General features: G+C 41.4%; 2 protein-coding genes across 3 annotated transcripts; one reads left to right on the top strand and one right to left on the bottom strand.

Moving 5' to 3' along the window:
- The first annotated feature begins 4,074 nt into the window (after positions 1–4,074).
- Positions 4,075–31,591, top strand: ZRSR2 (zinc finger CCCH-type, RNA binding motif and serine/arginine rich 2). The gene is made up of 11 exons (XM_028092561.2): positions 4,075–4,163; positions 4,583–4,662; positions 8,822–8,900; positions 13,281–13,389; positions 13,596–13,682; positions 16,767–16,805; positions 17,442–17,560; positions 22,394–22,607; positions 27,147–27,202; positions 27,986–28,095; positions 30,651–31,591. Exons 1-11 carry the CDS (start codon positions 4,123–4,125, stop codon positions 31,115–31,117), a joined length of 1,401 nt encoding a protein of 466 aa, XP_027948362.1. The 5' UTR covers positions 4,075–4,122; the 3' UTR covers positions 31,118–31,591.
- Positions 31,592–33,301: 1,710 nt separating this feature from the next.
- AP1S2 (adaptor related protein complex 1 subunit sigma 2) lies at positions 33,302–61,986 on the bottom strand. Of its 2 annotated transcripts, none has more exons than XM_028092560.2 (5): positions 61,728–61,968; positions 59,391–59,569; positions 52,499–52,607; positions 51,521–51,658; positions 33,302–34,855 (listed from the first exon to the last, which is right to left on the bottom strand). In XM_028092560.2, the coding sequence occupies exons 2-5, from the start codon at positions 59,567–59,569 to the stop codon at positions 34,808–34,810; spliced, it is 474 nt and encodes a 157-aa protein (XP_027948361.1). In that variant the 5' UTR covers positions 61,728–61,968; the 3' UTR covers positions 33,302–34,807. The 2 variants fall into 2 exon arrangements, with proteins under 2 accessions (XP_027948361.1, XP_087884986.1); XM_088028860.1 differs by lacking the exon at positions 33,302–34,855 and adding an exon at positions 40,699–40,819 and having other exon boundaries at positions 61,728–61,986.
- Between the last annotated feature and the right edge of the window lie 55,586 nt (positions 61,987–117,572).

Below are 117,572 nucleotides of genomic sequence, written 5' to 3'. Positions count from 1 at the left end.
CCCTTGCTCACTGAGGGACACATTTCTTTTGGTGCAGTATTAGCAAAATTACAGTATTGTAATCACTTTAGGTATTTTCTGTGTCACTAGAAGAACCAACATTATTTACTTGATACCTATTCTACTTAATGTTTTATTGTCTTTTTAATTCAACTTTATTGGTTAAATTCTTTCCTATAAAATGTTACTGATCAAAAATGGATATAGTTTATTTAAGCAAATAGGCTCTAATTTTAGCCATATAATGAGTACATCTCATCAATACTGGCTACTTTACATGTAAATAGTAATGCATTCTTATTAGGAACTGAATGTTTATGGCCCCCCATTCATATGTTGAAACCTAACCCCCAATGTGATGGTATTAGGAGGTGGGGCCTTTGGGAGGTGATTACATAAGGGTGGTGCCTCATGATGGGGTTAGTGCCCTTAGAGACCCCAGAGAGTTCTCTCATTTCCTCAGCCATGTGAGGATACAGCAAGAAGATGGCCATCAAAGAGCCAGTAAGGAAGTTCTCACCAGATACTGAATCCTCTGGCACCTTGATCTTGGACTTCCAGGCTCCAGAACTGTGAGAAATAAATTACTGTTGTTTGTAAGCTCCCCAGTCTATGGTACATTGTTATGGCAGCCCAAACAGACAAATACACTTATCATCCCTGTGTACATTCTGATTCCGGCTTTTTGAGTTCAACCACTCTTCAGAAATGGTACTTTGGTTTGGGTTCTAGGTGAGGATATTGACTCTGCCAGCATTCCTTCTCAAACCACCAGTAGTTGTGTTGCTTAGTGCTTATCACCAAAGAATCAAGTAATAAGCATTATCAGTGCATAAGTTCTTTCCTTTTTTTTTTTAAGATTTTATTTATTTGAGAGAGAGAGCAAGAGAGAGCATGAGCTGGGGGTGGGGGGCAGAAGGAGAGGGAGAAGCAGACTCCCAGCTGAGCAGGGAGCCCGATGTGGGGCTTGATCCCAGGACCCCAGGATCATGACCTGAGCTGAAGGCAGACACTTAACCAACTGAGCCACCCAGGCACCCCAGTTCTTTCCTCTTTTAATCAGTTGTATAAATACAGATTTGCATGTACTTTTCATATTAATATACATTAAGTATTTTATTTTGCTGTCTTAGGTAATAACTACTCTGGAAAATATATAAAGCCCTTGGTATAGCAATGACAGTTGGAGAGGACTTGAGACCCCACGGTATGTCCCTGAATAAATCTGGTGACTAATTCTGAATTTAATGGTAGGTGAGAAATGAAATATCCTTTCCTGAGAATTTCTGCACTGACCATTCAATGAATCCTAGTACCATAGTCCCACTAGAGCAAGAAAAACAAATCAAAGAGTCCCAGTCTGGCTTTCAGAGAGTAGACATTTTTTTCTTGCTCTCCCTTTATGCTTGCAATAAATGTGGGATACATTTATGGGTCATTCTTTGGTCATTTTATTTTCTATTTTCTACTGATGATGTAAAATTAAAATTTAGGCATTTTCCCATAGAGGGGGGGATAAACTAAAATGTACATACCTGAGAATAAGTAGATAATGTATGTCAGGAACCAAGAAAAATGTTATGTTGCAGAATAAAGATTACTTTGTTCTATTTATTAGGATATCATAGTACAATGTATCTTTGCATTAAAATTTTTACATACTTTATTTTTATCTAATGATTTATTGAATTCAAATGCGGGTATAATTTGAGATGAAATTGGCTTTTAGAATAACTTATGAAATGAAGTTAATTTGAGCAGTTCAAGCTTGTTCATGAAGATTCAGTGGTTAATTGTTGAGGATAAATGTCTAATGCCTATAAAAGATTTACATTCATTTGTAAATCATAATAAAATAAAATCTAAATCTGTATCCTTTTTTAATTAGGAGCATCTTCCTAGAAGGCATTCTTTTTTTTTTTTTTAGATTTATTTATTTATTTTAGAAAGAGAGAGCGTGTGTGTAAGCAGGGGGAGGGCCAGAGGGAGAAAATCCCAAGCAGGGTCCCCCCTGAGTGTGGAGCCCCCAACATGGGGCTCAATCTCATAACGCTGAGACCATGACCTGAGCCAAATCAAGAGTCGGACACTCAACCAAGTGACCCAGGTGCCCCTCCTAGAAGACATTCTTACTTAGTGTTCTGACAGGAAAGTCTGGTCTAACTCATAAGAAATGTTACAGCAACCCAGTGACACTTTCAGAATGGTAGCCATTCTCAATGATTCTCAACGATTTTCCTGGTCACAGGAACCAGCAAAATTGGTGATTTGCAGAGCTACAGTTTTTGCCACTCAGGGCATTCTCTAGTCAGGGGCTGTAACTAACTTCACCTTCAAGGAATTTAAAATTTATTGCAAGAAGCAGCTTTGTGAAGGCAACAAAGTATAATTTAGTGTGATAGGTGTTACAAAGGTGAAATACTTGTGCTAGGAACATATGCAGGACAAGTACCAACCCACTCTTGAGGAGGTAAGGGAGTTTTCACATCAGTGATGATACAGCAGCTAACATGTCAGAAACACTATTGTCAGGCACTATGCCAACATATAGTACGCACTTGGGAACTATTATCACTACCTTGATTTCTACAGATGAGAAAACTGAGGACTAGACATTAAGAAGTTTACTCAAGATCAGAGAGCCAAGGCTTGGGTTTCCCCCGTCTGTCCAACTCCAAAGTTTATGATGCTAATTACTGATGCACTGAGCTGGACAAGGTCAACTTGGAGGTGTATTATTCCAAGTGTCTCTGCAAGAGGGAATAGGGCAAGGCTTTATGCACTTTGGGTGTCTGCTGAATGATTCCAAGGATGGACTAGAAGCAGGGGCAGTTTAGTAATTGGGTACCTCAGTGATTTTGATTTGGAGGAGAGAGGAACAACTTCCTAGGCCAGGGAAGTTATCTAATCTTCCTCGGAAGATGGGGATTGTTAATCATTTTGCGGCCATAGTATGTCCTCAAGAGAAGCATTTTTTGTTCTTGGTCTTGTCTCTGCCCTTGTATATGTACATCACAGTCTGATTATTAGCAGGGCTGATTTTACTTTCTCAATCCTACTCTCACTGGCCCAGTTTAATTGCTCATCTAGACTGTGATAGTCCAGCTTCGTCCTTTATATTGCAAACCAGAGTAATTTACCCAAAACACAAATATGACAACAAACCTCAACTTAAAAGCTTTTCGATGGTTCCCGTTGGCTACAGAACATAATTAGAACCTCTGAGCATGGTTTACTAGGCCCCTCTACATAACCCAGGCCCAGCCCATCTCTACGCTGTGTTCCTTGATACTCTGGAACTTCCCTTTAAATTCGATTGCGAAAATTCTTGGGGGTCTGGCCGATTCCACATTGTTTCACTTCACAGTGCCTTTGCTTCTGCCGATTTACCATTCCCACCTGGGAATCTCACCCTTCTCCACCTGGGTAAAGGCTACCTTCCTGCAAAACTCAGGCATCAGAAAGTTCTCCCTGAATCCCCGGTGGACTGTTTAAGTAAACTACGTTGCCTGTACTATATTATTTTATCTATGTATTGGTCCTTTTCTGCCTCTAGATTGCACATTCCTTGCGAGCAGAGGTTACACGTTCGCAGCCCAGGTGTTGGTTTCCCTATAGAGGTGACAGGTGTGAATGGAAGGGGGCGGACTCTGGAGTTTGTCTGAGGGGCTGATAGGTGGAACCGCGTAAGGAGGAGCCTGGACAAGTAGGGCTGGGAAGCTAGGCGAGCGACTGTGCGTGGGATGAGGTCTCGTGAGTGGATGAGGACGAGAGAGAGAGAGAGACAGAGAAGTGTGACTTTACTTACCACAGGACAGACCACTCTGGTGTGGGGGCAGGTAGTGATAAGGCAATGGGGAAGCGCTAGGAGGGAAGAATTACTTTCAAGGAGGGGTAGGAATTTTCGGGAAGGAGACGTTTATGCAGAGTTTTGGAAGACTAGACACCCACGGGACCCTCCCGTCTACGGTCTTTGTTCCTCCCAAGAGGAGGTGCCCTCCCCTCCGCCCCGTTCCCCGCGGCACCTGCGCCTGCGCGTGACCGCGCCCTTTCTCTTAAACCCGCCTCTTCCGGTCACCTCGCGGGGGGTGGGGGGTGGGGGGGCGTGGCGGCCCTGACAAGATGGCGGCGCCTGAGAAGATGATGTTTCCGGAGAAACCGAGGTAAGCTGGGCTGGGGGAGATGAGGCGACGAGAAGAGGGGACGGATCTGCCCGAGGCTGGACATGGAGGATGTGTAAGCAGGAAGGAAAGGGGAATTGGGCCAAGCAGGCGAGCCACTGCCGCCACTGGAGTCCTTCCTGGGGGTGCGCCCCGGACTGTCACGGGCGTCTGTGGGTTCAGGGAGGCGAGGAGGGGAACAGGCGGCGGGATGGAAAAGACCTGCCATCTGGTCGTGGAATGGCGAGGCGATAGTAAATGCGTGTTCCGTAATTAAAACCCGGGAAGCAAGATTGCACTCCCGGGCACCCGAGCGATTTCCTGTCACTGGGCGCGGCGGGGTGCGGGGTGGGGGGTGGCATTCAGGCAGCGCCGCAGGTGCCGTCAGTTGACGCTGGTGTGTGCCTGTTTCAATCTTCCAGCCACAAAAAGTACAGGGCCGCCCTGAAGAAGGCGAAACGAAAGAAACGACGGCAGGAACTGGCTCGATTGAGGGACTCAGGTAACCGACTCCTCAGCCTGCTTTCTGTGTATGAAATTACTCTCTCCGCTCCCGTCCTAACTTGAAGCCCCAGTGCCAGAAGGAAGCCAAGTACTTATCTCCTGAAAAATTACAGCGGCTACTTCCTCCCAAGTAAAGTTATGTTAGACCCACTTCAGAAACGATATTAACGTACTAAAGAGGGGGAAAAAGGAAAAAGGTCATGGTGAATCAACCACTGATTATGTGTAAGTATTTATGAAGTATCTGATATTACAGGTGCAGGCATCATGAATTACAGCAGCTAGCACAGCCCTTGCACATAGTAAATATTCAGCGAGTGTTTTCCTTTGAAAAACCAGCAGGACTTGAGGGGTTTAGACATTTTGCAAATTTTTCCTCAAACTTGAGTAACACGAAAGACCCTTTGTTGACTCAAATTATTATTAATGCCATTGAAGTATATATGTAAGCATAAAACCAGATATGAAACTCTTATTTGACTATAAAACAATATATGTACAAGATCATAAAACCAAGTGAAATTACACATCCAGTAAAATTCAAATCTGTGTTAATGTAATGTTAGGGATGATGTGAAACAAGCTTTCAGCATGAACATGGTACTGATTGGAGTTGGGAGTGCCACTATTGTTGCCCTGTAGTTATTTACCAGTTGTTGTTTTTTCCTGTTAAAATACTGTGGCACCTTCATCTGTACTGGCTATGGTGTCATTTGTCCTTCACATGGCAGAATCTAACAAATATATATTAAACCCGCCTGTTTAATACAATGAAATTAGTACTAACTTACAAAATTATATATTAGTTATAAATGCAGATGGAGGCACTGAAATCACACAGCAGTACTGCATTACAATGTTTGCCATCCAGATTATCCAGGCAAATCTTCAGACTTTTTTTTTCTTTAAAGATTTTATTTATTTATTCATGAGAGACAGAGAGAGAGAGAAAGGCAGAGGGAGAAGCAGGCTCCCAAGGAGCAGGGAGCCTGATGCGGGGCTCGAGCCCAGGACCCTGGGATCATGACCTGAGCCGAAGGCAGACGCTTAACCATCTGAGCCATCCAGGCGCCCCAGACGTTTTTTTTTTTCTTTGACGTATAGTTGACACATTAGTTTTAGGTATACATTGTAATGATTTGATATTTGTATACATTGCAAAAATGTATCTAGACAGTTTTTGCAGTCCACAGGCAAGGGCTTCAAGTAACCAGTATTCTTTAGCCTTGTGAAACATAACTGTAGACATTTTATTTACCCTTGGAGTTGCCCAGTACTTATTTTTAGTAGCAATACTTGGAATATTTAGAATGGGAGGAGCAGGATGTTTACCTGTGGCCTGTGTTAGCATCTCTCTTTTATTTAAAACTGGACCACTAAAGGCAGGACAAAGCATCAGGGATAAAAGGAAAAAACAGGGTAGATTGGAGTTATTGATGCCCTTGGTGTCTGTCTTCCCCCCCCTGCCCCCGCCTTAGCGATCTCAGCTACCTTTGTTTACTTAACCTGTTTTCTTCCAATATAACTTTTTTTTAACTTCTTAATCTTTTTTTCCCCTCTTTTAAATCCTAGAGCTGTTGTTTTTATTGCATTGGATTCCCGCCCCCCCCCCCCACCTTGACTTCTCAAAGTGCATTCAGAGAGCCTTTGTGGAGAGCCGGGTGGATCATGTTCTTCCGCAGTTTAGTCAGTTGAAGGATGCAGTCACAGTTTTGGTCAGGATTATATAGCTAATGGCAGATCCAAGTCTAAGCATTTGTCTCTGGACTACTCCTACTTTCGCCCGTTCCAACTCCTAATTCTTAGTGGTGCTTCATGAATAGTGTGGCATACCAAACACTGCTGTTCATTGTAGCACACATTGGATGGGCAAACAATACCCAGAAGGCTAGAATAGGGAGATAGTCTATAAGAACTGCTGTTAAGAGTGAATTGGAAAATGAGTGGTAGAAATTTCTGGATTATTGACCTCTCATTTACAGGTAGCCTCTTCAGCAGTTCTACCCGAAATAGCCTGAAATGAGCTGCCTTGTCAGAAATTAAAGTGACATTAAGAATAAAAAGCAAGTTGCGTGATTCCAATTTATACAGTTATATGTATGATACAATTAGGTATACTATACTTAATATGTATCCTTGCATATGTTTGATTGTACATATTGAGCAAATGCTACACCCAGTACTGTTAATGATCACTTCTGAGGAGTGTGAGCTTGTTTTTGGGAGAATGAAGGGTGAGTGAGTCAGGCAACAGATATATATATATATTTTTAAGATATTTATTTATTTGACAGAGAGCGAGAGCAGGAACACAAGCAGGGGGTGTGGGGGAGGGAGACGCAGGCTTCGCCCTGAGCAGGGAGCCCGGCGGAGGGCTCTCCCAGGACCCTGGGATCATGACCTGAGCCAAAGGCAGACATTTAACGACTGAGCCACCCAGGCGCTCCAGGCAACAGATAGTTTTGAATATCAGCTGTGCCAGGCAGTGTCTGGTCTATGGGTCAGTCAGTCATAAACTCCTGTGCCAGGTTCTCTGGAAGGCCCTTTATGTACATTAGCTCATTTAATAATCTGAATAATCAGATTTTATTCTCTGTGAGAACTTATCCTAAATTTTTTTTTTTTACCTATTTTAATTTCAGGTGCTGAAATAATGAAATTTACTTAAGAAAAGTAAATTGTAATTATCTAGGACTGGGTGTGCCTTTGATTAGACCTATACTCAACATATGTGACAGATAGAAAATCTTTTTCCTTTAAGCCTGAGATCTTCTGTTATATTTCCTTAGGATCACTTCAGTTTTCTTCCTTTTTTCCCCCAAATTTAAATTCTGAATGGGAAGTTATATTATATATATATATATGTATGTATTATTATTATATAATAAGTTATATTAAAGATATTTTCCCATGTTCTTATTTTGAAAATGTTCCAGTGTACAGAAAGTTGAAAAAATGGTACAATAAATATCCATGAACACATCATCCAGATTTGCCAGTGTTAACATTTTGCCTTACTCCCTATATAGATGGATACATATGTACGTATTTTTTTCTGAATTCATTGCATGTCAGTTTTAGATATCATGATCTCTCACCTCTAAATACTTCAGCCTGTGTCTCCTTAGAATAAGGAGCATAATATCAGACTTGCTGCCAAGTAAGGAACGGTAATTCAGTGGTGCGATATGCAGGCCATACTTGAACTTTCCCAATCCAAGAGTGATGATTGTGACCTGTTCAAACCAGTTGTCTTGTGGAATGCCCTACATTCTGGATTAGCCTGTCTTCACCTGATTAGCTTCAGGTTATACTCCTTATGGCAAATACTACAAAGCCGGTGCTGTGTACTTCTCATTGCACACATCAGGAGGCCTGTAATGTCAGGTCGTTCCACTCCTAGTATGGCTGCAAGTGGTCAGAGTGTTGTCAATCAGATGGCTCCATTGTAAAGGATGTCTCCCCTTTGTAAGTAGTACTCCTCTGTGAGCTGATGTTCTGAGATGGTGTAAGTAAATATTTTCTTCCCAACAAGCTCTCATCCGATGTTTTTAGCATTTTTTAAAAAATCAGTTCTTACAGTTGGGGTTGCAAAAATGACCTTTCTACTTAAGTCTTTCTACATTTTTTAGTTGCCATTCTTCTGTGAAGATGAGTGTTCCTTTTCATACTCCACCACTTTTTTGAGTATCACTGTGGAACCATCAATTAGTTTTTTATTTTTTCTTTTTCTTTTTTTTTTTTTAAGATTTTATTTATTTATTTGACAGAGAGAGACACAGCGAGAGAGGGAACACAAGCAGGGGGAGTGGGAGAGGGAGAAGCGGACTCCCCGCTGAGCAGGGAGCCTGATGTGGGGCTTGATCCCAAGACCCTGGGATCATGACCTGAGCCGAAGGGAGACGCTTAATGACTGAGCCACCCAGGCACCCCCATCAATTAGTTTTTTGAATTGAATGTGTTATCTACCATTATTGTTCTTTTGGGGTTTCAAATTGTTTCAAATTTGATTGGTTGGAGCCCTTATTAGAAGGCTTTAAAAACAGACTTGTACCATATTTGTAAAGATTAGATTTTTATCTTTTTTTCCCCCTGAATGATTGACCAAGGTTTTACAATATTTGGATCGTTTAATAAAACATTTTAAATTTCCTTAGGACTCTCACAGAAGGAGGAGGAGGATGCTTTTATTGAAGAACAACACCTAGAAGAAGAGAAGCTGTTGGAGATAGAGAGGTCAGCAGTGATCGGAGAACTTCCTCATGAATCCAGTTGTTTTATTTGAATATTATAAGTCTTGGGGCACCTGGGTGCCTCAGTTCATTGGGCATCTGACTCTTGATCTCAGCTCAGGTGTTGATCTCAGGGTCGTGAGTTCAAGCCCCGTGTTGGGCTCCATGCCACTTAAGAAAAAAAAATAATAAAAAGAAAAATATTGTAAGTCTTTACGAACTAGTACAGGTCTTCTTTATAACACCTTGTACAAAACAGGTCTTATAAAATAACCCTGGATAAAATATTTAAATCTCCACCTGACAGACTAAAATTAGATGTTCTCATTTTTCTTAAATGGGAGTATTTTTCACTAATTTTTTGCAAATTCGAAAATGTTTTTGAAAAAGAAATTGAAGTATAAAGAGTGAAAGGGCTTCAATGAATTCAGCACACCCAAAGATAGCCGCTGTTAAAAATACAAGAGTGTAGATTTACTGTATGTGTTTATGTCTATAATGGGAAGTTATTTATGCATTTTAATTGCTTTTTTTGCTTAATATATAGGACCTGTATTTCAGTGTTGATTCAGATACCCAATTCAACCATTACAGTTGGACATAGTGTCCATTGTATGGATGTAGCATAATTTATTCTTGATTCATAATCTGTAGTTCTCTACTGATGGAGATTTTGGTTATTTACTATTAAATAAGATTCACTTAGTATTTACCATGAATTTCCTACTTCCTATTATTTACTATTAATTTATACTCAGATATTTTTATAGTTTTTACAAATTATATATTGTATATACAAAAATACAATTAATTTATACTCAGATATATTTTACAATTTTATAATTCTATGAAAAGTTGCCATGAGTATCCATGCTTATATATCCTTGGTAATTGTCCTATTATTTCCTCAGGAAGATGCCTAGAAATGAAATTGTTGGGATCAAAGGATAAGTACATGTAAAATGTCGATGGTTGGGTAGAAAGGGCACCCCAGTTTGCAGCCCTTCCAGAAGTGAATCAACGTTCCCATATCCCCATACTTCTTCACTCACACCAGGCATCAAGTTTTAAAACTCCTGTAGTGAAAAGTTGCATTTCATTGTTTCAAATGTACATTTCTTAATTAGTAAGTTTGTGTATTTTTTTAATATATTTTATTACCTATTTTAGATTGCTTAAGTATTGCACCTTTCTCTTTTGGGATACATTTTTTTAAGTTGTGTAAGCAAGGTTATTACTGATTAAGGATATTCGTCCTTTATCTGTCATATGTGTGATGTATGTTTTTCTCATTTGTCATCAGTCCTAACTTGGCTTATGGCATTACTTACCATAATTTGATTTTCACATTATCAACTTTCAGCATGATACCTGACTGTGGTGTCTGGACTGTAAAAGGCCTCCTCCATCCCAAGATGATGAAAATCTTCTATTTCTCTCAGTATTTTTCAGGGGGTAGTTTTTTTCCCAAACCATGCACAATAATGTTAATGTGCTTAATGCTACTCAACCGTACACTTAAAAATGGTTAAAATCCTAAATTTTATGGTATGTATATTTTGCCACAATAAAAAAATATTTTTACACTTTTTTTTTAAAGATTTTATTTATTTGAGAGAGAGAGAGAATGAGAGAGAGCACGAGAGGGAAGAGGGTCAGAGGGAGAAGCAGACTCCCTGCCGAGCAGGGAGCCCGATGCGGGACTCAATCCTGGGACTCCAGGATCATGACCTGAGCCGAAGGCAGTCGCTTAACCAACTGAGCCACCCAGGCGCCCTAAAAAAATATTTTTAAAAGGAGTAAGAAAACTTTATAGACACTCTCTAGCTATTTAGTGGCATGTTTAGTAGTATAGGGAATGTTGCTGCTATGCATGTAATTCACTCCTGTTCTCCACCTAAGCACATGAATAGGTGCAATCAGCAAAATGCCAAAAGAAAATACAGTAGTGATTGAGAATGTGGAGTCGATTGAGCCAGAACTGCCTTCTAGTCCTGGCCCTGCCACTTAATAGCTGTGTTCAAGTTGCTTATCTCTCTAAGCTTCAATTTCCTTGTCTTAAATACGGAGATAAAAATGGAAAAAAAAATCAATCCTAGTACCTACCTCATGGAATTGGGGAGATGAAATGAGGTGGCAAATATATGCACTTAACCTAGTGTTAGTAGATAGGAGAGGCTGTAATAACTCTGGTTGTTAGAGATTTTTGTTATGATGAAGATGATGTATATGGTTGAAACGGGTCATTTTTTGTTGTTGTTTTCCCATTTAATTTGAGGTGCTTCTTTTAAATCAGGTAACCAGATCTTTGTGTTCCTTTGATCTTTGTTCCTGTACCAGTCGCATGATAGTTTGTTGTTGAAAAGCAAGAGAATGAATTCTGTGGAAATACTGTATGGCTTTATGTACTGCCTTAAAGCAGATGTATAGCCTCAGAGAATAACACAGGCAGACGTTAAAGTGGTGAGAACAGGTTGGATTGCGTTACTCCTGAATGTAGGGGAAAGAGCTCCATTAGGATTTGTGTAGGGGCGATCAGCGCCTTTACAAGGGAGAATGCGGGAGGAGTGCAGGGGTGCAGGGGGACTGGGGGGGGAAGGATGGAGGGTTGGGGCCGGGTAAATGGGACTAGGCCAGCTGCATTTGTTAGCAGGCAGTTAGGGAAGTTAGGATTCTAGCCTTTCACAGGGGCTGGGACACAGGGGCCTTCTCCTACTTAAAGATTACATTTCCAAGACAGGGCTCTCAGGTCCTTGAGAGAGACCGAGTCACAGTTATAAGCCGTTTTTAGTGAATGCTCTAAGAAGGGGAGGGCAGGGGCCAATGGCCCTGTTTTGGCTAGAGCAGAGAGTCTGTTTTCCCAGGAGCTTTGAGCTTTGTCAGGCAGGCATTTTAACAGGGCGGGGGTGGGGTGGGTGGAGGATTGGGGTCAACCCCAGGGCACAGCGTGACACTGCTGGAAGCCGGGCTAGATGCTCCTCAAGTCCTCCCATTGCTGGGGAGTTCTTCAGTTCTGCTTCTCAGCGGTATATGCAAGTTATCAACATTTCAACTCTCTAACCTTGACTCTTTTGAGCTCTTAGATTTGTATGCACTTTGGTTTGGTTTACATACAATTAATGTTCCTCAAAAGACTTCTAAGTCAGAATTCTACACACTGAAACCTCTATACATAACCCACAACATGCACAGGACCATGGACCGATGTGATGTGCCTGCCTCCACCATGGCGAAAAGATATGCTCTGGAAATCTGGAGTTGGAAATGTAATCTCTTTTCCCATAGGGTATTTGAAATTGTGAATAGGTTCCCTCCCCAGGCTATACCTAAAACCTTATGTAACGCCTAATGTTGCTGAAGTAATACAGAACTGTTTCTCATATTTCACTTCCCTTTTACAAATTCAGTGGGAAAATGCAATCTAAGGTCTAAACACCTGATTGGCTTTTGAACTTCTGAAATGTAACCCATCACGGGGCGCCTGGGTGGCTCAGTCGGTTAAGCAGCTGCCTTCAGCTCAGGTCATGATCTCAGGGTCCTGGGATCGAGCCTGGCAGGGAGCCTGCTTCTCCCTCTCCCTCTGCATGCTGCTCCCCCTCCTTGTGCGCTCTCTCTCAAATAAATCAATAAAATCTTAAAAAAAAAAAAAAAAGAAATGTAACCCATCTTTCAGTTAGAAACTTGTGGTATTGATGTCTGAGATGCTTGCCATTTTAAGGTAACATCACTCTTTGTAATTGGTCATTTTTAAAAATAAACTAGACACCTGCTAATTTGCTTGTATAACTCCTTGTCATCTTAAAACCCGTAGCTTCCTTCATTTTAAAACATGCTCAGATAGAGTTTTATTTCCTTTTTTTGAGCAGTTTACGTGCTAGGGGCAAGCTACAGCGGACTCCTAACTGTCTAGAGGAGCAGGGCAAAGATAGAGGGTGGCAGATGCCAGGTTTCCATAGTGCTGTGGTCTCGCAGGTGCCACTTGTAAAATGCATAGAAGAGGAAGGGTAGGACCTTCTGAACGTGAAAAGCTAGATGGTGCCTTGAGACTTGCTGGCATCTTTATTGACACCTAAACATTCCGATGGTCAACCTAAAGGGAAAGTTGTAGTGTCCTTGTTCTATGTAAAAGATGTCACATATAGGAAATGTAGAAGTAGGGATTTTCAGCTGTTACCCTCTAGGAAGAGAGCTACTGAGACAGAGTGCTTTTCCAAGATCACTACTCATATCTTCTATTCCTCTCACCCTCCACTTAACTGCTTTCTAGAAAGTACCTTTTGTGATAGCTTAATCATTCCCAAGTGTGTCATTTTGCTATCATTGTGTGTATGTAATTGTAAACTAGTGCTCATTTCTTTTGTTTGATTACATCATTACATTGTAGGCAAAAATTACATGAGGCATGGTTACTTCGGGAGCAGAAGGCACAAGAAGAATTCAGAAGAAAGAGGGAAAAGGAAGAGGCAGCTAGAAAACGGCAGGAAGAACAAGAGGTACGGTATTAATCAGATGGCCAGCTAACTACTTAGTTAACCAAAATAACTCTCAGTAAGACTTACAGATCTTGAACTTACAAAAGTGGGTAGTACCCATTTTACCAGTGGTAACGTTTTTCATTTATCTGCCCCGTGTGTTAAATGTTTTCAAAAAAGTGAGTGACAAGAATTACCGTTCCTTCTCTTTCTTTTTTCCGGTAAAGAGAAAATTAAAGGAAGAATGGGAAGCGCAGCAGAGAAAGGAGAGAGAAGAGGAGGAACAGAAACTGCAGGAGAAGAGAGAGAGAGAGGTGATTCCTGTCACAGGAGGATAAACGCACTGCGTATCCTCTTGGTGCACAGACACGGTGTGGGCTGGGGCTGAAGAATGAACTGTAGGCATATCAGGGTTTGGGCTTTGTTTTCCTGTCTAGGAAGAGTCCTGTGTTTAGTACAGATACACGTTAGAGTTCCCTTATCTCTTTGGGTCTGTGCAGTGGTAGATACCTTAAGTTTTTCCTTCAACTACCCATCTGCCCGTTTATACCAGGCATTGGCAGACTTTCCCTGTAAAGGCCAGAGAGTAAAAATTTGGGGCTTTATGGTATGTATGATCTCTGTTGCAAGCATCCAACTCTGTTGATGCTGCATGAAAGTAGCCATAGATAATATGTAAATGTTGTGGCTGTGTTCCAATAAAACTCTGTTGTTTTATTTTGAAAAACAGGCAGCTGGCCCCTGCTTGCCACTTTGTCCCACCCCAGAGTGAATGTATTTTTGCTCTAGCTCTTCACATTCACACCAAAGTGTTTTTCTGAGGTTCTGTTGTATATGGTTGACCCATTTAGAGAATATTTTGTGTTGTGTCCACATTTACTGAGTTAATAAGACATTTAACTGCTTATAACATGTCAGCAAGAATGAATTGACTGAAAAAAAATCAGGAACTCCAATATTGAGGAATTAGGAAATATTTTTTGTTGCTAAATCTTGACTTCCTTTCCAACTTGGCTATAAAGGCCATTGTAGCTAACACATAGTTGCTCATTAGAAAAAAGAATCTATAAGGTATATGTATGTATCTTTCAGGATCTTTTAAAGATTGCTTTGGTATATTTTGCTGCTCTTCCTTAACATAGTGTATTTATTTCCAAGATCCCACAGCTCATCATTCCTTGACTGATTCCTCAGGATGTATCTTTTCCTATCATATTCCCAAGTTTGAATAGCATAAAAGTGGGTAGTTTTCATGGAGAAAAATGCATTTGTTTATATCCTAGTCATGATAGGGTAAAAGCAGCCTCCACAAACTGTTTTTTGTGCATCAGGTCATCAGTTAATTCCAATGCAAATTTTTTTTTAAGATTTATTTATTCATTTTAGAGAGAGAAAGAGCACATGTGAGAGCGAGTACGCGAGCAGAGGAAGGGGTAGAGGGAGAGAATCCTCAAGCAGACTGCCTGCTGAGCATGGAGCCTGACGCAGGGCTCGATCCCATGACCCATGAGATCATGACCTGAGCCGAAACAGAGAGCTGGACGCTCAACTGACTGAGCCACCCAGGCACCCCTCCAGTGCAGATTTTTAACACCTTCATTTGAGCACTGCATTACAGATGAGGCAAGACCATGCTAGCTTTTTAGGGGGCAGGGAAGTTGTTGGGAGCTTGTCATTGTTTTTATAGAGTAATCGATTCTCATTTTAACAGTAGAATGTTCTCAATTGAGGTCTTTCTGGCATCAGATAAAAGCAAAGGCTTCTTTTAAAAAAGCTAAGGCTTTTGTTTCCAAGGAAGTCAGGTGAGACATTATGGAGAGGCAGGTAAAATGAGGTAGGTTGTAAGCATGTATAAAGGGATATGCAATCCGTGTTTCTGCTGTGTGCTAGATACTTTTCTAGTAGAGGGATAAGAGCAGTGAAAAACACAGTACCTGCTCTCCTTGAGTTTTTCAGACGGGGGAGCCAGATGATAAATAAGCAAAAAAGATAAGTGGTATGAGATAATGTTAAGTGCTGTAAAGAAATAGATAGAATCATGTGATAGTGATTGGGATAGGGATGTACTTCTTTAGATTGCCTGGTCAAGGAAGACTTGTCCAAGGAGCCGATGTTTGAGCTGATACCTGAGTGCAAAGATCTTGGGGAGAAGGGGTCCAGGCAGAGGGAAGAGGCCTGAGCATGGAGCTGAAAAGATGTCAGGGTGCCTGAATCTTGGAGACCAAAGGAGAGAGCGGTGGGGGTGAGGGAGGGGGTCAGGAAGGTAGGCAGGGTCAGATCATGTAAGGCCTCGTGGACTGGAAGGAGGAGTTTGGGTTTTATGTTAAGTGTCATGGGAGGCCATTGCGGGGTTTTTAAGCAGGGTTTGACTTCATTTAATTTATATCTATACCTTTACTAGATCATTCTAACTTTTGTATAAAGAAGGGGGGGAGAGCAGGGAGCGGTCACCAAGGAGAGAGTAGTGAAAATAGAATGAGCAGTTCGAAGGCCACTGTTCCGGGTAGGACATGACGGCGGTTTGGATGAGGGGAGTGCTTAGTAAGGATAAGTACACAGAGCTGGGGTGTGTGGCGGGAGAGGCGGTGGGGCCCTGGCTTGGAGACTGAATGGGCAGGGAGGGCAAGGAAAAGGAGAGGAATTCCAGTTCTGCTTCTTAGGTTGTTAGTCCGAACAAGTGGGCAAATGAATGGCAGCATCGGTTACTGAGATGCAGGGCGTTCAGGTGTATGGGGGTGAAGAAGAACCAGAGCTGCGTTGTGAGCACATGGACTTAGCCAGGACCCCCACGTGACCGGGTCGCATTCTCAAGCAGCTAGACAGAGGAGTCTTTTATGTAATGCTTTAAGGGGCTAGGGAAAAGAAGTCTGTGAAGAATAATTTAAAACTTTTAAATGACAGTGAGCTCAGAATTTACTAGTATATTGCAAGACTCCTTTGCCTTACCGAAAAGTTTGAGATTTTTTCATCAACCCGAATTACTACTGTTCATGTCATAATTTAGCATCTGTTAAGTGTTGATGATGTTTGATCTCAGCATTGCATTATATAATAATTCACTGATACTATTATCACTCATCTTGAAAGCTAGAATGTGGTATATAATCAAATATGCTAAATATTACTGTTACTGAAACTATTATAAGACTGTGTTTTGCAATGGGAGCTAATAAATGTCCTATTTGAATAAACATTCTCAGCTATATGTCCTTTGAAAGCTTTTCAGAAGATCTGTGCTGTAGAAAGCAAATTAGAACTTGAAGCCTTTGGCGTGTGTGGTATTTTTTTTGTTTTGTTTTGTTTTTTAAATACACCTGAGCTTCTTAACCAGAGAAACCAGACGTGACTTTCCTGACTTGCAGGTTTTCATTAGTCCTATGTGTTTGCACCATTTGTAGGAAGCTGTGCAGAAGATGCTGGAGCAGGCTGAAAATGAGGTATTTTCAAACCTTTCATTCAGAATTTGAGACCAGTGAACATTTCTTTAAAAACCGTTCCTCTAGTAGAATGTTAATTTTGTGGTAAGCTATGTAGGTCACGTCTGAATATCAGAATCACTTCTGCAGCTCTGTGATTTTTTACAGCAGCAACAGCAGCAAGAGGTTTTTGATGAACAAAAGCAAATGGTATCAAGTTGTGTCCCCTGTGGCCTCCCCCCCACCCCCGTGGACTGTACTTATTTATAGTCCTTAAAGTGTGTGCGAGCAACACCACGTGCTGTTGTCCCAGAATAAACGGTTGAACTTGCTACAGAGCAACTTGGGTCTCTCTCACGGGTGGTTCCCTGACAAGTCCTTTGACCCCATTCAGAACGGATGGGCAGCAGGGAGACCTCGGTGACTGCTTCCTGTAGCCACGGCGGTGCCCGGTCCTGGGCAATGACTGGGAGCCAAGAAAGACACAGTGCATGTCTCTGGACAGTTGTTTGTGAGGTCTCAATTGCCTGTTATGACCTAAATGTGTATATTCTTAAATCTATTTTTTTTTTGACCAAAATAATTTGAATACATTTTAAACATCGAGTTCGTCATGGATTTTTACACCACCAATAAAGTCATGGTTATTTTCAACAGTTGGAAAATGGTGCCACATGGCAAAACCCAGAGCCACCCATGGACTTAAGGATAATGGAGAAAGATCGAGCTAATTGTCCATTCTACAGTAAAACAGGAGCGTGCAGATTTGGAGATAGGTAACTAATTTTGCTTTATCATGTCAGAATTCATTGCATCAGAATGTCGAGGTTGTTTAGTTCTCTCTTTGGGAGCACCACGGGCTTGAGTTAAAAAGGTCCCCAGTCAGGCGTTGGCTGCTTCCTTGCTGCTTCTCTGGTTGCATTACTCCTCTGTTCCCCTGGCAGGCTCGGCCGACTTCTCTCCTAGGGCTTCCTTTGCATTCCTTCCACAGCTTCCCGGAGACCTTGTGCTTTTTGTTTTCTTCCTGTGCTTGCGTGAGTCCACGTGGAACAGCTTGGTTGGGGAAAGAACGTATTTCAAGAGACAGGAGGAGCAGCTTGGCTTTATTTATTTATTTACTTACTTACTTCTGAGTGGCCAACACTGTGCGCAAAAGAGGCTTTGAAAAATTGGCATGCCCAAAGGGATATCTGTGAAAGACGGGACCCGAGTGAGTGAGGAAAAGTATTCTAATGCCCCATTCTCAGTCTCCTCTGACTCAGGAACAGAGCCAGGGTGCAGAAGTGGACTTGAGCAGTTGTCCCTTTGGGCAAGTTATTTAAGCCTTCTGTGCCTTCGTTTCCTCATCTCTAAAATGGAGATGAAAAGTAGTCTCTCCCCTTTGAAGGAGGTGGTGAGGCTGCAAGGAGTGGATGAAGGCCAAGCCCAGACACCGTGGTGGGCATATGGCAGAGACTGTCCTGAGTGGTCGCTGATATTTTCATTTTGTTATGGTTGCCCTTATTCTCTGAGACACTCCGTTGCCCGCCTCTTTTGGCTCAGTGTTGTTTTTTTCTTTTTTTTTTTTAAGAATTTATTTATTTGCCAGAGAGAGAGAGAGAGAGAGAGCGCACACAAGCAGGGGGAGAAGCAGGCAGAGGGAGAAGCAGACTGCCCGCTGAACAGGGAGCCCGATGCAGGACACGATCCCAGGACCCTGAGATCATGACCTGAGCTGAAGGCAGACGCTTAACCGACTGAGCCACCCAGGCGTCCCATGGCTCAGTGTTTTTGAAACAAGGCATTCATGTAGAGAACTAAGTGTCGATGTCTTCATTCATTTAGCAAATATTTAAATAGTTGATGATATGCCAGGCATTGGTGATGTTTATCATTTGGCTTATTTATGAATGAACAACTCAGAGGAGAAAAATAATTCATAATGGTGAATGAATCTATCCAAGACGAAATCTAATGATTACTAAGCATCCTGCAGAAGAGATCTAATCATTTCTTAGGGTCCTATTAATCCCGAAAGGGCTATGAATAGGCAAATTCATATGTATTTAATGAGAAAACTATATGTTGTCAGTCATGTTATTTTATTCATAAAATTATCCAAGCCATGAGTTTCATGTCCTTCTTTGAAAATACAAACTTTCTCTCTCTTCCTCTTGTTTTTCTTTTTTAAGTCAAGCCCTCATGCTTTTTTATGTTATTTAAGAGCAGTGGCTCTCAACCCAGGTACACGTTAGAATCTTCTAGAAAGCTTTGAAAAATTTATGTCCTACCTCCGGTTGAGTAAATCTCTGAGACTTGGGCAGCCGTACTTTTGAAATGTCCTCAGGTGTTTCTCATGTGCCCTAGGACTGAGAGCCACTCATGTAGGATGTGTAGCTCCTTTTATAGTTTATAGCTGGGGTTGTATGAAGCCTGTGAAAGGATTCGTAGGATGTGGTCAGTAGCAAACGCCTCCTCTTGAGGAACTAGCAACTAAGGAAAGGAGAAGGGACTTTATTCCCTTTTACCTTTAGAAAAGTCTCCTGAACATATGCTTAGTTTCATCAAGAAATAGTAATAATTGATGTTAAACACCCCCCACCAAAGAAAACACGGGAGGTACCTTTGAAAGACAATTGAGACTCGACGTAAATTCACATTTGTGTGGGTAGCCAAACCAAATGGCATTTAAGGTTTTCTGGCTGCAGAATTCCTCATTTATGATGTATCTCTAACATTTCCTTGAATTCTAAGACTGTGGTCATCTGATTCTAAATTCTCCTTTTGATGGGCACAAGTGACAGATGGGGAAAAGTCCTAAATGGACAGTGCTTGTGTGTGGAAAGGAGAGTGGGCTGCCAGGCTCTCCCACCCACCCCTGAGAGTCATTCCAAAGAAATAGTGACAGTGAGCAGATTAGTTTGTGAACATTTCTTCGTATTTTCATAGGCATATGAAATTTCACCATCACAGCAATCAAAATATGAGAGCAATTTGGGTATTTTCATCATTCAAGTGATGAATTGTGAAATAAAATTCCATGAAATGAGCAGTTACAAAATCCACATACCATCCCTTGAGACAATGAAGCCGTTCCCCTTTTCCAGAGAACCACAGTGACTGCTCCAGAATCACACAGCTGTTCTTTTCCTGTTAAGGCTTGTCACTTCAGACAGACACTTCCATCACCCCAGCATTTCTTTGGTGGTTCTGGTTTTGTAATTAGTCCACAGTTCAATTCTAGAACCTTTCTGGAGTTGGTACTGCTTGGAGTCACAGCTTTGAAGGGAGTTCTGTGTTGTTCATTTTTTTTTCCCCTCCTGAAAACATTATCACTGATGAAAGGTAAAACTTATTAGAGTAGTTATTCATAACTCCCTGGTTTCCAGAAGTGATTGAAAGAGGGCTCATAATGTACTGCCCCAAGTGTAATGAAAGAAATGGAAAGCCAGGAAAGGAGGAGAGAGGGAGTTATTGTGAGTGTGCAGTACGCTTGGCTCTGGATTTTAACACAGCCCAGGCAGAGATTTAGTTCTTACCAAAAAGGAAGAATGCGTGGTATCTCTGGAAAGACTGAGATTTTCCAGGCCTCAGATTCTAAATGTTTCTCCCGTGGAATACTGCGTAAAGACACTGGGGAAGGAGGTGGACGATAACTTCGATAGATATTTTATGAACAGCTGCTTACGTAATTTTCCCGAAAATGTTTCTTACAGAGACCTTCAATAAATTATTGCAGCCCAATTTCAGCATGTAACTTGAAATCTGTGAAGGACAAGGGTAGTGGGTACCTTGAGTGCTCCCTCAAGAAGAGAAAAAGAGGTGTAGTCCGTTAGCTCTACCTGAGGGGGCGTCTGGAGACCACATGGTTCATTGGCTGACCTTGGGCTAGGGTAACGTCTTACTATGTGATTTCAGGGCAGTCTTACTTGATTCAAATTATCTGCATCATAAGTAAATAGCATGGCCTAAACCCAGGGGTTCCCAAACATGGTTGACCTTCAGGATCAAGTGGGGAGTTATTCTGAAAATATGGTTCCCCACCCTGAGGTCTTAACAGATGGTCTGGAACAGAACCTGAGAAATCTCAGTTCTTTCCAGGTGATTCTGGGAATCACACAGGTTTGGTATCACACCTGTAGATTGCCTTCCCAAATATCTCTTGTCTTAGCTGACTTCTCAGTAGGAGCTGTAGGGCTAGCTCTGAATATACACAGATTGTATGGACTGTCTCCAGGCCAAGTGGGGATTTGCCCTAAACAGGGACTCAACTCAGATGCTCGTTTGACACCCTAGGAACTAGAGCCAGGTTCATTCAGATGTAATAATCCCATGAGCAGAATTTTAACCCTGTTAAATTGGTTCCTTGTTTAAAATCTGTATGTGCTTCCTCGGTGTAAAATTCTGATTCACCGCTGACATTTGCAGTCAGCTTGAACTTTCACTCTTTGTGCTGTTGGTAGCTATACTTGGGAAGACGGATCTCATCACGAGGTCTCTACTGAATCATCTTGGAGGGTCCTTTGGAGCACAGAACATTCCCCATGACTGGACACTGCACATCTCTGAGCTGGGTGCGGTGTACGGGGGGCACCCTGCGGTGTCTCACGTGGTGCACAGATGTATATCATAGACATGGAAAGTGAGGAGGAGGAAAACATTTAGTCATTTCGAGGCGATTGATTTTTCTAGCACTTGCCTTGTTCTTCAGCTTTTTTTCTTCCTTAGTTCTGGGGATTGTTTTTTTCCTAAAAATTTTGTCTTGTTTAACTGGAAACCTAATCAGGAAAATCTGACTGTTTGGAACCTTGAACTGCATTTTTTCCCCCTCATTTTCGGAGAGGGAAGTAAATAAACTCATATAAAAGATTTAAATGACTCAGGTACAACCTGGTTCAGCTTAAACTATGAAAAGAAAGTTGTTCTTCATAATGGTTAGCCACCTCATGACATGGAATTCTCTGTATCATATATATAGTGAACAGGCACTAGACTGGAGGTTGACTCCCATCTCTTGGCCCTCTCTTACCAGCCATGCGCCTTCTCTAGGCCTCAGCTTCCCTCTTTACAAAGTGGGGACAATACTAGCCCCAACTGTCCTCACGGGTGTGAGGATCAGAGGAAGAAATATAAAAATGCCATGAAAAGTACGAAATGGTATATATACATATGTGAAATTGAACTATTCCGTTAGCTCGAAACTCTTAACATTACCCTATTCTCTAAGCCCTGAGGTAGTTGAAGATCATATAGACCCAGGATTGTATTGTTCTCACCTTCCTCCTGAGTCCCACATACGGTATCCTCATGCCTGTCACTGCAGTCTGCAGCGGACCTTCTTTTTTCCTATGCTTTTACACATATAAGGCTTTGTGAAGTTCATCAAAAGGCTGCTGAATGGCATATGAACGTGGAAATAATTCCCACCTTTACATCTTAATGAGAGCAAATATATATATATCGGTCAGTCTTAGAGTAGTTTAAGTGTTACAATTTGACACCTGGCTGGCGTTTATTATCTTGCAATTAAGCAAGTTCTTTGAGTCTCTGTCTCCAAATTTAAAGGGAGCTTTTGATGTGTAATTGCTAACTCTTGGAGTGCTGCATTTAAGTTCTCTTTTCATATGCAGGTGTTCACGTAAACACAATTTCCCAACCTCGAGCCCCACACTCCTTATTAAAAGCATGTTCACAACGTTTGGAATGGAGCAGTGCAGAAGGGATGACTATGACCCGGATGCCAGCCTAGAGTACAGTGAAGAGGAAACCTACCAGCAGTTCCTGGACTTCTATGATGACGTGCTTCCCGAGTTCAAGAACGTGGGGAAAGTGATCCAGTTCAAGGTGGGTGTGCACGATGCACATGAAGAAGGGGACTGCTTCACTTCCCACCAAAGTGCCCTAGGGCACAGGCTGTCTGCCTGGGCGGGGCATGTGCGATGGCGCAGGGCCTGGTCCAAAGTTGGGCACCCAGGTGCTCGGTAAATGTGATTCCCTTGCCACCAGTCCTCGTTGCCTGTACGGCAGAGGGACTACCTGAAATCCGAGCTGCATAAGGCCCTGCAGATAGCCATCCCAGCGTTCAGTTAGAGGCTGCCTAGGACGGCGAAGGCAGCCCCTCCCTTCCTCTGTAGTGGGTCTCACCCAGAGCCACGGTGCACGGTGCACGCAGCGTAACACCTCTCCGCTTACTCAGTTGGCTGCATGATGTTGATGGTGCCTGCTTGCACCTTCCGGCTGAGATACTTACTCTTCTGAAGCTACCCAAGAACAGAAACCTTGATTCCTTTTTTTTTTTTTGACAGTGCGTTCGTTCAGTACTCTCGGTACTGAACGTAGTGTTCCCCAAATCGTGGCTTGTGACGCAGCATCCCGGGTGAAAAAGAGCCATTCAGAGTACACAGTTACTGGAAAACATTCCTCAAGGCAAGAGTAAAGGCAGAGGTACTAGCGGCTGCTCACGGGACCCCGGGCTTGAATCCTAGCGTACTGGGGCCTCCCACTTTGTGACTTGAGCAGACCCAAACCCGGATGAGTTTGCTTTATTAGGGTAGGGGAAATGTCCCATAACTGGAAGGGGAAGGAAAAAAAAAAAGAATAAAATCGTGAGTTTTTAAAGTCCTGCAAGGTGGCAGTGACGGGAAAGCTGGCACAGCTGGCAGCAATCATGAAATGCGAAGCTGTACTTCTGTCCACTGAGTTCACAATTTTTATTTTTTTTAAAGATTTTATTTATTAGAGAGAGAGAAAGAACAGGAGCAGGGGGGAGGGGCAGAGGGAGATGGAGCAGACTCCCAGCCGAGCAGGGAAGCCCAATGCAGGGCTCGATCCCAGGACCCCGGGATCAGGACCTGAGCCAAAGGCAGACGCTTAACCCACTGAGCCACCCAGGCGCCCCTGAGTTCAAAATCTAAAAAAAAATCTTTTAAAATTTCTCTTTCCCTTTTACCTTTTGTTTCTGTTGCATGCACCTTCCGGTCCTCACACTGCTTCCCAGCGTAAGCAGCAGATTCTAGTGTGGCAGGGCCAGCTGGGGGGCCCGCATGGTTTGACTAGCTCTGTGCTTTTGAATGTGTCACTTTACCTCTTCTTGCCTTTGCCTCATCCTGAAAGGGAGGGAATTGGGCCCCATCAGTGGTTTCCTTTGTGGGGTCCCTACATTATACTGGTTCTATGAAGTCAGTGATGGAACTGCTTTCAGAACTTCCACTTGGTTAGTGGAAATCATTACTTAGAACAGGCTGCACCTGTTTGGGTTTTGGTTTTGGTTTTGTTTTTACCCCCTTCAGTTTAGAATTTTATCAGCGAAGCTCATGCTAATCACATTAGCAGTTATAAATGGAAAGCTGTTTGGTAAACTTTTAGTAGGAAAAGTTCCAAAACATTGAATTCATCTTGGAAAATTAATGGGTCCTTGGGAACCACTGAGTTAAATGATCTCTAAGGTCGCTGGTGCAACTGACGTGGCCTCCCGAGGCCTTTTAGACTTCAAGGATGGTGTTATAAACTATGATTAGTCTTCCTTCTAAGGACAGTGTTATAAACTGTCATTATGGATTGTGGCTCTTTTTGGATACTCTAACAAAAATACTGTAGAACAAACTTGTAACATTGTAGACATTCATTTTGGAAATAAAAGCTAAACATTTGTATCAATATTTGAGGACCTTCTTACACCATTAAATAAAAAAAATCAGATTTGTCTTTTTTAAAATTTTAATTCCAGTATGGTTAACATACAGTGTTAGTTTCAGGTGTACAATATAGTGATTCCAGAATTCTCTACATTACTCAGTGCTCATCATGATAAGTGTACTCTTAATCCCCTTCACCTCTTTCACCCATCCCCCACCTACCTCCCCTCTGGTAACCATCCGTCTGTTCTCTAGAGTTAAGAGTCTGGTTTTTTGTTTATCTTTTTTCCTTTGTTTTGTTTCTTAAAATCCACATGAGTGAAATCATATCGTATTGTCTTTCTCTGACTGACTTATTTCACTTAGCATAATATCCTCTAGGTCCATCCATGTTGTTGCAAATGACAGGATTTCATTCTTTTAGTAATATTCCATTGTATATATACCACATCTTTTTTACCCATTCATCTGTCGATGGGCACTGGGGCTGTTTCCATAATTTGGCTATTGTAAATGATGCTGCTATACACGTAGGGGCGCATGTATCTTTTTGAATTAGTGTTTTCTTATTCTTCGGGTAAATTCCCAGTAGTGCGATTACTGGATCATATGGTGATTCTATTTTTTAACTTTTTGAGGAACCTCCATAGTGTTTTCCACAGTGGCTGCACCAGTTTGCATTCCCACCAACAGCGCATGAGGGTTCCTTTTTCTCTACATCCTTGCCAACATTTGTTTCTTATCTTCTTGATTTTAGCCATTCAGACCGGTGTGAGGTGATATCTCACTGTGGCTTTGATTTGCATTTCCCTGATGATGAGTGATGTTGAGCTTCTTTTCATGTGTCTGTTGGCCATCTGGATGTTTTCTTTGGAAAAATGTTCATGTCTTCTGCCCGTTTTTAATTGGATTATTTGTTTTTTGGGTGTTGAGTTGTAGTTCTTTATATGTTTTGGATATTAACACTTTATCAAATATGTCATTTGCAAATATCTTCTCCCATTCCATAGGTTCCCTTTTATTAGTTTTGTTGATTGTTACCTTTGCTGTGCAGAAGCTTTTTAGTTTGATGTAGTCCCAATAGTTTAGTTTTGCCTTTGTTTCCCTGGCTTCAGGAGACCTATCTAGAAAAATGTTGCTAGGGCCGACGTCAGAGAAGTTACTGCCTGTGCTCTCTTCTAGGAATTTTATGGTTTCAGGTCTCACATTTAGGTCCTTAATCCATTTTGAGTTTATTTTTGTGTATGGTGTAGGGAAGTGGTCCAGTTTCATTCTTCTGCATGTAGCTGACCAGTTTTCCCAGCACCATTTATAAAAAGAGACTGTCTTTTTCCCATTGCATATTCTTGCCTCCTTTGTCATAGATTAATTGACCATATAATTGTGGGCTTATTTCTAAGCTTTCTGTCTGTTCCACTGATCTATGTGTCCAGATTTGTCATTTTTGAAGGCAAATGATCAAATGTTCAATCTAACTAGTAATAAAAACAATGCATATTAAGTGAGATTATTCACACCTATCAAATAAAAAAGTATAAATTCTGTTAATACCAGGAGTGGGCGAGGAAGTGTCAATTAGTAAAACCACTTCAGAGAGCAGTTTATCAATACCTAGGGAAGTTTAAAGTACATATAACCTATAAGTTGGCACACTACTTCTGGTTATGCATACTAGAGAAATCCTTCTACTCACAGAGACATGTTCAGGAATGCTGACTGCAGCACTGTTTGTTGATGAAAAATTGGAAGCACCTTGGATAGTCATCATTAGAGGAGTAGGTAAATTTGATAATTTGATATATCCAATGTACAGTTAAAATGAGTCCTTATGTTTACGCGATGATATTGTGAAAAAAGAATGTAAAATATACATTATTTGTGTAAAAATTTAAAATGTATAAAGCAATACTGTACAGTGTTTATCAGTACATATATACAAGTTTCTTTGCTTATGTATACATAAATATACCCATGTATTCATAATAGACACATCTATGCATAATATGTAGGATTTGATGGCACACATATGATGTATGTGTATATGCCTGTCTGTGTACATACGGATATGAGTGTTGGTATCTGTGTAGATAGGTGCACGTGTATTTGTGTATGTATGTTTGCATTTGGAATGTGAAGGATACTCCAGCCTCAGAGTAGTTAGTGCTCATCCCTGTGATGGGGAAGGGAGAATAGGCGGAAGGCTTTCAACTGGGTTTTTAATGTTTTGCATATTTAACCATTCTTCGTCAAAAATGGAAAGCGTTGGTGTTGAACCTGGGTGCTAGATATCTGGGTTGATTTTTGTTCTCTGTATTTTTATGTATCTGTGAAGCATTTCATGTCTGTGAAAAACGAATCTGGATCAACAGGGATCAAATAGTTGGGGCCTGTATCACTGCTGTTTGTGGAAGCCTTAAACAGACCCGGGAGTGGTACAGTAGCTGGATTTTGGAATCTTCAAATGAGAACTACTTCTGGTGGTAGTGTTCCCCTGGACAAAGTACATTATGATGACTGGAGGGTTTCTCTTCCTCCTCCTCCTCCTCCTCCTCCTCTTCCTCCTCCTCCTCCTCCTCCTCCTCCTCCTCCTCCTCCTCCTCCTCCTCCTCCTCCTCCTTCTCCTCCTTCTCCTCCTTCTTCTCCTTCTTCTTCTCCTCCTCCTCCTCCTCCTCCTCCTCCTCCTCCTCCTCCTCCTTCTTCTTCTTCTTCTTTTTCTTTTTTTATGATCAAATTCTTCATTGCTCTTTAGGTCAGCTGCAACTTGGAACCTCATCTGAGGGGCAATGTGTATGTTCAGTATCAATCGTAAGTATTCTGAACATAAACATCTTCACATTTCGTCTTGGTATAGTGTTGTAATTACGTTGCTGTCTGGGGTTTTCCCCACTAAATAGACAGCTTTCATATGCGTGGTATTTTTAAAAATGTAAATATTAAGAGCTGATATAGAAATATATAGAGAGGGGACTTGAAAATGCATTTGTATTTCATTTGCTGGATACTTACATAGTTTTGAATCTTTTACAATGGTCATTTTTTTTTACTTACATAGTTTTAATAATTAAAATACAAACTGAAAAGGGGTAACTAGCATAGAGAACAGAAAAGGATACATTGGATGAGCCAGAAATGGAAGCCCCGTGTAATCTCGGTGTGCTTTCCGCCCCCAAGAGAGCAGTTGGTATATCCTTTCTGCTTGTCCTGCTGTTTGTCTGAGACATGCTGTGGCTAATGGGTTAAATTAACCATTGTAGTAAGAAAAATGGCAATCCTTGCTAAGAAAGGAGAGGCTCTGACAATGGTAAACCCTTGTGCATTTTTAATGGTCCAGTCTTTTGGTTTAAGCTGCTTTGACTCAAGCTGATTTCCATGCATCAGAACCTCCAGGAAGGTTGGTAAAAAGCGTTCCTGAATATATTGTGAGCTTTCAGGAGCTTCAGTGCCCTCATGAGGACTCCCTAGTACGAAAGCAGTGAACTTGGTGGTCCTATGGTAAGCTAGTAAAAAGGGTCATTAACAGTGGGGGTCATCTCCATAATAGAAAGTTACTGTAAAAGGCATCCTTTAATTCGTGGCTTTTTTTTAAAGGGAAGAAGAATGTCAAGCAGCCCTTTCCCTGTTTAACGGACGATGGTATGCAGGACGGCAGCTCCAGTGTGAATTTTGCCCAGTGACCCGATGGAAAATGGCAATTTGTGGTAAAATACAACACGATGATTTTACCCTAGTGGTTCCACTGTTGTGTAAAGGGACATTCTTAAAGGAAAAAAACAATTTTTTTTTTTTTTTTAAGTTCAATGCGGGGCTTGAACTCACAACTCTGAGATCAAGACCTGAGCTGAGATCAAGAGTCAGATGCTCAACCGGCTGAGCCACCCAGGCGCCCCGAAAAAAAAAGTCTTTTAAAGGGGTAAAACATAGCTTCTGCCTCCTGAACTAGACGAGCAGAGATCATTATATCAAGAAGCTCGCGTGTTAGATCAGTGATAGACCTTGTGGGTCGCTTTATGGATGAGGTGACTGAAGTGACAGTGTATCAGTGACAGAGTTGGGGCTAGAATTCCCATCTTCTCATCCTCATTCCTGGGCTTTAAAACTTCAGGAAGCCCAAGGAGTCATGTTTGTGGGAAGCCACCTTTTCCTTGTTGCACCGGCGGAAGTGATCTCTCCTCATTGGCTCCCCTCACTCAAGCTGGGTTTTTTTCCCCCCATCTTTATCCCTAATGAATTTTCTGTCATCCTTGCCACCTAAAACGTTATAACATTGCCTGCCTTGCTTGAAAGACATACTTTTGTGCAGTAGAGACTGATTATAGCTGTAGGATCCGGTCAGGGTGCATTCAGTCAGACTGACTCATCGGACTGTGGCCGCCAAGTCAAGAAATGAGTCAGTCCTTTGAGTAGCCAGCAGTTTTGAAGGCCTCATTTTTTTTTTTTTTTAATTTTTGTTGGATGGGCTTAGCCAAACTATTTATTGTTGAACGACTCCGGAAGCAAAGAGCTGGAACTGTCAGTGCCTTAGGGGGCACTTTGCTTACCCTTTACTTTTCTTGGCTTTACACTTGCCTGCTTAAAACCTCTTATTAAAAAAAATGTATAATTTACAAAGTCTTTATCTTTGGCAGCCTGGTCTTAATGGATGCTGGCAGTTAAAAAACCATTTATTCAAGGGGGGAAAAAAAAGAATTTAGAATTCCTTGCTTTGGAAAGCAGAAGAACCATTATGCCTGAAATTTGAAAGCTTGTGGGCTGAAAGAGATGGAACTGTTTTTTTTCCCTGAAGGCCGTTATTTCTGTCAGTTCCTGGGAATCCAGTGTGTTTTCAGTGAGGTACTTCTGAGTGTGACATTGGCCTCCCCCAAAGCAGGAGACTATTTTACCTGCTTGCTTGCTTGCTTGTTTGTTTGTTTGTTTAAGATGTTATTTATTTATTTGACAGAGAGAGACACAGCAAGAGAGGGAACACAAGCAGGGGGAGTGGGAGAGGGAGAAGCAGGCTTCCCGCGGAGTGGGGAGCCCGATGCGGGGCTCGATCCCAGGACCCCGAGCTGAAGGCAGACGCTTAACGACTGAGCCACCCAGGCGCCCCAGTGCTTTTTTTTTTTAAATAACAGCTTTGTTATTTTCCGAAGTAACTAATGATGTTGAGCATTTTTTGTGTGTCCTCATTATTGGCCATTTGTAAATCTTCCTTGGAGAGATGTCTCTTTAGATACTTTGCCCATTGTTAATTAGGTTGTCTTTTTATTATTGGGTTGTAATAGTGCTTGATACGTTCTAGAGACAAGCCTCTTATTGCAGACATGATTGGCACATATTTTCTCCCATTCTGTGGGTTGTCTGTTCACTTTGATGATGTCCTGTGAAGTACAAAAGTTAATTTTGATGAAATCCATTTCATCTATCTGTCTAATCTATTTTTTTTTGCTTGTACTTTTGGTGTCATACCTAAGAATCCATTGCTCAGCCCAGTGTCACAAAGATTTTACTTGTATGTCTTCCTTCAGACAGTTGTATGGTTTCATGTCTTACATTTAGGACTCTGATCGATTTTGGCTTTTTGTATATAATGTGTGGTAGGGAGGTATTTGACTTTTAACTGTTTTACATGTCTGGGGAATTTACGGACTTAAAAAAAAAAGTTTGAAAGCCTCAAGAGGATCTCTAAGTTGTTGAGATAGATTTCAGCTGTGACAAGAATCTTCCATATTAAAAGCACTTGGTAAATTTAAAAGCGTTAGGCCAATGTTTCCCCTCTTCTTCTTAAAGTATAAAGAAAATACCAAGCCGTCCACCTCTCAGAGGCTTTCTTTGGGCCAGTAGCCCTGTCCTGCCACCGGCATGCTGTCAGAGCACCCTGTCACAGGGCCTCCCAAGGGCTGGGTGTTCAGTGTTGATTAGGGATTGACACCATCCATTGGCGGGATGGTGAAACCCTAAAAAAAAAAAAAAAAAAAAAACCCCTAGGTGGTCACCGTTTGTTTGGTTGCACCCCACAGCCTCATCCGGTCAGGGACCGGGGTATCGGCGTAATGAAAACTTCTGGTTTCGTTACCGCTCACAGTGCCGTTTGTTAGAGCGTTTGTGATTGTTTTGAAATTCTGGGAACTAGAGCTATGAGATCACTTTACGTAGGCCGCTTTGAGATAATGCGCAGGAGGAGATAGGCCTGTCACGTCTGAACATCGGCAGCGTGCCTTCTGAAAAGTAAAGCGCCAGCAGTAAATGCTGTTTCCTCACTGTGCCATTGCAGGTTTGTTTGAAATACAACAGTGCCCACGAGGAAAACACTGCAACTTCCTGCATGTGTTCCGAAATCCCAACAATGAGTTTTGGGAGGCCAACAGAGACATCTACCTGTCTCCTGATCGGACTGGCCCCTCCTTCGGTAAGGGCCCGGAGAGGAGAGACAGGACGGGCCACCACGAGGAGTACTATGGGAGGCCCAGGAGGAGACGGAGCCCGAGCCCATCGCACTCCTACAAGAGGAACGGGGAAGCAGAGAGGAAGAGGAGAAGCAGGCGCCGGGGCCAGAAGTCTCACAAACACATGGCAAAGAGTCGCGAGAGGCACAGCTCACGAAGTAGAGCAAGAGCAAGGAAAAGGGCCCACAGCCGGGGCTGGGGCAGTGGGAGCCAGAGCTCCTCTAGGTCCAGGAGCCGCGGCAGGAGGAGGTCAGGCAGCAGAGACAGAACTCTTCAGAGCCCCAAATGCAAATAAACGTACTTTGTTCTTACATGATTGTAGATCTTATTTATGAGGGCTGCTTCAGACTGGGGTCGAGGGGGCTCTGAGCTCGACGGCTGAGCAAGTCTGGCAGAACCCTGTTTAAAAAGGCCTTTATTCTCTGAGAAGCAGTGCGTTTAGTATAGAAAACCTAGAAGACCTACAGTGTGCGGATGGCCTGGAAATCACCTGTAATCCTAACCCTTAGCAAGAACGTTCACACGGGAGCAGTGCTTACGCCTTTTCCTCTTCTTCTGCGTCTGCACGCGTGCTTTGTTTTTTTTCACAGAAAGATCATATATGGCTGCAGTTGAAAATGTTTTTTTCTCCTCTGCCAAACCTGTTTCATCAAGCCTCTTCCTTTTCTCACTGCCCAGCGTGGAGCTATCCCTTTATTCAACCATATCCCTATTGTTGGATTTTAAATTACCTTTGATTTTGCACTATTAAAGAATCCAGTACTATAAACAGTCCTGTTGTGGATTTCCTTAAATGCTTTCACACTTTTCCGACCGTTTCCTTACGATAAACTATGTTACATCAAGAGCTACGACTCCTGAAGCGTTTCCAAATTGCCCTCCAGAAAGGCCACAACAATAAGTTTTGCTTTTCTCACACCACCAAGTTCGTCTTTGCCGATTTGGTAAATTTTGTGTTTAACTGTTTCGTTTCTCTATGTATTGGCTCAGCCACCTTTTCTGTATTTAATGACTGTTAAATTTGGTTGTTTGCCCTTTATTAATAAGCTCTTGGGTTTTTCTACATGCAATAGCTGAGCAGCTTTTTGACTTTAAAATTCCTTTTGTTTTAAAGTACTTAAAGGGTGAAGTCCGTTTATTTCCTCTCCCTCCTGTCCCGTATTCACAGCCCCTTCTCAGCTGGAGGTTCTCCATTAGGGGCTTCATCTTTTTTATAGTGTGTTGGGGAGCTGTTGATATAGAGGTAAGTCTTATTTTTGTCATGTTTAGGAAAATGAGGGTCATTGCTACTAATCTGCCTAGGGTTAAAGCAATTCTCATTTAAAAAGGGGTCCGAGAACCTTCTGTTTAAAAAAAAAGGCTTAAGGCAAAAAATATCATTCTTCGATTTCAGATCATAAAAAGAAAAGATGCTCTTATACTTATACGTTTTGAATTTTCTTCGTAACCTTTCCATTGCCATACTGGACATCTTGAATTTCAGAGTATGTGGCTTTTGGCGACTTGGGATTTGGAAATAAGGGCTTAAGGATGCCCAAAGTATTGAAGCTAACAGAAAGGGAAAGAAATTTCAAGATTGGGATTTCTGAGCGAGTAGTTACGTGTTGAAAGTGGGAGTTCTTAGTATGTAGCCTATAAAAGTTAGTATGGTCCAGAAATCATTTTACTTTAAAAATTGACTTGTTCAACCTTAAATGCCTGCTTTACCCTAAAAATGATTGAAAAGTTTCTGTAATTACCTACTGGATTCACTAATGCTGAATAACAATCACTAAATCCAGTATTTTTCAGTACTTCCCTAAATATGGCCAAGATACACATAATTAAAGGTGGTATCCCAAGCTGAGTAGCCTTCATAGATCATGGAGGACAAAATAGGATAAACACCAGCTTGTGCTCAAGGTAATTATGAGATGATGGGGTCTTTTCCCTCCAGCGTTCATGGGCACTGCGGTGCGGAGGGAGGGAGAGCAGTTTTCAGCCAGTGGACTGGTTCATTATCCTGATAAATGTCCATCTTGAACTTAAATGTATTACTGTTTCTTAAACTTATAACCTGATTACTATTTGATTTAAACATTCCAGCTCTACAGTGCCAGCAGAAGCCCATCAGGCCTGTTTTCAGTGAATAAACCAGACGAGTGTTGGAGACGCTCCATGTCTGCAAGTATCTTTTTAGCAGACTAGAAACTTGATGGTAGTTGATGCCTTGTTCTTTAATATCCTCGCTTTACTATGTAATATTTCCCATCTGCAGTTAGTAGGAGGCCCCTTAACTATCATAACCAAAGCTTTGAGTTGCTGCTTATATTAGGCGGCAGTTTGTAAATACCAGTTCATTTTGGCGAGCGTACTAGCACCTCCAGTGGTGGTGGGGGGGAGGGGGTGCTGGGGGTTGGGGATCTGGTTGATTTGCAATATCTTTGATTACCTGGAGTAACGAGAGTTGCTCATTCAGAAAGTAGAAACGTCAACTGCATCAAGGTTTTAAAAGCGGCATTTATTGATTGAAAATAAATGTGTAGATAAGCTCTCAGCGTGGAAGCCACATTATTTTTTAGTGAGCTTTAAGTACATGAAAACTTGTATCTTCCATCATTTGTCTTGTGTGTGCTTTTAGCATCCACCTGCAATTGGAGGTGAATTTTCGACATTTTACTGAGAAAGATTTAAAATTCTTTCAGCAGCTCCCCATAGTATGACAAAGTTTTGCAAAGAGAAAGATAAAAACACACTACAGTGGTGTACGTTGAACATTTATTACAACTAATTGGTGATGTGATAAAGACAGTGCTAACACGGCCTGAATATGTATTGGTCACAATCACAACAAAGCTTAATCCAGCCCCGCAGATACAAATGAAAGTGTAAACCATGAAGACATGTTTACATACACAGAAGTATGTATAAAAGTGACACTGGAACAACTGTATAGCTTTAAAAAAATACAGGGCCCACTAATGTCATTTTACCTCATTCAACTCTGTTTTACATGAAACGTGGTGTCTGTCTGCTTTTGTTAAGATTTCTGATAACTAGGCATTGCCACGGAAGGGAAGGAAGCTGCCCTAAAGTGTGCAGCGCTTGTTAAGTGGAGGGAAGCAAAATAAACTTGGCCGTTAACAAGCACCCCAGAAGGAGCATTCGTGCTTTAAACAATGACTTAAGCAACATTTTGTGAAGAGAAGAACACATTTTTCTGTAAGATACTGTTGTGAAGAATTCGGTAAGTCAATGTTTCCATTTTTATTTGGGGGCATCAAAAACCATTCAAGTCACTAAATGGTTATGACCACAAAAAAAAATCTGTCTCAGGAGTTGAATGTTCCTTGGCCTTAAAAGTAACGTGCTCACTATTAAACAGTCGATCTCTGTTCCTTGACCCCAGCTTGGAAAGCTGGAGAAATAATTTTTAGTGTAAAGCACATCATTTCAATTTAGTCATTTATGTATTCCCTTTAAGTATGTAGTTTCCAATAAGGAATAAATAATGGCATAAATTTGTTTTTTTTTTAAGTCAACATAAACAGTTAAATTTTAATTCATTTGGTATGTTAGTATCAATTCCCTTTATTCTCGTATATGCTGAAATGCTACACACTAGTCTTTGGTTTCATAAAACCAGGTTTCATATTTTAAGTTTCCTTTGCCAAAGATGGTAATTAATGAACGTATATTGCCTGATTGTGTCATTCTAATAAGATACATGATTAGATTGAGAGAAACAGATCTGTAAACTTTAAAATATCCAGAAATGGTACCTTTCTTTTTCTGCATCATTCTAATTCGTATTTAAGTCCCTTATCATTTGATTAACCAAAGTTCCCTTTAAAAAAAAATTTTGTGTAGGCCTGAATGAAGCAGCTTAGCAAAACAGTAATACTGACAAGACGTCATCTTATACCATTAGCTAACATGGACATGAAGGCAGTGACCATCTACAGTGTGTGAAATGCCACAAGAAGTCATCGACAAGGGAGGAGAGTTATGTCAGTCCAATTTCTTCAAGGACACTACGTGGGGTTTCAGCTTCCTGTGGAGGGAAAATGTGAGACTCTGGTAAGCAGATCCGGGGAGGCTGGAGAGTGTGAAATTGACACGGAAGGATGTGCAAGTTTCACAGAACAGTGCAAGCAGGTCATTGGTTTGGGCACATTCGAATACTGAGAGCAGGCGTGTTATTTAGGGTTTTGTGCCCCAGACGTCAGAGACCACAGAAGGATATTTTGAGCATGCATTAAATACCTACTGATTACCTACCAATGTGCTGGGCACCACTACTGTCACACAAAAAGCAGGCAAACCCACTGGCAATTTAGGAAATCACTGCTATCGAATTAGCTACAGGAAAGGTAAGTTACCTTAGTGTTAAAATCGAAAGCCTCCCCTAAATAAAAAGCAGGGAAAACCCAGAGTTCTCCTGAATCTTCACATAATTTTATTTTCCATGCTTTTTTTTTTTTTGATCGTTTTGGTCCCATGTATTTATAGAAATGTCTTCCTCTGCGTTTTTACTCAGTTTTTGACTTAACTGTCCCCAGCAGCACGGCTTCAGAAACTCACCTTCCCAGCCCTCCCCTGGGCAACCAGTGGCTTCAGGGGAGGCAACATAATAGAAAGAATTCTCTAGGACCAAAGGCATTTTTGTCTTATGCCACAACCAGTACTCATTTTTAAATGTCAAAGGAAGACAAAAAAAAAAGCAGGCATAGCTAGAAAAAAATTATTAAAAATTTTCCAAAGTGGCTGATTGTGCATATCACAAAACAGGACCAGGTCAAATTCAGGTATTACTTGCAACAATTTTGTAATTAAAAGGCATTCGACAGTGTAATGGAGAAAATGCAATTTTTAGCATCCAATAGTAAATTAACTTACTTTTGCATCCTAATTGTGGTACAGCACAAAGCAAGGAAAAGAAAAATATTAAACCATAAAATCCATACATTAGGTTTAATTGTATATAAGCATTACATGGAGTAATCCCAAGTAAATTAAACTCTAGCCCGTTTCCTGATTTGGAAAACAAGGATCACAGTACTTACCTTCATACATAGACATTTAAGGGAGAGAAGGCTTAGTGCCGGACTTCTAGAAAGTGCTCAAAAAATGTTAACTGGTACCATTACACGATTGAGACCTACCTACATGAAGGTATTTAGCATTCAGTACTAAATAAAATATTATAAACCAACTCTATATAAAAGTTCACATGATCTTTTAGTGGGTTTATTAACGAAAAATGGGTAAAAATCGGCTTTGGTAGGGGAAAAAGGTTTTTACGAAGTATTCTTGCCCTCGCCCCCCACATCAAACCTCAGCCTAACCAGGCTACATCAAAATACATATGGGGGATAGGAAAACAAGTTAAACATTGCCACAGGATTACAATCCACCAAATACGGAATGGGGGATATGCTACAGCATGGCTGACTCAGTTAAACAAACAAACAAAAAAACAATGGCAGGGGAGAAAAGCAGAGTTGTTGTTAAAGACGGAAAGACTGAAGAGACATCAACCAGATACAATGTGAGCCTTAGTGGGCATCTGGTTCTAACAAACCGATTACAGAAATGCAATTTTCAGGCAATTAGGAAAAACTGAACCAGGAACAAGATGTTAAGAGTTACTGTTAATTTTGGGGGTGTGTGGGTACTTCTGTCTCTTGGTGATACATACTGAAGTATCAAAGATGAAATGATGTCCAGGCCTTGCTTTAAAATGCTGAGGCCAAAGTGGAGGGGGTGGTGGGAAACAGACGACGCAACAAGCATATGACTATGGGTATTGAGTATGAGGGGTGTTGAACCTGAGTGCTGCGCACTTGAAGGTTCCTTCCGCTGTTTTATTTGCATGTCTCAGAGTTTTCGTGATAGCTTTTAAAGAAAGTCTAATGGAAAAGATGCAGCACTCCCAAGAATGATGTAAACCAGTCTCTCTTGATTCGTTTAAACACTAAATAAACTGACATCTGAATCACATACACCCTAAACAAAGGAAATGATGTGAAAAATAATCATTTGCATGTAACCCTTGAAGAACACAGGTTTGAACTATACAGGTCCATTTATACGGAGGCTTTTTACCATACAGTACTGTAAATGTATTTTCCTTAACATTTTTTCTCCAGCTTACTTTACTGTAGGAATACAGTATATAATACATACACAAAAGTTGTGTTATGGAATGTTGAGGTTATTGGTAAGGCTTCCAGTCAACAGTAGGCTATTAAGTTTGTGGGGAGTCAAACGTTATATATGTGGGTTTTCAGCTGCCTGGGAGGGTCAGTGCTCCTAACCCCCTCATTGTTCATAGGTCAACTGTAATGTTAAATAGTTTTTAAAAACACCATACAACCTTTAATGCATTTATTAAAAGATGCCTACATTGAATTCTATACAGCTAACATTCTTCCCTTATCCATGTAAAAATGTCTCTCATTCTATTCCCTGGAGCTGGTCAGATTTCCCCTGTGGGCTTACTGCCTACAGTCCTGTATAGCATTTCATGAAGAGAACCATGTTACTTATCAAATATGCATTATTTAAAATGTGTCCTTTCTAAAAGGCCTGGCTTAAAGGAATCATTTATACATTTTACTCCTTGAGACTTTTACAAATAGTACATTAGTTTCTTTTACAAATTGTGTCCATAGTATAAAATGTAATTTTCCCATGTTGACACTGAAACTGTAGCTCAAAATTACCTAGAAGGCCTCCTAGCTAAAGTAGTCACATTCCTAGAAACAAAGTAGAATGGTGGTTACCAAGGGCTGAGGGGAAGGGAAATGGAGAGTTGTTTAATGGACACGGTTTCGGTTTCACAGGAGGAAACATTTCTGGACGTCAGTTGCACCACACTGTGAATGTACTTAACAGTACTGAACTGTAAACTTAACAGAATTTGCCAGCTTAACCACTTTTGTTTTTTTTTTTACACGATTTAATAAAATTACCTGGAAAAACCAAGATATAAAATATATTATTTGTCAAGAGGGATGGAGAAGAAAAAAGCCATTCACATGAGACAAAGTACATGCAATACTTTTATTTTAGACGTGCAAGAAAAGCGATTTCAGAATCTATGAATTGAAAGCAAGCAGCTGTATACAAATAACAAAAGAAGCAACATCTTGTTACAGCTCAGCACACAGCATCCAAAGCAAACCGGCAGGAGACAATGCATATTGAGCATTAAAACCAGACGAATAACGTCTTGCAGGGTGGGGGGAGGGACAGAGGAAAAAAAAAATGGAAATGGAAGACCAATGTTTCCCAATGCTTTCAATGTATAATGCTAAGTTTCTCATTTGACAGCCCATCCAGGTGCTTCAAATGTAATGCAGGACATAGAGAATGGAACAAACTGCTCTGCATACCCGCCTAATCTACATTTTCATAGGTCGTCTTTCAGTGGTAAACCTGTTTGAACATCTTCTGAATTTGTTTACTGATAACTTAGGAGGCTTTAAACTCTCTAGATAGGAACAACAATGAATTATTTGGTACTTTTCCTTTTATAATAAAATAAGTTGCATGTTTTATTAAAAGTATACACAATAATGATCAATATTAAAAGTCTTAACATAAAACCAGAGTTAACAAATCATTTAATACTTAAATGAAGACTTAATATATACTATAAACCATAACTAGTAAAATATTAGTATTTAAACTGAGTATTAGAATTTTCCCATTGAACAAGAGATACTGCAGCAGAGACTTCTGACACAGCTTTGTGATCCTCCTTCAAGGGACTGTTCAATACTGTCCAGCACATATGTGACTGAATAGAGGTGCATCACGAACTTAAGAACTGTGCAATGTTTTACCCTTAAGTACCATGTAAAGGACAGATTTTACTTTCTGGAATTATTTCCAAATACACTTTTATGGGATACATTAGAATACGTTAGCTCAGATAGGCTGTAATACAGTCACACGAAATGGAGTTTCTTTGGAAGACCAAGCCACACTACATAGGTTACTGCACTGCTTATTTTGCCATAGCGTTTCCGCTCTATTTTCTTTGGTGAACCATTTTAATGATGGCTAAATTTTCCTCTTACAAGGTTTTAATCATAGATGGTTCGTAGATTATGACATGGATGTGTTTAAGATGAAACACTACTCAAAACAAACATTCATAGGTCATGTCTCCAGTAGAAATTAAACCAGTTGCGAGCAGGACTGAAGTACATCAAGATCACATACAGAACAAAAATAAAACAGAAAAAGAAAAATGAGGGCGGGAAAAACAATTACAATGGAAAGGTATTAGTTCTGAAATGCTCTGTTATACAAGACAGTCACCAAGCTGAGGGTATTTTCTTTCATAAGTATATCAGCTCTCTATTTCCTCTGTGAAATTCTGCATACACGACGAGTAGTCGCTTAGTACACAGGGACATTAAAATATTCATGACGTGGCTACAAAAGAAATGCATACATTCTTACACAGTATACAAACCGACAGACACAATCAGATTCCTAGAATGTTTAGTGCACAGTAAAGAAAATGGAAACTTGTAATTTTTGTTTCTGTTCTTTGGTTTATGTCTGAACACTTAACTTATAAACAGTGCTTAGGAGTTCCAACTCAATTTCTTTTAGTAACTTTATATAAGGACAATCAAAATGACCTATATCCTACAAAATCCAAAAGCACTGTTGTTACTAACAGGCTGAAAAGATTTTCACTGTAAAATCGTCTGGTCAATACTGAGTTAACTGAAAATTCTATTAGAATACTACCTCCCACCAGTCTTCAAGTATATCAGGATTTTATTACACAAAGTAAAGGAATTTAATCCCTTAATGAAAATCATTACATCCTCAGGTGACCATAAACTCTTCTACAGATCCTAAAGGAAAATCTCTGCCAAGAAAAAGTGGAAAAGTAGTCACCCATTTGGTATTTTAAGTAGCAATGGAGGTGTTTAATGGTTCACTTAGCTGGAAAAAAATTCCAAAGCCTATGCCTTTGAGACTAAGGATATTATATTTTTTAAAATAATCCTGAAGATAAATTTTAAAGAACTCTCCAAAAAGATTTGTTAGATGTCTATGCCTACAAATGTATGTAAATCGAGGTTTCTCATATCAACGAGGTAACCTGAGGTGAGGTTTTAAACTGACCGGAGAGTGTCCAGAGATGGATTTCTAGGGACTCGAAGAACCCCCTGAAACTAGAGGCAAAATTACACACAGATTTTCCTGAGAAGAGGGCCCATGGCTCTTCGGACTCTCAAAGGGATTATACCCCTGCCAAAAGGCTTGTGACTCAAAGTTTAAAACTGCTCATTTGAGGGCTTGTAAAATATCCTCATTTTAATACTAAAGTTGGCATTTTGAAATGTTAGGCTACAAAGCCATGTAAACTGTTCAAATATGTAACAGATCCCTTATACAATACCCATTTAAATACAAAAGTATCTGAGAAGCGCCAGTTAAATTTTAATCCTCAGATAATTCTTAAAACAGTTTAAAAAGAGTTTTGCCTTTTTTCCCCCCCACTCAGAATACAGTGGCATGAACCAGGAAGTTAAAATAATACTAGTAATAAACCCCAAATGCTTCATTTTCTTGGAGAAGCTCTCATTTTCGTAGGGGAATCCTATTTATCTATTTCTGTACCAATGACATTAGCACTTCACAGTATTTAATAATACTTTTTTGTCAATGCACCTCTGAACCTATTTCAGTATTCTCTGTGTAAAAAAATAAATTTTAAGTCCCAATGATGGATCATTATCAGAGTAAAATTCCCTATGAAAATATCAGTTAAAGGAAGTACTGGGACTATCCCTTGGGATTTAATGTAATTAAACTTTTCAGGTAATGCTAAAATATAAATAACAAACTTGACAAAATTGTAAGTACAAACTGAATTCATAGATCCTACTACATTTTGATGCATGTCAGTGCTCCAGCACGTATTCTAGTACGCTTTCTTACACCCAATGAAACTCTTGCTGTGATACATATTCTCTGTTTTCTGGAGAGAGAACAAGAAAAGTTTAAGTCTGTCAACCTTTCACCTACATACCAGTTCTTTGAGACTTTATGAAATTATGGCTTTTCATCGTTTTTGTTTTCTCTCTTAATTTTATACACACTATGGGAAAAACAACCATGGAGAGCTTATGCCCACTGAAAGAAAAGAGAAAGGTAGTTTCCCCAAATAGGGCTGAGCACACCGCTGTTCCTCCCCGGAAGAGACTTACTCGGAAAGGCAACAATTCTTAAACCAAGACTGCCCAGCATTTCTGACAGACCTTTTACTACATTAGTAAAGGAAAGGGTAGATGATAAGCCAAACTATAGCCAATGATCCATATTAGTATACTTAAAACAAGAAATTAGCATCCATCAATTGTGAAGAATATTCTTCGTAGGGAGAAAGCCCTCTTCGTTGGAAAAACACCCTTTAAGAAGAAAAACCGTAAAATGCACAAAAATAATGTATTCTTTTACCACTCTTAAGTTGCTACAACATGTTTTCTTCAATGATTGAGATTCTCAGTTTAGACAGAGTCTGGAAAAGTTGTGCTAAAAATGCCTTAATGACCACCTAACATTTAAGGTTGATTTTAAGCTACATGATGCAGGTATGCCCATATTAACCAAGTTATTTCTTCTCTTACATACAAAGAAAATATTACAGAAGACTGAACATAGCTCCAGTATTCTGGGCCCTCACACCACCAGAACATCTTCTGAGTCATGGAATAATTAATTAAGAACTGGGGAGGGTGAGAGTCAAGTCTGTCACAACACACAAGGGGTCCTGGGCAGAACCAGAACTACTCTCTTCTTCCACTACCCAGCAAGCTGAGTTCCTCAATACACTAAAACATCAGTGATTTAGATTACATGGAAATAAAGGCCAGAATGAAAATAGGGAAAAAAATTTTAATCCAGGTGTATTACACAAATACAAACTACAAATTGCCCTTAGTATCAATTCTTCGGAGACCTATTTTTTGAATAAAGATTTTAGACATGATTTTCAACCTGAAATAGGCCTGCAATCCTGGACAATCCTTTTACTCATCATTTGCTCCCCACCATTAAGTCTATTCCAAACCCTCAGCATTTTCCTCAAATTTATCTATCTTGTCTCTTTCTCCTCAGTCCCCAGCAACTCTCCTCTAGATGGTAAGTTTCTCAAAGCTAAGAAAAGGACAACTTTCTGAATTTCGCTCATCCAACTGATGAGGAAAAAAACTACAGCTTTACCCAGTCATCTCCTCCTAACAGGAGGAAGATTCGTCTTGCCTAAGACCAGTGCTTTTGATTCCATTCCCATTCACCCCGCCAATACACCTTCCCCTTTATTCTCTTCCTCTTTTTCACTGCTCTCTGCATTCGCTCCTTCTCCTTGGTACACACGCACGTATGTTCAACTTTCCTCCACACCAAGAGGAACTTTTTTCTCAGTCCCCTACAAAAGGAACCCGGGGTAGTGGGAAGTGCAGGTTAACAAACAGCAGAAAGAGGAACTGAGTTACACCTGCTCTTAAAATTGTCTACGTTCTTAAGACAAACCCCACTGCCTTACAAATTCCCAGATATTCACCATATTAGGCTGATGACTCAAAACAGTCTGGGAAACTATATAAAGAAACTGGAAGCTAGCACTTATCTGAAGCCCTAAGTCTTGCTGAGATCAGTGCTTAAGTAAACTACTGGTACTGGATCCAAAACTGAAAACCTAGTCTCCTGATTTTCTCTTTCTAGCACACAATGTATGCAAAGAGCAAGTAATTGACGTTTAATGAAAATATAAATGAGTGTAATTTGAAGTTACTGCTCTACTCATTTTTCTTGTGAAGGGGCTTCACTTATTCCTTGTACTGTAAGTAGTATCCTCTACCCTTCATGTCCTAGAACACAATCGTCCTTTTTATTGCCCCTCACTCAAATCTGTGGCAAAGTTTCTACTCGACTCTGAACACTATTCCTTGTGCTTAAAGACCAAAGGGCCAGAGAATGTCCAAAATTCACTAAGATCTATGCTTAGCAATGAATAAAGAGAGAATGGAAAGCCCTTGTAAGGTACCTTTTAGATGACATAGCTCACGGTGTCAGTCTGATTCCAGCAGCAATTGCGAGGAACTAGTATCATCACATGATTTCTTTTTTAATTAAATTAGGAATGAGTGGCAAGAGCAATATGGCTGTTCCAGATGGGTAGTGTCTAAAATGGCCAGGAGCACACAAGTGCTTCACTTTACATGCTGGAACTTGTCTTTTTAGCAAATTCTACTTTAATTTTACCTAATGGAACAACACAGTGTGTACTCTTCCATTCACACAGTTTCGTTTTGTCATTTAAAAAATTTATAAATTAAAATTGCATACTTCTAATACAGGTTTGTTTTAAACTTCTAGAAAAGCGGGGGGGGGGGCGGAACCTCAAACATTTTCAAGAGGTAATGGCCGGTAAGTTAATGTCCCACCCCTAGATCTTTTCTCACTTGATACAGCTTGAATATCTTTCCATACCATTGCATAGAAATCCATCTCATTTCTTTTACAGACAGGTAACAGTTTCATGTATGGGCTGTACTGTAATTTTCTTAACCTATTTCCCAGTGATTAACATTTGGGTGAGTTCCAGTGGCTTAATATTATACTGAATCTTAGTGCATTTGTATATTTCTATTGGATACAATTCCTTGAAATTTAACTGATGGGTCAAAAGTGTACAAATTTAACTGTTAACAGGTATCACCAAACTAATCCTCCAAAATGGAATACAAGTTTAAGTGCTCACAAGCAGCAAAGAGGGTCGCTCATCCTTGCCAATCTAAGAACAAACCAAAAAAAGTTCTCATATTTTCATTTACGTTCCCTTATGTAAAAGGGCCATTTGTTTTTCTTTCATCTGTGAATTATTTATTTATATCTACTGCTGTCTCTTTCTATTGTGCTGTTGATCTGTTTCTATTACGTATCTCAAAAGTTTATTAAAAACGATGGGAGTAACAACTACATCTTGTACACCCTACTCTAAAACCTATTAGTTATAAAATGCTAAGAACAGATCACTTTCTCCGGCAGTTAATTGTACTTTTTAAATTAAAAAAAAGCAGATTAATTAGTAAATATAACTTTAGACTGTAAAGAAATCATTTTAAGCCTATTTTAGGGTAACCGTATTGTATCTGCCTAGGTCTTCCATTTGGATCATAACGTGAAATGCTTTAAATCTGATCAGGGTTTTCAAAATCTAACAGATCTCTTTTTATCACTGAATTTCAAATACTCAAACTCTAGATCTGTACTAAGTAAATTCTTTAAGGCTAATAAGGTACAAAAGAACAAAAAACTCTGTATGTACAGTAATAAAAGCCTATATAGGCAAATTCTGGTCATTTAAACCTGTTCCCCTCTAAAAAAAATTATCAACTCCCTAAGGTGGATGAGGAAATCAGCAGAAAACTTAAAAAATATTCTAATTGCCTACAGGGTATACTCAATTCTGTTTCCAGGTAAAAACTCAATTTCCTTAACAGACATTAACTGATTTGGTTGTTGTTGAGGAAATGAAATTATATAGTGACATCCCACAAGCTTTGCTGTGGTGCTAAAGTCAACCACAGATTATCTCCCCAGGCACTGGTTATCAAGTAAAGGTGATTCTGTTGACTCACAGAGGTGATTTTTATAGCCATTTACATGGTCTTATTAAGCACATCTGTCCTTCTTTTACAGTTCTTAAGGGTTTTCCTCCTCCTCTTCCTTTTGATTCATTTCAGCCAATATACTCTGGACTATATGTTATATTGAAAAGATGTAGCAGTCTATAAATGTAAATGGAATCTTTATATATCCTATTGTGTTAAATTAAACCAGGGTTTTGCAACCACAGCACTACTGATACTTGAGGCTGGATAATTCCTTGTTCTAGGGGGGTTTGTCCGGGGCACTGCTGGATGTTTAGCAGCATCCTTGGTCTTCAGCGACCAGATGTCAGTAGCACCCCATTGCCAGTCGTCACAATCAAAAATATGTCCAGGCATTGTTCAGTGTTCCATGAGGAGGCATAACTGCCCCACTCCCCACCTCAGTTGAGAACCAGAGTTAATCTAATTGGTTGATGGGTAGGTAAAATTACGTTCTAGTGTGCTTGCCTGTATTTGTTAATTTTTCTATAATAGGAACTTTTATTTTTTAAAAAGGCAACAGAAGAAACAATAAGAAAATTTTAAAGAATGTGTCAGTAGGGGAAAAAAGAGCTAAAACCCTGAGATTTTTCAAAAGTACTTTTTAAAGAAAAAAAATCACCAACAGCTAGGAATAGGCTCTTTGCAGGTCCCAATCCTAGGGTGCATGCCATCAATTTAGTAGATCAGGATCAGCATTGAAAAAAAGGATAGTGGGGCGCCTGGCTGGCCCAGTCGTTAGGCGTCTGCCTTCGGCTCGGGTCATGATCCCGGGGTCCTGGGATCGAGTCCCGCCTCGGGCTCCCTGCTCGGCGGGGAGCCCGCTTCTCCCTCTCCCACTCCCCCTGCTTGTGTTCCCGCTCTCGCTCTCTGTCAAAAAAATAAATAAAACCTTAAAGAAAAAAAGGATAGAACAGAAAATGTGAGATTGCAAAACAAATAAAGTATTACTTAACAAAATACTTTTTTCAGTTTATGTGCATGTAACTATTATGATATAAAAATGTATTTTATTACTGTGGGTTCTTGTCAAATATCTGTGAAAATCAGATTTACAGCTACTGATTTTAAGTTACTCCAACTGTTCATTATTGCAAATACCCCACAGTAGCAAAAGCGGGCTCAAAATGAGTTAAAGTGAAATAAGGCGGGGGGGGGAACCTCAAAATTCTGAAAAGCAGACAAATAAAGAGCTCAGAAAACACACATACAGCAAAATGATTACAACCTGAAAACCAGTGACCAAGGACTTGGCCAAATTTCTTATAAAACATAAACAAAAGGCAAGATTTGTTCTGCCTTCTGTTTTTTCTGTACCTGCCCTTCTGCATTTTCCATTTCAAACATTAATGTCACCAAACCTTACTTATCCAGTTTGTTCTAGCAGACCCCTATCAAATTTACCTATAAAAGATTAAAATAACGCTGGCCTAAGAGTACAGCCTTGTTAGCTTTTAACCTAATTCAAAAGAAAACGGTTTAGGCTTTAGGTTTTAACATAAACAGTGGAAATTACAAAGGAATCGTAGGAGTTTGTCTAATTAGACCAAATCCTAAAAGGATTTATATCAAAACGCTTTTTGCTGTTAAATATTATTAGATATATTTGAACACATCTAGCTGTTACAAAACAATGTACAATATTCTCGAGTTTGGCATACCCAAATATTCTTAATTAGCAAGATTTTAATTTAAAAAAAAATCCCAAAACTTTATACTAAAAGGCATGTTATTAAATACTTCAAGTACTTATTTACTTAAAATAATTTTAACTTACAAAAGATTCATTTTTAAAAATCACTTTTTCTAAGATTCTTACCTTTCCATTTTTATGCAGTCCAACAGATTTATTACTTCCACAAAGATGGTGCATAGTACTAAGAAATATCATGCAGCCCCAGCACTAAAACAAATCAATTTTAGCAGCACTAATTCTCCATAGAGCACCACTTGCTAGCCGAGGCAGATTAACAACTGCAAATCCAAGAGAATCTATTCATAAAGTGGATCATCTCGAAGTAGAAGCAAATTTGTGAGTGTAATGCTTGCTTTTGGTACCTCACTTATTTTTCATTGCTCAGATTACTTTAGTGAGAAACAATACCAACAGCAAACAAAGCTCAAAAGGAAAACCCCCACAAATTTCAAAATGATGCTGTTAGTATAATAAAGAAAGGCTGACACATCTCAAAGCGCTGATCAACACCATCATGCATCTACCGCTGAGGTTAAAGCCCAACGCCCGGTATTTTAACTATTTGATCTTCACAGATCAGGCAAGGACTTGAAATCATCTCACGTGCAACAGTCTTTGCATAACACCCCATTTTATCCATGCCACAAAGACGGGAAACTTGGTAGTTACCAATAAATAAGTTGGGGGTCAAAGGGACTAAAGCCTTAGACTGCTCTTTATCATAAGATATCCTCAGACAAACCTCCCCATTCTTCATTTTGGCTCTATAAAATTAAGGAGCAGAGAAAAACCGGTAAGTGCCCGACTTTACAAAGAAAATGCGCTCTATATTTCCTTGGTCATTAGATCTATGTTTATAAATCAACTGTACCACTCTCCCAAGTCCTCCCCCTCAAAAAACTAGCTTAAAATAGGCACTTAATTGGTGGGGGGGGGGAAATGTTCCAAGTACTTCAAAGAATGTCAATTTAGGAATCTCAGCATGTCACACTTAGTAATTTAAGAATCAAGTTAAGTTCCAGTGGCATGTTAAGAAAACCTGTGTTAAATTCTAACAAACATTAAAAATTGGATAACAGACCAATGCTTCTGGGCTTTATCCCCAAATTTAATTATGTAGTCACAGAACCAAATACCAAAAAGAATACAGAATTCACTCTAGAAATGTCAAAACTGAACCACTGTTTACCAAGTAACCAAGTAAAAAAAAAAAAAAGTATCTTTATTATTTAATCACAAAGTCTGATGTTTTAGCAATTATTATTCAAATACACTTATGTTCTCATACTGACTATAGTATGTTAATAGAAAATCTACTTTATCCACTGACTGTGTCCCTTTGCCTATAAAATGAAGGACTACCTCAACAAACTACATGACATTTATACAAATTGAGTAAAATGGAAATTTTAAAGAAATTTTTCTGAAGAAAATAAACATTAAGGACAGAAATGTGTATTTCACAAATTTTAAAAGGGCTAACAAATCAAAATCATTTTGCGATTTCCATGTATCATTAAGCCAACAGATATTTTCATTATAAATTCAAAGGCATCATTGGTGTTTAGAAATAATCAAGTAAAAGAGCTGATACCAAATAGAAAAATCACAATACAAAGAAAACTAGATTAAAATAAATTAATTAGGACTTCTACAAATTTAAGGCTGCCTTTAGATAAGTGTCTTTATAGCTATATTTACAATTTTGGAAGCAAAATCATATTCATGACATAGGCTAAGTGAATGCTGTATCCCAAATTTTAAGACCAAAAAAGCTACTATAAATTCAGTTTTGATAAAACCAACAAGAAATGATTTGAAAAATATTTGTATCTATACATCCCAACTTGAAAATACCAACTACTGATAGTCTGGACAATGAAAATTTTCAGTATTAAGAGGTAAAAAAATGGCATCTGCCTCAGGACATCTACTCTGATCGATACAGAAAAACCTCCAGAATGATAAATCTCCATTACCGAAAAACACAGAACTTGGTACCAAAAACAGAAGGTTTAAATTACACATACCAAGACAATACACAAATAGGGTGGGGGGAGACACGGATAGTGCTCAGTGGTCAAGATTTTACATAGCTCTGAAGCCTAGCAGATCTGGGTTTGGAATGCTAGGACCAGTCACTGGAACCTCACTGAGCCTCTACTTCTTCATTTGTTAAAAAGGTACTCTTGATCCTTCTCAGGGCATCCTGAGGATTAATTAGCACAGGATGCTTCCCACCTAAGTGCTCAGTAAGCATTAGCTATCATCATAGTTCTTTTTTGTTGTCACGGTGTCCAGACATGTTCTCATTACTGACTATATAGAATATGCTAATAGAAAACCTACTTTATCAACTGACTGACTGCCCTGTTCGCCTATAAAATGAAGGACTACCTAAACAAACCACAAGATGTTTATATAAATTGGGTAAAAGGGAAACTTTAAAGAAATTCAGCAGTTTTTTCTCATCTTATTCCACCACCTATTTTATGAACATAACATTCAAATACTCTCCCAAAGATGTAAACATGTATCATGTATCAACATATAAATGAATCTATTTTAGGAAACAAGCATCTTGTCATCCCTGGATTTGTGACAATATGTTGGCAGAATACCTGAATAACAGGTTAACCTGAACAGAATCATCTGAAGCCTTACTGCCCCAATGAGACTGTAGCCTTAACTTGCCATGTACTATATAATTCACTCTAAATTCAGAATGGACCAGCTGTGTTCTGCCTCCTCAAGACCTGAGTGGCTAAATTAAGAAAATGGTTCACTCAGACCACTGAATAGAAAATGTCTTAATGTACTATCACTTTGGTTTATGTACAAAACAATGTTGAGGTAGTCACAGATGAGAAATAGGGCCAAAGGTCTCTTCTAAAGATGAAAAACTGTAGTTAACAGTAGTCAACTTTTTTTTTTTTTTAAACTAGGGTGTGACAGGGAAAGAAAAATCTTAACGTGGACCACAGACATCCCATGCTTCTCTCCACTCCCATTTTCTCCTAAAGATACAAAAATACTACTTCAAAAAGGGAGATATTACTTATTATTAAGATACTTCAACTGGGGAAATACACACACATACTCACAAATATGGACTTGGAATGACATTTTTATCCCCCAAAAAAAGCCATAAAGTAAACTTAGTATATATGTCATATTATAAAGTCTACAGCAATTGCTCAGTAGAGTTTAAAAAAAAACAATCCAGACACAGGAAAGATCAGTGCCCTAAACACTACTCTCCATGAAAAAATATATCAAAATTAAAAGGTGAACTTCAAGAACTTTAAAAATGTTTTAAGACAGATATAATCAATCAGTCAGGAAATGATGAAGAACTTGGAGGAAATACCAGGTTCTGACAGAGCAGAATATAGTTCCATAATAATGAAATGTAAAAGGGAACAAGGGAAGAGACAAATACGAGAAATTCCCAGTTCCTGATTCTGGTTTGACCTTATTTTTAGAAAAGTCTGATTAGTAAACAGCAAAATAAGGAGGTCCTAACTTTAAAACCAATTTTACAATAGGAGAATAAGAGCTTGTGGTCACACTATCAGATGTTAAAAAAAAAAAAACAAACTCGCCAATGATGTGTCTGTAGTCAATAAAGAACCGAGGCAAACCACACACATGGAAAAGGGGCTGTGCTCATTTCACAATGGACAGTGGCTAGCATCAGGGCTGCCAACAAAAGATCCCACTTTTGGGGCGCCTGGGCAGCTCAGGTGCTTGGGCGTCTGCCTTCGGCTCGGGTCATGATCCCAGGGTTCTGGGATGGAGTCCCGTAGCGGGCTCCCCGCTCAGTGGGGAGTCTGCTTCTCCCTCTGCCCTCCCCACTCTTGTGCTCTCTCCCTCTCAAATAAATGGGTAAAATATTTAAAAAAAAAAAAAAAATCCCACTTTTGCAGGCATCTTAACCACTGTTCGGTTAACTCAAGATCACTATGTGTACAAGGTACTGTCTCCTATTTAATACATGTGTGTTCTGGAGGGTGTCGTCCCAATCTGGAGCAATCCTCCCAACTGACCCAGTCAGTAACTAACGCAGAGCCCTTACCGATGCCCTCCCTCCCACAGAGGCCCACAGTTGAGAGAGAGAGATTTACTCTTCTTAGTTCACATTTCTGTTACAATCGAAATGCTAAAAAATTAATTTAATGCCTCCTTTAATAACAAAAGAGAATTAATTTAATGAAAACACACTACATATTTTATATGGACTAGCTCCTCCTTGTGCTATAGACTTTCTAATTGATTAAAATCACAATTATCAATTAAAAAAATAAAATAAAATCACAATTATCACTAAAGCAACTTGGTATCTGATTTAAGGTATCCTTAAGTATTTTGAAAAAGGTGGCCTTATCTATGAAATTTTAAACTTCAGAAATTGGAGGTCTAGGAATAACAAATATTCAATTAACCGAAGACAACTGTGGAAATTGGAAATGGAAGGGGGTTTATCAATGGTTCTTGTGATACCAAGGCAAAATAAGAATATAGTCATTTGACAGAACATGGTTTGTTATTTAAAAAGAGCAAAGAGGGGCACCTGGGTGGCACAGTGGGTTAAGCATCCAACTCTTGGTTTTGGCTCGGGTCACGATCTCAGGGTCATGAGACTGAGCCCTGAGTTGGGTTCCCCACTCAGTGCGGAGTCGGCTTGAGAGATTCTTGCTCTCCCTCTCCCTCTGTCCCTCCCCCCACTCGTGCTCTTGCTCTCTCTCAGGTAAATAGATAAATAAAATCTTTAAAAAGAGCAAAGAAAAGGCCAAATACCTTTTAGTTAGTTTTGCTAACACAAAACTAGAGAGTTCTACAAAGGGTGTAATTATAACACTGCCATTTGCTTGGCTACATTTGCACTTAATGGACATGAGGTGAAAATATGAACCAATCTGGGGTGAAAATGACATAGTCTCACAATCAGCTGATTATCCATCCACACTAACGCGAAAAGGGGTTACCTGCAGTAATCAGAACAATGAATGGAGAGTTCTCAAATTACTGTTGGACAAATCTTTTCCCTTCTTGGTCTGTCCTCCAAACATTCAGACTCTAGTGTTTTGGGTTCCAAAAATGGGCCATCAGTATGACAGACCATCTCCAAAGCAAACAATCCATCCACAGATAACTAAGCTGATGTGACTGACACATACTCCAATCAATATACTGCTCATGGACACTACATGCCAAGCATGCTTCAGAGTAATTTCTGAAACTTGAAGAATGAGGGAACATAACTGAGACTTCCCTAGCAATAGCAAAACATGCTAATGTCTAGTAAAGAGAACTCCAATTAGCTTACCTCCTGCAGTAGATCAGCCTGCTCAATTGCTTTAAGGACATTTTTCTTGGATGTTTCCTGAACTTCCCCTCCCAAAAGAAACTCATCCAAAATAAAATAAGCCTTCTCAAAATTAAAGATGATATCAAGTTCACACACCTGAAAAGCAAGAAAAACAATGTTAAAACTGAAGAAAGCAAAAGATACTTACCCACCATCAGGCAGTGAATAAAATCTGATCAGAGTGAATCGATCTTAATTCTTTCTAAAAATGGCAATCTTGGGCGCCTGTGTGGCTCAGTTGGTTGGGCGACTGCCTTCGGCTCAGGTCAGGATCCTGGAGTCCCGGGATCGAGTCCCGCATCGGGCTCCCTGCTCAGCAGGGAGTCTGCTTCTCCCTCTGACCCTCCCCCCTCTCATGTGCTCTCTCTCTCTCATTCTCGCTCTCTCAAATAGATAAAATCTTTAAAAAAAAAAAATAAAAATAAAAATGGCAATCTTGCTAATAACTAAGCATCACTGATTTAGCCAGCTTAATTTTCAAATCTCAAGTACTTTGAAACACAAGGCCTACAAACTAAGTAAGACCTGATTCTGGAAGCTCCCACCATGGGCAACTTAATAATTCTCTACTCATCTCTACTCATAAACAATGATCTTTTTTAAATACATATTTCCTGAATAATGTGATTATAACTGCTTACCAAATCTAAATTCTATACTAAGCACTTCCAGAATATTAACTTTTGCAGTTGAACTCCTTTCTGTTTCACTATTTTAAACCTCATTCTCACAACCATCATTAAATGAGCAGGGCCGTCAGGTCAAGCATTCCAGCAGTTAACTGATTGGGCCTGCTGGCAAGAGACAGTTAGCCCTTCCCTCCCCTGCAGTTACTTTCAAACAGAATCCCCAAGACAATCAAATAATAAACTTGTTACAGAAAAGATTTTAAAAAAATACTATGGCACTCAATTTCCTAAAAAAAATAATACTCACACTGCCAAAATACTTGTCAAGTAATTCCACATAACGATGAATTATTTCCAGGGTAATTAGCTCATTGTCCTGATCCTCGATAGCACAGCAAAAATACAGACTAGCGTATCTGTAACAAAGCAAATGTGGAAAAAATTTTACTCTATAATCTAAATATGTTTTCATATCCTATTGTGAAAGATCCCATACTTCTACAGTTTATTTCTCCTTTTACAATAGTATAGATTATTTTCCTCCTGCACTATAAAAGGAATGAATGTATGTAGAGAAAGTCTGAAAAGTACAGGCAAGCAAAAAGCCAAAAAACCCAAAAAACAATCACTCAATCATACCATCTAGAAACGTAAAAAGAGTAACTCATTTTGGTCTTCTTTCAGGCTGCCTTCTACGAATATTCTAAAACATAGCTGGACCCAGTTATGAAATACAATGAATGAAATATAATGGTCCTAAATTGTATGAAATATAATCTTATGTTTACCTAATTAAAACAAAATGCACTGTGTGATTAATTCAAACTACAAGTAAACAGGGAAGAAGATAAACTCTCCGACTGAAGGACTTATTGAAGATACTGTCAATGTGAAGGCAATGCCTGAAATGTTTTGTTGAAGCGTAATATATGCAACAGAGAAGAACACAAGAAAACTTGAGGAGTTTTCAAAGTGAACCCACCCGTGTACCAGCACCCTGATCAAAAAACAGATTATGGAACTCCTGAATCCCTGCTCCTAACCCATCCAGGTCACAACCTGCCACCCCCAAGGGTAACTACTATCTTGACTCCTAACGGCATAGAACTGTTTTTAAGAAGGTTTCTAGGACTGTGGAATCAACTCCAAGAAAAGAACAGTTCTAAGTTATTACAGAAGTTAGAGAAAGAGAACAGGGGAAACGGAGACCTGTTATCAAATTTTCCAAGTTCTACCTGTCAAATGGAAGTTTAGGTTATTTACCCTCTTGAATATTAAGATTAGAAAACTCATACTCTCTTCCAAATTAGGATTCTAGCACATGGGACTACATTATACTTGACCCAAGGAAGTCAAACTTAACATACCACCTTGAGGCAGAGCAAACAATGACCAAGTCTTTTGAGAAGGATTAAAAGAGCATTTTCAAATGGTTTAAGTGTATTAAAAGCTTTTGGAAAAACAGACAGACAGAAAACCTAAGACATTCTAAACAAGTCTCAGTTTCGACTGTAATTTTCACTGAGGAGCATTTAAGTGATTTTTAGAAAACAATGAGCAATTACTACTTAAAGCATTAATGGAAAATAATACACACACACTATCTCAGTTTTGGAATTCAATGAATTCCTGCTCTTCAGTATGAGAATAACTAGTATTTACAGAATGCTCTATTAATATTATCAAATTGATCAAATAAAGATCAATTATTTGATCTTTCCAACAGCAAGCACCATCATTCTTGATGGGGGCGGGGGGTGGAGGAAAAAAAACAAGGCCCAAGAGTACAGGGTCTGCCAAGTGGTTGCTCTGGGATAAGAAATCTGATCTTCAGACCTTTTCCCTCCCACTCCACCTTGGGGAGTCCCTCTTCATACACAGCTTGACTTTTTTCCCATGTCCATTCTACCTGACTTATACATTAAGTTATTTAAAATGGTAGGTCTCCTGCAGTCTTAGAGAGGAGGCTTTCGAATGTGTTCACTTATCAGCATGAAGGACATCAGAGGGCACCACCTCCAACTTTTAACAAAGTGCTTCCTCTTTCCTAACCTATGGTTTTGTGTATCTGTTTAAGAAGGCAAGTTGCGGGGGGAACACCTGGGTGGCTCAGTTAAGCGTCCAACTTCTGATTCTGGCTCAGGTCATGATCTCAGGGTCTGGAGACTGAGCCCTGTGTCGGGCTCTGCGCTGAGCATGGAGTCTGCTTGGGATTCTATCACTCCCTCTGTCACCCCCCATCCTAGCCCTGCTCACGCGTGCTCACTCTCTCTCTAAAAAAATAAAATTAGGGGCGCCTGCGTGGCTCAGTCGGTTAAGTGTCTGCCTTCGGCTCAGGTCATGATCCCAGGGTCCTGGGATAGAGTCCTACAGACTCCCGCCCGCATTGGGCTCCTTGTTCAGTGGGGAGCCTGCTTCTCCCTCTGCCTGCAGCTCCCCCTGCCTGTGTGCGTTCTCTGATAGATATAATCTTTAAAATAAAATAACTTAAAAATTAAAATTAAAAAAAAAAAGGCAATTCCAACTCTCCATCCTCCCTCACCCATGCTCACAAAATAGTTTTGAATTTGGGGAAATTGATACAAATGACATGTTACAAGTCCCCAAATCAAGGAAACTAAATATTAAAGGAACTGACATTAAAAATGGAAGATAAAAAACAGACATGACTAGCTGACATGAACAGAGTGCTATTTAAATAATCCCATTAGAAGGAATTTATTAATAGTTTTGGGTAAAATTCCTTTACTCTTAATGTCAACATTTCTACAATGCTACTGTTAAGCAATCCAATGCTTACACCATCCTCACTCCTTATCTATAGTACTGCCTCTTGACTTACAAATAAATAGCACTTAGTCAATTGTCCTTAATTGTGTGAATCATTTAGAAACATTAATTCAAATATCACCAGGACTGGGGCGCCTGGGTGGCTCAGTCGGTTAAGCGTCTGCCTTCCGCTCAGGTCATGATCCCAGGGTCCTGGGATCAAGCTCCGCATCGGGCTCACTGCTCAGGGGGAAGCCTGCTTCTCCCTCTCCCTCTGTCTCTTCTCACAGCTTGTGTGCACTCTCTCTCAAATAAAATCTTAAAAAAAATAAAAAATAAATATCACCAGGAATGATGTGTCCAAGCATCAAGCAGTATTTTTAAAATCCTGCAATACAGGGGCACCTGGGTGTCTTAGTCGGTTAAGCATCTGCCTTTGGCTCAGGTCACGATCCTGGGGTCCTGGGATAGAGTCCCACATCGGGCCCCCTCCTCAGCGGGGAACCTGCTTCTCCCTCTCCCGCTCCCCCTGCTTGTTTTCTCTCTCTCTCTCTCAAAATCTTTAAAACAAAACAAAACAAAAAAACCCTGCAATACAAAATAAATAAATAAGTAAATAAATATAAAAATCCTGCAATACTACCTAAATGTTTGCTTTCACTCAGAATGGAAAAAGAGCCATCAATTAAACAAATTCTTTGTTGTAGGTGATTAGTTATCAGGATTATAAGGCACCTCTCCACAGAAAGCTTATGGAAGAAACAATAGTTAACAGGTAACATTCACCAAGGCCTCACTCTTGAGTGAGACACCAAATGTTTGCTAAGGCTTTTGCACATTTTACCATTTTAATCCTCACAACAATTCTTCCAGAAAGATACCGTTATTAACTTGCATTTATACGGGACCCAGGCTTAAATTGAGTAACCTCCCCAGGAATAGTAATTTGACTCCAAAGCCCAAGTTTCATATTAAAAACTATAGCCAGGAACCGTATTAAATAAAGGAATCCTGCACCTGGCAAAAATTAAAACTGAGTAAGCAATATTTTAAGAGCTTTGAAGAGGGAGAGAAAAATTGTTATACTGATTTAGTAAAAGATTACCAAGAGAACCTGAAGCGTACTCCCTATTTTTAGAACCAAATGCTTTTTAAAAATTCAATTATGAGCTCATTTTGTTCTCTTAGTACATATTTGTAAGTCTAAATCTGAAGTAAAATTAATAATAGACTAGTAAGAAGAAAGGTATGTTTGGTTATTTTTAGCAGAGTGGATTAAGGCTTACTCTAATTACTGGCACTCAGAGAACATCTGAAGTGCCTATTCTTCTATTCAAAACACATGACTTCTCCGCAGTCAGCTAAGTGTCAGCTGACTGGGTGTGAATGTAACTAAACTATTCTCAATACCCACTGGTATGGCATTAAAAATTCTTTTGTTAGTAAAGAAAATACAGTACTGTGGCAAATTCTCAAACTAGTAATTTGAAGACATATGTTTAAATTCACTGTAAAACTTTAATCTAGTGCCTCTTCCATAACATGCTGCATAAGATAGGAATCAAAAAAAGCATACAGTGTTAGGTCTTTAAGGGATCTTCAAGAGCATTTAGTTCAGAGATGAGGAGACACAGACAAAATGCCTTGTTCAAAGTCACGAAACTAGCTAAGGGCTCAAACCAAACACAACTCAAGTCCCCAGATTTTCAGCCTCTTTTTTCAGCAAAAGGCCCCCCCTCCCCAGAGGAGGAACTATTATGCGAAATGCTCAGCAAGAAGAATGTGGCTGAGACAAATGGAAGAAGTAAGGCCTAAAGATAACTTGCTGACAGGAACAGCGACAGTGCTGGTTCAAAATTTCTCAGAAGCTAAGCGAGAATTCTTTTGCTTAAAAGGTCTTCTCTTCCAGCTGGACTAGGGGGGGAAAGTCACCTGTTTATATCAACAAAGAATATGTCCTTAAATACGATATATAAGGTTTTCAGTATGAAATGGCAGATTCATAGAAAAACTGATTAAAAATTCTAACTTCTGTATGTGAATTTTATCTCAATAAAGCTGTTTTGTTTTTTTTTTTAAGTGCACCTTTTATTTATAGGAGCTTGATACAAGTATCAGAGTCAGGTTAGATTACCCTTTATAAGCCTTTAAAAGAAAAAGTGGTGGCCCAAGATGGGTGGGCTGAATACTGTGTGCGGGAACACAATGAGCGCTTGCTTTCCTTCCGTTTTAACAGGCCATTGCCTTCAGCTGCAGGAATCTCAATTCCTGGGACTGATTCCCTTGCCGGTATTTTCCTCCTCCACACGGGGGACTCCTTCCCCTATCTAGAAATAAGCTTAAGTCTCTCACACCCTTTTTTAAAACTCGGTCCCTTACTCCTATGTCTGTGGGGGTGGTTACCACCTCTTCGCATCTGACGAAGCTCCCAAAATAGTCTACATTTGCTGTTTAAAAGTCTCCACCTCTTCACGCTTCGCCCCATTTCTTCGAGAGTTTCTACTATTTCACTGAAAATGTTCTGACAAATGGCATTTTATGAACTCTCACTGTAAAACCTAATAGATTCTTCCTTCACTTTAATTGTTTTTGCAACATTTGGCACGGGTGACTTAATTTTCAAAACTCTCTCCCCCCTCCTGATGTTACTGACCCTATACTTAGCCTCTCCCCCTTTGCCTGCCCCTTGAATGTTGGTGATCTACCACTTTATGCCTTATTTCCGCCCTGACTTCCAAGCCCACCCCGAGAAAACCAGGCATCTCAAAGTCACCATGTCTGCTACCTCACGTTTACCGTCAGCTTAACCAGAAATATGGAATCGCTGCTCTCCCAGCTTCTAGCGGCGACCGAGTCTAAAACTTACCTGTAGTAACAGTTCACTCCACCTGCTGGGCCCACAGCAGAGGTCTTCCTTCAGGGCCTCACTATAATGCAGTCTCCTAAGAGATCTCTCAGGTGCCAGCCTCAGCCCTCCCCCTTCCCATTCTCCAATTACAAGGATCCTTTCAGAAATGCATATCTGCTTTTTTCATCCCCATTTAAAACCTTTGCCTCCATGCTTCAGATGGGAGTTCTAGCCCCCCTGTCAGTCACTAACTAGAATATGACCTTGGACAAGTCACTTCTCCCAAATTCTTCCTTTTATAAAATTGAAATTTAATCAACAGCAGTGGTTCTAAAGCTCATGAACCATCTCCTATGCAGAGGGTACAAGCCAAGTGAGCACAGGTATGAGATCCCGGTCCTGTTTTCATGAGAGCACCTCCACTTCCACTTGTTTCACTGAAGGTTCTAACCTTGGGGCAAAACGCTTTATAAAAACAATCACCTGACTAGACTATTCCACGACCTCTCCCAGCTCTAAAATGCTATGAGTTGTCTCAACAAGTACTAAACCAAAATCACCCAAAGATGACTAAATTTATTCTTTTGGGAAGAGGAGTTCTATGGTATTTAAAACATTCTCTGTCCTAATCTCCATCACCTCCTCTGCCATCTCCACCCCCCCCACACAAACGCATCCACACCTAGAGTGGAATAAAGGAAACAGATAAAACCCAGACTTCTCTTCAACCCTCCTTGCAGCCCATACTGTTAGTTCTCTGCGCTTCCCCTACGGAAGACATTTACATGCAGAAACACTCTTCCTAAATACAGTAAATTATTTGTAACGGAAGGAAAATGGAGAAGAAACAAAGTAATTATATTTCTTTTAACCCTTGATTAGCCCAATCTTGAGAAATGTTATTTTAGGGTATTAAAAGACTTTCAGATATTAATAAAGATGTACATTTTTTTAAAGTTTAGTGTTCAAAGTCAGTATGTGAGTCATTTTGCAACATCAAAAATTTAAAAATCTATTCTTTGCAAAATTATCTATCAGATCTAATTATACCTCCAAGACAGCAACAAGTGTACCTCAAATTAATAAATACTACTAACAAAGAGATCTTATAAAGTTTCAAAACCTCTATACGACTGAAATGGTCTCTGCATCCAAGGTGTTCATTAAGATTCTAAAAGTCAGAAAAAAGGCATGTCAATTATCAGTCATTACTGTATAGATTTTCAAGAAAGGTTTGTCTAAATCCAGAGAATTACTCACATTTAAAATATGACCCCATTTTCACCTGCAAAGAAATAAATTGACTGAATTTTTCTAAAAAGATGATTAAGTAGGAATAATCACTTATGCCTTTAATTACATAATTAGTTTTAAATCGACTTTCCTGATTTTATTTTTTTTGACTGGATAATCAATAAAAACAGCAGTTATTTTAAAGACACAAAGCTTTAACTTAAACCTTTTACACTTAAATCTTTATTAATCATTTATAAATGTCATCTCTCAAAAGTCTGCCATTACCACATTATAAATGACTGAACATTTGATCCTATTTCACCTTTCTGATAAATGAAAATTATACCTTTTGTAAACAATCTTCAGATCTCGCCACTCAAGAAAGCTGCACATTTTAGGCTTCCGTGCTAAAACGGTTTGAACAAGTTCTCTTGTAATCTTTTTCTTCTCTTTGTCTGATAGTGGGACATACCATTTCTGCAGTCGAAGCTTTCCCTGACGACTAAAAAGCAACATAAACTGCATCTGTTAAGATAAATAGAACCAAGATTACATGCAACACTTGGATTCAGTAAAGATTAAGATGACACGGTTCATAGAGAAGCTTTGGGGGCAGGGCCTTTAACTGACAAATGATTAGCAGCTATCAGTATTTCTATGCCAGTTAAAATAGCAGGAAAATTCTTGTAGAAAGAGCTTCCTACCAGATGCAGATCTCCCCACCCTACCCCACCCCACCCCACCCCGTTCCACGTAAGTTTGGAGAGTAGTGTGTGGCAAAAAAAAAAAAAACAGAAACAAACAAAAAAAGGTAAAAAGCTGGAGTGAAATTTTTGAGTTAAAAGAAAGATAACTCTTGCAATTTAAGACAACTACTGTCTACATTTCACACTCTGTGTATGCTTCAAAAGAGAATTGTTGACATCAACTGGTTTAGATACATTTGAAAGAAACAGCAGATCTACAACTATTTTTCATCCTGAGGCTGTTCCAGTTGCCGGCTGAATTGTATTCAGACTGCCCTCTTCAGTTTATGCTTTCGTATTTTAAGCAAAACAAAAGATCTAAAATAGTCAACAAAAAAACCCATAAATGCACATTTTTCTTAATAAAAGCCCAACTTTTAAGTATCTCTTCTCATCTTCACTTTCTAAAAATTCCAACATAAATATACACACAATAAAGAAGTGGGTTAATGTAACAATATGAAAGAGAATATAAACCTTTAAAAAGCCAAAATTTAGAGTCACACACATGCACAGACATTATGCAAAATACTCATTTAAAACAATCTTTTTAAAAAAGCATCTACAGATGGAGTGGATGCTGAATTCGAGTGTATTTTACTTAAACTATTTTGTATACATGTATTTGGAACCTCAAATCTGTTGATTAGTTTACATGTTTAATTTTAAAGGAAAGCTTCTTGTAATCCAACTAACTGGTCTTCCCAACTGCAAACAGGTAAGCATTGTTTCTACAAAAGTAATGTAAAGGTAGAATTCAGACAGGTTTTTTCTTTTTTCCTTGTAACTGCTGTAAGTTCCTTTAACAGTGTTACTACAAGTGGGATTCCAGCCCGATTCTTAATATGCACCACACCATCTTAAATCTGAATATGGGGTGGGGGAATTTACACAGCTAATTTAGAATAAAATGGGCTCTAAATTTCGCTAAGAAATTGTCGCTTTTTGTATTAATCCAAACGGGCATCAACAATATATTTAGAAATTTATGATGTGGCAATTTAACTTTATTTAAAGTTAAAATTGGCTCATTACACCTCACTTAAAGCCTTCACTGGCACAAAATAAACGAACGATATTCTTGATGTCAAAGTGCCTCCCATACAAGTCCTGTTAAGATAGCGGCATTCGGAGGGGGACAGCAAGTAAAGCATCAACTGGACGTTTAATGTAAAGCCGTTACCAGAACTTTTGAGCATAAAAGACCCCTATTCCAGGACCCTGACGACCTGGAGGGGTGGCGGTTTGCTTTCTGAAAGAGTATGAGCTCTAGGCTGTCTGTATCCCCTCCCTACCACTTTACAGAACGAATAAATAATTCAGTCTTTAAAATAAATTATGTGCTACATGGGACGATACCCGGTTGCGAAGCACGAGTATTCCTTCCCTCCGGTTAAAAACTAATGCTTTGATTTTGCCGCAAATCACAGGGCACCTCAATTCCTCGAGACTGGTTATTAAAAACAATAGGCTCAGCCGCGGAGCGGGCTCAGGGCCAGCGTTCCTCGGTCCGGCCGTCTCCGACGCCTCCCCACCGCCCCATGGGGCCGCACTCCATCACTGACCGAGCCCGGGCGAGGTGACCGGCTAGGAGCGGGGAAGACAATGGCATTCGCCGCCGCGCAGGGGGCGCCAAGGGTCGTCCGCCGCCACCGCCCCCGGCCGCGGGCCCCTCCCGAAAATGCCCCGCAAAACTTGAGGTGATTCCCGAACCACAGGTGCCGCGGGGCCCCCCACATCCTCGGGGCGCGGTGCGGAGTGGAGAGGGGCGCGGACGCGGAGAGAAGTGAGTTGCCGGGCGCGGCGACCCATGGCGGGCCGGGGCGGCCAGGCGCGGGGTGGGGTCGTCGGGGCGCGCGCGGGGCGGCGGAGGGCGCGCCCAGCCCTCCCTCCCGGCTCCCTGTCCCCGACGCCCCCGCTCGCCCCCCGGGACTTACGGCGGCCGCGGGACGCGGGCGCGGCTGGGCTCGGCCGGCGGCGGCGGTGGCGGCGGTGGCGGCGGCCGAGGGGAAGCCCCTGACGCCGGGCTGAGGAAGAGAAGCCGTGTTGCTGTGGGGAGGGGACCCAGTTAGCGGAGGGAAGGCTTAGGCGGCGAGGGGAGGGCGAGCCGACAGACCCCGCCCCGTGGGCTGGATGAGGGAGGAGCCGGGGCTGCGGCGAGCGGAGGGGCGGGCTGGGAGACGCGCGGGAAGCCGCTCGGCCTTCGCCAACGGCACGGGAGGCAGCGCAGGTGACCGCACAGTCCAAGAAATCCGATTGGCAGCGTCCCTATCGAGAGGGGTGGTCCGGGCCGGAAGTCAGGCCACGTGACCCGGAAGCGGCTTCTGCCAAGGCCGGCGCGCCTGCGCGCTCCTGCGTGTGCCTTGGGAACTCGGGCAGGCGGTTTTCCCGGCTCTCCGGTGGTGGGAGGACAGGGTTCTGCGGTGCCCTTTGTCGACCCCGCTGTGCGGGGCAGGGAAGGTCAGGATCGCGAAGAGCCAAGTTCGAGCTCCGATAACTCTCCGTGCCCAAAGAGGGTGGCGCGGGGAGGCGTGACTGTCCGTACTGATGGTGGGGGAAGAGAGGGAGTGCTGCACCTCTGGGGAAAACAAGTCAGCTCTGTCGTGGAGCTAGTGCACGCGTTCAGAGGGCCTTTTGCAATTATTCTGCCTTCAGACTGCCTGGAATCCAGCCCGTCCTTCCTATTGCACTGCTACAGCCCTAGACACCTTTTGCCCCAAGCTGTGCAAGTGTCTCTTCCCTGGGCTTCCCTCGCCTATCCTCAGTGCTGCGGACCTGATGAATTACTGTCCGTTCTCTGCTGAAAAGCCCAGACAGCATCTCGTCTTTGAGATCCCACCTCCCTCGCACAGAGTCGCGCCCCCCGCCCCCCCCCACCCCATAGCCGCCTGGGTTCCAGTTAACCTTGCCGAAGACGTGCTCTGCCTGGCATGCACTTCCTCTCAAATGTTATATCTCCTATGAAGCCTCACCCTCAAACCCTGTAAGAACGAATCCCTCTTTCACCCACATGTTCGTTAGCCTCTGTTTAGCACATCTTGAATTTTATTCATTTTTGCATCCCCACGTGTCCATTTGCCTCTGTTCAGCACGTCTTGAATTTTATTCATTGTTCGTCCCAACCTAGTTCACTGCCTGGTATATAACACATCTAGTAAGTGGGAATTGACTGATGAGGACTATAAAATGATAGATTTGTTAAGAACCATAGTGCTGAGCATTGTGCCTGGCACATAATGGATGTCCATATTTTTTTGAATGAAAAGAATGGATGAATCATCTAGTCCCGACTCATCTTTTACAGATGAGGAAAGGGGAGCCCCACGGGATTAAGTGACCTTGCTTGAACAGCCGTGGGTTTCTCATGTTGAATGGTATTCATTACCCCAGTCACCTAGGTTCTTAAAAGGAAGCTGGAAAATTGCTTTTATTGCGCTATGCCCTTTTTGCAGAGGTTCCCAAACATAGTCGCCAGAATTTTTTAATGGCCCAAAGTGAAAAAGAAATGCTAGGTTTTTCACGAAGCTAAATGTAATCAATTTAAACGAATCCTTTATTAGGGATTGTTCTTTTTTTGTGGGAAAAGGTCTATAAAACTATGATAGTATATAACAGGGATTTGAGAGCATTTTTAATGCCCTTATTTGGCAAAATAAAAATGTATAATACCTCCCCTTTTAAGCACTAGTATACTGCTAGGAAAATTTCCTACAGATATGTAGGATAATGTATACTGGAAAACAAGTGGCTGACACAAAGCACAGAGCTGGCTTTCTGTGGTCTTTAGGCCCCCTGCCCAAATTTCTCTCTGCTTCCTAACCAGTCGTGCCCCAAAGTCACATGTTAATGTCCCATTTCTCCCTTACTACACAAAACAGATGCAATTAACCAGTTCAAAGATAGATTGAATACTATGCAATGAAAACTTGCCCTCTGGATCCAAGTGCTGTTTTTCTCTTTTTGTGTACAAAGCACATATATCCTCAGCGTTCCTAAGCTAACCACCTCCAAGTTTAAAGTCATTGGTTATGATCCTAATGTTGGTCTGTGGTTCTGAAAATGAAGACAGGAGACTTGCTGATGACATATTGGCAGTCTCTGGTGCTCCTAGCCAAGAAAAGGTGGGGGCGGGGGGTAGAGAGGGAAAGGAATTATGGGAAAAATAATTAGCAGCTGAAAGCAGCTATTACATAATCTTGGCTGCTTATTAATTTAGAAGAAGGAATGGCTTATTAAATTCTAATAGCAGCAGCACAACTGCAAACAACCTAGCAATTAACAATGCAGGGCCCATTATTTTGTTAATATGTTCTCTTTTTTTGGCAAGTGTATAAGAACAAAATTTATAGAAGCAGATGGTCTTTTTCAGTAGATTATAGATGGTTTTTCCCCAGTCTTAGTATTAAGTGCTAATTGTGCATTCACTGTGAAAGACAAAAGAAGCACTGTTACTGTCTTTGTTAGTAATTAACTGCTTGACTTTGATTCCCACATTTTCCAAATTGTGGGCTTTCTTATATACATATTTCTTCTCACCTAGTATCTTCATCTGTCATGTTAATAGGGTATCTTTTTTCATCCTCTGCTTTTGTTATCTGGGTGGTCCTGATTTCTTGGTTGTTAATGATGATACAAAAATAATTTCTTATGAAAAAAATCAGATTTTATACTTTTTTTTGGTACAGGAGACATTTATTACAAAATAATTTCTCATGGAACAAGAGCATGTACTTTCATGGTGCAAGGCTGCCTGATGTTTCCCAGGTTTCAATGGCCCAGGCAGATAAAGGAAACTCAGCAAGGTCAGAAGAAAGAAGAACAGTTCTATCCTTAAGTAGGAAAAATAACCGTGTCCCAAGTATAGAGAAGGGGAACAAATGAAGTATTTCTGGTAAACTGCCTTTTATTTATTTTTATTGAGATATAATTGACATATAACATTATATTAGCTTAAGGTATACAACATAATTTGATATTTATATGTATTTGTGAAATGATCAGCACAATACGTCTAGTTAACATCACTTGTTTCTTAGAAAAAAAAAAAAAGGTGCCTAGCTTTCATTTATGCTAAATGCAAGAGGTGAGGGTGAAATAGGGATTTTGCCTTCTAACGATAAAATTTTGAGATTTTTAATGTAATCTTTTAGAAGTTTTCAAAAATAGCTTTAGTTTTAGTTTCCTGTTAAATGTGTGATGGCCATATGCTTTTATCTACTCTCCCTCACAAAATGCCATTAAATGAAAAAAAAAAAAGAGGAATGTTTAAAGTATATACCCACATGGGCAATAAGAGAGGGGACATTAGCATGAGGATGTCACCAAGGATGTCTTGGAGCGCTGTTGGCGCATCGTGAAGCACTGATGATTTAGGTAAAAAATGTAATATATTCATATTGAGAATATGGAGGAGCAGAAGTGAGGGGATGTTGAAATAATGCTAAATCCTCATGCACTAGCAGTAAGAAAATAGATAACATCTAACATAAACCAAAAAATAGAATTATTAGTGTATTCTATAGATACCAGGAAGTAAATTCCAGAAGCAATGATGACTTTTCTCTCCAGGGACAGAATCTTGAGGTAGGATGTATTAAAGGTTATTATTACACTTTATTTTAGTGCAGGTTTTACTTAGATCATTTTTTTAAAATATTGTAATGAAGTAGATAAAAACTCTTCTGTTAGTGTCAACACTATATTATGGATTTGTACAGCATTCCGTTAGCCCGTCTATGTTACTTAGAGATTATTAAATAAAAATGCCCTTGTAATGGAATTCAGCAGTGAATCAATGTAGAAGGTCACAGTTTTAAGTGTAAAAAAAAAAGATGCTTAGAGTTTGTGAATTTGCATCTCCAAAGATAAACTTGTTCCAAGGAGAAAACTGGCCTAAAATAATGAGGATTTGTGAATCAATCATTTCAAATAGATAGAGCTGTCACTGCCAAAGTCCTCAACAATAAGCTAAAGACAAATGTGGGACATCTACTTTTCCCTGAAGCCTGTTTCCAGAGCTTTGAATAAAATGCAGGAAAATGACTCTTCTTTTAATATTAGGCCAGAGCAGTGATTCTCGACCGAAGCAATTTTATCCCCCGCTCCCTTGGAGGACACTTGGCAGTGTCTGGAGACATTGTGGTTGTCATATTGGTGCCTAGGTATGGGGCATGTGGGGCTGCTGCTGTGTTGCACAGGACAGTCCCCTATGGAGAATGATCCAGCCTCAAATGTCAACAGCGCTGGGGCTGAGAGGCCCCAAGTTAGTCATTGAAAAACTTAGCATGCAGTAACCGAGCTCTCTCTTTTTTTAAAGATTTTATTTATTTATTTGACAGAGAGATAGAGAGACAGCAAGAGGGGGAACACAAGCAGAGGGAGTGGGAGAGGGAGTGGGAGAGGCAGGCTTCCCCCTGAGCAGGGAGCCTGATGTGGGACTCGAACCCAGGACCCCGGGATCATGACCTGAGCCAAAGGCAGACGCTTGGCCCACTGAGCCACTCAGGCGCCCCAACCGAGCTCTTTTATAGATATTTCAAGAAAGGGAACACGCACTATCTTTATGGAAGTTTTTTTTTTTTTTCTCAGAGGGGTTGGAGGCATTCTTAATATCTGATAGCTAAAATTCTTAACTGCTGAAAAGACTGGCCACCTACATAAGGCAGTCAGTATTCTTTAATAGTAACTAGAATAAACTATTGAAATGGGATCTTTTTTTTCTAAGTGACCCCAGAATATTAGTGGAAATTATTTAGAACCTGAATCCATGAGATGACTATTCCATCCATTCATTCATTTAACATAAATGTTTATTATGCTAGTTTATTATGTTTATTACAGTTTACTATGCTGGCCACTCTGGAAGATAATGGGGGTACAAAGATGAGTAACATGTTGGCTCTCTCCTAAACCTCTAAAACCATTTCTCCTGACACAGAATTTCATGTCTTTTGGAGACCAGTTCTGGGTGGTTAGAGCCGTAGTCACCGATCAAACATAAGAACACATTTTCTTTTGGGAAGCCCCTAAAGATGCTTCTTAACAACCTTAGATTTCCATGCCTGGCGCCTTTAGAACCTATTTGCCCTAATGACCTCCCAGGGCTCTCAGCGATCTTTTCATTCTGTGAGCTTTCCAAAGGCACTGTGATTTCACAGCAACATAAGAAAGTCCATGTGTTTTTCAACAAACGATTTCAAGTAATATTCTTTTGACCTGGCCCTTGGAATGAAATGTTTCAGCAGTAATCTAATTCGGCTAGACTAGTGGTTCTAGGTTATTCTCTGTAGGACTTGTGAAAACCCATAGATTTTTGGGCCCCATCCCAGAGTTTCTGATTCACTGGGTCTGAGCTGAGGCCTGAGAATTGCATTTCTTTTCTTTTCTTTTCTTTTTTTTTTTTTTACAATTTTATTTATTTATTTGACAGAGAGAGAGAGAGAGAGCAAGAGAGGGAACACAAGCAGGGGGGAGTGGGAGAGGGAGAAGCAGGCTCCATGCGGAGCAGGGAGCCCGAATCGGGGCTTGATCCCAGGACCCAGGGATCATGACCTGAGCTGAAGGCAGACGCTTAACAACTGAGCCACCCCAAAATTCCATTTCTAACAAGTTTTCAGGTGCTGCCGATGCCACTGGCTCAGTGACCACACTTTAAGAACCACTGCTCAGGGGCGCCTGGGTGGCTCAAATGGTTAAGCTTCTGCCTTTAGCTCAGGTCATGATCCCGGGGTTATGGATCAAGCCTCGCACTGGGCTGTCTGCTCATCGGGGAGCCTGCTTCTCCCTCTCCCTCTGCCTGCCTCTCTCTCTCTCTCTCTCTGTCAAGTAAATAAATAAAATCTTAAAAAACAAAAACACAAAAAACAAAACCCAAAAACAAAACAAAATATTATGATACCTAACTGGCAAGTTCTCAAGCCAGCAATTGTGATACAATTTTCCAGACTGGTGATCTTAAGGAAATTTCAGATCTGAATATTTTTTATTGCTGACCTTACTACGTCTGATAACATTAGGAGATTAATATTCCCAGTTACATGAATCTGAAGCTAAAGTGATATGCACAAACCAGAGTGGCATATGATCATTGTATGTCCTGTACAAACTAATGTACTGTGTTGGTCTAAGTTAGAAATTAGAGCACTTAGAGAAACTTGAAGGCTGCACCATAAAAATCAGATGCTTACTTGATGAATATCACTACTCTAAAAATATTTCCCAACTACTCATGCCAAGTAGGAATCACCTCTGAAATACTTTGTCAACAATTAACAGACGTGAGATAGGAAGGAGAGAGTTGGGAGGGAACAGCTAGACAGAATCAGTATCTCTGGATATAGCAGAAACACACTATGTGGTGATCAAAATCTGCCCCTTCTCTTCCTTGGCACACAGCTAGCTAGACCCTGTTCTTCAGCCATCCCTGCGGTTAGGTATCCTATGGGGCTGAGATTGGGCTGATGAAATGTGGTGATATCAGGCAGGGCCCGGAAAAACTTTCCACAGGAAAGCCTCTTCTCCCTCCCTCTCTCCTCAACCCTACTTTTGTCCTCTGGATGTTGACACCCAGGGTGACTTTGGAAATTAGTCTTTTAAGATGGTTGAGTCATGGTCAGCCTGGGTTCCTGAATGACTGCATGAGCAGACACACAGAGACCACCACCCACCATCATACTTACCACCAACTGTGCTGTCAATGAATCAGAAATAACTCTGTATCAAGCGAATGATTTTTCTGGGTTCATGGGGTACAGTTGCTAGCATTACTGGCCATTCTTGTAAGCTGTTACACCCTTAGTTACAAAGAGAAAGAGCCATAGTGATGGGGAGAGTAAGTAGTTCTTTTTCTTGAATCTAAACCTGCTTTTTTTGCTCCTTCATGTGTCTCCTTTCCATTGAAATTTAAAGAAAATTCTCATGTAATCTGAGCCTAGAATGTAAAACTCATTTATCAAAGGGGCAAAAAGACTGATTTGAGGGGTTTGTTTTTTATTCCCTGGCAAAGCTTAGTGTTTGTGCCAGGCAACAGGTAAGGCAAAATTAAAAAAAAAAAATCATAGGGCTGAAAGAGCCAAGGAAATGGGGGTGGGGGGGCACATTCCAGTAAACTGTCCCTAATTGTCCAAAGTGGATAATATTATCATCAGTCTCTTAGAATCAAGAAGCCAAAGTTTACAGTTTGTGACCAGATTGTGTCTTTGTCTTCTAAATACTATAGAACACAGTTAAAACATTTATCCAAAAGCACTATTTAGAATACATAAACATTTCAATTGAATGACTTGAAAAATTTTTAGAAATACTGCATGTATTTAAAATATAACAAATATATGAAATAATAGCATTTTAAGGTCATTTCACTGAAAAACTTCATTTTACAAATCAGGAAATTAAGGCCCAGAGAAGTTAAAACGAATTGTTCTAGATCCTACTACCTTGTTAGTGGCAGACGAAGAACTAAGCCCCCTATGTTCTGTCCCCGGGCAATGTTTTTTCCACCATAGTACACTATTGCCCGTAAACTACTAGCCCGTGTCTTTAGGCAAAAATAGACAAACAAATAAACCGAAAAACTACACACACACAGCCCCTCAAAATGTAAACTCTTCAGTGCCTCCTCCGGTGATTGCTCTGCCTTCTTTTAAAATTTTCGTGTCTCCAGTAGCCAACTGAAACCACTGGAATCTCCAAGATTGGCACAGTATCTTTATGAACCTCTTTCTCACAGAGATTTGCATAAAGTAGACGCTCAAAAAATGTTACTTAAATTGAATTGGACGACTATACTTCAATTAAAAAAAAAGAAAGAAAACATTGAATTGGAAGGCCGAAAGAAGGTTTAATAAGCTCAGGTCTTATTACTTCTCGAATGTTGCCGGTTTTCTGTGCCCCCTCTTCCTGCCATAGCGTGCAAAGTATCCTTTCCATCCCCACTAATGTTGCACTAGGTCAGACCAAGAAACTGGACCTTCTCTCTCAGCCCCTTCCTTCCACCGTTACATGCCATTACAATTTCTTCTTTATGCACATGGCCACCTGAGTGTTTTTTTCTAAAACATAAATCTAATAGAGATGAGGCCCTCTGCTTAAAATACTTCAATTTCTGTATTACTTCATTGAATTTATACACGTAAGTCTGGGCCGGGCTCTCAGTACTGGGGATAAAGTAGAGGACAGTTTAGATGGAACCTCCCACCAGGTCCATAGGGTGTAAGGGTTGGGGAGTACGGTTTACAATTGGCAATCCCAATACAGTGGAGTAGGTATTTCAAAGGGGAAAGGCCAGGGTACTGTGGGAGCATATAAGCGAGGTTTTATAGTGCCAAAACCCAGAGTTTTGGCACTAGTGATATGTGGTGGAGTCAGGGAAGATTGTTTGGAGGAGACAGCCTTTGACCAAGATTTTTTAAAAAGTGGGGAGCGGGGGAGGGTTTAACCAAGAGAAGACAGGGGATGAGTGTTCCACAAAGAGAGGACAGCATGGGCAAAGATAAAGAGATGAGGGGTGTCTGGGTGGCTCAGTCATTAAGTGTCTGCCTTGGGCTCAGGTCATGGTCGCAGGGTCCTGGGATCGAGCCCCGCATCGGGCTCCCTGCTCAGCGGGAAGCCTGCTTCTCCCTCTCCCACTCCCCCTGCTTGTGTTCCTGGTCTTGCTGTCTCTCTCTTTCTGTCAAATAAATAAGTAAAATCTTAAAAAGAAGAAGAAGAAGAAAGAAGAAGAAGAAGAAGAAGAAGAAGAAGAAGAAGAAGAAGAAGAAGAAGAAGAAGAAGAAGAAAAGAAGAAAAGAAGAAGAAGAAGAAGAAGAGATGAGTGCATGAGCATCTTAGGGACCCAAGTGGAAGGTCAGCGTGGCCAGAGAATACCCGGGTAAGGATGAGTCTGCAGAGGGTAGGGGAACCAGATCATGCAGGACTTTTCAAACAAGATTAACAAGATTTGGGCTTTCTACAAGGATATTGGGGGATACTGAAAGATTTTAAGCAAGGGCAGTGCCATTTAAGGATTTGAGTTTTAGAGTTTCAGAAAGATCTCTCCGGATGAAATGTGGTTAATTGCAGGATATATTGTAGTCACAGTTTAGTTGCAGACAGAATGAACCATTCTAACCAGCACTGACAGAAGCTGTCTAAAAATCACTGGAAAAGCAAGATCTAGGCTGAGTTTCCAGAAAAACCTTCCAGAATAACACTGTAGAACTTGACTGCCAGGGAACTGTTATGTCTGCCATGATCAGTAAGCTGGAATGTTAAGCTGTCTCTGTAACTGCTGGCTTCAGGACTATACCTCCTCTGCTGTGTTCAAGAAATCAGGAAGCTGTTGCCAGCAAAATGGATGCTTGGGTACTGCCTTTTTTTTCATTTATATGGCCAGGGACTGGACCCAGGACTCCCTCTACAACTGCCACTGAAAGCCAAATGCTTCCATAACCAAGCTTGCCAGCTGACATAGCAATGGCAAGGCCCCCTCTTCATGATAGATCACTGCCTTCTTCCAAATGTTACATGAGCACACTTGATGGTTACAATCTACATCCCAACCAGAAGCCTAGCTAAAGAATGTCGTTTTTCATTTTCCAGAACAAGCACTGCCAGGAGGTTGGAATGGATATTAGCAAGTAGGTCCACAATGTCCATGGCAGTGGTTAAGACTGGTGGCTAAGAGACCAGTGGGGAAGCTGTTGGATAATTCACATGAGAGGTGAAGGTAGCCTGACCAAGGACTAAAGAGAAGGAGCTAGACTGGAGAGAGTTTAGGAGGTAAGACTGACTGGTGTAGGTTGCTTTGATGTGGGGGCAAAGCGAGTGGGCATAAAGTCAAGGATGACAATGGGGGATGCTTTTCTGAGAGAGGGAACCCAGGATAAAAGGCAGACTGCTGGTGGAATGAACTCATTTTTTAACCTCCAAAATCAGATATCTGGGCCTGAATAAGCTTGGAAGAGGAGCACAAGCTCCAGATGAGAATGCATCCCCGGCCAACACCTTGACTTTAGCCTTGTGAGAGCTGAGTAGAGGACCCAGCAAACTTGTGCCTGGACTCCTGACCCATAGCAGCTGAGAGATTCTGGGTGGATATTGTTTTTAAATTGCTAAGTTTGGGTTAATTTGTTACACATTAATAGATCACTTATACAAATACCAGGGCACAACTCAAGAATACTAACTTTTAGGGGGCAGGCCAGGGAAACCCTCAAAAGAAGACTGAGAAGGAGTGATCAAAAGCTTGGGAGGAGATCCAGAAGTAGAGTCATGAAGCTAAAAGAAGAGACCCTGATAAGAAGGAGAAAGTTGGGCGCCTGGGTGGCTCAGTTGGTGAAGCGACTGCCTTCGGCTCAGGTCATGATCCTGGAGTCCCGGGATCGAGTCCCGCATCGGGCTCCCTGCTCGGCGGGGAGTCTGCTTCTCCCTCTGACCCTCTTCCTTCTCGTGCTTTCTATCTCTCATTCTCTCTATCTCTCATTCTCTCTCTCAAATAAATAAATAAAATCTTTAAAAAAAAAATTTAAAAAAAAAAGAAGGAGAAAGTTGTCAGATGTGCCAAATATTGCTGAGAATTCAAGTAGGGGCAGAAAGAGCTCTCTGGATTCAAAAAGGCCATTTGAGGGGCGCCTGGGTGTCTCAGTCAGTTAAGTGTCTGACTCTTGATTTCGGCTCTGGTCATGATCTCAGGATTGTGAGATCGAGCCCTGTGTCGGGCTCTGCCCTGGGCTTCGAGCCCACTTAAGATTCTTTCTCTCCCTCACCCTCTGCCCCTCCCCACCTCCCTCTCTTTAAAAAAAAAAAAAAGCCATTTGAGTGAAGTGATGTGTAGAAATAGTCATTGCAGCATATGGAGGAAAAAGTGGAAAGGGAGAAGTAGAGACAGCTTTTTTAGGAGGTTTATGTTTAAAGAGGAGGAAAAAAAGAGAGGTAGCTGGGACAGGGTGGGGCGTCAAGTTCAAGGTGCTGTTGTTGCTTCAGAGGGAGACCTGCTGGGGGGTAGAAATCAGTAGAGAGGGAGAGGATGAAGATATGAGCAGTGAATGGTAGAGGAGGAAGAAAGGATGTAGATAAGCACGTAGTTTGGTGGTGGGGAAGGAACTCCTTGCTCTCTGACATAGAGGAGGGCGTAAGATTATCTGCTGGGTGTAAAGAGAGGTGGAGATGGGTTGAGAGGTGGAAAGCAGGTTTCTACTAGAGACCTTCAAGAACGGGAGAGAAGCTTCTGGAGCAATAGGAAATGATAACTGAGGGCACTGAATGTGCAGTGGAGACAAGATCTATCACTGGGTCATTCTGTAATTAGTTGCATGGATGGAGGGTTGAGATTTGCCAGGTGACTGAGACAGAAGGACGAGAGACTGAAGTGGTGAGGCTCGGCACTCAAGCCAGACAAGGAAAGCAGTGACAATGAAAATGGGGAGTTTCGGGACGGGAGGGAGGGAAGGAGGGGGGTCGAGGATACCGATAGAGCAGAAAGAGAGAAAGTAATGGGGTTGAGCAAGAGGAAGACCCTACAGCTATCAAGGCCAGGTTTTATAATTAGAGCAACTGGGTGAGACAGCTGGAAGTATTGGCAGTGGTGTTCTGAGAGAAACGCAGGAATGCATTATTTCGGAGGTGGAGGAGGTGGGGAGTTTGGGCGGAGTATGCAACAAATAAGGGCAGAGTGGGTGGCCCAGCAGAAAGGAGGTGAGGCTCTCTGGAGCAGAGAAGACAAAGGAGCAGACTTGCTCTGGTGTTGAGTCGCGAGTCACCTGTGTGGATGTTAAAGTCCTTTGGGATGGCAGCAGGACCTGATGGAAAAGGTGACAGTTACTCAGTTGCTAAACACTCCAAAGAAAGACAGGGAGTGGTATATAATGGCAACCCGAGAAGTAGGGTGTCATTTTGAAAAACCAGCTTTATGGAGGTGTAATCCACATGCCACCCAATTCACCCATTTATAGTATACAGTTCAGCGGCTTTTAATTTATTGACAGAGCTGTGCAGTCATCACCACAGTCAATTTCAGAACATTTTCATCACTCCAAAAAGAAGCCCCATACCTCTTAGCCATTGCCCCCTAACTTCTCCAGCACCACCTCCCCATCCCCCCTGCCCCCTCCCCCACCTCTCAAGCCTCTGGCAGCCACTAATGTGCTTTCTGTCTATGGATTTGCCTCTTCTGGCCATTTCGTTTAAACAGAAGCATACAATGTATGGTCCTTCGTGTCTGGCTTTCTTCACTTAGCATAGTGTTTCCAGGGTTCATTCATGCTGTAGCGTGTACTGGCATTTCATTTCAAAGCATGATTTTAATGGGTGGAAAGAACCTTAGAAGAGCTTAGGGGAGGATGTAAGGCAAACACTTCCTTTGGACACCAAGTCAGCTCTGGTCATTAACAGCGTTGAGTTTGTTGTAAGTACCTCTTTCTCTTGGGAGTATCTAAAATAAGTCAGTATTAAATGCTAATGCTTGCTTCTTCCTTCCCCACCCCCAGCAGTAAATATAACTGAAAACCTTGCTTAATTACAAAGACTGAGTCATTCATTGTTGCTTCATGTTAACTACTTGCTTAAGAAACACATTCATCTTGTAGAGGAGATAATGAGCAAAATTGGCAATACCCTAATAAGCTCTAAATTAAGCATACATAATGTTGAACAAAATATAAGAATCAGCAAAAAAATTTTTCTACTTATTGATCATTAGTGTTAACGAGAGCAGCCCAAGTGGCTTTGTTCCTGTTCACTTAGAAAGTATAAAAACAAGGTAAGCAAGCCATGAGGAAGGTTAATGTGAGGATTCAGTTTTCATCCTGATCATGGAATACTTTATCTTTCCTAGCCTATTGACCTTGGAAGCCCTTGATGGCTTCATGTTTTCTGGTCTTTGGCTAATTTTCAACCACGTTAGTAACAGAAATTGTGCAAATGGGATCAGGGCCTACTAACAGCAATAAAACCGAATGAATACATCTACCTCCAGGAAATGTCAATTACAAGTAAGCATAAGGGACTGTTGTCTGTAGGAAGGCACGAGAGCCCCTTATTAATAAGAGTGGAGGCGGTGGGGCGCCTGGGTGGCTCAGTTGTTAAGCGGCTGCCTTCGGTTTGGGTCGTGATCCCAGGATCCTGGGATCGAGCCCCGCATCGGGCTTCCTGCTCAGCCGGGAGCCTGCTTCTCCCTCTCCTGCTCCCACTGCTTGTGTTCTGCCTCTGTGTCAAACAAATAAAATCCTTAAAAAAAAAAAAAAATAAGAGTGGAGGAGGTAATCCAAGAGACTACGTGTGCTGGTGAGAGGGGCTGAGGCTTTTTGGAGGAGCTCAGATTTTAAGAGACACATTAAAAATCCGGGAGGAAGGAGATAGCAATCAAAGGCTGAAACCACAAGAACAGCACAGACCTCTAACACTAATGCAGGAAAGACGAACTCAAGAGTACGGAGACTTGCTGAAGGGTATTTGAATTTGAAGGTTCACTGCTGCAATAGAATCTCTTGTTTGCCCGCGATCCCTCACTCCTAAAAACAGTACCCTCATTCTCCAGGGAAGCTGTTCTCTCCCCTTCCCCCCATCACTCCCACTCCAAGGATGCAAACTAAAAGAATGGGAGTCTTCAGGTTTGGACAAAACGTAACTGAAAAGATGAAAACAATTTTCAAAAGAGGTCCTTAAAATGTCGTCTGCAGTCTATGGGAAACAGAAGTGCTTCCTGAAGACAGGAGATGGGCAAAGGTCTTGGTTTTCAAAAAGGGGAGACGGTAGGTGATGCCAGTGTGAACAGGGATTTCGGTATTAATTCTGCATTAAGAATATCATGGTGGTGGGTGAATTCGCAGAGAGGGAAGAGGAGCTCCTTAGAGAAACCAGCATGAATTTACTAAGAAAAGACAGCCTGACAGGCAGGCTTTGGTTTCTTTTGTGATATGTTTATTAGACTAGTAGATCAAAGGAATTCTGTGGACATAGAGTTTCTGTATTTCTGCAAGGCATTTTCCAAAGACTTTCATGGCATCCTTGTGGAAGAGATGGAGAAACTGGATGGACGATAAGATTAATTTAGCAGCATGACCACTCTACCCTAAGAATCCAGATTAATGGAACTGTCTTTGTCAAATCTGGCAGATTTTGTTGCGGGTCTGTATTGAACAGGGATGTTTTCCTAGCATGGTCCTTTTTAAGTAACCTGAATATGGACTGAGTGGACCTGGTTACAATACATGGAGAAATAAGAAGCTGGGAGGGAGTGTGAATAAATCAGATGACAAAGCAAGTTTGCAAACTGGCATTGGCCCAGGGATGATGTATCAGCCAGTATCTTTTGGAATAAGGCAGGATAAAGTCATAAATAAATGCATAAGTGGCCATCTCTATTAAAATGATATTTAAACATGACAAGTTTGAGTGTTTAGTCCTTGGAACCAAAGTTAAGGATATAGGGACAACTTGTGAAATAGCATGTGGAAAAAAAGACTTGGGAATTTCAGTGGCCTGAAGCCAGTAAGAGCCAAGAGAGTGATGAGTCTACAAAATAAAAGAAAAAAAAAATACCCAAAGGAATTTTGGGCTGTTTAAATAGAAATATAGTATTCTGACTGTTCTATGCTTTTGATAATCTTACCATCCTTTGATTTATTATGTTCAATTCTGGGAAACATATTTCACGAGGGACATAGACCAACTTCAACTCCTTCATAGGAGTCATACCATCTAGTGCCATAAATCATGAAATAGGAGCAAAAGCTGAAAGGAGTAAGGATGGTTAGCCCAGGGAATTAAGCATTTAGGGGGCAAAGGATGGCTCTCTTACAGCATTGAAAGAGATGGGATATAAGGCGGAATTACGTTTGGTTCTAAGAGGAAAACAGGGATCGATGGATGAAAGTTATAGGGCGGGGGGCGCCTGGGTGGCTCAGTCGTTAAGCGTCTTGCCTTCGGCTCAGGTCATGGTCCCAGGGTCCTGGGATCGAGCCCCGCATCGGGCTCCCTGCTCAGCGGGAAGCCTGCTTCTCCCTCTCCCACTCCCCCTGCTTGTGTTCCCTCTCTTGCTGTCTCTCTCTCTCTCTCTCTCTCTCTCTCTCTCTCTCTGTCAATTAAATAAATAAAATATTTTTTTAAAAAAAGAAAGTTATAGGGAGGTAGATTTCCAGTAACATATAAACAAGTACTACTAATAATTAGGAGTCTGGAACTGAAGTAGGTGAGCTCCGGGTTGTTGGAGATGTTCAGACAAATGACATGGTGAAGGGGACTCCTCTGCCGTGTGAAGGACTGGACACTCAGAACCTTAAGGCTCCTTTCAGTTTGGGGATCCAGAAGGGACCACTTCATGTCTGCCATTGTTTTGGGATTTGTGTGTGTGTTTTGGTGTTCTCTCTACCCTAAACAGAAATGAAATGTTTCATGAGTTATATACCAAAAGTCTAGAATAGTCAGGCACGAATGAAATAGAAAGCCAGCGTCTGGAATTTCCTTTGGTTCTCCCTCATAATGCCGAATGCACAAGCACTCAACCAAGGGGCTCTTTTCTTGAAGCTTCTCTGTGTTGCTCATAAAGATGCTTTCTTATTTTGTCCCTCATTTATATGCATGATTTAACCTTGAATTGAGGTGATTTCTTTTCTCTTAAATAAAAGTCTTTCCTTTCAACTGCTTTCTTTTTGCTTGTGGGTATCTCCTAATTTGGGTGGAGAATCCTGCGTTTTTGCAACTACTGAAAAACCTGTATTTCCTTACTGCAATTTCCATCATTGCAAATTCGCATTCAGCAAAAATACTTTGCTAATTCTCATCTTATGCTTTCTCCAACAGGGCTTTGTTTTGGAAGGTACTCGGTGTTTGCCACAAAAGCCTGAAAGCTTTTCAGGGCACCATACAAAACAGCATGCCCTTCAAATCAGGCAGAGTCAGGCTTTAAATCTTGGCTTTTCTCTGAACCTTAGTCAGCTTGCTTCATCTTTCACAACCTCAGTTTTCTCATCTGTTAAATGAGGTTAATCATATTTGTTTCAGAGGGGCGCCCGGCTGGCTCGGTCAAGTAGAGTGTGTGACTCCTGATCTTGGGGTTATAAGTTTGAGCCTCACATTGAGTATAGAGATTACTTTAAAAAATCTTCAAAAAATATGTTTCAGAAAGTTATTTTGAAGATGCAATGAAATAAAGGATGCCAAGGACCTATCATAATGCTTTGTATATACTAGGTGTAAAGAGCATGTGAATATTATTCATTCTTCACACAGCAACTTTCCAACAGTTCTCAGCTCTCCTTAAAGTAACAGGTCAAATTAGTTTCTTAATACTATAATATTTTTTTTTTAAAAAAAGATTTTATTTATTTGACAGAGAGAGAGAGAGAGAGAGCACAAGCCGGGGGAGTGGCAGGCAGAGGGAGAGGTAGGCTCCCCGCTGATCCCCTGGGCTCGATCTCCTAAGCTCAGTCCCAGGACTCTGAGATCATGATCTGAGCCAAAGGCAGACACTTAACCGACTGAGCCACCCAGGCGCCCCTTAACGCTATAGTATTTCTATTTAAAATATGTAGTGCCAGTTGTCCATTTCTTTCCCTAATCTAATCATTTAGCTACTGCTAAAATGTCCTAACATTGTAATTTTGTACAAGTTTATTGAAACAATAATTGGTGTGATGGTAACCAAGTCCAAGGCGTGTGTTTTTCATTAGCCTAGACTTTTTCTGCTGCCAGCTCTGTGTCTAGGCCTGAAGCTATAGTTTTCCCAGAATGTCTTGCCCAGAGAATAGCAATTGCAGGGTTCTTGCCCTAACCAAGCCCAGGGCGCTGATTGTTTCCTTCCTGTACTTTGCAGAAATTGACCTCCTCTGTTTGATTTGAAGTCATGAGTCTGGATCACAGTGAGTGGTACACTCTGCTTAATGAATCATTAGTAGAACAGAGAAAAGAATACACTCAATTATATGCTGGGTTCGTTAACCAGCCTTTCCCTGAACACTGCCCTGCTCCAACCTACACTGAAACAGGGAGGCTTTTGTATAGCAATGATTCCCTTACCAGTGGTTCTGTCTGTTGAACCTAGGACCCATATTCTACATTCTTGATTGATTTTAATCTGACTTGGCAGCTTTCTTAAGTACTGCAGCCATCTGCAAGCAGGAATAATGAGGGCTTTGTACAAATAGCATAGCTGCTGGGCTCCCTGCCTTGTTTCCTCCTTTCTGTCTTCTTGACCACATGCTCCATCACCTGCAGGTGTCAAACTCTGCGTGCTGGCCTTTCACAGCCAAGCTTCTGGGGTTTGCTCGGGAGGTGATAAGCCCAAGAAGTAAGGGGAAAGAGAGCGGGGGACAGATAAATGATAAACAAAGGATCAGATGATGATAAGTGCTTTGCATCTGGGGCTCCAGCCTCAAAATATTAAAGTTCCTTGAACGACCTATGTTATCTTCCACCTCAGTAACTGAACACCTGTGGAAACCTTTCTCAGCATTCAGAAAACCTCAGACCTTTTCACTTCTTCAGTGAGACCTCAACATTCCCTACATCATGGTCCCTTCTATGACCTTTTGTTGTCTGGGCACTCCCACCAGTTCAGAGGCTCCTTACCAGCAGGGACCACATTTTTCCATTTTCTGGGTCTCAGAGACTTGACACGGTGCCTGGCATATAAAGATTGCTCAATAACTCTCGGTTGATTGACCGAATGGGTCGGGAGGGAGTTGAAGGCCACCCTGGATTTATTACATAAATAATACAGAGCCCCCATGATATCCCAGGGGAGCTAGACAATCCAAAAAGAAACATAACTGTCAGGTGGTGAGAAGTGCCAAGAGGTGAGGGGAAGGGAGTGACAGCAGGAGATGCACAATAAGCAGATAAACAAAGAAGTCAGGGGGTGATAAACAGCAGGAGAGAAATGCCAGGGAGGGGCAGAGGGAGTTGCTGTTTCTGACAGAGTGGTCGGGGAAAGCCTGCCTGGGAAAGTGATACTTGAGCACAGATCTGAAGAAAGTGAGGGGATGAACCAGTAGAATCTGGGGGATAAACTTTCCAGACAGGGAGAGCAGAGAGTGCCAAATCTTAGAGCTTGGTGGGAGGAAGCTGGCATGGCTGGAGTTGTGAGTGAAGAGGAGAGTGGCGAGAGGGGAGATCAAAAAGAAGGAGAAAAAGAAATACGAACAAAAGGGCAGCACTGATTGGCCATAGGCACTGGGGTTTGAGCCCAGGTAAATATGACAAACCATCGACAAAAACTTACAAACGAGACCCTGGATTCCTATAGTTGGAAATTAGGAGAGAAGCTAGAGGAATGGAAGGGTGTGGAGAAGAAGGGGGTTCCTAATTCTCAAAAATGAGACAGTACCAAAAATAACAGTCTAGTATGCTTGATATTACTCCCGGGTAATTGATAACAATATTCAAAGAATGATCTACAAGCATCCACACAGGAAATTGGTGAGCTGTAGGAGCTAGGATGGTGGGGTGACTAAGTACATCACATCAGTCATTAGATTTCCTTTTACTTGTACCTTTACTAATGATGTTAGGCTGGTTGGTCAAAGTAATGTAATGCAAATAGTGTACAGAGAGTTCTGCAAGGTATTTGGCGAGGTCTCGGTATCCTTGTGGTCAAGATGGACAGACATGTCTTATTAGGTGGCTTTGTTCTTTTTTTATTATTTCTTTTTTAAATTGTGGTAAAATACGCATGACATGAAATTTACCATTTTAATCATTTTAAAGTATGCAATTCAATGGTATTAAGTACATTCTCAATGTTGTACAACCATCACCACTATCTAGTTGCAGAACTCTTTCATCACCTCAGAAGGAAACCCCATACCCATTAAGCAGTCACTCCCCATCCTCCCATCATGTTTTCAAAGTTCATTCATGTTGTAGCCTGCGTCAGTACGTCATTCCTTTTTACAGCTAAATGATATTCCATTACATGGAGAGACCGCATTTTGTTTATCCATTCATCAGTTGATAGAAATTTGGGCTGTTTCCTCCTTTTGGCTTAGTCCTCCTATGAACTCTGTGGACAAGTTTTGTTTGAACACGTGTTTGTAATTGTTTTGGGTCTATACCTAGGGGTAGAATTGCTGGCCTATGTGGTAACTTTATGTTTAACCTTTTGAGGAACTGCCAAACCGTTTTCTACAGGAGCTGTGCCATTTTACAATCCCATCAGCAAGATATGAGGATTCCAATTTCTCCACATCCTCACTAACACTTGTTATTTTCTGGTTTTGGGTTTTGGGTTTTGTTTTATTTATTTTATTTTATTTTATTTTTTAAGATTTATTTATTTATTTTGAGAGAGTAAGAATGAGAGAGAGAGAGAGAGCACATGAGAGGGGGGAGGGTTAGAGAGAGAAGCAGACTCCCCGCCGAGCAGGGAGCCCGATGTGGGACTCGATTCCGGGACTCCAGGATCATGACCTGAGCCGAAGGCAGTCGCTTAACCAACTGAGCCACCCAGGCGCCCCTTTGGTTTTGTTTTAAATAGCCATTCTAGTAGGTATGAAATGGTATCTCATCATGGTTTTGATTTCCATCTCCCTAATGACTAATGATGAGTATCTTTCATGTACATGTACAGTAATTGGGCATTTCTCCATCTTCTTTGGAGAAAGGTCTATTTAAGTCCTTTGTACATCTTTAAAAATTATTTGTTTTAATGATTTATTTTCTATTAATAGGCATAACATGTCATCTAATTCAGCTGAACAAATATCCATTGAGTAATTTTGTATGCCCACCAGTTTGGGGTGATAAATATAAAATGAAGGAATGAAAAACAATAAAGGTATGGCTTCTAGAAAGGGATGCCCAGGTACAAAAATAGTATAGATACTGTAAATCCTATGCAGTTATGATTGTGGATGTGTTAGTGTTTGACATATGTAAGTTACTTGGTGTAGAAAATGATGCAGGGGTTGGATTACCAAGAAGTTACATGAATAGTGAAGGTTAGTCAAGGATAATTGGATGAAATTAAAAATGATGATAATGGTGATGATTTTGACTAACGAAATAGCGTTGATGACGTGAAGTCTGGTTTTTTTTTTTTTCCAGATATATAGAATATGTTCCCTCTATGCTGTTCTTACGTTATCATAAAAATGCCTTTTTGTCCTAGCTGGCGTCAGTCTGGGTGCCAAGACTTTTCTCCTTCTCTTCTGCGTCTTCACACTCCTAGATAACAGGCCTAAGCCACTGACCTGATTACCTGTCAATTGGCCCTCATCCACATAGCGATGCTCCTCACAGTAATGGATTTTTCTTTTGTCTCAGTCATGTTTCTGTCACTAAATTTTCAAAATTGTAAAAAGTAAGGCATTTCTCTATATGAACAGGGCAATCAGGGACCTCTGTATCTGCACCAACTGCCTCCTGAATGTGTTCCAGACTGTTACCATCAGCCCTCCTGGTTGGCAAGATTTAAACATAAATTCATAATTTACGTGACCCATATTTTCTTCCTTTTATGGTTCTTTAGTTTGTCTTATGGTAGTAACATGATCTTCTACACCATCACTTCTTTCAGTGTTTCCCAGACCAATCTACTGACTGTCAGTAAACACTGCTCACTTTCCCCCCATGAGCTCCATCATCAGAGAACTCTTTTTACCTTTGACATCATTATCTAGGGACATTTTCTTTGTAGGAGTTCTATGTCTCTCAAGCACATATGTGGTGATTCTTTCGTTCAGGCATCAGACCTTGCAGACCTTCCTCCCAGGGCTCATTAAATACAAGCTTCCTCTCAGGGGCAGAAATTAACTGGGCTGTAAGTAGGGTTTCTACAGTGAGTCAGAGGTTAGAGAAGACACTGTGTTAATAGGAAGAGTCCAAAAAGTAATACAGAGCCGGGCGCCTGGGTGGCTCAGTTGGTTAGGCGACTGCCTTCGGCTCGGGTCGTGATCCCGGAGTCTCTGGATCGAGTCCCGCATCGGGCTCCCTGCTCGGCAGGGAGTCTGCTTCTCCCTCTGACCCTCCCCCTCCACCCATGTAGTTTCCCTCTCTCTCTTAAATTTAAATAAAATCTTTAAAAAAAAAAAAAAGTAGTACAGAGCCAATCATGTAGCTCTGTGGCACTCTCAGTGCACTCATACCCAAGACAGTATCCCAAGAGGTGATCAGGAGCTGCTTGGCTGCTTCCCCAGGCCTTGCAGGGCCTGCTTGACTTGGCCTGGGTGATGACCAAACAGAGCAGGAGGTATTAGCCTTTGCACACACTCCTCCCCTAGCCAGGTGGCTTTCCAGTACAACCTGACTCTGACTCTTCTGCCTCCTTCTTCCACTTTTAGGAACATTTGTAATTACGTCAGGCTCAACCAATAATCCAGGATAACTTCCCTACTTTAAAGTCAGCTGATTAGCAACCTTAATTCCCCTTTCCTATGTAATGTAACATATTCCCAGGTTCTGAGGATTAGGATATGGATGTCTTCTGGGACCCATTATTCTGCCTTCCACATCTTCCATGTCATCTTTAGGGCTTGGAAGGATCTTCGGACCGCTGAGAGGGAACTAGGGGATGAAGTCATGGGCAGCTTTATCATCCCACATTTCCTTTCATTGAAGATAGGCCGCTCTAGGGCTTCTGCAGCCTTTGGGCATAGGCCTTGTGATCACCTTATCACTGGCCATTCCAGCTCAGCCTGGTGACTTGCCGACAGCCCCAGGGAACATGTATCTCACCCCTGGGTGAGCCCTTTTGTGTTTCCAAAAGATTATAGCATTAGGTCAGGTGGTGTTTGCCCTACGTTGAGTACCAGCTCTTAAATCCCAAGGCAGCATCAAATACTGTACGTAGTACATAATGCAGTGGTAAAGCAGGTTTATCGAGGAAACTTGGAGGAGGATCAGTGAAATATATGACAGACAGTGTCACACATGCATTGTGTGTGCCCTATTCCCCACACTTCTGTTTCCTGTAGAGAAGTGTTCGGGGGCAGGGTACAGTTGGAATCACCAGGGTTGGCCCCAGGAGGACTGTGTCTCTCTGTACTCCTGGAGAAGTTGAGAGGGGCAGGAGGTGCCTGATTGGGTGCACAGTCAGGAATTAGGGAGACCTGCCGAGGTGAGGATCATCCTAATCTCGGAATTTGCACAAAGCCACCACCCTTGTTAGCTGAACACCTTGAAGTCCCTCCTGTGAAATAGCCTGTCGCTAGGCTCCCTGGGGGGAGGGACAGGCCCTTCCAGTAGACCATCCATCCCTCTCGAGATTGCACATTGATCAAATTTTCAGACGATGCCCAAGTGGATAGTGTACCTTCAGAATCTGGATTTTGAAAAATTGCAGTAAGCCAGAAAGATGATTAAAACCTAATCAGATGTTTATTTGTGATTTTCTTCTTCTTTTTCCCCCCCACCAAAGGTGTCTGAATACTCCAACATCGTAAGTTCAGAGTGGGTCAGATGGGTCACCTTTGGAAAAAACTCAGAGATTTTCTAGGCCAGTTAACACATCCATATATATATGTATTATATATCCAGGGTTAATTTTTTTTAAGATTTTATTTATTTATCTGACAAAGAGAGACACAGCGAGAGAGGGAACACAAGCAGGGGGAGTGGGAGAGGGAGAAGCAGGCTTCCCGCTAGAGCAGAGAGCCCGATGTGGGGCTCGATCCCAGGGCCCTGGGACCATGACCTGAGCCGAAGGCAGACGCTTAACAACTGAGCCACCCAGGCGCCCCCAAGATTAATTTTAAGGACCTAGTTTTTCCTTCAAAGAGTAACAAAAGCTGGAAAGAATAAATACCTGCTTAAGAAACATAAACATGGGGGCGCCTGGGTGGTTCAGTCGGTTAAGCGTCTACCTTCGGCTCAGGTCATGGTCCTAGGGTCCTGGGATCGAGCCCTGCATCAGGCTCCCCGCTAAGAGGGGAGCCTGCTTTTCCCTCTCCCTCTGCCTGCCACGCCCCCAGCTTGTGCTCTCTCTCTCTCTGCCAAATAAATAAATAAAATCTTAAAAAAAAAAAGAAAGAAAAAGAAACATGAAAATAGTTACTAGTGCTCTTAACAAGAACCCAGAGGCTACCCACGTAGTCCACCAAGGAATGTACTAAAAGCACCTGAATGTATTTCCAACATCCCACAACAGATGAATGTTAAAATTTCAACAATGTGTCTCCTTCCGAGCTGGCAAACTCAAAACCCACTGGTTACCAAATATTTTACTTGACGTACTGATATCTCTCCTCCGCTCTTTAAGAGCATCTTTCACTAAGAATGTCCCCATCCAGGTGCCATACCTAATGCAATGAATGGGTGGAGTGTGTACATGAGGGTCGGGGTGAGAGTAGAAAAAGTACAATTGAGACACCAAATCAGAAGCGGTATTATTCTAGAGTCAACTTCTCCACCATAAATTTTTTAAAACCTCAAATCCATCAAAATGCTCATATAACATTTTTCATCTTCAATATCAGGAGAGTACCAAAGAACAAGCCAATTACTTTCTGAAAAATTTATGAAAAAGTAAATCATAGAATTCCATTCAGTTTTAAACTACATATAATATTTATGAGTCTACAAATTGCAAATGAAAAAATAAGAAAAAGGTAATAAAAGTGATTTGTTTCCAACTGGGCAACATGCATTAGAAAATTCGAATCTGTTCCTGCAGTCTTACTCACCAGGTTTTCTCCTGCGGGCCTGGACAGTTAGCGTTAACACAGATTATCAGATGAAGAATGCCTCCTAAGGTTTACATTTTCACAACTGACTAATTTTGACAGTTTTAGCTGATATCAAAGGACCTAACTCTTAGCCAGACCCTCGTCCAGTTCCAGTTGCCGCCATTTATAACATTCCCTTGACTCTAACTTGTCTTTTGGCTTGCACTGTTTCTCCAACATGCAAACAGCAGCAGGAGAGAAAGAGCTGATAAATAAAACATCCAAGAATATTATAATTTCCAAGTGTTGACAGAAAACTCATCTGAATGCTATAGTGGGCATGATTTTAAAGTAATATTTGGTGTTTGGAAACATGAACAAGTATTCTGTGGCATGTGATAGTATGTGAACTTAAGTTAACTGATTACTTAAAACTTTTCAGAAGCATAAATTCATATATCAAAAATATGTGTCTACCCTTAGCAAAGAGAACAACAGGAATTGTTCCAAAATCCAGGGTAAAAGTTAAGGGCTATATCTGGATAAGATGACATCTTCATGAGTAACAGAAAAATTCAGGTCAGTTTGGGGCAACTGGATGATTCTAAAACAAGAAAGCTGATTCTCAGACAGTCCTCAGGTAGGAAACACCAAAATTGCCATCTCTTTTAATCTCAGTACTATCCATTTCAAACACTTTTTTTTTTCCTTAAAGTTACTTGCTGACTAGAATGTTGGTATTTGATAAGTTATAGAAATAAGCATAGATGGGGGCAATAATCCCCCAAAACACATATTTTTGGAATGCTGACAACAAATAATCAACTCTTTTAGATAAAAATCTGCTTCAAAAAAGATGTGAATACATTTTGAATTTTTCCAAAAAACTGATTTCTAGCCACAATCTAAAAACCAATTGTAAAGATGAAAAAGTCCCATAGAAAAACGTTGAAAAGAACGTTACATCTTCCTGCTTCCCCAGGATAATGTCATATTAATTTAGCACAGGAAAACAGGTGAATATATACATTTTTTACATTTTACCCTTTTACAATCTATCCTTAAGCCTGCAGTAGTAATTAATGACCATCATGATCTGGAACACCGACACCAGTTTTAATTAATATGGGAACGTCTCCATATTATTTTTATCAAGAATAAAAATGTTTGGGGCGCGGGGCGCCCGGGTGGTTCAGTCGTTAAGCGTCTGCCTTCAGCTCAGGTCACGATCCCAGGGTCCTGGGATCGAGCCCCACATCGGGCTCCTTGCTCTGCAGGAAGCCTGCTTCTCCCTCTCCCACTCCCCCTGCTTGTGTTCCCTCTCTGGTTGTCTTTCTCTCTGTCAAATAAATAAAATCTTTAATTAAAAAAAAATGTTCAGGGCGCCTGGGTGGCTCAGTCGTTAAGCGGCTGCCTTGGTCTCAGGTCATGATCCCAGGGTCTTGGGATCGAGCCCCGCGTCAGGCTCCCTGCTTGTGGGGGGAGCCTGCTTCTCCTTCTCCCTCTGCTGCTGCTCCCCCTGCTTGTGCTCTGTCCCTCTCTCTCTCTCTGTCAAATAAATAAATAAATAAAATCTTAAAAAGAGAAGAATAAAAACATTAGACTATAGGCCAAGCCAAGCCCACTAGTCTCCCCATTCCCATACAGAATGTTCTGGTAGGGACTGAGGACTAAAACAGGACTTGTTTATGTGTTTCAGAAAGTCTGACTATACTGAGATGTCAAATACGCAGTCACTAGCAAATTTAGCTCCTCTCTGGGGCCTCCACTGATTTCTAGTGTCTTTTTTCTACCCACCCACACCCTTTCCCTCAAACCTCTTTACGTGTTTTCCATATTCTTGTCTCTTAGGTTTGCATGCCCTTTTGTTCAGTGAGTCTAGACAGATGTTGCTTCCATATCTGGCTTGCCCTCTCTCGCAGTCATACAATTAGGATCAGCACTTTTTCCTGTTTCGTTTTTATTTTTTTCCTGAGAAGCAGTTTGCCCCTTTATACTTTCAGCCTCTATAAGGAAACACCCACACTGCACCCCAGTTTGTCATGACCACTCAGACCAAATCCTGACCCCAAAAGAAAAATGAAATTGTGTGTTTTATATAAGGTGAGAGGCTAGTGGGTTAAGAGAAAGAACCCTGGAAGTTCAAGGCTTCATTTGTGAATTTTATGGCTTAGACATTTTAAGAAATCATCTAGATTTTCTTGAAAAGTAAATATGAGGGGTGCCTGGCTGGCTCAGTCGGTGGAGCACGTGACTCTTGATCTCCTTGGGGTTGTGAGTTCCAGCCCCACGTTGGGTGGAGCGATTACTTAAAAATAAAATCTTTAAAATAAATAAATAAATACGAAACCAGAAGAACCTTAACTACGTGGTTAAGGTGGTACCCTCCTATATAGACTTAAAACTTCTAATCTTGTTTTTTAGGAAATGCTTTAAAATTCCTTACAATATGAATAATAGAAATCCAACCAGCAGTAAAAAGGTCCAAATTGTGGAGAAAAGAAAAAAGATTGTAATTCTACTGAAAAAGGAGCCCTACTTCCTGTGAAGAAAGGTGCAAGGTGGCCAGCCCTGACTCATCACAGATGGGGCAATAATAGCTTCCATCGAATTCTTCTGCTGCAGGATTATCCATTTCATTAAGGATTTAGATTCAGAGAGAAAGCTGTGCATTTTTGCTCATTCTTATTCTCACAATAATAATATCCTTTCCTTGAGCTAGTCAATTTTATCTAAAGTTCTCTATGGCTAAGACTGCTAGAAGCTATAGTACCCAGCAGAATCTTTTATATGTTGCAAAATAATGACCAAGGAATATCATTCTTTGTGTTGCAACCTCAAAGATCTCCCCTTTTCTATCTCATTTTTATTTAAATTACAGGACAGAAAAAAAAATGTTGAATTTCTCTGTTATCCCTAGTCTGTGACCCGTGTCAGATTGCTTTTATCTCAACGAAGACTGTTTCCACAACACATATTTTAACATAAAATTTTACATAACGCAGCATGAATGACTATTCATGATAAAACTTCAAAAAAAAAAAAAACCCAACCCCACAACCCGTTGATGTTGTTGCACTCATTACTTGAGCATCCTCTGTGTAAAACCATAGAGTTATTTCCAATACTTGCTTGAATAGATCATTTCTCTTGTGAAGGACCCACTAATAGAGTCAAATAGAGTCAGCAGGGTATGTGCATACAGGGAAAAATGAATCTATGCCTGTCTTTATTATGATAATGGTATACTTTTCTCTCAAGAAATTAAAGCTCACTGGATCCATCCCCTAACCCTCTTGTGATGGTGTTAGGAAATGTTTTCCCCCTTTAGTGATCAAGATGATAGTGTTTGTGAAAGCTCTTTGTAAGCTATAAAGTAGTGTTCATGTATGAATTAGTATCTTGTTGGCTTATGCATATTTGCATCTGAGGTTAAAATGAGACACCTAGAGGTTGTTCTAGTTTGGTTCCCCCAAATCAGGCCCTGAGACTAAGATTTAGGTGCAATGAGTAAACTGGGGAGGTGATCCCAGGAAGCATAAGCAAGGGAGTGGGGACTGTTAGGCGAGGGAGGAAGTCACCGAAAGGAGTGAGTTATGAGTCATTCTAACCACGTGCAAATGAAGCTCAGGGGAACCAAGCAGCCTCTGAACCCTAGGTATTTCACCTGGCGAAATACCTAGGGTTCCTCACTGGATAAGGGCTGTCCCAGGGGATAATAAATCCCTGGCACTTCCCAGACGGCTGTGCCGGGCCTGAGCCAGTTCCAGAGGTGCTAGAGAAAGCTGTCAGGCAGAGAAGCAGAGAAACATGGGTTGCTGCCTGAGGTGAGGAGCCGTCAGTGTGTACAAGCCTGTCTTCCCCAGGAGCTGCAGGTGAACCCAGGGTGGGCCGAGGGCATACGGGGCAGGGCGTTTGTGGTGTGTGCTGAGAAGCCAACCGTCGCATGCAGGCTCAGAAACAAAGTCAAGAGCAGGCTTCTGGGATCTGATTTGTTATGTTGGTCCCAGGTCTGTCATAAACACTTCGCATGAGTGAAGCATCCTAGGCGAAATTACTCTGGGTTTCCTTTAATACCGTGTATTGGTGCCACTATTAGCTATTTTTAGATGTTGAGATTGAAGTGCTGTCCAGCCTCTCCTATGTTTCATGAAATTTAGTGATATGGTTTGGGAGGCAAGCATATTCTAGTACAATTTGTTCTAACCCTGGGTTTTCATGAGACTCATCCAAGGAGCTTTGAAGGAAAATGCTGAGGCCTGGGCCCCACCCTTTTAAAATAAGGCTGTCTAGGAGTGGTGCCCAAGGCGTGTGTGTGTGTGTGTGTGTGTGTGTGTGTGTGTGTGTGTTTTAACTCTCCAGATGATTTTCATTACAGCCAACATTGAAATCACTGGGTAATGAAGAAAACAGCTTTGGAAAAACTTTGAAATCAGATGGCCTTGGGTGCAGATTTCTACCTCTTCGCTAAGCAGCTGCATAACTCTCGATGAGTAACCCACCTTCTCTAGGCTCTTTTCCTCATTTGTAAAACAGGGAAACTAGATCTAGCTCACAGACTTCTTTGAGAATTAAATGGATGCCAAAAAAAAAAAAAGTCTACTCTCTTGCCAGTACGTGGTTGGTACTTAGTAAGTCAGTTCTCACCTTCCCAGTATCCTCTGACTTGGCTCTGCAAAGTGCTACTGTGTCTCCATACATTGGAAAATGAAAAGTAAGTTTTCGTGTGTAGGTAGAGAGGGTGGAAAGCTGTGAGAACAAATGGAGGAGGGCAGGCTAAGATTGTTACACTGTCAGAAGGTAGGGAAAAAGAATGTAACAACCGAACGAAGGACTGGCTGAAAATGGAAACAAAACCACTAACGGGGCTAAAATACAGTTATGCAAAGGCTTTGTTTGGAACAGACAGGGGATGGCCTGAGAGCCAGTCTCTGCCGGGCAGAAGTGAATACTGTGGGGTCAGGCCTCGTGGAACTTCTGTACGGAGTTGAAGTCTCAAGTGCATATACCTCCAAGTACAGGGAAAATATTTACGAGGGAGCCTTTACAACACCCTTGGTTAGGCAAAGTACTCTCCACTGGGTTTCTTAGGCTACCTTTAAATTAGCATTTGATATTACTTTCAAAGGAAGTATTTATGAAGTGATTAGAAGCCTGTGTGTTTCTCTTGGGCAGGGCTGTTGTTCACTCATCAACAATACCTGGTTCGGAATGGAAGTGCATCAAACTAAGTCCAAACAGAGACCTGGGGTCAGTGTGGCAGACTTTGCGATTGCTTCTCCCAACAAGTGGCAGCCTTGATCCCTTCCCCCTTTTGTTTCAGGAATGCTGAGTTTGTCCAATTAGAGAAGAGTCTAATGTCAGGAGAGACAAAACCTGCACGCATTTTGCTTCCGTAAGGAAGGCCTGTCTTAAAATGGCTACGGTATGACATAGGAAGGCAGAGCAAAGAATCACAAATAAATGGAGCCTGGGGCCCTTACTACTGGAGCTTATCAGTTATGCGGGCCAGTTCTGTCTGAGTTAGGTTTTCTGTGCCTTGCAAGTCAGAGTCTCTAAGTGGCTATGGTTATTACTGAGAAAGGGAGACTCACATACACGGTCCCGCTCAGCCACGTAAGAATGGGCCTTGGACCCGGAACACTTCCTTACTGAGGGATAAAGAGCCCACACAGCCTGTGCTGGGCTGACTGTCTTGTGTGGGAGTACCTTTCCCTGTTTCATGCTCAATGAATGTTCCTTCACTCTGCTTAAACCTGTATGTCAGTGGCCCACAGGCACATATCTCGCTTTCAGTATTTCAGACTCCACGTGGAGTGATCAGAGTTCTGCTGTGACACGAGAGGGGTGTGCATAGGCCAGTTGCCCTGCATTGGCTGCCCAGGGGACCCGCTGGCCATGGGGGACCAACCGCCACTATCAAAGCTGGTCTTGCTCTGTGTTTTCTCTGTGTAAGTCGAAGATCGTTCCATTTAGTGCTTGACCATGTTGTGTTCTCCTTGGCAACGGCAGTACCATCGTGCAATGGGCAGAAGTGTTTAGAGTCTTCGGGTAGCTAGCTGGTGTGCGGTGTTCTGCTCCCCTGGGATTGATAGATTGATAGCTGGTGCACGGTGTTCTGCTTGACAGTGATATATACTCATATTTTGCACAAAAGTATAGTGAGTGCCTTATCTTTAGATAAGCAGAATGGTGACTAAATTCCTTAGCATCGGTAGTTTTATTAGTTGGAACTTTTCAAAACAGATGATAAAGCAAACAAAAAGGACTTTAGATAAAAAGGGATCTATTAGAAGGATCTTGGGAGAATTCATTGCCCTGTTTTCTCAGTGGGACAGTGATGTGGTTGGTGGAAAGATGCCCATAGACAGAATTAAAGGAATGTGTTTTCTCTGATGTCAAAAGACACAGAAACTTAGCTTCAGGCAACTTAGCTTCATCTTCTGCAGGAGATGATGCAGCTGGCATCCTTGGTTCCTCCAAGATCCCTTTAAGGCCAGTGGGCACAGAGTGATGATTTTACTGGGTTGGGGAAACTCTCACCTGCCTCTTCTCTTGAGGTCTTTTTACTCTCTTAGCCCCTTTCAATCATACCGGAGAGCCTGGCTGCCTGCTTGCCTCCTTGCCAGATATAAGAAATGGACACAAAACAAGTCCCCATTTGCCATGAGCCTGGTTGACAGTAAATGTTGATTTACCACAAGTTTCTGGTTCTGAGACTTCAGACCTGCTTGAGGTCCATTCCATACTTCTAGAATAGGGATCAGAACCAACAAACCAGTCTTGGGGAAGCAAGAACCAGGGTGGCCCTGAGAACCTCAGGGTAAGATGGGGATGCTCCCTCTCCTCAAGACTGCCTCCCTCCCTGCCTCTGCCTCTCTATGCAGGTGTCAACCAGGATGTTGAAACCCTGCTTGATGGCTGCTCCAGGGCTCACATCCTTCCAACACAGATACCTGGTAAGAAACAGTTCCCTTCCCTTAGGGCTGTTTTGGAAATGTCCAAAGCCAGCTTGGGTCAGGTACCCTCTCCTATGAATCAGGTTGTCTTAGCTCAGGCAGCTATCACAGAATATCATAGCCTTGGTGGCTAGAGCAACCAACACTTATTTCTCACATGGGCCAGCTTGGTTGGGTTCAGGTGAGAGCCCTCTTGCTGGTTTCTAGATGGCCACCTTCTTGCTGTGTCCTCCCTCTGGCAGAGTGCAGGGAGAGGAAGCAAGCTTGGTCCTGTCTCTTAGGAGGGCACTAATCCCGCTCATGCAGCTCTGCCCCTGAATTACTTCCCAGTGATCCCACCTCCTCATACCCTCACATTGGGGGCTGGGATCTCAACACATAAATTTTGTGGGGGCACAAAATTCAGTCTATAACGTGGGTTGCAGGGGGGGTGATGGGAGCTGGGAGGAGGGTATTGTGATTAGCTGCGCCATTAAAACCACACAGTCAGAGCAGGGAAGACAGTCCCCCAGAAGAAAGAATGGGTTGTTATCGGAAGGCGGTGGCGTGGCCACATAAAATAAGTAGATCCCACCACAACAGCAAATAATAAGCCTTCAAAATCCAAATAACCTTCACCGCTAATGCCATGACCCTGTTCGGGAAGAGGTATCATCCCTGAGAGCCTCGTTTCTTAAAGAATGGTGCCCAGCAGAGTTGTTTTTCTAGTCTTGTTCAGTCCTGACAAATATTACTCTGCTCCTGTCCCTTCAAGGAAACGCTTAGGAGTAGAGGGTGACCGTACAGTTCCATTTCTCTAAAATATCTGGAATCGGCAAAATCCTGGAGACAGAAGGTAGATTGGCAGTTGCCAGGGGCTGGGGGGACGTGGGGGTGATAGCTGAAGGATATGGAGTTTCTTTCTAAGGTGATGCAGATATTCCGAAGTTATGCTGATGGTTGCACGACTTCGTCGATATACTAAAACCCATTGGATCGTACACTTTAAATGGATGAATTGTATGGTATGTGAATTGTATCTCAATATTGCTGTTTAAAAAAGAAAAGAAAAGAAAAAAAAGAACAGAGGGCTGAATGGTTTCCTTGGAAAGAAGCTTAGAAATTGGCAAAATAAGAAGAGCAGATGGACATCCCTTCAGCAAACCAGACCTGCAACTGAAGACAGTGGGTGGGGACAAGGTCATTTTTTAACTCAGAACTATTCCAGGTGTGGGCTCCCCACCAGTGGCTGCATCTCCTGGGAGCTCGATAGAAGTGTAAATTCTTGGGTCCTACCCCGAACTACCAAATAAGAATCCCTGGAGATCACTAAAGTTGAGGAAGCATGAATTTAATTCATTGTCGCTTTTAATAAACAGGAACTCCTTCCCTAACAGTGTGCAAAGTGCTGCCAACAGTACTTCCCAAACTGCAGGTCAAACAAGATATAAAAGCAGCAATAACACGCTTAAGGAAAAAAAAAAATGTCACTTGGGGGCACCTGGCTGGCTCAGTTGGAAGAGTATGAGACCCTTAATCTCTGGGTCGTGAGTTCAAACCCCACGTTGGGTGTAAAGATTACTTAAGTAAATAAATAAATTGAAACTTAAAAAAAAAAGTTACTTAGACAAAAGAACCTTAATTCTGTGCTTTGCAGATAACGATATCAACATAGCAGGGCTTATTAACAACCAGTGGTTACTTGCAATGAAGGTAGTTTATTTGCTGGAAGCTGCTGAAGCAGTTAAGCAGACTGATGTGCCTTGAAGCTGCAAGTATTTTCTCCATGACATGCTGGAAAGATACCTCTATCATTTTTCTCCACCACAGATGCTGAAATTGGTGTGAATGCAATGAAAGCTGAGATGCAGGTGGAAATTCAGAGATAATTTTGTCATCTTGAAAGCCAATTACTTGCTCCAATGCCACATTTCCAGAACCAAGGTTTGAGGACAAATTTATCTCCCGTAATCATGTGAAGTAATATAAGTGCTGCACACTTATTAGAAATAAAAAGCCAGAGCAAGAAAAACAATCTGAAGGTTGCTCCTGAAAACATTCAGAAATTATCTTCTTTAAGCCCTGCCCAAGAGCTTGGTTGGTGAGCCCTCGTCAGTGAAATGGTACTGTCACCATCCACCTAACCTTTAACTCTAGGAGGTGAATTTTGACCTGGGTCAGTTACTATTAGGAAGGAAACTTAGATGGGTGGCAACATCCCCGGGAGCAGAAATCCACGTGCTGGCCGAAAACACCGTGCACCTGCTCTGACTTCACTTGAAAGTCAATGTCCGTCTGGTACAAAATTGCCAGTGTGTGGTACAAGGGTTGAAAATGTCACACTTCAAATAATGACAGCTGTAACTTTTCCTAATAAAATTGTAATATTTTGGAATGAAATTTTATATATGGAAGTTCATTCTAGGATAAAATACAGTTGGCCCTTGAACAAAACGAGGGTTAGGGTCCCCACCCCATTTGCAGTTGAAAATCCATGTATAACTTTTGACTCCCCCCAAACTTAACTACTAACAGCCTACTTTTGATCTGAAGCCTTACCGAGATAACATGAAGTAAATTAACATATATTTTGTATGTTATATGTATTATGTGCTATCTTCTTCAATACCTAACCTTTTCTTTCTCTTTCTTTCTTTCTTTCTTTCTTTCTTTCTTTCTTTCTTTCTTTCTTTCTTTCTTTCTTTCTTTTTCTTTCTTCCTCTTTCCTTCCTTCCTTCCTTCCTTCCTTCCTTCCTTCCTTCCTTCCTTCCTTCCTTTCTTTCTTTCTTTCTTTCTTTCTTTCTTTCTTTCTTTCTTTCTTTTTCTTTCTTTCTCTTTCCTTCCTTCCTTCCTTCCTTCCTTCCTTCCTTCCTTCCTTCCTTCCTTCCTTTCTTTCTTTCTTTCTTTCTTTCTTTCTTTCTTTCTTTCTTTCTTTCTCTCTTTCTTTCTTTCTTCTTTTTGGTATTTCTAGGCTCTGCATTTTGTCTGCAAGTTTTTTTCAAATTGTGGCAAATCTCCAAAACCTTTCTAATATTTACAGAACCAAATCTGCATATACGTGAACCCACGCAGTTCAAAGCTGTGTTGTTCAAGAGTCAACTGTATTTGTTTCTGGCCTTGGCTCAAGCCACTGGGCACTTGGCTAAAATGTGTATTTTGTGCACCCCTGGATTACAGTGGGCAAACCTTACAATTAACTTTGGATATCTAGATCTTGAAAACAATTTCTTGGCCTCCTCTCCAGCTCCACATCACCTTGTGTCCCTCTCTTCTTTCCCAAACACAGATTCCTTCCATTTTCTTAAGGGAGAAGTTTGGCCCTCTCTCACTTGTACCTCCAGGTTTAGTGAGGGCCTTTCTTCACAGAGCTAAGGCCTTTTAGGAAATACTGGAACCTAGAGCAGCTCCTTCCCCAGACTCTTACAGAGACACATGTATATATTAGCAGATATATGCAATATAGTTTATATACAATTATGTATAATTTACATGATATATATGCAAACCATAGATGATACCAAGTATTCAACTAAAAAAAAAAGTCCAATGAATGGAAATAAGGGGTGCATGGGAATTCTTTATACCACCTTTACAGTTTTTCTGTAAATCTAAATTTACTCCAAAGTAAGAAAAAAAAATTAATGGATGGAAGAGTAATATGTCAGAAACTAAAACAATCCTGCCAGCAAGACCCCTCTCTGTACTAATGTACAAAAGAGAGAAAACACATGATGCAAATAGTCCATGCAAGAGACTATGAAATTAGAATGAAATCCCACATACTTTATAGAGCAAAGCAGAAAGAAAAACAATGACTTCTCCTATCTCCTGAGGAGACAAAGGTCTTAGCCTTTTGAAGGCCTCCTGTACCTCTCTTAAGAGACCCTTTAGCTGATTCCAGAGGTACACACATTTACATATCTCGAGGCTATCTGGCCCTCAACCTTAGAGATAGCTACATTGTCAAAATTGGAGACTGGAGAGATTTATCTCTATTCTAAAGGTCCGAGTAAGGACTCCGATTCATGATGTCACTATGTCTTAGGAAACATTGGAAGAGAAGGGTTGGGGGTGGGGAGAGAGCGGTCTCTTTGCCCTCTGTAAACAGAGAAATGATTTTTATTTACTCTCACAATACCTAGTGCGGAAGACATGCATCAAAGAGAATATTCTGCTGGTGAGGATGTGAATTGGTAAACCCCTTTGGAAAATGATTTGGCATCATCTAGAAAAATGAAGGTGCACATGCCTTACTGGTATACTCTAAAGAAACTCTGGTCTGTGTGCACCAGGAGACATTAAAAAATGTCCACCACAGCGGTATTCAAAATAGCAGTAAACTGGAAACAACCTGAGAGTCCATTGACAGAATAATGAGTAAATGGTAATATATTCACACAATAGGATACTGTAGAGCAGTGATCATGATTGAACTAGAAGTCACCTAGCGAGATGGCTGAATCTCACAAATATACTAATGAGTAAAGGAAGTCACAGAATACAGACTATAGAGTATGAACACACACAGCATTCAGAAGCAAGCAACTCTAAACAGATATTCTCTAGGGATACATATAAATGTTGTAAAACTATTAAGAAAAGCAAGGGAATAAAACAATTGACAAAATTTAACATAGTGGTTACCGCTGGGGGCAAAAGGGGTGTGATAAGGACCTTGAAACATTGGTAGCGTTATTTCTTAGATTGAGTGGTGCGTTACATAGATATTTGCTTTATTATTCTGCAAACTGATATAGGTAATACAGTCTTTTTTTTATTGCTCTAGAACAACAGTTCTCAAATACTTTTTTCTTTAAATTTTTTTATTGTTATGGTAATCACCATACATTACATCATTAGTTCTTGATGTAGTGTTCCATGATTCATTGTTTGTGCATAACACCCAGTGCTCCACGCGGAACGTGCCCTCTTTAATACCCATCACCAGGCTAACTCATCCCCCCACACCCTCCCCTCTAGAACCCTCAGTTTTTTTCTCAGGGTCCATAGTCTCTCATGCTTCATCTCCCCCTCCGATTCCCCCCCTTCATTCTTCCCCTCCTGCTATCTTCTTTTTTTTTCTTTTTACGTTTTTCCTTAACATATATTGCATTATTTGTTACAGAGGTACAGATCTGTGATTCAACAGCACAACAGTGTTTCTTTACGCTGCTTTACCATAATTCATGCAACCAATTGTTTCATATCTAGATTTCTTTCCTTTTGTAAATAAAACTATAGTGAAGTGCACGACAATGAAATCTTTGATCAAATTTTTACCTCTCACCTTAGGATAAATATGGAAACAATGGGCCTATTTGTGGACATTAACACATATTTTAATTTTAATGTATTTTCCTTTTTTACATTTCCTTCTTTGTTTCTTTGTTTTTTTCTTTAAATTTTTTATTGTTATGTTAATCACCATACATTACATCATTAGTTTTTGATGTAGTGTTCCATGATTCATTGTTTGTGCATAACACCCAGTGCTCTACGCAGAATGTGCCCTCTTTAATACCCATCACCAGGCTAACCCATCCCCCCACGCCCCTCCCTTCTAGAACCCTCAGTTTGTTTTTCAGAGTCCATCATCTCTCATGGTTCATCTCCCCCTCCGATTTGGTAATACAGTCTTTTAAAAATATGAAGTAACTCAAGGTAGATAGTTTTGTCTTAATGGCAGGTAGAGATAGTAAAAGCTCAGGGAGAGATTAGTGCTGGCAGGATTTCCAGAGCAGAACCCCTCAGGCGGAGCTGAGACTTCACTTGGCCCTTTGAAGGGAGGAATCACATAATTTTTCAAACCTGGTATGAATATGAGAGTTTATTGGCCCTGCCCCCTCCTTTTGCAGATGAAGAAATTGAAATCTAGGGAAGTACCTTTCTTAAAATTTGTTATTTTTTAAAGATTTTTTATTTTTTAAAGTAATTTCTACACCCAACATGGGGTTTCACACTCACAACCCTGAGGTCAAGAGTCGCACGCACCACCAACTGAGCCAGCCAGGAGCCCCAGGAAGTACCTTTAAAAAAAAAAAAAAGGCTTTAAAAAATGCTTAATATATTCTCCACATTGTCAGACCAATTGCAAGGTGGAAAATTGGAGTGAAAAGCTCTTTTCCAAAGAGCTTTTTATTTTTTTAAAATTTTTAAAGAGTTTTTTAAATTTATTTAATTGACAGAGAGAGAGACAGAGTGAAAGGGAACACAAGCAGGGGGAATGGGAGAGGGAGAAGCAGGCTTCCAGCCGAGCAGGGAGCCCGATGCGGGGCTCGATCCCAGGACCCCGGGATCATGACCTGAGCCGAAGGCAGACGCTTAACGATTGAGCCACCCAGGCGCCCCTGAGAAGCGCCTTTTAGGTGTTGACCACTGTAACTCTGCGTATGTCAGGTTGCAGTTCTCTTTTTCTCGGTCTTTGTACCCCTCTCTGGTGAGTATATGCTCCTAGCCCTATTCAGGGGGCCCTGGGAGGGTCATTCAGCTATTAGTCGTCCAGCATGACAGGTAGCTACGAGCGGACAGGTAACATCAATCCTCAGCTTCCCCTCTTGCCCCAGGCGGGTGCTGCCTGGGACCTGTTAGATTCTATCTGGGGTAGTGACAGTACCAGATGAGCATCCTGTCCATGGTGCTCAGCTCAACACACCCAGAGAGTGCCAAGTGCTAGAAACAGTACGTATCATTCACTTCATTTTTTTAAAAAACATTTTATTCATTTATTTGACACAGAGAGAGAGAGCAGGCAGACACTCAACCGCTTAACCGGTTAGCCAAAGGCAGACGCTCGACTGCTTAACTGCTTAACCGACTGAGCCACCCAGGTGCCCCTCACTTCATCTTTAAAGAGCTACCTCACTTTCATCGTACCACTCGCATAACTACTTGGGCACAGAATTATAATCTCCCCTCCCACATTGGAGGTTGGGCATTGTCAGGTTCCAACTCAGAGCCGCCTGGCTCCAAAGTATGTGCTGCTTTTATTTACTATAACCTACTGATTGTGTTATCTTTGCCACTCTATTTAATCCTGTTTTAATCCTGTCTTTCCCCTGACATGAGTTCGTAATTTATCTATTTATTTATCGTCACCTATTTATGATATTTGTACCTCACCGGAAATAAGGTTGCCAGATTAAATGCTATGCAATATTTGGGACAGGTTTATACTGAAAAATGATTTCAAGTTTACCTGAAATTCAAATTTAACTGGGCATCCTCTATTTTTAATTTGTTAAATTTGGCAACCCTAACCCAAAGCCTTTGAGAAGGTACTTTGTTATTTCCAGTGAGGCTTTCCTCTTCACTAGAGAAGGAAAAACACATGAGATAGGTTGGCCATTGAGTAAAGACCTTAACGAAGTCTTCTCAAGTCTTAACTGGGGATCATCGAGCTCCCCTCCCCCAACATTTGGCAATGTGTGGAGACATTTTTGGTTGTCCTAATTGGAGGGGGGCCTGCTGCTGGCATCTAGTGCATAGAGTCCAGGGATGCTGTTAAACTTCTTACAGTGCACAGGACCGCCCTCCCCCGCCAACAACAAAGAATTATTTTGTCCAAAATGCCGATAGTACCAACGCTGAGAAACCTTGCCATGAAGAATCACTCATCTAAGGTAGTATAAATCTGGGAAAATCATATATATTTATGGGGTTTTTTTAATCCCTTTAAGGCTACCAATATATTAACAAATAGGGCTTGGCCTTCTTTTATTTCCCAGAAAAATAGTGCCCAAACAATTTCTTTATCTGAACTAGTTAACTTATAATTATGGATGCTGGTGGCAGCAGAAGTAGACTCAGATTCTTATGTACTTTAGCATATATTAGAAAGACTTTCGATATTAGATTTGTACTCTTAATTATGCTTATTGAATAATGTTCTTGATTTGTACTAGGGGCAGGGTTAGAAATGAAGTGGTCTTGGGAAACAGTCTCAATATTAGGTTGAAATATGTGATGGTCAAAACTGGTTGAACATTGGCACTTTCACATGGTTCGACCTGATGTATGGTGTGCAGTAAGACTGCACAAAATGGGAATGCACTCTGATCCAACTCAGGCTTTGAGTCAGTTAGAGCTTTTTTTTTTTTTAAGATTTTATTTATTTATTTGAGACAAAGAGAGAGAGAGAGAGTGAGCAAGCACAAGCAGGGAAGGGCAGGGGAAGGGAGAGGGAGAAGCAGATTCCCCGCTGAGCAGGGAGTCCCACGCAGAGCTCGATCTCAGGACCCCGTGGATCATGACCTGAGCCAAAGGCAGATGCCCAACCGAGCCACCACGCAGGCGCCCCTTTGCTTTACTTACTAATGGCACATGGGAAGCTTGTCTTTCTGCTTTTTGCTGTTTTCTGAAGCCCTCTTCTCCTTTATCTGCTTCCATGCTTTTCACTGGCGTCGGTCCGTATAGAACTTAGACCCCCAGGTGGACAAAATGTGCCCAAGGCTTGAACAGCAAGTAAATCAACCAGGAAAGAGAATTCTAACTTTAATTTGTAGTCTTCAAAATTTGGATCCAGATTTAGCTCAGGGCCCTGAAGTGAAGAAGGAATAGTACATTTTAAGTCTATTCCTTGTCAAGAGCCCCTAGAGATAAGGGGCATAAGAGAAATGCCAACTGCCCCTTGTTCAACATCCTTGAACATAAATATTAGCTGTATTTCTGTGTAATAGATTTAGAAAAAAAAAAACTTATTTGTTTAAAAAAAAAAGACTAAGGACAACATATACTAAAATGATTTGAATTTCACAGATGATACCCTACTAATATTTTTAGTTTAGCACCATCTGTTTATCTGAAATTAAATTTCTGGCAAATGGTCACGCCAGGAGAAGCTGTTTTTATTTTTGTGTGCAGCTGAAACACAGAATAATAAAAATCTGCTTGAGTTGAAGAAATATGTTCATAAAATGTTTCTTTTTAAATCTGAGTTGGCTGAGAAAATGACTTTTTAATCTAGTGGTAGCTGCTTTCATTTGGCTGGTTTTCAGCCTAAATAGTTTATGTTGGAGACAGATCATTTGTTTTATATTTGGATGCAGGATACCAAACGGTGCCTTTTGAGCTATGAGGAGGACCCAGATCTGCAAACGTCTGATTCTCCCCGTTCGCCTACCTTTCTGATTATTTCTTGTTTCTTTGACCGACACGAGTGGCATGCAGTAGGTCTGTAAATTAAAAGCCTAAGTGGCAAATTGCATACCACCCGGTTGCCCGAGTTATTTTTATTCGACTCTAAGAAAGTCGCATCCTACACATTAATTGGCTTTTGTTTACAGCAGGGGGAAATGATGGCTTGTGAAAATATGACTCAGTGGAAACCCTTCTCGTCACACTGGCTTGCAAATAGAATCCCTGCGCTCCCTTTGGGTACTATGGGTGATTCCACTGGGAGCCCGCTTCTTCCCAACAGAGTGTTAATTAAAGAAAGCCACCTCTTGGCACCTCTCTTGCTCCAGCTACACTTCAGAATCCTCCAGCGGCCTCTTTAATCAGCAACATGTGTTCAGTGTCTAGTTTTGGTGTGAGGCGCTGCAGCTACCACCCTGATTTCAAAGGCAGCGGCAAGGACAGGGGTGCTTTTACTGCTTTCCTTCTAAGTCAGGGCACGTAAGCGGACGTTAGAGACACCGTTACTATCTGCCGTTGACTTGCAATAAGCGAAACTTCCTGAGAGAAGCATAAATTGCATGGAAGAGACGGATCTGGCCTGTCTGCCTTTTTGTCCCAGCACTTTGTACACAGGTTTCATTATGTTTATCTAATAAACCCGCTTGTCCTACTGGGCAGTGTTAAGTTAATTTTTTGTACCAGTTTCTCTTAGTACTGAAAAGACAATGCATTATTTTGAAATGTAGAGGCTGGTCTTCAGGGATAAACTCATTACTCAGAAAAGTGAAGGGCATTTTAAAGAAAACTGATGTATGGGTCAGTTCGGGCTGTCGTAACAAAACACCACAGACTGGGGGGCTTAAATAATAGAAATTTATTTCTCACAGTTCTGGAGGCTGGGAGGAAGTCCAAGATCAAGGTGCTGGATCCCAGTGAGCGCTCTCTTTCCTGGCTTCCAGATGGTAGCCTTCTTGCTGTGTCCTCGCACAGGGCAGACTGTAGGGGGCTGGGGGGGTGGGGGGGCAGAGTTAGCTTCCTCTTCTTCTAAGGCCACAGTCCTATCAGATTAGAGCGCCACCCTCAGGACCTCATTTAACCTTAACCACCTCCTAAAAGCCCTGTCTACAAATAAAGTCACTTTGGGGGCTAGGGATTCAACATATGAATTTGGCAGCGGGGGGAGGACACAATCCAGTACACAGCAATTGGACTGGACTAAAAAAGACACTTTAATATTAGGGCTCTCAAATTATTGTGAAAAAACTAAAAAAACATTTGGTATTAATATTAGTCCCTCTTAGTTTCATGTTTCAAAAACTCAATCAGTTTTTAGAGTTTTGTTTAAAATTGGAAAAGGTGCCAAAGCAACCTATGGAATAATATTAAAAGTCAGGATAGTCATTCCAGGGGCCAGGGAAGCTAGAGTGACTCAGAGGGGCACCAAAGGGGCTTCTGGGATCCTGCAGTGCTCCGTTTCCTGTTTGGGTGCTGATCCAAAGGATGTGATCAGTTTGTGAGCATTTGCTGAGCTGTTCATACATAATCTGTGCACTTTACTCCATGTGTGTGATAGGTCGATCAAAAGTTAAAACACAAAAGAAACATGTGAGTGATGCGTTTAATACCAGAAATAAACTACACCATTGTCCCACTGTGTCCCCACCTAGACAGTGAACAGGCCGCTCCTCCTTTGTCTTCTCTACTTCAAAAAAGCACTAGAGGAGCACCCGGGTGGCTAAGTCGTTAGGCGTCTGCCTTCAGCGCGGGTCATGATTCCAGGCTCCTGGGATCGAGCCCCGCAACGACGGGCTCCCTGCTCGGCGGGAAGCCTGCTTCTCCCTCTCCCACTCCCACTGCTTGTGTTCCCTCTCTCGCTGTCAAATAAATAAATAAAATCTTTAAAAAAAAAACAAAACAAAACCCCAAAAGGCACTAGAGATTAAAACTGAATGGGTTGGTGCATACGAAGAAGACTAGGCTTGTGTACGGTTGGGTATGATATGATCTTCCCACAGGCACAAGCGGAACTGCAGACACTGAAAATTTCTGGTTGACATTGCTTGATGCTGTTTTTCTCCGCCTGGTAGCTCAGCAGCTGGAGGCTAAAAAGCCAGGTTTCCAGGGACAGGAGGAAGGCTTTCTGAGTAAGAGGCAATGTGGACTACAGATGAGGGTTATAGCCGGAGTCCTCTCGAGAGTGGTGGCAGTTTTAAATGGGTCATCCACAGACACTGCCATGGTGTTCCAGGAGGTTCCGGCCACCCTAGGAAGAGGCTTTGAATCTGTGCAAGTGTCCAAGCTGGTTTTTCTAGATGATGTGTGGAGCTAAAGGGTCAAGTGATACGTTGTGAGCCTGGATGTCAGTGTCCCTAGAGGCTTCACACTCACACACCCTAGGTGAAACTTGTCTTCGTAAATACAATTTGCAGTTAAGGAGCTTGCTCTGTAACCTTTTAGACCAGCCAATGTCTGCCTCGTAGAGACCTTCCAACTTTACAAATAGATTACTGCCTGATTTCCAGAACACCAGGCCTGTGTTCTATTGTTCCAGGCTTTCACATTCAGTATTTTATTGTTTCACATTGTGCTTTAACTTCCTACAGAACATTAACACCAGTGGCCACTTGAATGTTTTCAAAACCATTTACGTTTGTGGAGCTCCCTGTGCCACACAGGCTAATGGAAATTTCATTGTTCCAGGAGCGCTGGCTCTGTCAACAATTACCTTGGTGTTCTTGTATTGTCTGTCATGTATAAGACAAGCACACTTACCTCTAACTTCCTTTCTATAATTGTTTAGATGTAATTTAAAAATAACTGCATAAAATGCTTTTACAGTACATTTTGGAGCTCTCAGTTGTTATTTCCCTGTGGAAATGTTTCCTTTGGAAAGAAACGATTTCTAAGTTGTTGAGGAACGGCTTCTCAGCCTTTCGGTGAAGATCAAGTGAAGTCGTTGAGGTTGTTGAAGAGCCCTGATTTGGTGTTTGTGGGTTGTGTGTGGGTGTACTGGCAACAGGCCTATGTCTTGGTGCTTTCCTAAGAGACTCTAGATATTCCTGATCGCTTTAATCTCTAGCTGTTGGTAAGTTTCCAAACGTTTAGGGCCTGAGCTCTCTTTTCTTCACCACTACCCAACCCTTGACACTCAAAGTGTCCTTGGACCCCCAGCATTGGACTACCCAGGAGCTCATTAGAAGTGCAGAATCTCGGGCCCCTCCTTAGCTACAGTAGGTAATAGCATCATTTGCATTTTCACAAGATCTTCCCAGTGAGTCCTACACACATGCAAATGCAACAGCACGTAGGCAAGGGCAGGAATTGAGAGATCCCTCTTCTCAAAACATCTCCTACTGGGCCAGGACTGCTATTATTTAGGATGAATTTCTCTAGTTTGTGCCGCTTGTTATGAAATATGCCTGGCCTGCGTAACTCAGTCATTTTCAGTTCAAAGACTTCATGTGAATTCATCCACTTGGGCCTTTCCAACTCGACAGATGGCAGAGAGCAGGTTGACTGAGGAGTGAAGGTGGGAGGAAGGAAGTGGAGTAGAAGATGCAGCGCCTTTAGTGTAAGAAAGTAGGCAGACCCCCATGACTGCGGCAACCTAGAGTAGCGCTGCGGGGCTGGGCAGGAAGGAGCAAAGTCACAATGACACTGGTCACAATAACAGTAAATCACTGTTGCTGCAGGGATTCCTAAGCCCGTGTGGCAGTAAGAGCCACCTCAGGGAGGAGGGGGCGCTTCGAGTGCCCAGAGGCAGGGAATTAGGGAATGTTCACCCTGGTCTATGGTTTATTCACCCTGGGCTTAGGACATCTGAATCTCTAGGGGGAAAATATCTGTATTTTTATTTTATTTTATTTTATTTTATTTTTAAAGATTTTATTTATTTGAGAGAGAGAATGTGAGAGAGAGAGAGAGAGAGCACATGAGAGGGGATAGGGTCAGAGGGAGAAGCAGACTCCCCGCCGAGCAGGGAGCCCGACGCGGGACTCGATCCCGGGACTCCAGGATCATCTGTATTTTTAGCAAGTGCCTCAGATATTCACATCCACAGGCATGACTGAGTGATCGGTGAGCCTGGATCCTGGGCCTGGTACTCTATAAATATTCTTTCCAGAGCCTACAGTAAGCCTACAAAATTGTCTGACCTCTTACTAACTGCCTTTGTAAGGGAGAAGTTCAGGAGCTTGCCCAGAGTCACCGAGGCAGTAGGCAGCGCAGGGAGGATTCCATCCCGGATCTGTGGATCTGTCGGACTCCAAAACCTTTGCTCTGGGGCGCCTGGGTGGCTCAGTTGGTTAAACATCTGCCTTCGGCTCAGGTCATGATCCTGGAGTCCCGGGATCGAGTCCCACATCGGGCTCCCTGCTCAGCGGGGACCCTGCTTCTCCTCCACCCTCTGCCTGCTGCTCTGCCTCCTTGTGCTCTCCATCTCTCTGTCAAATAAATAAATAAAATCTTTTAAAAAACACACCAAAAACTAATGATGTAATATATGGTGATTAACATAACAATAAAAAATTAAAAAAAATCTTTTAAAAAACAAACAAAAACAAAACAAAACAAAGCCTTTGTTCTCTTTACTCTCTCATACCTTAACTTTTGTAGGGGAGAAAAAATGTTCCCTTTCTTTCCTTCCAGATTCTTTGGCCGGCCTAATAATTCAATCGACATGAGACAGATTAACAGGAGAAAACCAAATTTAATTATGATTGTATGGAAGCTCAAAGATGTGAGCCTCAAGGACAAGTTGAAGGAAGGCACAGGATAGGGGCCTGGGGCTTCACGGGGGAGGGAGGAGGATGAGTCACAGGACAAAAGGAGAGCAGATGTTTGGAAATTAGATGTTTGCCCTGCCAAACAGGACAGGTCACTCAGATAAGAAGTTACCTCTTGTAACAGGTCTTTTTTTTTTTCTTTAAAGACTTTATTTATTTATTTATTTGACAGGGAGTGAGCGCAAGCAGGGGGAGCGGCAGGCAGAGGGAGAGGGAGAAGCAGGCTCCCCGCTGAGCAGGGATGCGGGATTCGGGATTCGATCCCAGCATCCTGGGATCATGACCCGAGCCGAAGGCAGCCGCTTAACCGACTGCGCCTCCACTAGGTCGGGTCGGGCCCCTATCTAAGTTCCTTTAGGCAGTTAAGGGAGAGGTAAGTTTTTTTCTTCGTTCTGCTGGGTCTTGACTGCCTTCAACTTAAAACAGTCCACATACCAAAGTGGCACATTTTGGGGTTGCATATTCTCCCCTTCACCTTCCATAAAGCTGTTGTGGCCCAAAGGTTATTCTACCCACGCTCTGGTTTCCTCAACCCCACCCTTTGGGGGTGGCAGTTTCTGCCGAAGTTCCCTAATTTGATTCTGAAATTGTGATACAAACATCCAGATTTGGGGGGAGTTGCACAAGGAAACCACACTCGTGAAGTGGGGAGGATGCCCCCTCCTTCCTCCCCTCCTGCTGCGCTCAGTAACCAACAAAACTAAGAACCCAGGGCTAGGATGCTGGTCCCAAAGGGATGAAAAGCAGGGGTGTCTTGGGGCATCGAGACTTTCTGTTTGCCTTGGTATGAAAGCAGTTTTCAAAGGTGATGGAAGCAGGCACATATCGTTCTTGCCCTCGGAAACCTTATTTTGTTTCAAGAAATCCCTAGAAAGAAAACACACTCATTAAATACAGCAATGTTGAATAGTGATAGTAGCGAGAACAGGGCTCCATCTGGTATGTTTGAATAATTGTTAAGGTTGGCTTTTCTTTAAATGCTGCTTATTGCAGTCCACCCATATTCAGTTGCTAGAGCTAGAAGTCATCTGGTGGTGGTGTATCGGCATTACAGGAATGTACCTGCATATTGAATTCCTCAACTTGGACTCAGTTTGGAAATTCAGATGCAACATTTGACCTTCATGTATATTTAATCTCCTGTTGTTGGTTACAGCCTCCATTATGGATTTGTTTCAAAAACTTCGGATTCTGATTCCGTCACTTAGGGCAGTGGTTTCCCGTGCATGATCCCCAAATCATCCGTGGGATGTGGAAAACAAATATTGCCATTTTCATGAACATTTTTATTTTGTACGTATTTTATAATGTATATAGCATTGTACCATAGTAGTAGAATGTGTATAAAACTTAGAAATAAATACATATAAATGTACTGGGGTAGGGGTACATGATTAAAAATCCCCACCCTTTGGGATGCTGGCTCAAAAATTTTATAAATTGTCATGCAGTGTATTAACTCTTCCTCCCAGCAGCGTGTTATCTGCTCATTCGGGAAGAGTGCCTTTATCCTTGTGAGTTGGGTTCCGGCTTGGCCTACGTAGGATCATGTGCTTAGTGTTCCAGTGTATATTCAGGGATAAGGCATATTTATTACTATCTGGGCTGGAGAAGCTGATAATGGTAATGACTTTGGAGAATTGGAGAATGATAATGGTGGGGATGATGATGATGATGATGATGATGATGATGGCCAAGACAGAGACAAGGAGAAGAAAGCCCCAGGTATGGCTTGCTTTAAAGCACAACTGAAATGAACCGCTTCTTCTCCGTGCTATCTGGTAGTGCGACATCTTTTCGCTAGCACTGATATTCTTCGCTGCTTGTTCATCTTGCTTCCAATGTAGCTTAAAAATACTTTTTAGTCATCGTCAGCATGTACTATAATTCTCAGCTTCCTAGGATTTAGAGCCTTGGGAACAGGAGGTTTTTCGAGGCCTCTGCCACTCTTCTGTATTTTGGTCCTCGGTGCTCCACAAGCTGTGAAAGCTGTGAGTCGTGACTCCCATATGGTGGGATCCCCCTGCCCCCTAATCCACATGCCTGCCCAGCCATCTGCTGCTACTCTCAAGGTTATGGAGCAAGAGATGACACAGGGAAGGAAAAGGAAAACACCAGGAAAATGAACACTGTCTTATAAACAAAATTGAAAGAAGATGTATTTTCTTTTAGCAACCAAGGCAATTTGTATTCGTTACAGGAAAATCAGAAAATGAAGCACAAAAACAAAACAAACCAAACACAACACAACACAGTCTCCCTCACGGCATCATTAATCATTCCAACCTTCGCCATGCATGTTTTTCCAAACCTGCATCCTGCATCTGTCTAGGGAGCTAGCTATCAAACAAAATGGGATTATTTTGTAACTTGTTTTTTTAAGATTTTATTTTTAAGTAATCACTACACCCAACATGGGACTCGAACTCACAACCCCAAGATCAAGAACCACACACTCCACCGACTGAGCCAGGCAGGAACCCCTGTAACCTGTTTTTTTTTTTTTTTTTTAAGATTTTATTTATTTATTTGACCAGAGAGAGACACAGCGAGAGAGGGAACACAAGCAGGGGGAGTGGGAGAGGGAGAAGCAGGCTCCTGGCTGAGCAGGGAGCCCGACGTGGGGCTTGATCCCAGGACCCTGGGATCACGACCTGAGCCAAAGGCAGATGCCCAACGACTGAGCCACCCAGGCGCCCCTGTAACCTGTTTTTTAAACTGAATTGTGAACATCTCTCCGTGTCTGTAACTATACCCCAACACTAGCATTTTTAATGTTCAAGGAGTGTTCTCTATGCAAGGCACTATTCCAATTGCCGTAGTTTATCTATAAAAGTAGGCAAGATCCTCTCTGCCCTCATCTGGGTATTACATAATTTTTTCCCTATCTAACATTTAGGTCATTTCTTTATTTTTGCTTTTTACAAACAATGCTGTGATGAATATCCTTATAGCTAAATCTTTGTGTATATCCATAATTTTTCCGTATTGTATTGGCCACTCTCTGTTTGCCTCTCTGGGTTACTCCCATCCTTCGTTGCCTTGTTGTGTGGCCCACATCAGTGGGCTCACTTACCCTCTGGCAGTGGGAAGCTCAAGGATGACATTAGAGGTGGGTGGTATATTCTGACTTCCACCCTGCCTCCTTGTGGATTGTCATTAGCTGCATTCTTAAACTGATGATGGCTGTGGTGCCTGGGCAGCCCTCTCCCAGGGCTCAGTTCTCAGGATGGTGCTCACCCCAGGGTACTGCACCATTCCTTGTTGGTTTCCCTTAACTTTGCCCTTGTTCTTACAGAGAGTTCTTCATTAAACCCTTCTCAGTTACCCCCTGGGAGTGTGCCATCTGTTTCGTGGCAGGACCCTACATAGTAAAAGCATGCTCCTACTCCTGGCAGACTGTGCATCCCTAACTGCTTGCCTGCATTGGGAACCTGGGATTGTATTATGCAGAAAGGTCAAGAACTCCCTTTTCTCCTTTGACTTAAGGTCTGGACACCAATGACTATTGAGCAGCTATCTCCTGTTTCTTTCTCCTGGACCCCTCCATACCCCTGTGGGGATCTCTCAAATGGTGACTAAGGCACTCTGGTGGGGTTACAAGAGAGAACCAAGCGAGCCCTTCCACCCTCCCACCCGGAACTGCTTTGACTCCAGGGTCTATGCTACCTTCATCTTGTTTTTCTTTTTAGTCCTTGAAATTGTCTATCTATCTATCTACATATTTTTTTAGTGAAGGGGAGAGGAGGGGCAGAGAGAATCTTAAACGGGCTCCACGCCCAGCATGGAGCCTGACATGGGGTTCGATCTCATGACCCTGAGATCATGACCTGAGCCAAAATCAAGAGTCAGAAATAATAAGTGTCGGCTTAACCAACTGAGCCATCCAGGTGCCACTAGTCCTTGAATTAATTTGTTTAATTAATTTATTTTTTGGAGTATAACAAACAATGTTATATTAGCTTCAGGTGTACAACATGTTGGTTCTACAATTCTATAAATCACTGCTCAGCGCAGTAAGCAGTAAGCATAGTCACACCCTGCCACCATATGACATTGTTACAATATACTGACTATATTCCCTATGCTGTTTATTTTATGCCTGTAAGTTTGTACCTCTTAATCCCCTTTATTTATTTCACCCATCCCCCCACCCACCTCCCCTCTGGCAACCATCGGTTTGTGAGTCTGTTTGTTTGTTTTGTTTTTTAGGTTACACATACAAGTGAAATCTAATGGTATCTGTGTTTCTCATCTGGCTAATTTCACTTAGCATAATAGCTTCTACATCCATCCGTGTTGTTGCAGACGGCAAGATCTCATCCATTTCTATGGCTGAGTAATATTCCATCCCACGTGCATGTGTGCGTGTGTGTATGCACATGTGCGTGTTCTTTTATCCATTCATCTACTGATAGACATTTGGGTTGCTTCCATATCTTGGCTATTGTAAATAATGCTTCATTAAACATAGGGGTGTATATCTCTTTTCAAATTAGTGTTTTCATTTTCTTTGGGTAAATACCCAGTAGTGGAATTACTGGACCATATGGTATTTCTATTTCTTATATTTGGGGAATATCTATACTGTTTTCCACAGTGGCTGTACCAATTTACATTCCCTCCAACAATGCACAAGGGTTCCTTTTTCTCCACATCCTCACCGACACTTGTTATTTCTTGTCTTTTTTATTCTAGCCATTCTGACAGGTGTTAGGTGCTACCTCATTGTGGTTTTGATTTGCATTTCCCTGATGAGTGACGTTGAACATCTTTTCATGCGTCTGTTGGCCATCTGGATGCCTTCTTTGGAAAAATGTCTATTCAAGTCCTCTCTTCATTTTTAAATCAGATTATATGGTTTGTTTTGTTTTATTTTGGTGTCATCTAAGTTCTTCATGTATTTCGGATATTAACCCCCTTGAACTTGTTTTTGATGCCTGAAACCTTCCCTGAATTAGGAGAAGTTGTGTGGCCAGTTCTTATCCTTATAAACACCTGAGCTCATAGCAAAATTTGTTTCTTTAATTCTTTCTCTACTTTAGTCTTAAGTGGTATTTTAGTATTCTTATTAAATAGGCAGAATTTTATTTTTAGAGTTTCTAGCTTGAATTAGAATCCCTTGATACTATCTCTTCTGTGATTTTCTCTTTTCTGTGAATCAGTAGAAATTTTTTTTCTTAAAAGTCTACATCCAGGGGCGCCTGGGTGGCTCAGTCGTTAGGCGTCTGCCTTTGGCTCAGGTCGTGATGCCAGGGTCCTGGCATCAAGCCCCGCATCGGGCTCCCTGCTCGGCGGGAAGCCTGCTTCTCCCTCTCCCACTCCCCCTGCTTGTGTTCCCTCTCTCGCTGTGTCTCTGTCAAATAAATAAAATCTTAAAAAAAAAAAGTCTACATCCAGTTTTACCTTCCTTGCCTTTTGGAATTTTTAGATAATGCTATCTCTTTCTTCAAAGGTTCTTCACGCTTGTGTTTAATCGATTGTTCTTGGCTGTTCAGAATTAAGTGTCTGGCCCATTTCTTTTGTCTTTCTCCTGTTCAATGAGATTGCTAGTAGACTAGTAGAGGATGATCAAATACTCTTCTTCTTAGTGACATGAAACTTTCTGATGAGACTGACATGAGGATAAGAGGGATTAAAACCAAGGCAGAAACATGCTGGATGGTTTCATTTCCCCTTAGAAACACACTGTAAAAGTTCAGGGAATTATAGTCCGAAGGAAAACTCCCAGTTGTAAATCTAGGTCCCACAAGGCTTTTCCAGTATTTCTGAGTAGCATTAAGGACACAAACAATGATGGGAAGTTGCTGCCAATGATCATTATTTTCCTGGTCTTTGATAAATGCTTGTCCAGTGTTCCAGACTGAAGATTTGTTGTGTTGAATCAAAAGATAAACCCTGAAATGGGGCGCCTGGCTGGCTTGGTCGGTAGAGCATGTGACTCTTGATCTTGGGGTTGTGAGTCCAAGCCCCAGGTTGGGTGTAGAGCTTACTTTAAAAAAAAAAAAAATAGCCCCTCAAAGTGGTTACATAATAGGTAAAATGGTCTTATCCAGTGGAAGAGAGCAGCTGGCTAACATAAGCCAGTTCAGTAATTCTGAGGTGTTTGGAGTTGGGTTGGAAGGATGATCCTGGGTTCCAGGAAACTGCTGTATCAGTTGATAAGGGCTACCCTAAAGGCTAGCTGGAGAAATGCGTTGTGAGTCCTTTGCACCAGAGACTTCACTTCATCCCTCTTTTTCAATTGTTACAAATTCTGAACTTTTCAAGGAAATTAGGTTGGTCTTAAGATCTTTTAGGAATTTACCCTGCAATATTATGACAGAAAGAACATTTTTATCTTAAATTTTTATTACATAATATTTTACGTATACAAAATAATAATGTGCTTTATATATATATATATATATACATATATATATATATAGTGAAAAATGTTAACATATAAACACACAGGGGCTGATACATCTGGGCTGTCCTCCATGATTTTTACTTCTCCCACCAAAATAACGGCTCTTCTGAATTTTGTATTCCCTTTCATGAAAAACAAAACACTTTTACCATATTTAGATGCATTCCTGAACAGTTTATTTTTGCTTTATTTTGAGCTTTATAAAAAAATGACATCATAATGTATGTAGGGTTTTTTCACTCAAGTCTCTAACATTCATCTGTTCGTTTATGTCACTGTCTATAGCTGCCTTTACACTGCTGTTCTTATATTCCGTTTGGTGACTAGGCCACAATTCACTTATCCATAGTCCTGTCTGTGAACGATCTTAGTGGTTCATTGTTTCCAGGTGTCCTTATAATAGTCTTGTTAATATAGATGAGAAATATACTAATAAGAATTTTGAGTGTTCCTTTGTCAAATTGTCGTAAACACTAGATTTATTTGCCTAGTGTCCCTTCGAGCTTTTTCTATTTCATCGTTCCCATTTATCACCGAAAGAAACCTAGATGCAGGAAAAAAATAAACGATTCACCCAGGCTCTGTTGTCACTGCTGCTATTTCCACTATTATTACATTCAAGAGCCAGTTAAGTCCCCTCTTGGTTCTTCTTGTCTGAGCAAAGAGGAGCCCCTTCCATTCTCGCACCATAATGAGAAAATTATTAATTTTCATCTCACAAACGTATAATCCAGGAAGCGGCGTGTCACAGTGAAAGCAGTATAAGCTTAAGAGGCAGCAAGATTTGGTGTTTAAAGAATACCAGCACGAGCCCTTATGGCTGGGGTAGCCTCGTGCAAATTCCTTTATCCTCCCAATTCTCATTTCCTCATCTGCAAGATAGAGATTTGCAATGCCTTCCTCACAAGATGGCTCACTGATTATGTCAGGTGTAAAAGGCTCAATCACCACATTATAAAATAAGGAACAGAGGAGGCTCACAGCCTGACCAGTGGGACTCATAATCTCACCCTAAAAAGCGACCCAGGTGGAATATAGAAAGAGGTCAGTTTGGGTTTGTGCAATTTCTGACCCTTCTGCCGGTGTTTCTGGTTTAGAAAAGAGGAATAATGAGGTCCTTTGCTGACTTGATGGTGTTGGGGTGGGAAAATCGTTCCCTTCTTCCCTTCTAGGTGTTTTGGCTGGTCTAATCATTAAATCGACATGAGACAGGTTAACGGAGAAAAACACATTTACCTTGTCTATATGGGTGCTCCAAAGACAGGAGACTCAGCGGCAGTCAGGCAATTGAGGCTTATATGCCATCTTGAGCTAAGGAATGAGAGAGGGGCTTGGGCTTGCAAAGGGGCGGAGGACAATTCACTGGACGTAAGAAAAGCAGATGCTGGGTAATGAGGTTTGCGCTGCCATACCCACAGGTCTTTCAGATGGAAGTTATCTCTGGCAATAGTGCTCTTTCTGAGCCAGCCTCCCTATCTAAATTCTTTTAGGCAATTAAGGGAGAGGTAAAAGTTTTTCTTGAGTCTGCTGTGTCTTGATTGCCTTCGGCTCAAAATAATCCACATGTCAAAGTGGTACATTTTGGGGTACCATATTCTGTTCCCCTTCAGTGGTAATGTAAATGTTTTGGCTTTGCTTGGGTTATCAGCTTTTTCTTTCCAAGCCTATCTTGTGGGTTATTTTAACGGTACTTTCATTAATAGCAGAAAATTCCTTTGTACTTTGGCAAAGAAAAACTGACCACAGTGTCTAATAATTAAGGAAATCGTGCTTTTGCCTTTGGAGAAAACTTTAAATTAATAAATGTGAATTAATGTTAATTACTTAATTAATGTTAAGGCCATTGCATAAAGCATTTAAACCCAGATATTGGACTGGAGCTCCACTGGGAGTGTGACCCAGTCCGTCTTCATCTCTACTCTATCCCCAGTGCCTTGCATAGTGACTACACATAATAGTTGCCCAAAAGATATCCGATGAATGAGTAAGTGAAAGGACTACCTCTTTTCGTCTTTTCTTATTGCTAAAATCATATTTTTTTCCTCTTCTGAACCTTGGATAATGGAGGTTTGGGATATCAGGAAAGCTTGTCAACAAGTAAGCATTGCCCCTTTGGAGCATTTATCTTTGAAATGCAAATATTCCTGGGAGTAACATACTATAATGCTAAAGGACTAATAGATAAGGTGAATTTAGCTAATCCTATGGCTCATCCTCACCCTGGGGGTTTAGGGAAGAGACTGGAGAAAGGGAGCAAAGATATCACAAAGACCTTTATGAATTAGTTCAATTGGAATTCGTTTAACCGGAGGTTTTCCTGCTGACAATTTGCTGATATTCATAGCTGGAAGGAAAGAGACTGACAGAATGGGGGCAGGAGAGGAAAAAGACCTTATCTTGGAGCCTGGACCTCTGTGAGAAAAAGGAGCCTCGAGTGGAGCCTACCAGCGCAGCCTGAAGAGAAACTAGAGGATAATACACCGGGCATGAGGAAGTGGAGGGTCAGGTAGACAAACCTTGTCTACTTGCCCTTTTTCTAGGGGTTAGATAAATGGAGTTATGGTGTCCTGCCATAACAGAGGTCTCAAGGTAGAGTAATAACTTCTATTCATTCATTTGACAAATATGCAGGGAATGCCTTCATTGTTCCAGGCATTCTTCTAGGTGTTTGGGATACATGAGTGAAGAAAATGGACAGAGTTCCCTGCCCTCGTAGATCTTATATTCTAGTGCGGAGAGACAGACAGTAAACAAAAGATGCAATAAATAAGCAAACCCTATAACATGCTAGAAAGTGAGATGAGTGAGGGGGAGCAGAATATGCCTGCCAGCCCAAAATGTGCCACTTTGACATGTGGATTATTTTGAGCCAAAGGCAATCAAGACCCAGCAAACTCAAGAAAAACTTTTACCCCTCCCTTAACTGCCTGAAAGAATTTAGATAGGGAGCCTGGCCCAGGAAGAGCTATTTTACCAGAGATAACTTCCATCTGACAGACCTGTGGGTATGGCAGCGCAAACATCTCATTACCCAGCATCTGCTCTTCTTACGTCCAGTGAATTGTCCTCTGCCCCTTTGAAGGCCCAGCCCCTCTCTCATTCCTTAGCTCAAGATGGCATATAAGCCTTAATTGCCTGACTGCCGCTGAGTCTCATGTCTTTGGGGCAACTGTTCCTGTTAGGACACAACTCGTTTTTCTCCTGTTAATCTGTCTTATGTCAATTTAATGATTAGACCAGCCAAAGGAGTTAAAAGAGTAGAAGGAAAAATCTTCCTCTCCTACACTAGCAATAGAAAGCCAAAAATGTGGAGCAGGAGCGGGACACTGGGTGTGGGAGGAAAAGGGGAGCCAATGGAGAAGTTTTAGCAGAGGCAGCAATATGAGCTGACATGTTGTAGAAGGTTCCATCCCCCTGGCTGCTAGAATGTGTGTGTGTGGCAAGGACAAATTTAGGCAGAGAGACCTACAGTTTAGGCAGAGAGTTAATCATCCAGGCAAGAGTCCGAGTGCTTGGACCAGGGCGGTGCCAGTGAGGTGGTAAGAGGAGATCAGACTGTGGATATTTTTGAAAGTAAAGCCATCAGAATTTCTTGATGAGTTGGATATGGGGTGGCAGAAAATGGGGGAGTTGGGAATGTGTCAAGATTTTTTGCCTGAGCAAATAGAAGGCAGATGTTGCCATGACCTGAGATGGGGAGGGCTGCTGGTAGGGAAGGTTTGCGGGGGAAAGGATTTGGAAATGTTGAGTTTGCAATGTCTGTCACATGGAATTGTTGAGTATTCAGTTGGCTGACCATGCCTGAATTGGAAAGAGGTATGGGCTGGAGATATAACTAGATATAACTAAATTTTGTAGAATTTAAAGCCTTGAGACAGGTTGAGATCATACAGGAAGTAACAGAGAAGACAAGAGAGCCAGGATTGAGCTCTGGAGCATTACAGAAAAAGAAGAGGAAACCAAACAAAGGAGATTAAGAAGGTGCAACCAGTGGGATGAGGAAAGCAAGAAAGGGCAGGGTCCTGGAAAGTGAAGAAGTGAGTGTCAAGGAGGAGGATTACGGACTGTGCAAAATGCTGCTGCTAGGTCCGTGTAAGAGAAGACTCAGCCAGGGAGTCAGCAATAGGAAGATCATTAGTGAACTGTGGAGAGTAGCTTCAGTGGGGTAATGAGGCCAAAGGTATAATTAAGGTGGGTTTCATGGCGAACGGGAGGAGGAGGATTGAGGATGGCAAGAATAGAGAACTATTTTAAGGAAAGGCTTACCTTTCTGGAAAGTTGTATGACAACATATTTTTTTAAATAAGTAATTAAATTCTTTTAATGATTAAAATTTTAAAATGAAATAAATTTTCATTAATGTACATATTTAACAAGGATACTCACTCAGTAAATCTAAGACATTTTTTGTTGTTTTTTAAGAAAATGTAATCAGAGATTTGCACTAAGATTGGCCTACATCTTCAAACACAAGGATGCATATTGCCTTTACATGTGACTTGGGCTTCCTCACAGCATGGCAGCTGAGTTTCCAGGGCAAGAGAGCCAAGTGAAAGTCGCATGCTAGTATCGCCTGGGGGGAACTTTTTAAAAATGTCTGTCTTCAGGCCCCAGAAATTCTGATTTCATCGGCCTGAGATGGGCCCAGTTACTGATATTTTTATAAGCTCCCCCAGTGATTTTGTGTGGCCAGGGTTAAGAACCACTGCTCTCATGAAGAGTACATGAAACAAAAGATTCAGCTCCTCAGGCGTCTGCTACCAGCAATGGTTCCACAATGGTTCCAGAAGGGTTCCGGAGGTTGTAGTCATGCCCCGTGGCATTCAAAGGCCTGCCATAGAAATGAGATCGGGAAAATGCCTGAAGCAGTTGGATCACAAGTGCAATTCTTGCAAAGCTCCACAGCTGCCACCAGGCTGCTTCAAGTTGATGGTGAATGGGCCCAGACCCCAGGTGTTTT

The sequence above is a fragment of the Eumetopias jubatus genome, unplaced genomic scaffold (genome assembly GCF_037043125.1).
Source record: "Eumetopias jubatus isolate StellerSeaLion01/CBP00866 unplaced genomic scaffold, mEumJub1_p1.0 scaffold_11, whole genome shotgun sequence".
In the NCBI taxonomy this organism is placed as follows: Eukaryota; Metazoa; Chordata; class Mammalia; order Carnivora; family Otariidae; genus Eumetopias; species Eumetopias jubatus.
Note: the sequence above shows the minus strand (reverse complement) of the source record. Positions and strands in the feature narration are given on the sequence as shown.

What these genes read in the sequence shown, in the direction of transcription:
- ZRSR2 (XM_028092561.2), top strand. Translation starts at nt 4,123, where the DNA reads ATGGCGGCGCCTGAGAAGATGATGTTTCCGGAGAAACCGAG. An exon ending in AAGCTGTTGGAGATAGAGAG is followed by an intron (nt 8,901 to 13,280) that starts GTCAGCAGTGAT and finishes ATTACATTGTAG; the next exon opens with GCAAAAATTACATGAGGCAT. An exon ending in AGGAGAAGAGAGAGAGAGAG is followed by an intron (nt 13,683 to 16,766) that starts GTGATTCCTGTC and finishes CACCATTTGTAG; the next exon opens with GAAGCTGTGCAGAAGATGCT.
- AP1S2 (XM_088028860.1), bottom strand. Translation starts at nt 59,569, where the DNA reads ATGCAGTTTATGTTGCTTTTTAGTCGTCAGGGAAAGCTTCGACTGCAG. An exon ending in TTGACAAGTATTTTGGCAGT is followed by an intron (nt 51,659 to 52,498) that starts GTGAGTATTATT and finishes CTTGCTTTTCAG; the next exon opens with GTGTGTGAACTTGATATCAT. An exon ending in AGGCTGATCTACTGCAGGAG is followed by an intron (nt 40,820 to 51,520) that starts GTAAGCTAATTG and finishes TTCTCTCTCCAG; the next exon opens with AAAACAGAGAATATGTATCA.